The 144,179-nt window shown below is 46.7% G+C and overlaps 3 protein-coding genes and 3 non-coding genes across 6 annotated transcripts in view; 1 reads left to right on the forward strand and 5 right to left on the reverse strand.

Moving 5' to 3' along the window:
• LOC119401691 (multidrug resistance-associated protein 1) overlaps nucleotides 1-42,016 on the reverse strand; it is a 73,088-nt gene extending 31,072 nt beyond the window's left edge. Inside the window, exons 1-16 of the mRNA XM_037668612.2 lie at nucleotides 41,846-42,016; nucleotides 32,926-33,102; nucleotides 31,221-31,349; nucleotides 29,689-29,859; nucleotides 26,799-26,930; nucleotides 24,292-24,497; nucleotides 23,076-23,348; nucleotides 22,282-22,456; nucleotides 16,397-16,651; nucleotides 12,405-12,608; nucleotides 11,296-11,442; nucleotides 9,638-9,719; nucleotides 9,090-9,286; nucleotides 5,839-6,015; nucleotides 3,969-4,136; nucleotides 1,812-2,053 (exon numbers count right to left, since the gene is read on the reverse strand). Of these exons, the coding sequence (XP_037524540.1) occupies nucleotides 1,812-2,053; nucleotides 3,969-4,136; nucleotides 5,839-6,015; nucleotides 9,090-9,286; nucleotides 9,638-9,719; nucleotides 11,296-11,442; nucleotides 12,405-12,608; nucleotides 16,397-16,651; nucleotides 22,282-22,456; nucleotides 23,076-23,348; nucleotides 24,292-24,497; nucleotides 26,799-26,930; nucleotides 29,689-29,859; nucleotides 31,221-31,349; nucleotides 32,926-33,102; nucleotides 41,846-41,884 (2,774 nt within the window). The 5' untranslated portion in view covers nucleotides 41,885-42,016. The remainder of the gene's footprint in view (nucleotides 1-1,811; nucleotides 2,054-3,968; nucleotides 4,137-5,838; nucleotides 6,016-9,089; nucleotides 9,287-9,637; nucleotides 9,720-11,295; nucleotides 11,443-12,404; nucleotides 12,609-16,396; nucleotides 16,652-22,281; nucleotides 22,457-23,075; nucleotides 23,349-24,291; nucleotides 24,498-26,798; nucleotides 26,931-29,688; nucleotides 29,860-31,220; nucleotides 31,350-32,925; nucleotides 33,103-41,845) is intronic.
• A 17,377-nt stretch (nucleotides 42,017-59,393) lies between these two features.
• Nucleotides 59,394-59,466, forward strand: Trnaf-gaa (transfer RNA phenylalanine (anticodon GAA)). The gene has a single exon. It is a non-coding gene; the product is annotated as a tRNA-Phe (tRNA).
• A 3,578-nt stretch (nucleotides 59,467-63,044) lies between these two features.
• LOC119401693 (uncharacterized) lies at nucleotides 63,045-92,774 on the reverse strand. Its single transcript, XM_049418189.1, has 11 exons — nucleotides 92,462-92,774; nucleotides 91,370-91,542; nucleotides 86,111-86,271; nucleotides 85,254-85,312; nucleotides 84,758-85,047; nucleotides 83,715-83,942; nucleotides 75,439-75,708; nucleotides 73,585-73,774; nucleotides 72,566-72,851; nucleotides 66,986-67,193; nucleotides 63,045-63,899 (listed from the first exon to the last, which is right to left on the reverse strand). The coding sequence occupies exons 1-11, from the start codon at nucleotides 92,738-92,740 to the stop codon at nucleotides 63,608-63,610; spliced, it is 2,436 nt and encodes an 811-aa protein (XP_049274146.1). The 5' UTR covers nucleotides 92,741-92,774; the 3' UTR covers nucleotides 63,045-63,607.
• Nucleotides 87,893-87,965, reverse strand: Trnaf-gaa (transfer RNA phenylalanine (anticodon GAA)). Its single transcript has one exon. It is a non-coding gene; the product is annotated as a tRNA-Phe (tRNA).
• Nucleotides 89,076-89,148, reverse strand: Trnaf-gaa (transfer RNA phenylalanine (anticodon GAA)). The gene has a single exon. It is a non-coding gene; the product is annotated as a tRNA-Phe (tRNA).
• A 6,870-nt stretch (nucleotides 92,775-99,644) lies between the features above and the next one.
• LOC125759430 (uncharacterized) lies at nucleotides 99,645-118,802 on the reverse strand. The gene is made up of 2 exons (XM_049418190.1): nucleotides 118,615-118,802; nucleotides 99,645-100,167 (listed from the first exon to the last, which is right to left on the reverse strand). The coding sequence occupies exons 1-2, from the start codon at nucleotides 118,755-118,757 to the stop codon at nucleotides 99,645-99,647; spliced, it is 666 nt and encodes a 221-aa protein (XP_049274147.1). The 5' UTR covers nucleotides 118,758-118,802.
• Nucleotides 118,803-144,179: the final 25,377 nt, after the last annotated feature.

A 144,179-nucleotide genomic window follows, 5' to 3' on the forward strand; every position in this document is an offset into this window, starting at 1 on the left:
CAAACGATGAGCGCATAGACGACACATTTCCCGAGTTGGCGTCCCTTTTTCCGGCTGCCGTTCCACCCGAAGTGGCTACGGACGATTTCGTGGAAGCGGACTGCAATGTTCGGGCCGTTGCGAGCATCGCTGACGAGGACGTTGTAGCTGCGGTCGCAGGGACCCGATATGCCCAGACCGACAGCTTAAGTGACGAGGAAGATCGTCCGGACGAGACGGTGGCTACACGCGCGTACTCCGCCGCTGAAATGGCGGCAGCGTTCGGTTTGATTCGCCATTGTTGCGGCGACATGGAGGGAACAAGGCTGTTGCACCTGGACAGCCTCGATAAGATCGAGGCCAGCGTCTTCAACTTCATTTCAAAGACGAAGAAGCAGGCCAAGATAAGCGATTTTTTTCCCGCAAATAAAACGTTCTGCTGCATCATGTGTGTGGAATTGGTTGTCAATTCTTGAATGCGCCGATTGTAGGTGATCGTCCGCCACTGGTAAGGACTCGGGGCCTGTATTTTTTTATATAGAATTTTTCATATATCGAACTAACTCGCGATCCCCTTCGAGTTCGATATATCCATGTTTGACTGTACGATATTTCCTTCCTCTATGCCAGGAATTGGACCTACACCCACGTGCTTAGCCGCACAACACTTCAGCTGCTACGGGCAGCAACGACAATAATGCATCCATAACCAGGCAACAACGAAAAGTAGCAGGGCGAAATGACAAGCGACCCTGATAAAAGATCTGATTGCCATATCAGAAACTGCTTATCGCTGACAAGCCCACCATCAAGCGAGCATCAATTGGTGGAAAACGGTGCGCACAAAGAGGCATGTGATCGGCGCACCTTTTGGGCCACATTTCTTTACGCTCACCGGTGGTCGATTTTTTGGTGTACACTGCCGCCACTGAAATCTGTTTAAGTCATAAAAGATTTGCTTAAAAAGGTCCCCCCAAAAAATCTGTTTCCATGAGGGGGTGTTTTTAAGTGGCTGCAGTAACGCGTGCATTATAAGCAAATCTGCAGTTTTATTAATTGTTGGGGTTTAACGGCCCAAAACCACGATATGATTAAGAGAGACGCCGTAGTGGAGGGCTCCGGAAATTTTGACCACCCGGGGTTCTTTAACGTGCACCTAAACCTAGGTGCGCGGGCCTCGAGCATTTTCGCCTCCATAGAAAACGTGACCGCCGCGGCCGGGATTCGATCCCGCGACATTCGGGTCAGTAGTCGAGCACCGTAACCACTAGACCACCGTGGCGGGTAATCTGCAGTTCTGCAGACATGTCCCCTTCTTTTGCAACTTCATTCTAACGGCAAGAGGGAATGCAGAACTGGCATTGAACACACGTCTGCAAACGTCATTCCTCTTGAATACGAGCTATGCTGAAGCAGTGGGCAAGAGAACACAGCAGGCAAAAGAGAGCCCTGTCCTTCTGCATGCATCCCTCACTTGTTCGGTGTTTCGTTTTCCCAATGTGCTTAACAAAACTTGATATTTGGCAAAATGGTGCATAGCTTTTTGGAATACTAAAGTGCAAAAATAGACATTCACATAGATTGAGAGACACATAGATGGAGAGACACTGTCCTGTGTCTCTAGATCGCTGTGAATGTCTATTTTCGCACTTTAATAATCCCAAAACCCAATTTGCTGATTTAACAGTAAGTTACTAGAATGAACCAATGAGTCCTTCAAGACATTATACTGAACATTTTTCATTTGTACTTCCTAGATATCAAAGTTAGAAGACAACAGCAACAACAACAAAAACGAAGGAACAACAAAAAGGAAAGAAAAGCGAACGCACCTGGTGATCTCCGGGGAGGCGACATGCAGCAAGAGGTCCTCGACGATGTTGGGGTCCTCGTTGAAGAGCTTGTCTTCCTGGCTCTCCTCACGGAGGAAGTGCAGCAGGAGCTCTGCCAGGGCCCCCTTGCGCTCCAGAAGCTCCTGGTAGGTGCCCTGCTCCTCGACGCGGCCGTCCCGCAGCACGATCACCCGGTCCACTTGCGGCAGGTACGAGATGCCGTGCGTCACTAGCAGACGCGTCTGCGCGGGTGACAAAAAGACAAGAGACGAAACTAGAGGACTCCCGTAACTCTCGAAGGGCCCTTGAAGCTGTTTTCTTCAAGTTACCTATGTGATTAAAGGGACACTAAAGGCAAATATTAAGTCGACGTTGATTGCTGATATAGCAGTCCAGAAACCTCGTAGTGCTGCTTTTGTGCCAAGGAAGTGCTTATTTTGAAATAAAATCACGTTTTTAGTGGTCCGCATCGCGTTAGCGCACTTCAAATCTCCCGCCTGAAAATACGACTCTCATACGTCACTGCTGCCGTGCCCAACGTTGCCCGCTTTTACTGCGCGGCCGCCGACACTAGTAGCAGCAGAGCGGAAGTAGCGGGACCCACAGTAGCAACAACGGCGCTGCGGCAAAGACTTGCTCGGATGGGCACATTCAAAACCGTCACCAAGTTGCGGTTGGTCTCGTAATCCTCAGTACGAAAGTGCAGCGAGCACACACGCTGAGGTTTTGACTGTTTAGCACACTGGCGCAATGGCATGACACTAAGCCACTTCGAGCGTAAGGGTTCATTCCGCGGCACCCAGTGAAAAGACACACCGGTTTCCTTGCTGCAGCACTGGCGTTGTGCACCATTCGGGCATCCGGCAATATCACACGCATGCGGCATTTTGTCGAACTTTCTGTCAGAGCGACTTTCAAGAGCGCGCAAAACACGCACGGCAGTACGCGATCCTGAAACTACCACTGAGACGGGCGAGGCACAGTTCGGCGAAAACGGAACCTTTGAACCATGTTTGAACCACGCGCGCCGTTCCCCATGGCAACGCCACGGAGGTTTTGTTTTCCACGAATCAATCGGAAACGAACAAACAGCATTTTATTACGTCTTTTGTTGCTCGGAATGTTCTTTTTTTACTGCTGCTAGTTTGATTACTAGTGATGTATTGCAGGCCGACTTCCCTACGTCATCGGGATCACTTCGAAAATGTCCCACTCGTGGCGCTCATCATGTGATACATTTAGCTTAATTTCTCGGTAAGTAGGGCACTGCTGTTGATAATATTGCCGTTTTAGAAGTTGTCATACATTGGGCTTTCACTCTGACATAAATTGTTATTTGCCTTTAGTGTCCCTTTAAGCTACGACTAGAGCAAATCATTTGTGCCATAATTTAAGCTAAGTGCTTTTTATAACGAGACCTACAGGTGGCTAACGGTTGCCCTCCTCCCAAGCAGCGTTCTTTCTCCTCAACTTCTTTGCCGAGCGGACCTCAAATACAGCTTTCAGAGTGTTTTCATCGATGTTTTCCTACCGTAAAACGCCGAGCAAGCGACTCCCCTACGGTGAAAGATAATCCGACCAGATTTGGAGGGGAGGGGAGGCGATTGCTCGGCCCCGGACCGAAATTCAAGATGGTGGCGAAAGAGCCGCTAAAAATAAAAAATGCACATCCATGTTTCTAATGAAATTCTTTATTTATTTATATTTTTATTCCCCCTCGTCAGTGTCAAACCATTGAAGCAGCGACCGGTTTGATCAATATACAACCGGCCACATGACAACGGAATTTCATAAAAAACATTAGATACGCATTCAGTGTACTCATTCATGATTCTTTTTGCTCAAGCGATTCTCGTCTTGAAAAAAAAGTGGCCACAGTAGAGCAGGGGAAGGGGGGCGGTTGCTCGGTCACTGGCGCTTATTTCAGATCTCCCGAAAAAGGGAGGGGGGCGCTTGCTAGGGTGAGGGCGCTTGCTCGGCATTTTACGGTACCTACTTGGAAACGCCACTTGACCATTCATACGGAACCCCCATTTGCAGCTTTGAACACGCTGTCGGCTTGAGATAAACTCAACAAGTGATTTTCCTGAGCTGATTGATATTCCTGTTGCTAATGCAGTAGAGGGATATGAAACAGTGGCAGCTTCTCTGCCTCACCTTGTCCTTGAGCACACCCTTGGGGCCGATGACCTGGTCGAAGATGTGCTTGCCCACGTGCGAGTCGACGGCGCTCAGAGGGTCATCCAGCAGGTAGATGTCAGCGTCGTTGTACACGGCACGAGCCAGGCTGACGCGCTGCTTCTGACCACCGCTCAGGTTGATGCCCTGCAAAAAGCGCATTGTCATTGTGTATGCATGCTAACATAGGTGCTTGAAGAGCTGCTGTTAAGCCTTTCTGGTCCAATAGTTCCTTAATACAATACTAATAAATGTTGGGGTTTTACGTCCCAAAACCATGATATGACTATGAGGATGCCATAGTGGAGGGCTACAGAAATTTTGACCTCCTGGAGTTCTTTAACATGCACCTAAATCTAAGTACAGTCAACTGCCGATTTTTAGGACTCCCTAGGGACCGCGGAATCGTCCGAAAAATCGGGCAGTCCGAAAAAACAAATTCATGCTTTTTTATTCTGCTCAAGTGGTCAAATCGCCACAACCACGTCCGAAATAGCTTTAATGCCTCCCAGTACAATTATCAGGAATTTTGGTGCGTGCCCAGGCTCTCGCAAATACATTTGGTACCTGCCGCGAACCCCGCTTAACTACGTACGTGCCAACCGTCACTTTTGCATCTCGTGATGAGCGCCGCTGATAACAGCAAAGCGCGGAATAGATTACGGCAATCTCGCATGAAGCGTTTGTAAACGATGACGCGGAACACAAAGACTGTGGCGGCGATGCGCACACACATCGCCGAATCGCCGCCGATACGCAGTATTTGCTGCCGTGTCAAGCCGATCGTTTCTAGTTGTGTGCAGCACATCGCCAACTAAGCTGACGCAGTCACTTTACTGTTGCTGTATCGTACGCACGCATTTATCATGAAAGGATTCGTGATGCGCACTTAGTTCCTGACCGCACACGGGCGCGGCAATGGCGAGCTGGTTTCGTCCGCGAAGGCAACACGTCTATGCGGCGCACTTAGCGGTCTCGCACAAAGAGGCAGCAGGAATGGCGGCGCGGCGCATTTGGGTTCTCGGCTATTAAATGCGTGCAGTACGCATGCACCTGCACTAGGCCACGTGCACTACCGAGCAGTTAACTGAAGATGCTTATCGTAAGGGTTGTCAGCGATTAAGCCGTACTGGCGCGTTTGCCAGCTGCCGCCATCACGCCTCCGTGCATTTCCGTTGCTTATCCGTAACATCGCCGCACGGCGCCGCGATAGCGGCCCCTTTGAATTTCTGGTCTGCTTCACCCCATAACGCTTTGACATTGCGGCAAAGCTGACTTTCGGACTGTGCTACTGTCGCAAACAGATCGACTGGCGAAAGCGCTGGTTCGAACCTATGAGATGATAGACGCGGCATAGGTGGGAGCTTCAAATAATGCCTTTCGAACCTGCAATTTGGGCAGAAAGTCCGAAAAATCAGACGCGGAATAGCTTCAGCGTCCGAAATTTTGGACGTTCTAATACACTGACGTCTATGGGGCTGGTGACGGTGCCGCGAAAGCGCCCGAATTTTCAAGCATGTCCGGGAATTCGGGCGTCCGAAAAATCGGCAGTTGACTGTACACGGGCCTCTTGCATTTCGTATCCATCGAAATATGGCTGCCAGGTCCAATAGTTCCTCTAAAAACGAACGCTCTGCAGGAATTATTTAGTACCAAGAAAAAAAAGTAAACTTTCTCAGGTACGCATGTCAGCAATGCTAATTGCATAATTTGCTGATTTTGTGCGGCGGACAAGTACGGCTGTCCCTGATATTTTGCATATGCCCATACGACACACCATGCTAGAGCTAGTACTCCTGTAACATAACACACTGAAGCGTAGCTGACACATTACAACGGTTGAGCGCACCTTCTCGCCGATCTCGGTGAGGTCACCGCCGGGCAGGATGTTGAGGTCCGACTGCAGGGCGCACTGTTCGAGGGTGCGGTTGTAACGCTCGCGCTCCATCTTTCGCTGGAAGATGATGTTGTCGCGCACAGTGGCATTCTGGATCCAGGCCTGCTGTGCCACATAGGCCACCGAGCCCTGGATAAAAACGTCGAGTGAAAAAAAAAAAAAAAAAAAGAACATACTGTCGCATAGTGACTGCGAAGTACAGTATAGACCGCTTATAACGTAAGTCGCCGGAGTCGCGAATATCCGCACTATAAGCGGTACCGCACTATAACCAAAACAACCTTTTTCAAAGTCTGCACTTGCGCAAAACGTGTAGAGCATGTAGCCTCGCGTGTCCGATAATCGACATATGCGATTTGGGGCGCTTACAACCACTTAAATCTCCAAATGTTCAAAAATTAACCGCCAAAGACCCGCATTGCCAACGAAATGAACACGGGGAAAAAAAGCAAACAAAACAAAGTGCCATCGCGGAAATTCGCCGACTACCTCGAGGTATGCGCATTACACCGAAACCATGTCGAATCGCGACCGAAATTTCACGTGCTGAGCGGTACCGATCGTTCGATTTCACGGGCGCGCACGCAATGTCCAAGACATTGCAATCGAATCCGGAACCACCATTCGAGAGCTGCATGTGCCAACCATGCCCTCGTTTTCATTAACGATATGATCCCCTTCCCTTCAAGTGCAGCCATCGCAAAAAGTTTCGTTGATTCCGCACCAAACCGCAACTTTTATCGCCCGCGACCGCTACCGAAAAGCAACCAACGCTGATTAGGCCTAGCCTGCGGTTCAGCATGTAGTCGCGGGAAGTTTGTCCGAGACAAGAAGATCGGAGGTCGAAAAGATCGCACTCAAGCACTAACCCAAGAACAGCGCGCGTGATACGAAGTTAGTGTTCGCGGCCGGGAGATCAACGGCGACAAAAGACCGCCAAGGTTTAAGTCCGCGCACTGGCAGAAAAGGCGAAAGCCCGCGTCATGAAGCCGCAAAACTTTTCAATTTGCGGACGAGGTAGCAAACGCGATATCTGTAGCAAGTGTGATAACGACGATGCTTTTCCCGACAGGAAACTTGCTTTAAAGCGCGCTTGATGAGGACGCGATCGTACGTTGCACGCGGAACGCACTGCCGGCAAGCGGCCGCGGAGCCTTGCCGCCGCCGGTGCAAAGGCTACTCCGTCGCCTAAGCAACCACCATCCGAGCAACCGAGCCCGCACAGCGCTGCCGCAGTCTTTTTCCTCCCTCCGCCCCTCGTTCGTTCACTGTGCGTGCCCTCGCCCTTTGTAACGACCTCGTCGCTCCCTCCCCAGCGGCGTACCTCCTTTGAGAACCGCACTCGCTACCGCGTTTGTCGGAAATATTTTCCCGCAACCGCATTATAAACGGTTTTTCATCTTGGGGGACTGCACAATAAGCGGTATGCGTATACATGCGGTTCTATGGGAGGGTAAACGGGAGTCGAAAAAGACCGCATTATAACCGGTCCTGCACTATATGCGGTTACGTTGTAAGTGGTCTGTACTGTATCAGACACTGCCGAAACTGCAGTTAAAGAATCTAACTATATTTAGTGGAAGAATGCGTGCCCAGAGACATAAATGCAGCTAAGTTACGTGCTTGGGCAAGTTGGTGCGACATACTTGAAATCAAAGCAGTGTCAAAGACAGAGGACCAGTAAAATGACCAAATTTTGTATCTTGTTTTTTTTCCTGTTGCGATAAGTAGCTTACAGAGACAGAGAAGAGACCGACACCCATGTTGCCCTGGCTGAACACTTCTTTTTTCTTTTTAGTGCGTGCTCACGAGCAGCCCCGCCTTACGCCCGCTTCTTCGCACGTCTTGTGTGCGGCATGGCGTTTCCCGCCAACATTTTGCCGTGGTAAACTCAACATAGCTAATGACTGGAGATATCGTTTTACCTAGTGCACCGGTTAATTGTCTGGTGTCAATTTTATAGTGCCGAATCACAGTTTCGGTTTCAGAGATTAGCAGGTGGCTGGAATGGCTCGACTGGCAGACTTTGGGGTGGAGGTAATGACGCTTCTCCAATTGCTTAGCCAAAATATTAATGCCACCGCACGGGCTTGTTGTCTTCAATCTCATAGGCCATTACTGTTGAGGAACTCGTAAAAGCACATACAGTAAAAGCTCGTTAATTTGGATTTCATGGGCCCAGAAAAAATGTCCAAATTAACTGAGTTCCAAAATTGAAAGTATCAAGAAAACAACAAACAAATGTCTATTACATCAATACACTTTCATTTTATTGATGAATACGTAAATGATGCACTTATTTTGCATAAGAGCAGCGTAAAAGCTGCAATTTTCATTGCCCTGCGACTGCTTTCACAATGCGACTGTGGCGGAAGACCTCCATGTCTTTATTAGCCCGGAACATGCTCTGCACCCCTCTCTAATTACAGTAGACTCTCAGTAAACGGAACCTGAAGGGACCAGGAAAATGTCTTCCATTTAACAGGAGTTCCGTTTACTGAGAGATGAACAGGGGTGCAGAATCCAAGTATGAAACCAATTGTGTTAGATGCAGTTGTTCCGTTTAAGCAGCAGTTCCGTTTAAGAGATTTCCGTTTACTGAGAGTCTACTGCACTACCGCCAGCATCATATGTGATGATACTTTCTTTCGGTGGTAAACGAAAGAAATTCGACGCTGCCGCTGAAGCCTCGGTCGCCAATGACGCGATTGCGGATGGCGACCACGCCTTTTCGAACACCCGTGGCCAATGAGGTGGTAAACATGCAGTGGTAAACCCAAATAGGCATGAAGCGTTCTGGCATTCCTGTCATTACCATGCAGTTTCAATGGCAGTGCTAACTGAGCTGTCTCATTTCGGTTGTCCATGAACGTCGTTTTCACAATTTTGCTCCACACATTTGCAGCGCTTTGCACTCGACATGCTCCCGGGTTTGTCCAAATTAACCAAATTGCGGCCAATTATGACCAAATTAACGGGAGTTTGATTCCGTTAAACAATGTATATACTGGCTGGGATCGGAGAACACATCTGAATTATCCCGTTTGCCGAATGAACGAGGGTCAAATTAACGAGCTTTTACTGTACATGCACTTGCGACCTGGATTCAGTGGAGCACAATTTGAGAACCATTGGTCTACTGTACCAAAACATCCGAGCCCTGCAGGAGAAAAACTCTACGATGGCAGAGCACACACACACACCTGGACGTTGACGGAGCCGTCGATGCGTTCCATGTCGCCAAGCAGAGCCGAGAGGAAGGACGACTTGCCCGCCCCCACCTGCCCCACAATGGCCACCAGTGAACCCTTGGGAATCTGGACTTCCAGGTCCCGCAACACAGGCTCCTCGTCCTTTGTCCAGGCAAACGAGCCGTTGCGCACCCAAATTGGAACGGACGCTGAGGTGAGGACCGACAAGTGAGCGTTAGCCGCACATTAGGATGCAAGACTGCACTAACCGATCATATCTTAAGCCTCCAACAACTGAGTATTGTTTGAACATGTATTCTAATTAATTTGTTGTATTATTGTGTTCTGTTTTTTACTACATTTTTTGTTATATTACCCACCCCCTCTGTAACGCCTTTATGTGCCCTGAGGGTAATGTAAATAAATAAATAAATAAATAAATAAACCACTTAACTACATTCAATTACAACAGAAGTAAAAATGTAGGCCTAATAAAACCTGAGAAAAAAAAAGCGAAATAAGACCTAGGTGATGAGGCATGAACAGCTAGAGGAGCTTACCATCGTCCTTCTCATGAGAGACGTACTCCTCAAGCTCCTCGTGTCCCAGGTACTTGTTCATCCGTTTCACCGACACACTCGCCTGCAAGACAAATCGACAAGGGTTCATAAGTGCAAAGGAAAGCACACGTATGGCCAGCTAAGCGATAATTTTCAGAATGCGCTTTGCGTGTACTCAAGAAATAGAGAGGTGATAGAATAAACCCATCAGTCCTTATCTCTTAATGTACTCTGTGGTATATCAGCAATGAATGGAAATATGTCTCGTAGAACATCACTTTAATTTGAACAGCGAGCGATTCAATCTATCGACTTGCAACTGGTGTCAAGTTAATGAAAACTGCCCATATTTCAAGAATAACACTGTGGGTAAACAGGAAACCACGAGGAGAGTTTTCCCCGTTTTCGAGAATAAATAGACATTTCAGCGCAGAAGAAGCAAATCTTTGACTATTCATAAAGTACAGGAAGTGGCTTTATGCACTATTTGCAGGGATGCTTACAAAGTTATGAAACTTTCATTTATTGAAGGAACTTTTTTTTTTGTCTGAACAGCTGCATTAGTCAATGATGTGCTTTACTATTTATTGATGCGACTAAAACATCACTCGTCGGTGGCCAGATGCAACTATATTGCAACATAGCTTTTCATATAAAAGCAAATCTTTGTCTTTCTGCAGATTTCTGTGCAAATTACATCGCACTACTGCCCATTCTTTTCAAATGGTCAAATTTATACTTTTTATCACCTTTAACATTACTATTTCTTAGGCTTGTGCGAATTGTAAATTTTAGTTTCGAAGCGAATTCGAATCGAATTCGAATAGTATGTATCACATATTCTAAAGAATAATGAGCATATTTGTCGTGACCCCACTAACCTGCACAATAAATATTTTTTTAAATTGAAAATAGGCAAGTTCAAATGTCATTCTTTTTGGTTCAATGGAAAGTGTAAGCAACTTTGAATAGTAGCAGGATTTGACTTTCGGTAGAATGCAATAATAATAATATCTGGGGTTTAACGTCCCAAAACCACGATATGATTATGAGAGACGCCGTAGTGGAGGCGGTAGAATGCAAGCAATAACCTGTAAAATAAGTTATGTTTTAGAATTTACTATACTTAGAGCATATAAGCTGGTATAACAAGCTTTTAAACTAAAAAAAAAAAAAAATGATGAATCGATGTGAGAGTAATATAGCCTTGAAGTGAGGCTTCGCGGCAGTGCGGATTTCTCCTGGAGAGGCGTTTTCACGGTACAGCACTCCTACACTGCAGTGAAGGCACCTTTGCAGGGGGTTACATGAGGTTTATGTGCGTCTATTCATTCATTTCGAATACTTTGAAATTTAGAATAATTTAAATTAGTTTCAAAGCGAATTCGAATACAGTAATATTCGTTCGAGTACTCGAAGCACTCGAATATTCGCACATGGCTACTATTTCTACATTTTTATCAATCCTAACGTTCAATGAACACAACCATAACCCCTATGGTTTATCTTTTATCAGTTTCTTTCATATATTGCAAGTAATAATGTATGTAAAACATCGCTAAAATATGGCTTTGTACGGTAACAGATTCTAAGTACAGAAAGCATGGAAAAGATTGCACCGTTACCCTTTTTTCTTGTCTGCATGTTTTTGCACTCACCTGTACGAGCATGGAGATTAACATGGGCAACATGGAGAGTGGGAAACGGAGGATGTGGAACAGCGTGAGTGACACAAACGCCCGCTGCGGATCCAACACGTTCTTGTCGCTGATGAGCACGTACGTCATGAATGACATCAGCGAAACCTGGGCGCAAGCACATGCAACGAAGAGCTTAAATATAGATCAAAAGTAAGCATTGGTGACGTGAGTGAAACCACGTCTACGTCGTATCGATTACAGGTAAAAAGCATCACATAAGAAATGACATGATCTTTACAACGAACGCATTGCCAGAACTTAACTTATCCACAATTACCTCGATATCCAACACCAGCGAAAACTCGGATGGAAATTTGAGCAAGTTCATGAAACTCACATAATGAAACAGTGCGAACTTAACACCCAACAGGGTTGATATAGTAGGCTTCAAACTGTCAGCTTCGCACAAACTCTCCCAGTCCTTTCATAATGCGAACACGCTAAAAAACACATTAACGAAAAACACTAACGAGAAGTAGTACTGACGCTTCTGGCTTAGGTTTACAACTTGCTTTTTTTACTTTTGCAAGTGTTTTCAATTAGTCCGTGTTCATTTTCAGTAACTGTATGCTACAAAAGATTACGTTGCCTGTACACGAGATGGTTAGATGGTACTTTCTTCAGGCAGCAAAGGTCTAACAAGTGTTGTAACTGAAGAACTGCAACACATGGCTCAAAACCAATTTCAGCTATGACACCACGGTGACGTCCCAAAGTTTGGTGATCTGTGACCTCATGATGATGTCATCACGTGAGGATAATTTTTTGCATCACTCGTGTTGGCAACAACGCTGCAGGACAACGGATGACGCCCAACGGTCAATTTTCGCATTTTATCTGACATCTAAGGCTTTCACCTTAAAAATAATTTTCATTGCCACGTGTCCCCTTAAGCGATTCGTACAGGCATTTACATATGGTGTCACCAGGAGTGACTGGCAAGTCAGTGGCACTTAACAACAGCAACAACAACCAGTTCTGAAGTTCGATCACAAAGCACTGGACAAATCCTCGAAGGACAACTGCGAGTCCTGGAAAAGGAGCAGAGCGTCGCCAAGATGACTCACCAGGAACGGGGCGCAGGTCCAGAGGAAGGACATGATGCCAGACAGGTAGGCCATGCGGCGCAAGTTGCGCACCTCGCGCTCCCGAATGTGCTGCACGTGGTCCTGGAACGAGGGCTCCCAGGCGTACAGCTTGAGAACCTTCATGCCACCCAGGATCTCGTTCATCAGCTTGATGCGCTCGTCCTTGTGCTTCATCTGGCGTGTCTGCAAGCGCAGCAGAACACCGGGAACATTTGTCAAGAGAATGCTGTCACATGCACTTGACCACATAGGTCGGCAAAAAATGTGGAGCTCACTCAGACTCACTCATGAAATATATATTGCCCTTAGGGCTCACTCGGACTCAGACTCACCAAAATTTTCCTCAGCCGGACTCGCTCGGACTCAAACTGACCAAAATATTACTCACTCGCACTCACTCAGACTTAGACTCATGGCTCGATCTGAGTCTAAGCGAGTCGACTAAGTCGACTCATGAGTGAGTTTGCCGACCTACGCCTGCCTAGCAATTTGGTTGCACCAAGACAAAAGAGAGATCTGTCAGAGTTGAGTGAAAGACCAGTGCGTCCATTTCCCTACCCTGCAGCAATGCACCCGAAGGTTAGTGCAGCTAGGTGCCGCCTTCGAGACCACATAAGTGCTGGTCCAGGATTGACCCTACGCCTCCAGTGTAGCTCAATATACTTCACAAGACTGTTTATCATGAAACGATTGCATGCTACTGCTCAATGACTGTTGTACCAAAACTTGTATTTGCTAGTTCTGTCAACTAGTGGCTATGAAAGAGCAAGAGACATTGAGGTTTGGATGAACTGAACCTCCTGCATAATGAATGTGTCTTCATTTAATTTGATTTTGTATGATACTGTCATAAATGATCACGTTGGTAAAGGCTTTACCATGTTCGACGAGTTCTTAGACAATGCCGCTTTCAAGAGCCATGTCAAAAGTACAGTAAAAGCTCGTTAATTTCAACTCGGTTAAGTCGAACTTACAGTTAATTCGAACTGACGCCCTGGTCCCGGCACAGCCCCGTGTATTTCTATGGGTAAAACTCCCGATAATTCGAACGCGTCGATATCCAAAACGGTTCATTCGAGCTGGGAGCCCCTGGTTTTCATTGCACCTCGCAGAATCGGCCCAAAGCGATGACAATGTGTTGCAAAACCAAACCAAACCAAATTTACTAGAGATGCAAAACAACGAAACAGCAGCATTTCTCAGAAGATGAGAATTCAGACGCTGCGCTGGAGCTCTTGGGCAAGCGGCAAACGATGCTCATGGAGTCGCGGCAGAAGAAACGCAAGCAAATGCGAATCACTGATTACTTTTAATTTTGATTGCATTAACTCTGCCATGAAAATAAACATGTTTTGGAGCATAAATAGCGTCATATATTTCACATGAAGGTTCACTGCTAATATGAATGCATATCAGTGCTTGTCTCGAACGTATCGCTGTTAGATCTCTATAAGCTTAATTTACGAAGTCACCTGCCACAGACGTGTAGTGCCCAACGTTTATAGAACCAGGTAAGTTGCAAAACTCCCCGCGTCAGCCAACCCGTCGCGCGGCGCTGGGACAGCTTCCGGTTTGGTGGCGCTGGCGGCGCAACAAGCTTCCGCTAGCAGACGAAAACGCGTAGTCTGCGTGGCAAACGCCGGGGCAGCCGTTCAGAAAGGGCTCGGTTGTTTACTCGCCGACTCTATATTATCGTGATTTTTCGTTGCGCGGCCGCTGCAATGTAAAACTGAGTAATATTTAGCAGCGGTAAGGCAAAGTAGTAAAGCCATGGCTTTCAAGACTGTCCAAGATAACTGACGCTTGATAGCATAGCATACGAGCCTGTCCATTACCCTATAAGAAATTTACTATATGGCGCGTTCTCGTAGCGTAATTATTTAGCTAAAGCGGATGCTTGGGCGTGTTGGTACTTGTATCTTTTCGTTTTGGACTGTGCAAGTATTGCGTGGTGTTAACGAATAAATCTTTGTTGTAAGTCAGCGCTGTTGTTTGTGTAATCCTTTTTCTGGTGCTCCGTAGTTTTTCGCGCTATTTATTTTTTCGATAATTCTTCACTTTCACTTTTTTGAAGTGAGGAGTTTTCACTCTGTACCGCTGCTGTCGTTACTTGTAATTATTGAGTGGTAAAATCACCGTGCGTGTACTGCACGCCACAATTTCAGTCCTGCTACAGAAAGAAAAATTGTATTTATTTTTCGCACGCAATGCAGAGAAACAATTTTTCAGATATTGCATGTATGGTGTGATGCACACAAACGGCACAACTTATTTACAGTCTCAGGCATTAAACCTTATCAAGACAGCTCTAATTAACTGCAAAAAATTATTTACAGCAAAATTTTAGAATCACTCAAATCAAGGCAAGTTCGGGAATATCTTTGGGACGCAATCTTCGACGAGGCTCCTTTCCGCTGGCGATTTCAACCTTAACTCTTATCGTTGACCGTGTGAACGTCTTCGGGATGTCTTCTTCATGAATGTGCATATCACATACAAGTGATATGTCAGACAGTTTCTTGTCCATATGAGGAATGGCGCGATCCCACGTCGCTCGCTGGTCAAGGTCACGCGGGGCACAAATAGGTTACCAACCGTCTCGTATTTCGCGGGACGTACTGTCCCGACTTTTTATACAGCGTTGCGAGCCGTCCCTGTCGGGACAGCTATATGTCCCGGATTTATTCCGTACCGTCCAGTTAGAACTTTTTATGTGATCCAACGCACGCTTGACAACGCGCGTCACGCTCCAGAACACAAAGTTCTCACGAATAGCACGCACGAAGCAATGTTGCGGTGGCTTGCGGTGGCTAGCGGTGGCTGCGAAGGGCTTCAGTTACTTTGTCTGAACTTCTGTGCGAAATGCGACAACTTTTACGGATACATTCTCCAGCAAGAGGAAGTGTTGCGAGCAGCACGTAGCCAGCTGAAGAGGCCGAAACAATGGACACCCCCCCTCCCCCCCCCCCGTCCCGACTCCCTTCATTGAAGAGTTGGTAACCCTAGGCACAAAAGAAATGTCGGGGTGTCTCGAAACAGAACATGTCGACATGGTGAAGCCACGTAGCATATCCGAAGCACAACAGAAAACGCCAAGCTATTCGCGCAGAAAGCAGCCTCCACGGATACTGACGCGACGCGCCGCAACGCCGGCTGAAGAGAGCGGAGCGAGTGAATCCTGTTGCGACAGCAGCGCCACATCTGTAGCTGATGCAGCGGCGCCGCGCAACATCGCTCAGTTTTGCAACTGACCTGGTTCTATAAACGTTGGTGCCTAGTTCGCGATTACAAGTCCACAGGTGGTTTATTTGAGTTCTGCCCCCGCAGTGTGGTGCGATATCCGTTCATTTTCGTGCCTACCCGCTAATTCGAACTCCGGTTAATTCAAACAATTTAATAGTCCCCTTCGAGCTCGAATTAACGAGCTTTTACTGTATAAATTTTCTTTGCTCGAAATGAACATAACCGAAAACCAAACTTGCACTATATTTGCATCCTGAGATTTGATTCTATTCACACAAAAACAGAACACGAATGACTTCAAGATAGATATTTATTTACAATTTAATTAAGGTTAATTACTATGAAACACACATCAACGTACTATCACATTATTTTTGTTGCAATAGAACATTGAGTGCCTTGAAATAAGGCGTAAATTTGACGCATTTACAGACAGTTCTTCATAGGTGATGCCTCAAAGGGTTAATAATGTCTACTGTCTATTGTTCAGTGATGTGTACTGTCTACAGTTAGTTCAATGATGATTGCAGTTCCAATATGACTGCCATCTATTCAATAATGACTGTTGCCTACTTCTCAGCAATGATCTGTCTATTGCTTAGTAATCAGTGCTGTCTGTTATTCAGAGTGTTGCTTATCGCTCATTAACAGTTGTCCAGTGTACCATATAGTGTTGGTGTCTTTGAAGAGACAAGGCTCAGCTGAAAAAACATCCCGTGACAACAGACCTGAAGTTTCTTGGAGTAGGCCGCCAGGAATCCGTTGATGGGCACCATGAGCACCATGATGCCGACGCCCGAGAGCACGGCGACACCCAGCAGCTGCCAGAGGAAGTAGAGCGCCAGTGCGATCTGGTATGGCGCCGACCACAGCATGTTGAGGAACACCATGAGCTCCATGAAGCGCTGGGCGTCGTTCGACATCAGGTTCACGATCTCGCCCGTCGTCGACTCCTTCTTGGCTGCGTTGGACAGCACCAGACTCTGTGTGAAGTGAGAAGAACAACACGGCAAATGGCGATTAAACAAATTAACAAAACACAAGGGGGTGTGTAGGTGAGGGTCTCCGACAAGAAAGAGTTCAAGCCAAATTATGGCGTTTACGAAATTATACGTGATTTCAGAAGGAAAAATTGTAACGCAAAAGGAAAAAGAACAAGAGAACACAGGACTTGCAATAAATTTGGTGCTAATGATCCAAAAGCACACATTAGTACATGACACTAAACAGTTAGCACTGCCCATTCATAATGAAAAGATTAACAAAAATACACCAGAGATAGACTTTCTGTAAAGTGTGTTTCTTTTTGAAGATCCAACGGCCCAGAAGTTCTAAACATCAACTGCACTGAGTATTAAGTGGAAATTGGGGCAACAATTTAGCAAGAACCACATAAAATGGCGTAAGTAGAGCTAAAGTTGTAACGCTGAATGTATGCAACGGTGCTTTACGAACGTGCAGTAACGAAATTTAATGAATGAATGCTTTTATTCATCCCAGTCAGCTAGGGGAACGGACACCAGAAAAAAAAGTCACAAAAATGTATTACAGTAGACTTACAGCTCGAGGACACAACGACACTGTGGCTGAATGAAAAAAGTTGGGAAACTGAGGAATCAAGTTCCTCCGCGCTGCCACCATAGGGCCTCTTCAATTTTTCAACTCGCAGGCTGCCATAGCTAGCCGGAGCCAGCCGGAGCACATTCCTTTTTATCACACTGCACTTCTGGTGCGGTCGGTTTTGGCTGTGGACTTGCTCAGGCCGTATGTACCCACTCTTTGGGAGCAACAATGATCGTCACTGCCTATATTCTTAGTTTCTCGATTATGCGAAGCCCGAATTATACGATGATTTTGCGTGGTCCCCTAAAGGTCATATAATAGGGGTTCCACTGTAGTTTGTTGTCTTACAACAAACTATGTTGTAAGACAGCGCACAGTGAGTCTTCTTCCTTATCATGGTGTTCTTGCACTGTAAGTCTACTGTAATGGATTTCCAACGAGCCCAAGCCTCTACACTTGTCACAAAAAATGTAACCTGAAAACTAGGGGTGTGCGAATATTCGAACTTTCAAATGTTTTTCGTATAGTGTTTGCTATTCGATTCGATTTGCAACGGAATTTTACTATTCGAACCTCCGGAAAATAAATATAACGGTTTATAATAATGGAAAAGAAATATAATGACGATAAATCAGCGTGCAGCGTGCTTGGTCTTTCGTTTTGGGGCGCCGACGTGCGAAGCTGCTAGCCGCTTCCACCGGTGCTCCGAGTGATCGCTGTGCAACAAGCTTGGCCGGGGGGTCCGCTGCCGATGCATCAAGTGCCCATCCACGATTCCGAGCAGCCAGCGGGTGATGCGATTAGTTGCTTGCACAGAAGCACATTGCAGCTTCTTCGCTTTCATGAAAAAGCCACAACTAATGTGAGTTAGGCCTAGCCACAACTTCGAGCAGTACGCTCGGTCGTGGTGTGCGTGGCTGCGGTGCCTGATGTTTCAAAGTGGATCATGCTCAATCGCGAGTACAAAGTGTCGTCCAGCGATGGTCTTCGTCACGTGGTCCGAAGTGCTGACAAGCAGAACCTCTAACCACGGGTCCCACGAGTTGGTACAAGGCGCGCGTCTGCGATGTTCGCAACGAGTGTGGCGCACTATCGTGATCTGATGATTGAGGTTCCGCTTGCAGCTGCCAAACTAAAGGGTACCGTATATTGCCGCGTATAAGTCGACTCCGAATATAAGACAAACCCCCCCAACTTTTGACCCCGAAATCCGGAAAAAAACTGCAAATGAATTATTTTGAAAAATTGGCCACATTGACAAAGAAAAAATTTATTGCCGGCAAATTACAAGTTTAAGCCTTCATGTGGCAGTCGTGATCGCGCACTTCACGAAAGCTTCGCGCACCATGCTGTCTGGCAGCCCATACCAAGCGTCGGACACCCACTGTGCCACAGTGCTCAAAGGAGCCCGCCTCACACGCCCCGTCGGCGTCTGGGGCTTGTCGTCCTGGTCCATCCAGTCTTTGTAGAGTGACGCCACCCGATCCTTAAATGGCTTATTCAGTGCCACGTCGAGCGGCTGGAGCACAGGAGTCAAGCCACCCGGGATGATTGCCAACTGGCAATCCGCGTTAGCCACGGCTCTCTTCACACGTTCCGTGATGTGACCCCGGAACGAGTCAAGCACAAGCATGCTCTTGGGCCTGAGAAGACCGCCTGGGCGCCGGAGCCAGACGAGGCGGAACCATTCAAGCACCGTCTCCTCGGTGAAAAACCCCTTCTCGTTGACGCGAACGATGACTTTTGGGGGGAATTTCTCCTTGGGCATCGTCTTCCGCTTAAAGACGATAAAAGGTGGCAGTTTGTGGCCGTCGGCGGTGCAACACAGCATCACCGTAAAACGGTTGTGCTCGTTGCCCGTCGTCATCAGGCGCACTTGCCGCTCACCTTTAGCCGACACGGTCCGTTTGCTCGGCATATCGAACCAGACAGGTGTCTGATCGGCGTTGCCGATCTGGCCGAGCGTGAAGGCGTGTTGCGCCTTCCGTTCACTCACGAAGTTCAAAAAGGCTTCTTTTTTTTCTTCAAACTCCTCGGGTGGCTTCTGACAGACAGTCGTGCGCCGCCTTAGGCTCAGCCCGTTCCTACTCATAAAATTTGTCACCCACTTCTTAGAAATCTTAAATTCACTGCGGGCGATCTCCAGACCGCTCGCAACACTACGCGCCTTCACCTGAATGTCCTCGTAGGACACACTCAGGCCTTTGTCCCGCTGTTCGCTGACCCATTTTTCGACAGCCTCTTCGATGGCAGGGTACTTCCCTTCCTTCGGTCCCCGGAACGATTTACGCGATCCAGCGCACGCGAAAAGTTTATCTCTTTGTTGGCGCCAGCATCGCACACATTTTTCCGAGACGCCGAATTCACGTTCCGCTGACAGGTTGCTCGACGATTCGGCGTGAAGAATCACTTTTCGCTTGAATGCGGCATTATAGCTGCGCCGATGAGCAGGTGCCATTTCGGTGCGCGGATCTGTTGACGAGGGCGAAAACCACCGAAAGAGGAGCAGAGAGCTTGCTAAGCCTGAGCAGATCGAATCAACGCGCAGGGGCGCAGGCCCACAATGCACTCCGACGCAGGTCACAAGCCGATCCAAAGCCCATGCCGAAGCCGAAGCTCTCCGTCCGGCCTCCGAGATTCGCACGTGCAAGATCGGATCTCTGGAGGCTGCATTCGCAGTGTTGATCCACCGTACCGTAACAGAGCATTTAGTACCGTACGTAGAAAATGGGTAAAATATATTTCTTCTAATTGGTTTTGCTATAATATGGATATAAAAAAGGCGTAAAGTAATAGTAATAACCTTGATAAACGCTGGTCGCCTTACGTTTGTTTTTTTTACCCCCCCCCCCCTTTTTCATGTAGGAATCTGCATATAAGCCTACCCCCCTAAACTTGGCGCTCTGATTTTTAAAAAAAAAGTCGACTTATATGCGGCAATATACGGTAATTATATTCTAAGTGATCATTGACCCGTGAACACAGAACGAACAAACACGTCATCAGTAGCGTGATTGTTGACAACCGTGACCTCGCGACGTGCCAGCAGCAGACGACGCTCTTCCGAAGCGAGCATTGGACCAATGGCGAGGCGTGCTGGAGCAATATCGCGGACACAGCCAATGGGAGATCTCGAAACGAACTTTAAACATTCGCTTTTTGTACACTTGTTTCTGAATGGAGGACCTAGCTGAAGCGGGAAATTTCAAGACGGAGAAATGTTCTTTCCGACGAGCCCAAAATGGCGGCATCTGGTTGCGCCATTGCGGACTTCTAAGTATTCGAAAAATATTCGAGAAATACAGTAAAAGCTCGTTAATTCAACACCCGTTAATTCGGAAATTCGGATAATTCGGACAGCTCTATGGGTCCCGGCCAAAGTGCATGCTAATCTATGGGACCAAACCTTCGTTAATTCGTCAGAATTGGGCTCCGCACCGCTTAAGGGGAGACGTGGGTCTTGAAAAGTGTGTTTTTAATAATTGGGTGAACAGAATGAAATTTAATACACTTATTCAGCTTTTTCTGTAGATTCCAAATATGTGAGTAGATTTTTCATAGCTGCATTAGAACAAAAGATATGCTGTTTCTACAACGTTTTCTAGCACATTTCTTACGGGGATTTTTGGCAACTTCTTTTCGTCAAACACAAAAGCAAAGTATGTGGCAAGAACACCAGAAAGCTGATCTAGCCGATGATGCTATTTATTTTGTTATATAATATTGTTTACCAAATGATAACTCTCAATAATCATAAAGTGTATGAAGCAAAAATTTTTCGCTCATATTTGCGTGCATTTATCTTGCATTCGAAGTTCGATGAAAACAATAAAATTAGCATCATCGGCTAGACGAGCTCTCTGGCAGTCTTGCCATATACTTTGTTCTTGTGTTTGACAAAGCAAAGTTGCCAAAAAGTACCGTAAGAAATATGCTCTCAGAAAGCTCATATCTTTTGTTGTAATGCAGATAATAAGAATCTACTTGAAGATTTGGAACCTGCAGAAAAATCTGAATAAGTGTACTAACTTTCATTCAGCTAACCTAAGTAATAAAAAAACTTTTTTCAAGACCCACGTCTCCCCTTAATTCGGACAAATGCTGACGGCTGCCGCTACACAAAAGTGGTAAAACATCGCTGGCACCACTGGAGCGAAACCGAAACCTGAGTGACATCGCCATCGTCATCAACTAGTGGGGGCGATCGCAGCGTCACCGAACGTCGGCGTCTGCTTTCTTCGCCCCAATGCGCCTCCGACGCCATTTTCCCTTGTGTTGTGTCGGCACCGTCTCTTCTTGCGGAGTTTTCTTATTTTTCCCCGTTGTGACCGTGTTTACATGTGAGGCCCGAGCATGCGGCAGTAGCTGACGATGGCATTGACGAGTTATCAGCCGAGTCCACCGACGATGACTGTCCGACCTTCGATGCTGTCCTTCCCACAAATATGACCCTTCAGGACTACATCGCGATTGATGATTGTGTCGCCACGACTGGTCTCCTGCCCAATCAAGAAATTATTAATGATGTCGTGACCTCATCGTCGCACCTCACGGGAAGTCTCGGAGGCGCTTTTGATATTAGAGGACGTTTGCCTGAGCACTTGCAACAGTTTGCGTGCTGTTGGCCATTTGGAAGAGTTAAGAAAAATTGTAATGTCAGCCGGAATCTGCGCGAAAACGCAGACGACCAGTACAAAATACTTCAGCAAATAAAGGTATGCCTCTGCAACTTGATTTTAATGTTTTTCCTGTTTATTCGTTAATTCGGCATTTGGTTAATTCGGACATTTTTTCCGGTCCCGTGAAATCCGAATTAACGAGCTTTTACTGTATTCGAAAATTATTCAATTCGATTAGCACTCAAACTTTATTATTCGAATTCACTTCGCACGCAAAATTTTGCTATTTCCACAGCTCTACCAAAAACATCTATGGCCCGATAACAAGTACAAACGTACGCCACAGAAGTGTGGCACACAGGCATTGTTCACTTGAGCATGCAATGGCGAAACAACGCTTGCACCATGGCGGACACAAGATGGCTGCCCACCTTGCGGTAGATGGCCGAGATGAGGCAGGTGCGGATGCGCATGCCGACGATGTACATGCGGTGGAAGTACCGCGACAGCACCAGCGACTGGAGCGACGCTGTGACAAAGATGAGCACCGCGTAGAACACCCCTTTCCAGGCTGGCTCATCCGAACCCACAAAGGCAATCATCACACTGTGGTGGGAAAGAGAAAAGGCACAGAATGAAGTGGCTGAATGCATTAAAAGTTTCGTTTTTGTTAAAAAAAAAAACAAAAAAAGCAGCGTGAAGAAGCATCACCGTGGCAACGCATCGTTACTTTCGGTTGCTAAAGAGAGCTTGTGTCATCTGCACGTTTCCTTTGTTTTGTTATCAAATGGACACTAATGTGAAACATTACAGTAGAACCTCGTTGATATGTTCCTGTTTTGTCCAATTTCCCAGTGGCAATGTTCGCGATATCGTTATCAAGCGAAACTGCGCAACGTTTTAGTGAAATCAGATTGCATGTTTTCCCAGATAGCATGTGTTTTGCTCACATTTCTTTCTTCAAAAACGTATGGACAGGGATCTACTGTAATCAGTTTAGGCTGGTAAACTATTTTTTGAGAATTTCATTGTATTAAATTTTGTGATCACTAGTTCCTTATCAGAACACACTGAGGTCCAAGTTCGACGTTTCGAATTTTCTACAAATTTGTTCAACTTTTTGTTGTTCTGTATACAAGGTAGCCTTTCAAAATGTGCTAGCGCATCTGTTTTCGTTGCAAGTACGGCACTCTCCCCAGGGAATCGAACCCGCAACCTCACTCACCGAAGCAGTTGGGGCGACACGAACTGCAGCGTGTCATGAACCAACTTCAGGATGCTGCCGAGGAAGAAGCTCGGACCGAACGTCTGAATCAGGGCCTTGACGATGCTGAGCTTCGCTCGCCGCTCGCCGCCCGACGGCAACGAAGCCGAGCTGCCCGACTTCTTCCGAGAGGTTGGGTCGGAGAACTTCACCTCGCCGCCGTCGTGGTTGGCGTGGTTGTGGTGGAAACTGGCCGCCACGTCACTTCCTGCTGGCGCCCCTGCGGCTGTATTCCTGCCAAAGAGAGATTTACCGTATTTTCTCAAGTACAACCCACTCAGGTATTGACGCACACAACTTAGCTGCACTTAGGTCACGAACTGCTGACAAGGCCGTGTTGGTCAAGTTTGGCTGGCAGTGTGCTGTAGCGGAAAGCTTTTGTACGTTTGCACCCGTAAACACAGAGATGGGGAGAGTATGCATGAGGGATGAACTAAAAGGCAATGCACTTGAAGCGTAATAGTCGTGCATCTGCGGTTTAATGGTTAGAGCATTGGGCTTTCGGGGGATTCTGGTTAGAATCTAACTATCAAACATGCAATCTCTTTATGGCATAAATACATGGCAGGGTTCTCCCAAGAAACTTTTTATGGGTGGACATTTTGAGAGTTTGGGTGGGGGGACAGAATATTAAGTTTAATAACATCGCGTTTTTAAACTTCCCATTTTCAACACACATTCACATGGTCGCGCACTTCTGGCATCTATGGCACACATAGAAAACGGAAGCAACAGTACGGCTGTTTTAGCACTGGCACTGGAGTTGGCGATCTGTGAAACCACGAGGCCACCTGATCAGACTCCCTTTCACATAACCAGGTGGCGGGAGACACAGCTCGCTGTAGTTGTACGCACACGGCTGCTATTTATTGGTTCCTCAGGGGTCAATCAGAGCAGTGGGAGGTCTATCGAAAGCAGTGGGTGGTGAACCAGAACGGTGTGCGGTACTTCCACCGCCGCCCATCATGGGGGGAACCCTGGTATACGGCTATACAGCTTCTGGTACAATTTCCATAAATCGTGGGAGTGCAGCATCTTGACGTCGTAGCACACGAATTTATGGTCTGTAGAAGTTAGACAGCTTAAATAAAGTGCCAAATTGCAGGAAAAGACTAAGAAGGCCTTGCTTTATAAAAATAAATATATAAAGCAGCGGAGACAGAGTGCACACACACACCTGTCCCTCTGAAGCTGCGCAGCCGCAACCTGCTTGAGCCAGTGGCGGTCAAAGTCCGGCACGACTTGGTCGGTGCGGTCCTTGAAGTTGAGCGCCCACAGATCAGAGGCCTCGAGGGGTCGCCGCCAGCCCTTGTAGGCCAGCGGGTCAAACCACGAGAACAGAAGCTGAGAAAGGAACGAGGCACCGGCCTCCGGGCTCTCCTTCTGCAAGCGGACAGGGACAATATTGTCACAACAATATTGCCACAACAATATTGTCACGACGTCAAGACAGAGGTCGCAACGCCAAAATCCACAGCATAGTGGGACACAAAATAAACGAGAACTAACAGACAATCAAGCCAAGGAAAGGGGAAGTCATTTGTAGTAACTGTGGTATAAATGAGAAGAAATGAAAGAGGACGAAAAGATAACTTGTTGCCTGCAGTGACCGAACCTGCAACCTTCGAATAACGCGTTCGATGCTCTGCCAATTGAGCTACTGCGGCGGTCATCCTTCCGTCCACTTAATTGGGTATATCTGTGCATTTAAACCTGGGAGTGTTAATCAGTGCCTGCTGGAGTCACATAGAACATGACACCAGCAGGCGGGAAAGGGTGTTCCACACCCGCCATCGTGGCTACGAGCAGCACTGATTAACACTCCCTGGTTTAAATGCACACTGTTTGTACAAGCTGAGCACAAAAAAGTTAAAGAATAGGCACATGCAAGAATTCTGAAGGTCACAAATATTGCAGTAATACTCAAACCTCATTAAACAAGGTCACATCTGCCACGAAAATAACTTCGTTATATCCAAAAAGTCGTTATAAACATTTATTTGTAGTATTGTAGCTCTGACAAGACTATTCTTCATCTACTTCGTTATGACCGATAATTCGTTGTATCCATGTTCAATATATCAAGGCTTGAGTGTACGTGCATGACAGCTTTTCTTTCTCTCATAGACATCATCTCTTGGAAGACGCACAACTTATAGCTTGATAAGTACCCTATGGTTCCACAAAAACAAAAGTAAAATTCTTACCCAATACTGCAACAGAGACCAAACAGATGTTGTTAAGTACCATGAAATGGCTGCTGATTCCTTGTGGCTATCTTGCACACAGGCAAACTCACTTTTTTTTAACCGTTTGGCTAACACTAATTTCCGCTCAACCGAATGACTCGGCAAAAACAGAGTTTTAGTTCCATTATACTTGCGTCAAAAGAACGTTCAAGTTCAATCTCCCTTATGACGAGGGATGTACAGACCTTAAATTATTTTTCAAACAAAGAGTCGGAAGAACAGAGAATACACGAAAACATCTGCTCTGGGGATGTGCCCTTGGGATAATGCAAAAAACACACTCACTAATTTGCGAGTTCACACTAAGGAGCAGTCACTTCGATGAGCAACAAATCCTTACCTTAGCCTGTAAAACAACAAAATAAGAGACGTTTACCAATAGTTTAAGTTTACCAATGGCAGCAACGTCAAACATGCAAACAGTGTTACAAGAGGCTTAATTAAGTTGACTAGCGTAAGTACGATATTGGACAAATACCCTCAGATGCGGACATAAGTTTGGTTTCTAAGGTAACGTAGCTCAGCATCATCGAATTAATTCTGCTGCATCAACGTAATGCGAGAAGCCTGTTAATGCATTTATACAATGGCATAATTTGATATTTTTGTTCTTCATGAATATGCAAGTTCAACGCAGCAGTAACGAGCGCTCATTCTTCAGGGGTAAAGGTGATCGTCAGGATTGGGCGAGTATCGCATGTAATAGCAGACAGCAATGGCAAAGCATCAGCATGTTCAAGGGACACTAAAGAGAAACCATGAATCGGTTTAGATTGATCAACTGTACTCTGAGAACTCTATATACCGTTACTTCCACCCACCATGGGTTTACTAACAGAGAAGAAAATCAAGGTTAATTTGAGCAGCTTGTTAATGAACGTAAGAAATCGGCGCGGAATCTCCTTTCAAAGCTTTATTTTCAAAATCTGCGCAGAAAGCTCGTGACATCACGGATTTCAAAGTGTATTTTTCATATTTTGGAGACATTGGCTCAATGAAATTACCTGAAACTTGGCATGTTAAGTCGGTGGCCCCCTCAGAGGACAATGTACTTCATGTCTATTGATTAAGAACTACACAGGACCTACTAGATGCTGTCAAAATCTATGATGACATGGTATTTAAAGCAGGATTTTGAAGGTGGTGTCACCACCCGCATTTTCTTTTTGTGCATTTCCTCGCTTACCAAGCATCTGATCGTGGCAAGCCTGGTGATTTTGGAATTGGGAATGCGTAATTTACTATTACGAGGAAAATCGTTTTTCTCTTTAGTGTCCCTTTCAGAAGTGAGGTATGTCGGGACGGTGCGCATAAATCCATCGTAAATACAGCGCAAAAACAGAGACGAAAACACACCAGAGGGTATGAACAAGAACAAGGTCAGAACAAGAACACAAGAAGATACATTTTTGTAATAAAATCAAAACAAACTTGCCTCTTCAGGTGGCAGCACATGCTGCCTATAGATGGGCTTGCTGTCGGCGAAGCAGTTTAGCAGGAACTGAATTACCACCAACGGGAAGTACGCCATGTACGCGCCGAAAAATAGTGGCTCTCCTGGCCTTTCCTGCAAGTGACACCAGAAGGAGCGACTGAGTGAAACGACAATCATGCAAAGTTGTTCCTCGATCATTACGGATCATTTGTTCGCAAAGGAAATGACAGCTGAGCAATGTTTCTTAAAGGGCCGTTAAACCACCTCCGATAATTCTTTAGCATTTCAAGCAAGCACGCACATTGAGCTCAGAATGCCTTCACTATCAACAATGCCAAATGCGGTAGCGCTAGGAGTGGCAGGTGCGCCACAAATTCCAAGAAACAATCCCATGTCGTCTTCGGGCCTATCGGTATCCCCAATGTCGGCCGTGATGTCACCATTCGCGTCTTGTCATGTCATCCACTGTTTGCCTGCTCGCAGGTAAGCACACTCACCACTCTTGTTCTTCGTATGGTGAGAAGGAGCATTGGTCAGGACAAAGGAGCCGATGAATGGAGCGTAGCGAAGGAAAGAGCGAAGCAAGTGAGGGCCGCATTTCGATCATCAAGCGTGTGTAACTCCGCCATTACGGCACCATTTCGAAAAATTCTCGTGGCTGAGTGTTCGTTGAAGACTCGTGCACTAATTGCAACACCACAACTAAATCTTGACCTCTGGGTGGTTTAGCAACCCTTTAAAACTCACCAACTTTACATCACATGCTCAAGCCTGTCTAAGCACCTTTTGCAAAGGCAGCATTTCCATTGTGAACAAAGTATCTGCACTGATCCAAAAAAAGTCTCTGTCTTGACTTTGGTGAGTGGCCTGTTAGTTTTCAAAAGACTATGCCTTACCAGACTGCATTTTGTCAAATCCTTGACTACATCAACACTGAGACTGTGACATAGTCTTTTCCGTAGATAGCAGGCAAGACTATACAAAAACAGAAGACCTTTGTCACCACTCACATTCACAATAGAAAAATATGCATGTGCGTCCCATATGAATACATAATACATTACGCACATATACTGTCAAATCCCGCTACAACGAAATTGACGGGACGCGCGATAAAGTCGCGCGATAAAGTTCGTTGTCGCGGAATTTCGTTGCAGCGAAATTTCATCTATAGACCACAAAAAATAGGAAGATCTGATGATCATGACTCGTCCTTTGGTCCCGGCAAGCGCATGCATTGTCCTTTGCATTCAACTCTCGCTAACTCGGACGTACTTGGCCGCACACCTAGTGAATGTATTTTCTCACGTATAACACGCACAAAATATACAGAAAATTTAGCGCTAAACTCAGGGTGCGGGTTATACGCAAATTTCGGTGCGCAAGTTGGCTTCACGGTAATGCAAGGAAGGCGGCTTTGCGTCAATACGCCAGTTGTACACGTGGGTTACACACAAGCAAATACGATATGCAGGCTACCCTCGAAGCATGCGGAGCGCGTAACGCCGCGAAGGAGCGTGCCAAAGTTTGCTAGAGGCTTACTGAAAACAAAGTGCCAAAGCTCCGCACTACCACAGTCATAAGCGAGAGAAAGGAAAGCCGAAATGCTTCGCGCCATTTTACTTTATTGCCTTTAATCTTTCTTCCGGTGTGTTAGCTGCGTACTTGAGCGTATTCGCTATCGATGATCGCGACGATAGCGACCACAGTTTTCTGCGCAGCGGTTGCGGCGAACGGTAGTTCTGTTGTCAATCTGTGCGCTCTGGCCGTGCGCGTGCCTTCAGAACTGCGTCGTTGCTATATGCGATCGCGTCTACCGCTGTTTTGACTGCAGCATTGCAGTTGCGGCACAATGTAGTTATGCTCGGACTAGGTGCACGCTGGCCACGCGTGTGCCTTCAAAACTCCGTGGATGTCATTCTCGATCGCAGGGCTTGTGACGACGAGCAGTAGTTTTGTTTTGTGTGCTACGTCAAAACAATGACGGGAGTTCTTGAAGAACGATTCTTCCGCGGCCCGCACAAGCATCAAACCTGCCGGCAGCATCATGGCGGATGGACGATCTGTCGCTGAGCATCTCAATGGCGAATAATTTACCGGGTGTGCGTGTGGTGGCAGAAAGCATGCCTCCGATGATGACACGGGTCTTGCGATGCGGCCGCACAGGTCTGGCAACGAGAAATGGTTGAGTTTCTAGCGGAATTTCGCGGCAATCCTAGGCAAGCTCCATTTCCTTATGTGGTGGCACTCGCGAAAACTTTGTTCAAGCGGAAATACCCAGAAAAGGTATTCGTTGTGACGAGACCTTTTTCGCATTGTTTTCTATGGGTGGCTGATGGGGAATCGAAAATTATTCGTTGTGGCGGAAATTTCGTTGTAGCGTACTCGTTATAGCAGGATCCGACTGAAGTAACATAGCAAGCACCGAGATTGGGCTAGTAGGTACTGATCTATAGCTTCTGAAAGTGCATATATACACAAACCACAGAAGCGCTTGTTTTTTTTCCCGTGTTCTTTCATGGTTCGTGTCTTCTTGCGCTATCAAAAGCTATGGCACATACCATGTAATTTATCGCAAAATCAAGTGTCGCATCTGTCAGCGATAACAAGGTTCACTGACAATCGCAAATAGGCAGTATTGATTGAAGCACTGAGAGTTATAGCAACGTTCAGTAACCGACAGTAATAAGTGATTCAGTGATCGACAGTGAGATTTCTGCAACTGAGAGAGATAGACAGAGAGAGCAGAGATCAAGCGCTCCAACTCTGCCGAAAATGGGAATGTGGCTTTGTGCATGTGCATAACTGATGTGGCAGTAATGAAAATCGATGGATCAAAAATTTCAAGTTTTGTTCCATGCTAGGTCTTCATCAGAGTCCACGAGCTTACTTCTTTGGCATAGTCTGGCGCATCTTCGTCGGGCGGTGCTAAGGCACGCTTGAGGTGTGACCGGTACGCCACCACGCCGAAGAGCATGAGCAGGAACCAAAATAAAAAGAGCACCACCGAGCTCTGCTTGCCTCGCTTCCGACCCGCAAGGAGCAGCAGGCCAGCCAGCAACTGCGCATGAAAATTTAACGACATAAAATGCATCCACATCAGGAACTTACCAAAAAAATCAAATTCTGTGTTTGACAAGACAATATCACAACAATATCCCCTTCAGCGGCTTGTCATGCACTGTGTGTTAGTACTTCAACTGGCTTGAAACACGATGTGCACATTTCGTACACGTTGTCGAGCTAGACAATGCATTACACTAAGGAAATATGTCCAGCCGAAAACAAACGACCACAGGAAACGATGAAGAAGATGGAAAAGCGGATGGATTACCAACTGTTTATTCAACAAAGTGGCGCACAAACTCAGCCGCTTTCCTGTCTTCATCATTTCCTACGGTTGTTAGTTTTTGGCTGGATATGTTTCCTCAGTGAACATTTTGTATACACACTTCCCGAGTGGACAACTAGTGCTCATTTAACATTGTAGTGCTGCATGTTGCTGAAGATCACTTAGCTGAACACACGTCTCAGTCATTCGATGTGCCCTATTCCAGAAGCCACGCCAAAATTACAACTTTTGTTTGCTCGAAATGCATTCAACCGACAACAAATTGCCCATGTATTTCGAGCCTGAGAGTTGATTATTCTTGTACAAAAACAGAACGTGCCTGACTTCAGAATAAATAGATATTTAATTTCACAGATTAAGATTAAATACTCAAAAAAATGCATGAATCGACACAATTACCACCTTCTCTTCCTTGCAATAAAATATCAAGTGCCTTGGAAAAAATTTGCGTAAGTTAGACATATTTACAGACAGTCCATCATAATTCACACCTGAAGGGAATATTATGAAAAAATTTGTAGTACGGGAGTTCAGATTAATTTTAACTATTTGGGGTCCATCAAAGTGTACCTAAATCTAGGCACACGAATGTTTTTTTTTTTGCCTTTTGCACTCATCAATATGCGGCTATCACTGTGGCCAGGAATCGAAGATGTTTTTAGGCTTAGCCAGCACAACACTAACAGATAAGCTACCACAGTGTCTTGGGCTTGAGTTCAAAGCCATTTTGCTGTCAAAAAACAGGTTTTCACTAACAAATATTCCTGGATGGAGAGAGATACACTCAAACCTCGATATAACGAACCCGGATATAACAAATTACCGGTTATAACGAAATAAATGAAGATCAAGTCTTGTCATAGATACAGTGCTACAAATATATGTTTTTAACGAATTTTCGGATATAACGAAGTTATTTTTGTGGCAGATGTGACTTTGTTATAATGAGGTTTAAGTGTACCACATTGGTGAGCTGTTCAAAGGCTGTCTTTTCTTCTTCGTCTTGAATGCTATTGCATTAATTTAGGCACAGCTGCCAGCAATGAGTGACAAAAACAAAGAAAACTCACGAATGTCGTAAGCTTGATGAAAGGCGTGTAGAAGTAGACGGACGGCAGGGCGATGCCTTCTGAGAGGGCTGCGTGGCCGGCATAGCTGAACTCGACCAGCGATATCACGAACAGTATAAAGGTTATGGCCTGTGCAAAAGAGGAAGAGGAAGAAAAAGAAACGTCAAGGGCACATTCAGCATCACGCGCTCAAAACAGGCACTGGCACTTTTGCAACATGGCTGTACTGAGGTGAAGAGAAATTAAGGCAGTCACGAACCACTGTTCCAAGTATTCATCGAATGACCTCAGTATCGGAGTTTCCTGCTTCCCGAATCGATTGCTGCAAAGATTTCTCAAACCTGTTAAAAATGAGTGGAGTTACAGGTGTTTGTCGTGCGCTTTAAATGCTTTCTCTCTTCTCTTGTCCCGACTAGCGCGCTGGAAGTTACACAGAGAGGGATGGCACAGGAAAAAGAAGTTACATGCATGATGAAATGCATGAAGTGCAGTCATGATGGGTGCATGATGAAATGCAATCGCTCTCTCCCGTTGCGATTTCTGTGCGTGAGTGTAGCTCACTATCTAATGTTCACTGACTGTGGAGCGCGGTGCCGGCCTGTGGCAGCCCCCCGTGGTAAGAAGTGCGTATCATCCAAACGCTGCTCCGGCCAACAGCATGCTTCTATTTGATGTCAAACAGCAGGCGCCGGAGTTCCGAAGAGAGCAAGCACACGTCTCTCTATGAAAAGAGAGCGCCTGAGAAAATGGAAACTTTATGCTCCTTCTAAACTCTCTTTGCTGCGCACAACTGCAAGATTTGGATGGGCTGTTAACAGCAGTGTCTGCTATCCGCAACACATGTTTTCTCACAAGGCCTTAGGGGTGGTTCGTGACCCCTTGAAGGGAACCACTCATATGGATACTGGACTTTTGCCACACTCTGACACGCACATTGCAATGCGTGCCTCAACCTTCGTGAAGCCAGTTAAGCCTGCACCGTAAAGAAATAATTTTTAATTTACGGGGCTGATGCTGGCCACAAAATAGCACTGGCAAATACGTTGCAACCACGTGGGCACCAGTAAAGCCATGCGAAGTAGATGATTATTGCTCTGCGACAGAAATATGCCTGAAAGTTTGCACCTGTTCTTAAGTGCATTGCCCAGTAGCGATTATGTCCTATGCATGCATCTCTATCATTATACATATAACTTTATAGTAGCCCTTTGCTGTTTTACACATACACGCCACTCCTCTCCACGAAGCCCTGGCACTTGAGGATACGTGAAATAAATAAATAAATAAATAAATAAATAAATAAATAAATAAATAAAAGAAAACAGGGTCTCGGTAGTTAATGACACTTACGAGTAACAAAATGGCAAGTTGGGCTAGTTGGCGCGTATCCATTTTTCAAACACTACAGTTCTGTTTAAGCACCTATCACCAGTTCACTCGAGAAGTTTCAGAAGCTCTTCACATTAGCAAGTCTAGCGATTCTTGTGTAAACCAAACCTCAGTGATGTTGCACAAAAAACAAAAAAAGTTGTCTTTCGTTGATAAATGCACGACTGAAAACATTTTTTTGAAGTTGACCTCACTTGAAATGCGCGGTTTGTGCTTATAAACTTTCAGTTGTGAGCAGCAGGCGCTGTGTGTCTTCCCTCTCTTCCCTACGTTTTTTTTTTTGTGCGCTGTTTTTCTTCAGAAAACGAACACTTACCAGCTTAGCCAGGTTGAGCGCCGTCCACGGGATTAACCGATTGCTGCTCTTGAGCAAGAGGAACGTCTCGATGGGAGCTGTGAGCCAGAGGAACCCGCAGGGCACCCACACCAACACTGTGTCTTGGAAGCAGATGCTCAGGTCGGGGTCTGTCGTATTCCATGTCTGGTTATAGTCCTGAGAAGGCGGGATCCAACGTGACATTCAGGTCAGATATACCATGTGCCTCCTTCTTAACTTTACATTCACAGAAAAGATCGAGTAAAAAGGGTGTCTTTTTGTCCCACAACTATAATTGTACGAACGGCATGTGCGCTATCAGCGTGACAGAGCATTCTTGGTAGGAAAGTGGCCAGTGCAGAGTTTTCAAGAAAGGAAACGCAAGCAAGCCAGATGACGATTATCGTTGCGAGACAAAAAGGCACCCTTTTTACTCGATCTTTTCTGAGAGTGTAGAACAGTCCCATATTAAACACCCCCATGAAGATGAGGCACAATTTAAAAGCCTTTATCTTATCACAGACAGGACTCTGATTGATGCGATATTAGTGGCAACAAAAAAATCTGGGAAGTGACCCTAATCTTTGACTTAGGCATCTGATAGCGGAAATCACACGTCAGCGTTTGTCTTCCATGATGTATTCCTTGGATTAACTTAGTATTTTGCACGCTGCTGAAGCAGATGTTAGAGGCCAGTAGAAAGAAGCCCGTGGTTGAGATCTGATCTGCCAGGTGCCGCAACGATCCCAGCTGCTCTCTCAACGAACTCGGCGAATTATTTTCACTAATTATGCTGACAGTTAATTGGCCCTCATCTCAAGCAAACTTATGTTTCAATATCATATGTGTCCAATATAACTCTCAACTTGAACCATCGATTTTGTACTAGTTTTATTTGTTAGAACACTTTCTTTCTGCATATGATGAGAAAGACCTGAGAATAACACCTAAATGTGCCACGTCACATCCGAGTGCACTTTTGGCCCCAAGATTGGATGACAAATTTTAGGAGAAGGTGGAGCAATTGATGGAAAGAGAGGGAGGTTAGCAACTGCTTAGACTAAGTGGCTATTCTGTCCTGAAAAAAAAAAAAAGGAGACGAGTAAGTCGTGAAGTTAATTAGGTTCTTAGTAAAAAAATATAGCATACGGATAAATACACAGAAATAGCCACTCCCCATAAGGTAAAGGAAAAAAAGGTGATAGACGGAAGCACTAGAAGGGGAAAAATAAAAAATGAAAGCACTTTGTGAGAAAAATACAGTTCAGTGAATGGCACTTCTGAAAGTTCACCTCCAAGCCTACTCATGATCACAGCAACATATTCAAGACCTTCTGAGCCGAGGACGGTCGCTACCAGTGTCAGAGGATGCTTTTGATGGAAGTTATGGGGCTACCCTTTCAACAGGGTAGTGGTGCAGTTAACGTTACTTGGAAGTCAGCCTACCAAACCATCACGTACTCACTTTTTACAACATATGCGCGTCTCTAACGTATGGGGCGGAAATTTGGAGAATAACAAAAAAACTTGTGAGGAAGTTAAGAATTACACAGCGTGCAATGAAATGAAAAGTGATAGGAGCAACGCTAAAAAACAGGAAGACAGTGATGGATCACAATGATGATAATGAAGTACTATTCAGACAGCCACTGCCATTAGAGAAACATTCATGCCCGACCTAGCAACTCGCAGGCACAAGATTCAATCATAAGGGCAGTTAGCCACTTCGAAACTACGCTCTGCGCAGACACAAGAACTGCACGGAGTTTATCGCAGTGAATGCTTTAATAAACATAACAGTACCACCAGGCAGAGTCATTAAAAGAATAATAATTTATTTCCCACCAGTACAATTAAGGCTTGATGGAAGCTGACCAAACAAGTCTGCTAGCAGCAGTTCAAACGTCATGCCGTCGTTTGTCGGTGGCCTAAAAAAAGCTATACCAGTAATCTTTCTGCCTACCCGCCAGTCCACCCACTTCAGTCGTAAACAAAAGTATCTCAAAGCTAGCATATCTGAAATAATACATGAAATGCGCAATATGACACAAGAGACAATATGCCCCGGATATTGAGCGAGCTATTGTTTGCCTGATAAATGCTGCGTTATCACACCTTTCGTTGCTTTCGCTACAGATGCCACATTTAGTCTCTAGTTACGCTATGCACGATAAACATTACAGTTAGCCTATCTGAAATAATACACGAAATGCGTAACATCACAAAAGTGACAATGTGCCCCGGATATTGAGCGAGCTATTGTTTGCCTGATAAATGCTGCGTTATCACACCTTTCGTTGCTTTCGTTAGAGATGCCACATTTAGTCTCTAGTTACGCTACGCGTGATAAACATTACAGCAGACATAGGCATAGTACCAATGTAACAAGCTTCGAATGTTTCTGCATTTTGTTAAAGATACATCTGGTAAATTCCGCTCTGATGTACAGATATTTGTGTTCTGTTATTTGTACACTTTCACAACAGCATGTTTTTCCAGAAAGAACTTTTAATAAACCATTGTCCAGAAAGTCATTCGTTATCTCTATATGGCTCACGCTTGCGAGACTGTATTCCACAATAATGCTGCTAGGCTCTGCAAAATTTTAACTAACACATGGTAGTTGATTAAGAACTGCAAACACTGCAAGCACGTGATGGGATGAGAGAAGTCAATGAACATTCGTCATGCACGGTGTCACGAGGAATGGCCAACTCTGACCTCCAACGTATTCCCAAAGGGGCATTCCAAACATACTGTGATAATGCGAAACTGTAAGGTAAAAGAAAAAAGATGAAGAGGCAAAAAGGACAGGATTTTCTTTTATATTCGAGTTTTGAGCAACTACAATATGTTTAGCAGACACCAACTCGCACAAGAAGTTATCCTGAACTGTATTCCAAAGACATAATCCTTTGACACAGCATTTGGAGACTCAACTCAGTTTTGCCGCTTCTGTGCACTATTGGCGAGAAAGCGACCACAAACACTGAGCTAAAGATAAATTAAGTAAGCATTCTTGTTGCCTACAGTTGCAATATATCACTTCTGCTTGAAATATTTTGCTATTAACGATCGCTTTGGTGAAGGCAGTACCATGTTTAACAATACGTTGGACATGGGGCAGTTCGGGTGGAATTTCAAAATATTTTTTTTTTTACCTTTTTAGTAATGCTCACTGCCAGTAGATAACTATCGCATGTAATTTGAGTGGGTCGTTGAATTCAGTCGAAATATAGCATGACTGAATGTACCCTAACTGGATTATTAGTTATGTTGTAACTGCAATTAATTGGTGGTAATATACACATAACTTATTCTAATACTTCCACTTGCTTTTAATTTGATCTTCAGAACCTCGGCATTAAGTTATATAAATTTCACGAATTCGCAGACACTCGACCACAACCCGTGCCGCAAAGGAATAAATTAGGGATGTACCCACAGATTATAAGCGCCTAAGGGCAACTTCCCCACAAGAACTGAAAAATGGCATGTTTTTGTTTTTGCGCGTGCATGCTTTCCAGCTGGATACTTATCACATAATCTACATTCAAAACTTTGCATGTTCAACCTATAAAATCCAGTCGAAAGTCTGTGTTCGTAGTTCGTCTACTCACTGCTTCACGTCATCCTAAATGAGTGCTAGGTGTCTATAGTTATAGACTCTCAAACACCGAGCACTGCTTGCCTGCGAGAATACACAAAGCAAGGCATCGGCAAACACCGTTCAGTATGTCAAGATTACATTGTGCTCCTCACGCGAACTGCGAGGGCGGCAGCCTCTCACAGGCGCACTCTAAGAGATAAAGGCCTTCAAACGCACTCAAGAGTTTGAGATTTTTCGAAAGCCGTACGACGTTCTGAAGTGTGTGACAACGAATTTTGCATGTGACGCTTCAGAGCTCTCTCTCCTCTCGGACTGAAGAGCCGCTACCCGGTAACCGCGTTGACTTTTAAACGATAAGCATGCGGAAATGCTCATTTTCGTGACGGGCTTCACAGCTTGCGCCCGGGATACCCCGCGTTGGCCCTCTTCTGTGCAGTCACACTATCAGTCTGAACGAATCAAGATGTGAAGAGCAAACTATAGCTCAAGAGCTCTTTATCGAAATACGCTAAGACCGAGAAATCATGTTGCTTATCATATGCTGCACAATTTTCAAACAGCTATGCAACATCTAAAAAAGAAGAAGGTTAATATATGATGGCTCAAAGCAGAATTTTTTGTCATGTATGTCTGAGTCTGTTCCCATGTCTGTGTGTTTTTTTTTTCTTTTTGAGCTTCACCTGTCCAAGAATGTTAACGTGCCAACTAGCTTGGATCCACATTCTAGCTTTAGGTTTTTTTTATTCAGATGAGCAACATTTTTAAACATACTACTCTATTAAAAGTTGAAAAGAAAGACTCATGTTACCATGTTTAATTTGTCATTCATTCATTCATTCATTCATTCATTCATTCATTTGTGTAACTGCAGCTTATGGTATGCCAAGATCCTACATACTCACTGGAACTTGATAAAAGAAAAGATTGAGCTTGATATTAATGTCTGGTAATAAGAGAGCACCATCATCCAGCAAAGCATGCCCATTATTCTGCGTCACAGTACCTGAAAGGTTCCTCCTTTTGCATATTCTCTTTGAAACTATCCCCCAAATGACTTAAATGACTTACAGAGTATCCCACTGTGCAAACTTTTTCATTTCTAGGAAGATAGCCCTTTTCCTTAGAGCGAAAGACAACAAAGCAGCAGTAATCGAATGCATTCACCTACACCCAGCTACACACCATCCCAGCAGTTCCACCCAACACACCAAAAGCTGCAGTCCGTGTAAGTCAATAACAAACAAGATGTGCCTGCACATACTTTGGAGGGAGGAAAAGGAAAACTGTGACTGAAGGACCAAAAGATAAAGTAGACAGAACCTTGAGCGATAGAAAGAAGGAACTATGGACCAAGGCCAAACATGGCCGCCAAGACAGCAGAGTGATGGAGCAGAAAAAGAAATAATAAAAGGACACAGGGAACAAGTGGCACATTGGTGAACAAACACTCTCAGGTTACAGTGAGGCAATTCACTCCACTGCACCACTAGCTATTGGGTGAAAATGCAGAGTGATCGCTAAGTAGAGAAAACCCGATGCAGTGTCTTAACACCACGGAATCGCTGAGCCACAGAGCTTCACTCATGGGATGACAGCTCCATTCACAAGAAACTCAACCGAAATGTTATCAGGAACCTCTTTACCACAGTGATAAGAAGCATCAGCAAAGACTCGCTGTTTACGATTGTATCCTTCTGCAGTGCTGGTTTTCTGAATGAAGAGCCTTGTTGAATGCGTACGTACGGCTGCAACTGAAGGATGGAAAGATAAACGAGGTGCAATCTTCAGAGATGGGAGGACAGAACTATGGACCGACATCGAAACGAGGCCCGGCCTTGAGATGGAAAATCGGAACTATGGACTGAGATCGACACGAGGCTGTGTGTCAAGAGAACGTGGAGCAATGAAAGAAAGAGTTATGGAAGTAACCAAAGGTGTGTGCAAAGGGGGGTGGGAGGGGCACGGGGGAGCAGCAACCCCCGCTGATCATCTAAGGAGGGAGCCAAGTCTGCCCAATACCTCAAATCAGTCAGGCCTTCACAGGCAGGTTTTTGAAGATAACAGTGGCCAAGGACATCTTATGTTGCTTTTCAAGAACTGTTTACATACCACCTTTAACCCCCGGAAAGCTGAAGACCAAACAGAGGCTGTTGTGAAAAGCAGACCCTCGTTTGATTTTCATTTTTTGCATCCATTGCAAAGCGTTTCTTTTGGACTTGACTGATGGGAATGGGGGGGAGGGGGGTGAGACTTCGCTCCCCCTAATGTAGAACCCTGCCCACGCCTATGGGAGTAGGGAAAGGAATATGGCAGCATGGACTCTAGGGCAAACGGGTGTAGCTGACAATCTGGTTGAGATTACACCACAATTAAGAGCTGGGAAGGTCACGAAACACACAGGGCATATAACCAGTGGTCTGCTCAGCTGCAGAGTGCCTGTCTACGAATCAAATTAATGTGTAGCTGAGGATGGCAGAACATTTAGGTGGGGTTCGACAAAGCACGGAAGTACACGGGCACAAAATGCAATCAGCCGATGCAGGACTGGGATTAATCCGAGATTGTGGGGAGAGGCTTTTGTTCTGCGTGGAGATAAAATAGACTGACGATGCGCGATGATGAAATTGAGCCCGGAATGGGAATTCCCTTTGTGTTCGGCAGTGTTCTCTGTTACCGTTATGTCTTTGTCTGACCGCCGTGCAACTTTCCCGGAATCGCACTGACACGACCAAGTTCCCATGTCACTGTCCGACAACTACACAGATACCGAACTGCACACGTCTTGCCATTAGCACAGCACCTGTGAATCAGAAAATGAATTTTTTTTTTTCTCTCCTCAATTTCAAGCCTGTCACGGTTCACCTAATTTTACTCTGCAGAGTTCTGCAGCCCTGACTGGACATATATATATTTTTTTAATTTCATTTACTAAACATTTTTATTTGGGTAACGAGGAACATTACATGCAGTAGTGAGGTACGCCTATTGAAGTAGGGCACCAAGTAGGGCTAGTTGGTTAACATTCATTTTAAAGGCCTATTAACTGCGCTAGTAAACACGGACAAAAGACAAGGGAAGACAGGATGCCTATTGCCCGAAAATATGTGTAGTATGTATATTGAAAAAATAGAGAACCAGCAGTAGATTCGAATAGTGAATGCTGTAGCATCACAGTGAGAACAAAGTTGACGAAAAATGGTGATAAGCAGTTAATTCTGCAATTAAGAACTAGTCGTTAGGTGATGGTGCAGGGTGATCAGTTTGTAGTGAAGGCTCGACGCAAAGTATCAACACCACACAATCATTAAACTTTGGAGACCAATTCATGGAACGAGAGCCTGCTCATGAAGAACATCACTTGGCACACAACTGCAACTTCCTTTATCGCCATGATAAGATGCGTCAGTGAAGACCTGCCGTTTGTGACTCAATGCTCTAGAAGTATTGTTTTGTTTTTTCTACGGGAAGAACACAAACCAAATGTAACATGCGCGGCCATTGGCAGCAGGCGTTAAAATTAACCACAGGTAACAATTACGTATTATCTGAATATTCTACAAAACGTGGATCTTTCTTATGACAGGTTGCGTCATAAAATTCTGCGTGATAATTTAGAAGCGTTGTTATTCGGTCAAGCACAATGCAAACCTTTAACCACGGCCCCACAAGCGTCAAATTACTGTAATTAATTTAGGAGATAAGATCAACATGGTCTCTGGTATCATTAGAGTGCAGGGAAGAGGCATCAAACATGAAACACCCTTTTACGAAAATAATTGCACCACCGAATGGCTGCAAGCAAATCACAAGATGAGAACGCGCACTATAGATGGGGATAAAAGAGGAAGACGGAATAAATCAGCACCGACAAACACATCGCTATGCTCACGTTTTAGCTACCCGCAACACGAAAAAAAAAAAGTTATTAAACGAGATGTTACGAGAGTTATACAAACTTCGCATTCCTAGTAAATTAAAATGACTGGGATGTCGCAAAACTGCGCAGTAGTGGGTGCAGCTGCTCCTGACCGTATATCGAAACATTGCAGTGGGTGCAGCTGCTCCTGACCGTATATCGAAACATTGCAAGGACGAAATGGATGAAAGAAAAAAAAAAAAAGAGCATGCATACCGCCGCTTCCTTGTTGTACGGTACAACGCAGCTGCAAAAACAGCGGAATATCGTTTAATTTTTGTGGTCCTACCACGCACGCGCCACCCTGAGTTATCCACAACCGGCATCAGAACATTACAGCACTCGTTCGACTGTTTGTGCAGAGCTCGGAGATTCGAGAACCGAGCAATAAAAAAATGCGCGCACATCTTTCATCTCGTTCACGCTGCGTGTATCTACGAAATGAACAACTATATGACTCAGCTTGCGATTTTATTATCAAATCGTGACGCATCTACCGGGGGTGATATATTTTATTACTACATTGTGACGCCTATGCCAGGGGAAGGAAGGCGCGTAATGAAACCACGTGCTCCACCAAGGTTACGCCTTTCAATAATTTCTTGATTTTTTTCGTGGCTACAAGAGGAAGGCGTGACAATTTCATTCTGGCCGACTTGTTGCTGGCGCATCTCTAGTTCGATCACGAGAACGCAAACGTCAAGCGTCAAAGCGAGAACCGATTCGGGAGTTACAGTTACGGCTGGAAGCTGATGAGCCGCAAAACTGGACGGCACCAACGAAACGAACACGAGACATGAGTACCGGTACTCTTCTCAAATGTCTCAGTGCGTCGTCAGAAGCAGCCAGGGGAAGGGGGGCGTACAAAGACTTCGCGTGGCGACGCGAAGCAAGTCGCAGGAAGTGCACGGTCATGTGTCAAAGAGAAGCGCAGGACCGCGGCGGGCGGCTTGCAAGCTCAACACGTGCAAGAGCGATCTGCGTACGCTAATTAAAGTAAAACGTAGCGAAGCCGAGCGACGGAAAGATAGTAGCGCTCTTCCCCCAATAAAACGCGCAGCAGTCGGTTGTTTCACCCATTAAAATTGACCCACGAACGTCAATGTCAGAGTCGATACCGAGTCTTTGTTTTCCTCATTTTCGGTAGCGAAATAAAACATTTTTGTTTTTTCTTTCCTCGATATGAATCAGCCTTCGAGCGAAGCAGCGATCGAGTGCCGGTTTTTGTACGAGGTGCCGGCTACGAGATGATGCATGTCGCATCGCTCGAAGCGATCAACATCGCTCTGTGAGCTAACGTTTCGATCCGAACGCCTTTCCCGAAGCAAGATGACGCGTTCCAAACAGGCAAATCGCGTTTGGAACGGCCGAAATATGCGGAAAAATTTGCTCACCCAAAACCGAGAGCCGCAGAACGCATCCATGGGACTCATGCCTGCCCATGCGACGCCTGGTGACTGGAGACAGAGTCAGCGGGAAACGAAAACACAAATCGTCAATGCCAGCACGCCGAATGGGAGCTCGCGCCGCACGCGATTGCCGCAAAGCAATGCGCGACTTTCGGAAGCGGGCTACACTTCCATACGCTTCGGCGGTCGTTGAAGCGCCAGCTGTTGCCGTCACCGTTTGTCGTGTACGATAAGGGAGCAGCGGACTTCGAGTGTGTGACGTCAGGAGTCCCTGCGCTCGTTGCGTCAGATCGCCGGTCGTGGTGATAAACCCGCGAGTCGGGGCTGTTTGCGTCCGGCCGATGACTACACGGTGCTCGGTTTCGGCAATGTATCCGACGTCGTGAGATACGTATCTTCATGACGAAGTGGGTGGGTGGGTGCGACTATGTCAGTGACTAAACGTTGGTGACTAACGCTGGTAACGCTAGCTATTCGCGGAGAGCGAGTCAAAAAAGAAAGAACGTACTGTTTGCTCGTGATTGCGTGTGATCTCGCGCTGATAATGTAAGCCGCGCAACTAAATTCCTAATGTAGCACTAACTAACCAGTTACTTGAACAGGGTAGCTGTCAAGTAATGGTTTCCAGCTGTGGAACTTTATTAATTCGTAGTGACTGCAGGTGCACCGCGATATTGCGGGTGGAGTTTGCTCTGAATTATACGTCATCATCGAGTGCACGTAACCTATTCCATAGGATTAAAAGAAAAGAAAAAAAAAAACTCACACGGTCAATCATGCACTTGTAGATGTAGATTCCAAATTTTTGGCTCACACTCACCCTGGGGGATTGGCCAAGAATCGCGTAACTAAGATAAATTTAGTATTTGAAATATATAAAAGAACAGCTTGGTCCCTTTTTTAAAAGATTTTTATCAGAATTTTTTTAATAAAAAAGGTGTCCAATCGATCCCATAGCGAACGATGATTAGTTTAATAATGCAAAAGAAAATATAATAGAGCCTAGCCTACTTTGGTTGACTGAAGTTTTGGATCCGTGGTTATTGTGTAAATTTTATTCACTGTGCTATGAAATCTTGCCTAAGGCGATCGAAGGCGAAAGCCTTTTTTTTTTCTTTCTTAGTCGATTGTACATGATCCACCCCAGCTCCCTACTGAAAACTTTTTCTGCACCGAACGTACGTGGTTTTGCAGTGCCTCCAGGATCGGCTCACCTTTAACCAAGCGTGTGACGTCAAGATGACGTCACTCATTTTGGCGACATGTGACGTCATGATGATGTCATAGCATGATTTTTTTGCATCACTCGTGTTGACGGTGGCGCCCCCGGTCCTTTTTCGCGTTTGATGTGGCATCTAAGGCTTTCGCCTTGACCACAACGGCACGCGTTGGATTTAGTTGAACGCGGGCTTTTGAGAGTGCGAATTCAGAAGGGGAAGAGTGCGAATGTCCTGCCCCCCCCCCCTCACCTGCTTTATTTTTTAATATTTTCCTCCAAGAAGGATTACCGGGTCCTTCGATAAGCTGATCCTGCTCGAGAAAATCCTGTATCCGCCCCAGCTTGGGGGTTTGGATTTCATTTGACGCGGTAAGACAACCGAAAAATTTCGTGTCGGTACCTTGAGTACGCTCGAATAAAGGGGAATCATGTACACACAAATGTGAAGACTTGCAAACGACTCAGTCATCAGATTGAGATTGAACGAGGACAATATGTTGCCGTATCGTCCTTTGTATTGAGACCGGAAGTGCTACTCGCAAGTCAATTAAGAGACCGGATGTAGAAGCCGGAAGTGGGTAACGTACGTACTTCTATATAGTGCTTTTGCTTGTCTTGCAATCCAGTCGGATATCTGACATCCCACCTAATAAAATATGGGCGTCACAGAACGTGAATGAATGAATGAAAAGCTTTTTTTTTTTTTTGTGGCAAGGAAATTCTCCCGGTGAAGGTGGAGCCCTCGGTCCAGGGCCCCTGTGGCCTTTGCCATCTTGCGAGCTCTGTCGACCCTCTTGAGCTGTTGTTCAGGCTTCGAGCAGGATAGCGCAGCCTCCCACTGCTCCGGTGTTGTTCATCATTGGCCCTACCTTTGGATTTTGGCAGTCCTATGCAACGTGGTAAATCGTTCAGTGTTCCCCACCCCGCGGACATTTATTGTCATATGTTGCCGGATAGATTTTGCTAAGTAGAGTCAGATTGAAATATGTATTAGTCTGCAGTTGTCTATGCAACCGACTGCTCTCTACTGAGGTCTTTGTGAAAGAGCCCGAGGACGATGGTGTCTTCAAAAACTTTCTAACCTGAGGTTATTCGCTGTAAAAAAAAAAAAAAAAAAATGGCCATCACCTGCTTTGTTTCCGAAACAAGGTGCGCACGAAATAATAAAAGTGCTTCTAACCCTTGTTTCGCTTTTTTGCTCTCTGTTTTCAAACACCTTAGGTTAAAGAAAATGCGCAGCTCAATAAGTAAATAAAAACTGCAATCGTCAGATAGGTTTCGCACAAAAACACTAGTCATTACATTAAAGGAATCTCAAGGGTAAGGAGAGCAACTATTGAGGTTGTTCGAAAATATGAACCCTCAGCTTCCTTTGTAGCGTTTGCTTGAATAAAAACGATCTTCCGGTGAATACGCCCTTTTATAATTCACAAGTGCGCTTCCCTGCACTGCACATTTGCCCAACTAATGGCGGCACCTGTCTTCATAGAGTTTCTTACAAGAATACCTGTCTTGCTTAGAGTGGAGACGAGGTCCTAGCACGTACTGGGGTTTTTAGATGCGAAGTATCTTATGGCGGAGTTCAATCAGGTGGTGGTGGTGGTGGTGTGCGGCGTTACCACCCTTACTGAGCATGCGCATACCCTCTCCACTCACCCTCTCCCTCCTCTCCACATCCTATCCCCCTCTCCACTTCCCCTTTCTCATTTCTCTCTCCGCTCACCCTCTCCCTCCTCCTCTCCACTACATCTCTCCCTCCTCCTCTCCACTTCTTCTCTCCCATCCCCCTCTCCATTTCCACTTTCCACTCTTCCTCTGAAACGCGCGGGCTAGACATGCCGAAATTCTCTCCTGCGCAACGCCGCGATGAGCACCAGCGCATGCGCGTCCCCTCCCTCTCTCTCTCCTCTCCTACGCTGCCTCCCTCTTGCACGCCTGCCGACCGCGTTCCCCGCTCGCGCGCGTAGCATTCCTCTTCGCGTTCCACGACGCGAGGTCGGTAGCATGCCCAAAGAACGCCAACGGAACGCGATCGTGCAAGTGCTCCGGCTCAAGAGAGCCAAGTCTGCATTTTCCACGTCATAGCGTAAGCAAAATGCGCTTGAATACGCTGTTTGCAGTAAGTGACTAGCCGCCATTAGTTGGACAATCTGCATAGCAGGAAAGCTAGCTTCACAATTGTGAAAAAGGTCTATTAAGAAGTGGACCCGGACTGGGGTTCGTTTATTCTTAATAAAGTTGTTCTCTCTCTCTATTATCATTGGGTAAGTTATCACAACAGAGATAGACGCATGCAGCCCTCGCATAGCAGGGTACGAAGTTTAGAGCGTATTAAGGTTATATGAGCTGGATTTTTTTAATGCTCTATGAGTCGTATTATGGTTCTATGAGTCGGAAGCGTATTAAAGTTCTATGAGTTGGCACGCCTTTGATCCGACGTGGGGTCCGGGCAGGTAAGTGTGGTCGAGTGAGTGTCATCTTGTGGGCTGTATCCCATGGCAGAAAAAAAAAAACATATGGGGGGGGGGGGGGGGTACGGGCCCGGGGTCAAATTCCCGGCATGGAGCACAGACAGACACAGAACTTTATTTGGGCCATGGTGTAAGATATATACTCTTATTTGGGCCCTGAGAAACGCTACTGTTTTAGAGCATGGAGGGATGAAAAAAGTTAGAAGGGAGCATCTCAGGACGATGGGAAGAAAGAAAGAAACGAAGAAAGAAAAATACAGTGGAATCTCGTTGATACGATTCCGAAATATGTTGTTTGGTCTAATACGTTTTTCTTTTTAATCCCGGCCAACGTCCCTTAGAAATAATGCATTTTCATGCGTTTAATGCGATCACATCTTTGCCCAAAATTGGATAATATGACCGCGAAAGGGGATCTTGATCGATATATCTAGAATTACTATGTTTATTTTTTCGGTATACTAGCTGAAACCACGTTCCAGCAAGCCACGATCTGCACGTCTCAGAGCCGCTGAGGCTTCATGAGCGTCAATTTTGCTGCGGAAAGATAGCTGCCAGGCGCAGCCGCTGGGTCCAGTGATGATGATGACACACCAGGCGATGCACCGCGCCATCTAGCGAAACGTAATCGTAATCGAGGAAGAGGGTGCTGACAATCACGTGACAACATCGCGCCCTCCTTGGGCAAGACTTTCAAGCGTTCGGCGGATGGCTTCGCCGATTTGAGGTACGACACGGATATTAAGTACAAAACAACGTCCGGCGAAGCGAGAATTTACTCCTAGACGTTGAAAAGAAGAAACTGCAGCATAAATTGGACAGCTACTTCAATTTTGCTCAATAAAAGTGAGTTGTTGATGGAGTATGCGTATGTTGCTCCTTTTTATAACCTCTTTTGTCTATACAATTTTTGCGTAATGCGTTTCATTTTCCGGTTCCCGTGAAAAACGTATCAACGAGGTTCCAACTGTAGTAGACCCGGCTCGCAGACGCCGAGCTTCGCTTGCCCCCATTTTCCCGATAGGGGAAGGGAAAGTGCCTACGCAACTTTTCAACAAAGGCTTCCTGGGTGCCACCATAATCCCCTCTGGGTTGTGGTAAATATGTGTGACCCCCCAAAAATGCACTGCCGAGGCAGTGACGTCATGCTTTTTACTCCCGTGCCACAGTCCAGAAACAAGGGGTTTCTCCTCTCCTCTGAAAAGGTCCTTCTCAGAGAAGTCATGCAGTCATGTCCATAGGGGACAATGATGGAGCCCCGGGAGCCTTCGTTGAAAATATGCTTTGAGTGCTCGTGTGACCACAGGATAACCGGTGGTCATTAAGGGTAACTGACTGGATTCCAAGAGATGGCAAACACGTGAGGGGGAGACAGAAAATTAGGTGGGTAGATGAGATTAAGACGTTTGTAGGTATAACGTGGCAGCAGAAAGCACAGGACCGGGTTGATTGGCGGAACATGGGAGAGGCCTTTGCCCTGCAGTGGGCGTAGACAGGCTGATGATGATGATGATGATGATGATGATGATGATGATGATGATGCGTCGGCGACATTCTTTTCGGCGTAGCGGTTCTCCGCAGTTATCTTCGGGGAATAGCGGCAGTGGATGAAATATGACGGGCGAGCGACTGGCAGAATCCGCTTCTAACTGACCAGGTACTGCCGCACGGAGAAATCACTCGATACTTATTATCGATGTACTGACATCTACTGCAATCGAGTGCATTGTCTTTCTCCCCCGTCTGTAACTTTGTGTTTCATCATGCCCGGTATCGGCGCACCTTCGGTCAAGATACGACGTCATCTGATGACGTCTTCGGATGACATCAGAACATGGCGTCATGCCATGACATCATTCAGGAGCGGATTCATGATTTTTCCAGGACTGGTGGGGGTCAGTTTATGGGAAGTCTCCTTCTTGAAAGGTCCTCATTTTAGGGGTATACAATCAATTAAGGGGGCAGTCAGATGATAAGTCACTGGATCCGCCAGGGACATGTCATTACTTAATCACGTGACTTTTGGTGACATTCGCGTTCGCGAAGACGCCAGACGCAGAATTTTTCGACTCATGAGCCATATAAGGCATATGGCTTCAAAAAATCAGCCAAAGAAATGTAGTGATCTGGAAGAAGCGGCATACTCGATGGATACACTTATATAAAAATATATAAAAAATACATACTTATATGAAAAAAATTGAAGCAGCTTCATTGACTTAATATCCTTCACTGACTTAACGTCGGATCGGAGGTGAGTAGTGGAGCTCGCTCAGTTTCTATGGTACATGCCCACTAGGCCAGTGGCGGATCCGGAGGGGCCGGGGGGGGGGGGGGGTAAGTTTGAAAGACGACGACGACTCCGCTCCATGCAGCAAATGACGTCACACACGCTAAGCAAAATGACGGTCGCCGGCGGTGGGCGGAGTTTATAGACGGCTACTTCTTGGGCTGGTTTTACACTAAAATATTTTTTCACAGTCTACTTTTTATATATGTATAGGCATAATAGACCCTCTATTTTTATTTTTGCGGAAAACCGCGAATTGTTAGGTGACCGTGTCATAGCCCAGTGTCCGTAAAGGGGATCTAAAGGGACAAACGATTTTGCTCGTGTTAGTAAATTACAATTGCGAAATATTGAAAGCACCACTTTACCCGCGAGAACACGCTTTTTAAGCGAGAAAATGCGCAAAAACAAAATACAGCTGTCGACGCCGCCTTGAAGTTCCCGCACTAGCATGCCGTGACGTCACAGACTTTGACCGCGTCGGCAAGCGCGTACGTAATATTTTTTTCGCTAAAAATGATTTACGTTGTTTTCTAAGGGGCACAAAGACTTAATAGCAAGTTTAAGAAGAGAGTAGAAATAGCAGAGCAGGAAAGGCAGGTAGGTTAACCAGTTTAGCAAAACCGGTTTGTTACCAGTACACATAAAACTTTGACGTTCATTTGCTCCTTTAATAATTACCCTATAACGGTGAAATTAATGGCAGTTGAGTCCTGAAAGAATAATTCATCTGCCTAAAGTGATTCAATGTGTCACTTAATTTAGTGTCCCGATAAAGTGCATGACGTGCAAATGCATTCGAAGCGCACCACCTCACGACATCGACACCATGCAACTTGGATCCAATGACAACCGTCAACCACTTACATCACGACTTTGTGTTAGCTACCTCATTTGTAGACTTGCACGGGATTACAAAGGCTGACGACCCTCTGCAGTGCATTTTATAGTGCATTTTAGGGCGGTCACCAGCCCAGAGGGGATTAAGGCGGTGCCCAGGGAGCCTTCGTTGAAAAGAGTTGTCAACACTTTGCTCAGTGTTTTGTGTGCTCACGCAGCCAGATGTGTTTACACAAAAACCCCTCCGGATTCAGCCCGTCTGGGCTCTCTCCGAAACCTGTACTACGACTGGGCGCTGTAAACGCCTTGAAATAATTAATCGTCACGTGCTCGAGCAAACAAGGTGTTCAGCCGTGATAAGAGAGTCGTTAGCTATACTTAGTGCAAGAGAAAAAAATAATATTATGCTTTTTTTGCGTCAGCACTCCTTTAAAGGGACACTAAAGAAAAAAACAATTTTTCTCGTCTTAGTAATTTACTCTTTCACGATACCAAAAATGCCACGTTTGGTGCGAGAGGACGCTTGGTAAACGAGAAAACGCGCAAGATGAAAATGCCGGTGGCGACGCCCCCTTGAAGTTCACGCACCAGTCGACGTGACGTCATAGACTTTAACGGTGTCTAGGAGGGCCTCCGTAGCTCCTAAATGGTAAGAATGAAGTACATTGTCTTCTGAAGTGAGTTGTTGGGCCAGTATGGCCAAAATACGAAAAAAAGTATGTTGAAATCCGTCACGTCACCATCGAAGATTTCAGCGGGAAATTTAAAAGTGAAGCTTTTCGCATTGATTTTCTCATCTATTGATAGACCTATGACGGGGAATTTAAGGACACTAGAGCTTTCAGAGTATGATTTATCAGTCTAATCTTGAGCAAAGTAGCGATTTGGATAGTTGATAGAAATTCATCATAAAACGGTATATAGTGGTACAAGTGTTTTATATAGACATCAGTTCACATCAAAAACGGAAAAAGGGGTTGTATCAGCCATACCTGACTTAATCTCCTAGAAAAGGAGATCAGGTTTTTAGATGGCGCTTAAGATGTGGATTCTGATGTTTTCGCTGATGTCGAGCTTACCGTCGCTAGCTTGTAGCCTTCATACGCGTATGTTGCATCACGCGATGTTCTGCTTTACGGACATATGTTGCTGTGTTGAATAAAAAATTCAGTTCACAGTTAGCGCTCCTGTCGTCGGTTTCTTTCTCTTTCGTCTTCGTGTAGGTGCGCTGTTTTATCGTGATGCAATCTAAAATATTGTCTCGCTTTAGTGTCCCTTCAAGTCGCGGCAACCTTTGAGTGCCAACAGATAGCGAGGGGGGCATGCGCAGGATAGCTATACATGGAAGTTTACCTGCTCAGAGACAACCAGATAAGCGAGCATTTCCGAGTCCACGTGACAGCTGATAACGTCGAGGCCGCTGGGTGCAACGCAATTATAGGAGCATCATGCCGATGTCTTCAGAATCTCAGTTTCATTTTGAGGTCCGTGCGATCGACTGGCTGTTATCGCGAGCAATAAAGAGCGATGAGATAAGATTAGCAGACGTATATAAGCTCGTCCAAACATTTATCTTATCGATGAATGCGGTAAGTCTGAGGTTGTCTGTCTCCAACTGTCTAGGCCATATTGTCGTCGTAATGTTAGTTCAGGTGAGGTAAATTGTCAAAGTGGACGGTTGGCCAAGTTGGTGATTCACGATCTATGTACACTGCGTAGAAGCAAACAATACCGACGAAACAAGATCAGATGTCCTTGTTTTTTTCCGTGCAGCATACCTATAGAGGTAAATTGTCGACGCACCTCAGATTTGTTCTAGAGGGAGACGCTACCATTGTCATCTGAAGGACCCGGCTGTTACATAATTAGACGAGGCGTTTGTTACGGGAACAGTAAATAGCTTCTGTTACTTAGCCGCGTGATTCTAGGGGGCGTTCTTTCACCCGATCCTCCAGCTTAGGGGTGTAGCCAGGGCAGTGGCGTAGGCCATAGGCGTGCGCAGGGTTCCCCATTAGGGGGGAGGCAAAGGTTCGTCGCAGCGCCCCCCCCACTCTACTAAGTCAATGTAAGGGGCAGATTTTGCGCCCCCCCCCCCCCTCTTGGGTGACTAGAACGGGCGGGGCAGATTTTGCGCCCCCCCTCCTAGGTGATTAGGGGGGCAGCCGCCCCCCCCCCTGCCCCCACTGTGCGCACGCCTATGGCGTAGACAGAATTTTTTTTCGGCGGGGGCGCACCTCCTTGATACGACACGGGGCAGATAACTGGTCGAGTGTCATTTTTTGTTCCGTATCCCATGGGTAAAACAATTTCGGGGGGGGGGGGGGGGGTGCACGAGCCCGGTGTGACATCCCCTGGCTACGCCACTGAGCCAGAGGGGGAGGGGGTTGAGGGTTTCACCTTTCCTAAGAATTTTTTGGATTTTGCATGTGAGATATACACGCACACAGACAAACGCACGTACGAATATACATGAATTATGGTAGAACCCCCCCCCCCCCCCCAAAAAAAAAAAAAAGATTCTGGCTTTGCTACTGCTCTAATTCCACTCGTGGGCTACAGTGAATCCGATTTGCTGCACGTAAGTAATGGCGCTGCCACAAGGCGGAGTTGTTCACGACGCATTATTAGGGAGCCTTCATGTGTGCGCGCCCCCAACGGAGGGGGCGCGCACACATGAAGGCTCCCTACGCATTATGAGTCGTTAGCAACTCAAATAATGCGACGTTTCTTTACGCAGAATGGTAGACAACGTCCCTGACTTCAATCACAGAGATTTTAAAACTATATTAAAAATGGCCTTTTTGAGAAAACTGTTTTCAAACATCGCCGTCTTTGGTAAACCACATACATTTCAGCACAAGTTAATTTTGAAGCATAACGGTGTGCACGAAAATTACTAAAATCATTGTTGTGGGTCTAAAACCTGCGCGTGGAGTAAATTTCTTCAAAATCGGGAGTGGGGACAGAGGCATGGAGACGGTGATCGTTCTTATCTGGACGCACCCTACACGTAAAAACAGATTAGGGTAGCAGAAAACAATGCGTGAACACATTATTTGAAATTAATAGCAGAATGAATTTCGGGATAAATTTCCAGTAGGGGTGTTTGCTTGCAAAATAACGCCTTACAAGGAAGCGAAAAGAACGTGAGTTATTCTATAGACCTTTTCACAGACGGCTTCCTGGACGCCGCCATAGTCATCTCTGGGCTGCGCTAAATAGCAGTGACCCCTCAAAAATGCACTACCGAGGCTGTGACGTCAGCCTTTGTACTCCGGCGCGCAGCCCAGCATGGCGGCGTTTTTTTTTTCTCTCTCCTGCGAGAAGATGTATATGCCATGCACGTTTGAAAGGTCAAACATTGGTTTCGACGGCTTGGCAGCTGCAGCAAATGAACACACATATAAGTAATTAAGCGAACTTATCAATTCTGAACCATTCTAAGCTGTGGAAATTGTTTGAGCCCCAATTGACGGTAATGCAATTGCAGTAATGAAATTACAGTAATTAAACTACTTCTTGCCGCAATGAGTAATGTAATAAATTCCTTCAAGCGAGTAGATTCAAGAAATTTACCAGTTACTTTCCAAATTACTTTTGACTACAATGCAACATGTCCGCTTCCCTGTTGGCATAAAAAAATTGATGAAAAACGCGAAGAAAAACAACAGACACAAGTTAATCTCTGTGCAAAACCTCAAGCGTGGGTAACTGAACAAAGAGTCCCAAGATTTCAATGTACATGTGCAGCGAATATAATGTACATGACTTGTGCATGAATTATGAACATTTGTTAAGGTAATTTCAAAGTAATTTCATTACTTCTCGAAAGTAATAGTAATGTAAAGTCATTACTCCCAGCCAGCTGTGGTTCGTAACGCAATTTAATTACTTTAGAAATTTAGATGAGTCATTAGTAACGTCATTAGGTTTTTAGGTGTAATTTTTCCATCTCTGGTTTGAGCAGGGCTCGTACGGCAGAAGCATATGCGTTCGAAGCTTTTGAAATATTAATGGCTGTTGTACCATAAATTTAAGTAGTGCAGTTAGCTGCCGAAGATTTCGGCGAATGCATTAACTAGAGCACGACCAGCGGCGCTAGTAATAATAATAAAAAAAGGAACTCACAGAGTCCCTTATGCACTCACCTAAGACGACAGGAAGGCGAAAGCCATCATGTTTTTCTTTTCAGTCGATGCATCGATCCCGCCCAGCCACCAATCGAAAGCTTTCTGCACCTACCGTGGTTTTCCATTGCCTCTAGGATCAGAGGCTCCTCACCTGGTTTTTGCACTGCCTCCGTGATCGGCGCACCTTTGAACAAGCTACGATGTCACGTGATGAGGTCATCATGTAGCGTTACGTCCCGCGACGTCATAAATTTTGGCGATTTGAGACGTCGCTTGACGATACGGTGATGTCATCACGTCATGATAATTTTTTTGCATCACTCCTGTTGACGCCGCCGACGGGGGACGTCGACGCGGGACGCCGGTCAGTTTTCGCGTTTGATGCGAAAATTGACCGGCGACCTGCGTGATGTGCACCTGTGACCTGTGCGGTGTGCACCTGATTTCGGAGGCCATAGCTTCTGCGCAGTGTCTTGTTGGGTCGACTGTGCCGGTGGGCTCCGCTATCTGACTATCTTAGGCATAGATCAGTTCAGGAAGAGCTTCGAAAAGCTTCGAAAAGACACTTGGTTCATAACTGGGGAGTTAATTGCGCTTAATTGGCATTAACGGGTGACGCTGCTGTCCACAAGCCATTCTAAAGGAGCACGACCTTGAGGTCTTGTTTTTATGGTTCATTCCGAAAGTGTAGCAAAATCGATCAATGACAAACGTGTACCTGAAAAAAAAAGAAAGAAAAAAGCCGCGATTGTTACTCACGAAAGCCGAGGCTGCAGCTGGGGAGTCCCTTTTTGCAGGAGAAACTTCTCGCTTCACATTTAGCCCGATTTGCGAAAGTTCCGTCTGAAATGGAAAGGGAGGCCTGACTAGTCCATTTTTGAGGGAGCAGCTGTTTCTTACATATCTAGCTTGATTTGCAAGAATACACTGCTAAAACATTGCTCCTGGCTGGTCTAGTTGATCCATATTTATTATAAATATATTAATGGGTGTGTGGGTATTGATGGGCTTTGCATGTGTGTTTTTACTTTGTTCGTATTCGTTGCTTGCTCATTGGTATCTTTAATAGTTTTTTTTTCATACCACATGAATATAAAAGAAAGAAAGCATGTAGCAGATAGCTCTTGAGTTGCGTTGCTCGGAGATATATAACTGCCCGCAATATTTTTAACAAAGAAGGCTTCTGAGCAGCTTTCCATGGTTCCTTGAAGCCTTGGCATTATGAGCTCTAGGATATTTCACCGCAAACTTTTGAAGGTAGCTTCCTCACCAGTACGTACAAAATGCCTATTCGGTGACCTCACAATCTGTTTACGTTTCAAGTCGTATTTGCCTACCGTCATGGCGTGCGCAAGGGGAAGGCGGGGAGGGGCGCAAACTCTGCCCCGCACGTTTACTCAGTCGGATTATATCCGCACAGTTTTTGTCCACGAAGGTTTTTGACGGCAATGACGGCCGATGGCCCCTGATGTTGCATTCCAAGAACTGTTCACTTCCCATCTTTCCTTCAAGAAAGGCAGGGACCAAAGGCATGGACCATTGTGAGAATCCGGTCATTGCTTCATTTTCATTTTTTACAGTTCGTTGGTATTAAAACCTGGAATGTTATTCCTTTTGAAATAAAAAATGAGTTCTAATTTCACTAAGGCACTAGGAAAACACTATTTAGAAGAATGTACTGATTTATTAATATCTTGTCATGTTTAGTCTTATGACTGTCTTAATTTTAGTATGTAAGTAGGTGTTTTACTTTTTCGTTCTTTCCTGCGTTGTAACGGTTTTCCTTTTTTTTGTACTGTAATGTTTCTTTGCTGATTCCTTATTAGATATATAACTTTTTTAGTTACACTTTTCCGAAGTGCCATTATAAACTGTTTCTCTTTGGACCCAAACTAGCCCATGGCTATGGTCCACGCAGTGTATGCAAACTTTCTGTAAAAAATGTGAGCAATAAAATTCAATTCAATTCAATTCAATTAATCGATTGTGAAGCATGTTTCTTGGACTTGACCAACAAAGGGAGGGGCGCTGCCATTAAACTTTGCCGCCCCCCTAATGGAGAATTCTGCGCACGCCTATGCCAGTACGTACAAAATGTCTATTCGGAGACCTCAGTGCTTGTTTACGTTCCAAGTGGTATTCGCCTACCGTTCTTTTTTTTTTTAATTGATGTAGCAAGCTTCCGTGCGCACGAGGAACATTGAAAACCCTCCAGCGTAACGGAGACTAGCCGCGAAAAGGAAGCGACGCCAAAAATAAAAGATCGTCCGTCAAGCGCAGATCAAGGCTTCCATCGGCCTTCGGTGCTTGGCGAGCAAAAGTCACCGAAGCAGACGCGGGCGCGTCACTTGACTGATGCGGAACGTTTGACCTTCTTTACTCGAGAAAAGAGGCTCGTCAGCCCACGTGCCGATCGGTCACGTGACAACAATTTCGTGAACGTTTGTGAACAAAAGAAAGGAAGGAGAGAGAGACAGGAAGAGAGAGAGAAAGAAGCGAGAGAGAAACGAAGATTGCATCAGCGCGGGTGAAAATGGCATGCTGCGTGCGCTCTGCGTGGAAGGTCAGCCCGATTTGAAACTGGTTTTAGTTAAAATGCAGACGACACGAGTGCTGGCTTTCAGCGAAACTATTATTAATGCAAATAAGCGTTACGTCGCGGACGACCGGCGGATGATGATACGGACGCGACGAGATCTGGTTTTTAAAGAATTCTTATTACTGAAAATAAGTGTCCCACCGCAGGCGACAAATGGAGAATGAAGAAGACGCAAATAGCTCCGGTAGTGCGTGCGTCAAATGGACGAGGAATTAGACGACGGGGTCTGGGACCTTAAGAACCCTTATTTCGGAAAAATAACCGTTACAACGTCGGTGGCGAACGAGAAATCACGCTTACGAACAAGAGCGCGAATAAGCTGGTTACAGCAAGTATAATCCAGGAGATAGGAAAGGCTTACAACGCAGCCATAAAGATTGCCGAACGTCCTCGCTCGTGTTGTCTACTCCGCAGAATAACTCGACTTCGTGTATAGCAGACGTCTTCACGTCTGCAACGTGTTGCTAATAATACATACAGTCGTGAACGATATGAAAAGGAACACCGAATTCGTGTTTAAGCGATGATTACTCGCGATGTACGCATATACGAACGTGCCGTTGTGATTTGCAAAAGGTATACGCATTTCCCTTTAACATTGCCTTCTATGAACACTTCAGCGCTTGCCAACTATAGTTGGCAAGCGCCAACTATATAGATTTATAGTTGGCGCTTGCCTGGACTATTGAAGCCAATTTTAGTGTTCCCTTGCATATGCTCACGAATGATCACGAATCCGCTTAATGGATCGAGCGCCCGCGCACGTACATTATATGTAATGTAATACATTATATGGTACGTTATATGGTTATATGCAATGCACGCACCACGGCCTCTGGATGGACCCAGCGGCCGTGGTACGTACTTACTACTTTGCATATAACCACCTTCCTCAAACAGATTCGAAGAGCAGGAGGTATTCAGCCAAGCTGTGTCACAAGTGAGTTAGCGGTAGGATTTAACAACAACAGACATGGAGAGAGCAGGGAAAAGGTTAGGACGTAAGATAAAGAAAAAAAAAAGAGTACAAAGAGAAGTAAGAGCTCCACTGCATGAACTCTTGAAGGTATAATTTTGGTGTTCCCTTTCATAATGGTCATGACTGCACGTGCATTGCGTATAACGATGCTTCCCTCAAACTGGTTGTCGCTCATAATGTTGAACAGCGCAAATGACAAAGGACAGGTTGAAAAGAAAACAGGAGAGGCCTTGTCCTGTTTTCTGTCCGTTGCCATTTGTCCCTTGTCAACCTGTACCTTGCCATTTGCGCTGTTCAACATCGTGAATCATCCGCTATGGTGGTCTAGTGGTTATGGCGCTCGTCTGCTGACCCGAAGGTCGCGGGATCGAATCCCGGCCGCGGCGGCCGCATCTCGCTGAAGGCGAAAATGCTTGAGGTCCGTGTACTTCGATTTAGGTGCACGTTAAAGAACCCCAGGTGGTCTAAATTTCCAGAGCCCTCCACTGCGGCTCCTCTATCGTGGTTTTGGGATGTTCAACCTGAGCAGTTATTATTGACATCTTCATGAATCCGTTCGACTGTTAGTAGACAATGTTGATGTGTAGTACGCGGACGGTGTTATAGTAATAACTTTGTTTTGTCGTCTGCTGTCGTCACAAACTCTTCTTCTCTTTAATTCTTTTACGTACCCTTTCACGTTCCCAAGTACAGGGTAGCAAACCAGAGGCTTCCTCTGGTTTACGTCCATGCCTTTCCTTCATATTTCCCTCTCTCTCTCTGACGAATCCGAACCATTTTGCACAGCTGTCCACTTTAACGCGATTGACGCTTGCGACTTTGCTGCACGCAACTCTAAAAAGCAAGAGGCGTTCAGCCACACTGTGTCACAATTGAGCTAGCGGTAGGATTTAGCAACGGCAGAGAGCAGGGAAAAGGATAGGAAGGAAGAAAAAAAAAAGAGTACAAGAAAAAGAACGACGAACGAATGACTGGGTGTGCGTGCTCCGGGCAGGAAAACAGAGGCGACAGGGGGGCGGGGATGCCGGAGCGAGCGACGCAGCGACGTCCCTGTAACGACTGAGATGTCCTTGGACTTCCGCCGAGCGCTGCTGCGACCGTTCAAACTGACTCGCGTACCCGCACAGTTGCGCGCGTCCTTTTTTCGCACTCGTTGAAGGCACCATTCCCTCGAGGGCAATCCCAGCCCCGCAATACGTAGCGTCTGCGGCGATTTAGTCCGTTCCCAGATGAGACGCGAGGAATTCAATGGAATGTGTTGCGTAATGTCGCACGCTTCGAAAAATATAGGTTGTATGAATGAGCGCTGTAGCGAGATTCAACCTCCCGTGGATTGCTGCCGCCGCTCTTTGACGCCAGCCAGTACACTGACGCCAGCCAGTACGCTTAGGTACGACGATGTTGTACTGTAATTAAATATAATAATTGCCTGGGTTTTACGGGGCAGAACGAAGATATTATTATGAGGCACGCCGTATAATGGAGGGCTTCGAAAATTTCGACCATATGGTATTCTTTAACGTACAAGCACTCGGGCCTCGAGCATTAGCTCCTCCATCGGAAATGCAACTGCCGCGGCCGAGATCGAACCCGTGACCTTCGGGTCAGCAGCGAACACTATATTTAAAGTGACTACAGGGATATACAAGAAACGTATAACGGAGACTGACGTGAGGGCTGTGGTCCCTTTCAGCATTTTCATTTACATGCATATACCACGATTCGAAGCATAAAGTTGTGGCGCCATTCTCAACAAGCAATGGCTTATAGATGAAGTTGTGAGGTGAATGAGAACTTGATTGTTCTTGGTTGGCTAGCAGCTAAAGGAGAAATTTTGGGTCTCGCAAATGTGTGTGGCAATTCGTACGCTAAACATCGAGTTAATGTATTATTATGTCACAATCAAATTCAATTAGTACATTTCACAAATTAAATAACCTGCAGAAGCGACGCATGTGTGCGATCCAACTTATTAAAGGGGACTATGGAATCTCCGTGAAGTGTGTTAAAAAGATTTTTTCCCTTGCATCCATCCTCGTGTCCACCACGGTGGATCAGTGGTTACTGTGCTCGGCTAATCGGATCGCGATAACGCATAGCGCTTCATCGATCGGGCTGGCCGCACAACAATATGGCGGCCTCAAATGCGTCAGCGCATACCTTCTGACCGTGTTGCGACATGCTCTGATATTCCCTTCAATATGCGCGCATACTTGTCCTGCGCAAACAGATGGGTCCTTATCTCAGCAAAGTACACACACTCAATAGACGTTTGCACAATGCAATCGAGAAGGGTGAGGTTAAACAGAACATTCACACGCACTTTCGCTGGACGCCGTTCGCAAGTTCTGTGCTTTTGGAGAAAGGGCTATCAGACGTTATCGGTATATGCCCTCGGGCAACACATCCACCAGGTAGGCTCAAGTTGTCCAGATAAGACCCGCAATGCCTTTCGTACATACGTTCCGTGCTTGAATGAAACAGGCGCACGCACACACAAACACAGCCCCCACTTTCACTAGCCCATCCAGAAGGGATTGAAGCTGATAAGAAAGTCCAGGGGGCTGGCGCCAGAGCTTTATTTGTTGATAAAGCTGCTTCAGCGTCCGCATTGTAAGACGTAAAGTCCCGACGGTGTAGCTGTAACGGCTTGATATATGGAAGGTTTTGCGTGTGTTTAAATATTAATATTCTGCTTAAAAGCTGCAGGCAGGTGGCGGTAAGTTGCTATATAGAGTAAGTTGTCAAATACTGTTCTTTCTTAAGAGAGAGCGAGATAGATAGATAGATAGATAGATAGATAGATAGATAGATAGATAGATAGATAGATAGATAGATAGATAGATAGATAGATAGATAGATAGATAGATAGATAGATAGATAGATAGATAGATAGATAGATAGATAGATAGATAGATAGATAGATAGATCTAGAAATCGGAGTGTCACAAGAAAAACAGTCAGGGTTGCCGACGGCGTTTTGTTTGCGAGCGTGTTGCGTGCAAGCCGAAATAGCTCAGTTGGGAGAGCGTTAGACTGAAGATCTAAAGGTCCCTGGTTCGATCCCGGGTTTCGGCAGGCTGTTCCTTTTTTTTACGATATTATGCTATGCTATGGCCTTTCCTTCGCTCTCGTGCATTCAAGAGCGCTACTGAAAGGCTAACTGACTTTTTTTTTTGTCCATTTGTTGCTTTAACTGAAGGCCTGAATGCCTTCAACTGAATGCCTTTAACTGAATGCACAAATCGACATGTCGTATCATGATGACGTCACGTGCGTCATCCCAGTGGCGTGTCGACATGTGCTGAAAAGGTAGGGAGATCTAGTAGAGAAGAACGCGACAGCTGTTTAAATTATTAGAGGACAGGGGCGTAGCCAAGGGGGGGGGGGTTGGGGGGGTTCAAACCCTTCCCGATATTTTTCAGTTTCGCTTGCGTATATAGGCACGCACACATACAAACGCACGCACGAACATACATAAAGTATGGTTGAACCCCCCACCCCCCCCCGAAAAAATTTCTGGCTACGCCCCTGTTGGAGGAGGTTCAGGGACCACTTGAATGTGACATCATTATCAAGATAAAGTCTGCAGCAGAACGGAAAGGCGGGCTAGTTTGTTTGAATTTGTTCTTGATCTAAATGCGCACACTAAAATACAAAACGCTGACCCGAAGGTCGCGGGGTCGAATCCCGGCAGTAGCGGCCGAATTTCGATGGAGGCGAAATGCTTGAGGCCGTGTATACTTAGATTTAGGTGCACGTTAAAGAACACCAGATGGTCAAAATTTTCCGAAGGCCACCACTACGGCGTCCCTCCTAATCATGTCGTGGTTTTGGGACTTAAAACCCCTACAATTATTAATATATGAAACGACAAAACGACGACAATCTAAGCAAAGCCGGTTCGTAGTGTCGTCGTTTAGTGCGCGCATCATCAAGAAGGATAAAGTCTGGCTGTCGGTGTTGTTCCGGCGTCTCTATACAGCGGCATATCCCGAAGTCGGGGTAGAACGAGTGGGTAGGTGCTCCACAGACGTTTTGTTTCCACGCAAGAATTTTAACATTATAGCCTTGGACATATCCAGTCAGACGTATACGTTCGGCCATGTACGGATGGATGGATGGATGGATGCTATGAGCGTCCCCTTTATAACGGGGCGGTGACAAGTGTGCCACCAGGCTCGACAAAAAAAAAAAAAAAAAAAAAGAACTTTACTCTTTTTTTTCTTAGCGTTGGCCTAGTGTCTTTACTTCAATTAAAACTATTTTACTCTAGAAGAAGAAAAAAACCTAAGTTTTCAACTTCGTTCTCTGCCCTTTACTGCAGAATGTCATTTTCTTTCCAATATTTATTTTTGTCCTTTCTCTCTAATTTTCTGCCACCAGTACTCTAACCGTCTCTTATTTCAATCGCGGGTGTGTTCAGCTTTCCATTGTTGTCCCTAAAACCCAAGGCTTTATGTAGGCTCGTGCCCAAAAGTACACCTGGGTGGATATCGCCACATTCAATCAGAACATGCTTCGCCGTTTCCTGATCTTCCCCGCAGCACGTGCATTGTTCTTCTTCTTTACAGAATCTCGCTTTATAACTACCCGTTCTAAGGCAACCCGGTCTCGCTTCAAACAGTAAAGCGCTTCCCATTGAATTATCGTAAAATGCCTCCCTCCTTATTTCATTTTTGCCCTTTCGGCAGTTACTCAAAGCCGGTTTTTTCTCCATAGCTGCCATCCAGTAAATCCTCTCCGCCTCTCTGACTTTTCGCTTAACGCTCTTTGTTGACATACTGCTTACACTACCAGCCGTATATTTACTAGTGAGTCTCCTAGTTCTTTTTCTCCACTGTGTGTCCACGCTCTTCCTATACAAGTAACGGAACACCTTCTCTGCCCATCTGCTCTCCTTCATATTCCTTAGCCTTTCTTCGAACCTTATTTTGCTCATGTCCTTAAAGGGCACACCTGGCGGTGGAGAAGGGTAGAGAGCATCGACTAGCTGTGACGTAGAGGGGCACGTGACACGAGTACTGGCTGTCGCTGAGCTTTGGGTGGTAGCGCAAGACTGCGCAATGCTCTTCACGAGTAGCACTCTAGATTTAGATATGAAATAAGACATATTATATATAACTTCGATACTCTAGCACACTTAGAAACAAATGAGCACTACTATAAAACGAGACAGAGATTATTGGAAAGTTATTACACCCCGTTTTAATACTGGCTTGCAGCGTCTGTGTTCTTTACCATAATTGTTAAACAATCTACTGTTAATTTTAATTTGTTCGGCTGCTTCTCATCTAAACCTAGAGCTATATTTGTAGAAGAAAACTAATTTAATTTATCCTGGCGTTGCGTTTTTGCATGTTTCTTTTTTAGGCTATTGTGTACTATTTTTATTCTGCACTAATAATATGTTTTCGTTTGTTTATTGACAGTTTTTCATTGCTGTTGCCCACACGCCATTCATTACACTGCACTGGGCTACGGGCTAGTCAAGCCGCCTGCCGGCAGTTTCTTTTTTTTTTTCCCGTGTCCTCCCATCTGTAAAATTGTACACGGTGGAAATAGAAATTTGAAATCATCGAAGTACGCCACATTGCTAGATACGCAATCTTATCTGTAACCCCTGATAGGTCCAGAGTGTCGTCACAGCATGTCTTATTGGCTCCAAAATGTCGCCACTGTAAATTTGAACAGTACGACGAGATTCGCCGATTTAGAAAATAATATCCTGTCACACAGTTCTGCGTGTGTGGTTTGAAGAGCGAAAACTTCACAATGAAACTACATCGACGAAAGAGAGTACAGACATAGTGAAGCCGCTGAACTTGCAGCTGAGTTAGCGTGAAATAATCCCTTGAACATGTTTAACTTAGCGCAACGACGACGTGGACACAAGAGAAGAGGAGAGCGCTGTGGTTTGTCTTTTCTTCTCTTGTGTCCACGTCGTCGTTGCGCTAAGTTAAACATGTTCAAGTATTGTCACCAACTGGCCCAGCTATCAGTTCTTCTGAAATAATCCCATAGACAGCAACCGCGCATGTGCCAAAACCAGTGTGCCTCTTGCGAAAAAACAAACAAACAAAAACGTGCTGACCAAAAAGCAATGTATGAGGTGACCAGGTTCCCCTCAAGCAGCTCAATGCAGCTTTTTGCTTGGTCATCCTCGCAACCCCGTTGCAGAACAAACTCAATTCAATTCAATGCAATTCAATTACGTCACACCAAGTAACCCAAAGGTTTTGCGCTTCTGCACAGTTCTGCGTAGAGGCTATATCGTAAATTGGGAGTTGTGGGTCGGGTCGCATAGATATAGCAGGGTCGTTCGAAGCAAGCGTGCACTCTCCTTCGTCACTGCTGACGCTCGACCTACAACTCTCGGAAACGTCATGTTTATTGCACGACTACTTGTAACACCGTCACTTGCGCAAAGCATTTCACTTATTCGCGAGCAAAATGCCCAACAGGTAAGAATGCTTTGTGTCAGCGGACAAGGTCTTCTTTCGTAACAACGATTACTCCCCCATTCGATTCTGCATGTGTATTTATGTACCGCAATTGCACGCCTCGAACGAGCACTTTTTCTTCGCTATTTGTAGCCCTCAAAGTTGCGTGCACGTTACAATCGGGCTCAAAAGCGAAATCGCAATCGGCCTAACCTTAATTAATAATAGTATCTGGGGTTTGATATGATCATGACCATCTGGTGTTCTTTAACGTGCACTGACATCGCACAGTACACGTCCTCTAGCATTTCGCCTCCATCGAAATGCGACCGCTGCTGCCGGGATCGAACCCGCGACTTTCGGGCCAGCAGCTGAGCACCGTAACAACTAAATCACTGCGGCGGACTGCTTAACCGTTTGCTGTGATGAATCCCTGAAGTCCCTGAAAAATATTGCATTTTTCTGAAAATATGTATTTAGGAATAAATGAATTCCCCCACCCGACAAGGTGGTCTAGTGGTTATGGTGTTCGACTACTGACCCGAAGGTCGCGGGATCGATTGAATCCCGGCCGCGGCGGTCGCATTTTCGATGGAGGCGAAACGCCACATAGCTAAACTATCAGTAGTTCTAAAATCTGAAGAGTCCACGCATATAATGCTTGCCGCAACAGCAACTCGCTTCTTTAATGCGGGCCCTTGAACGAAAGTCCGAGAAAAAGAAATAGTCACGAAAAGAAACAAAAAAACACTGATAGGCCGCGAGTACGGCGAGGGTCACGCGCTGCATCTCTGTTTCGGGTGCATGGGTGTGCCGGGGGCGCAGCGAAACGCGTCGGCGAACGACCCGAAGTCCGCCAGCTGTCGGTTGAGTCGGAACTTGATGGGCGCCCACGACGCCCTCTGGAGCACGTCGGCGACGTCCTCGTGTGGCTCGCAGAAGGACTGAGCGTACATGAGGAAGAAGAGCTGCTCGGAGCTGGCGTTGGGCACCTCGGGGAAGTGGAGGGTCACGTCGCGCATATGGTGTCCACGCTCCTTTTGCGGCGAGAACGTCACCACGGCCGTCCTGTCCACCATAGCAAGCAGGACGTCGTATGGAAGTGTAAATAGAAGTCATCACAATGGCTGATTGCGCGAGTTAGTGATTCATGGTACAGTTCAAACTCGATTTAACGAAATGAAGCAAAACGGAAAGGCGAGATGGTTGGTACAGGTTCACTATCATAATAGAAGCTCTCGGAAGACAAGAAAGGGCAAAACACGTGCGATTGCTCCCAACTGAAAGCTCTATTGCTGCAAAAGAAAAATATGTACCTAAACCCGACCCTCACGCATTCATCTTCTGTGTTTTTTATTTGTCCACGGTGTGCATGCGCGGGTAATAGGTCGGGTTTAGGTATATGTTTTTCTTTTGAAGCAATAAAGCTTTCGGTTGTGAGTAAGCTCTCGTGTTGTGCACTTTCGTGTCCTTGTCTTCTTAGCGCTTCCATTTTGTAAGAATTAACGAAATGATGACCGCGCTGGAATTATTTCGTTAAAGGGCCCCTCACCAGCCTCTAAAAAAAATACAAAAAAAAAACGAGCGCGTTATTCTCTCCGGGCGTTTCTCGTCTTTCTGGCGCACTTCGTGACGGTAGAAAAGTGACTCACGTGACATCATTACGGTACATGCTCTCGATTGGTCCATACACGCGAAATATCAGTTGTGAATTGTCTCCTACACTGCTTTGCCATGCAGCCGCCCATCCGTTCTTCCTTGTCTCGCATGACTGCCGTGCGCGATCAACTGATTTCACATCGTTTTGTATGTATTCGACTGCGCAAGCGGAGATAACAGCGTGTAGCCGACAAGCACGAAATCCCAATAGGCTCCACGCTTAGAGTTGGCATTGTACAAGTGCCTTTAAGAAATAAGTGGCGAGGAGGAGGCCTGTAGGAACGCTAGTTAAGGCGATACTGAATCCTTTCCCTCGTCTTTGAATTCGGGGTGGTGAGAGACCCTTTAGATCGAGAAATTTGTAAAATCGAGAAAGGAAATTTTCGCTCCTTAGAAATCTAATATTGTAACGTAGCGACACTCAAAAGCTACCGTGGCATGGTATTCGCTACTACTAACGCACGCATGCACTTTTAGAATCTCCGCTAGGGCAGCCGAGACATGGAGCGCCCAGGAGATGCAGACAATGTAGACGGCCACGTCAAGCTGTGACAACTGCCGTCGTATGAAGCAGGGGCGTAGCCAAGGGGGGAGGGGGGGGGGGGGTTGGGGCGGTTCAACCCCCCCCCCCCCGAAATTTTTCAATTTTGCTTGCGTATATATATACACACACATACAAACGCACGCACGAACATGCATAAAGTATGGTTGAACCCCCCCTCTCCCCCCCGAAAAAAATTTCTGGCTACGCCCCTGGTATGAAGACAAGGAGAACGACAGCAGCGATTGTGCGAGCAGGTCGACAAGCAAAAAGTTTGCCAAGAGACGATCAGACGCCGTATTTCGTATTCAAACCACGAAATAAGGGAGCATTTCACAGGGGCAGTGAAGCACCGCCGCCCCCAGCACAATCTGGCACGGTGGAACTCTACGGAATATTGAGCCGGTTGCTTCGTGCATGGGCGCCGCGCGCAGCCTCGTCAAATTAAAAAAAGAAGGGTCGTGGCTATAGGGCCGATACATGTTTTAACTCGAAAGCGTTAGAGCGCACTCTCGAAGAAAAACTAATCTGTGTCGAAATTAGAAAGAATTCATATCTTTATTGATTTATTTAAGGAAAAGCTATGTTAGATCGAGTTTGCAGCCAAGTCAGCTTCGTTATACCGGGTTGACAAATCGCGGGTACCTGCTGGGGAATGGTTTTCTTTTTTTTGTTACAACGGGAAGTTCCTTAAATCGGGTTTCGTCAGATGGAGCTTTAACAGTACTTGTAATAGGAGCGCGTATAGCTACACAGGTACACAAGAAAATAGGCGAAGTGGGCTGCATCTGCAAGAGAGGGTGGGGTGGGGGGAGGGAGCATCAGGACTGGCAGACTTTCTTTCACTGCCATGGCAAAACAGAAGAAAAAGTTTCGTTAATTTGGATGACAGGGAGCCAAACCCACGACCTCTCGGTCCGCGACGACGGGAGTCGGGCGCTTTATGCACTGCGCCACCGACGCTGACGCATGAGCCTTTACAAACACATTTTATATCTTTCACGTATTGTCCCTTACACAGTGGGGCGTGGGGCGGTGTCGCCGTCTTGGACAGGTGAAGTGAAGTACTGTATCACGACACTAACGAGCGCCGACAGGACGCGATTCGGTAGTCGCGTACTCAGCGCTAGGGCGCCTCGATGCCAGCGTTCCTTTGCTCGACGCTGGCATCGAGGCGCCCGACTCAGCGCTGCGGAGGCTGGTTCCCCGATTTCCACTCCATTTCGTTTCAATACAGTTCGAGTGAGTGCTTCGTTGCAGTGAAGACACGCCAGCAGGCAGCGGGACGCTTTCGCGCGTTCACGGCTCAAGCTACGAGCTCTGCCTCTCGCGTTCCTGAAGCGCTGTGTGGTAGTGTATGCATGAGTAAAAGTGTACCTAGAGCGCACACCTTGCCCTTTCTCTCCTCAAATGACGACGCTTTCCATGAGCGCATATTGAGTGCTAGTGATTATGTGCTTGTTGATGCCATCTTTGCGCATGATTCACCGTACGCTGTGTCCGGATTTATGTGAACTACTTTAGCCACCACAAAGGCTTAATCCTGCGTCATTGACGTAAGTCGTCGGGATGGAGATGTGCCACCAGGCGTCAACGTAGGTGCCACCAGGCGTCAACGGTGCTATAGCCGCCAAACACCAGCAGGCATTGTGCAAGCTCTTATTCACCAATGCACAATGAACATTGAACTACTTTGGTAAAGACACGTTTCACTTTCGTGTTATACCAATTCCTACGACAGAGGGATCAACCATGTTTTTTTTTTTCATCCATTGTGAAGCATGTTGTCTTTTGGACTGTACCAGCGAAGGGGTGGGGCGTTGTGATAAAACACTGCCCCCTTCACCCCTCACCCACTAAGGGGGAACCCTGCGCACGCGTATGAAAACAAGATTGACGCTAGTGCTCACGCCAGTAATAAACAAAGCTGCCAAGGCACGAATGCAGCACTCACTTGAATGCCTTGTGCACGGCCCTGAGTACCACGTGGTCCATGACGCTGGTGCGCAGGCAGCGAAGCCCGTCGACGCTCCGCCCTTCGGCCGCGGTAATGTTGCCGTAGGCACGCTGCAGGCACACGCGCAGCTTTCGCAGTTCCCCAGACCACATGAGGTGCTCCTGCGGACGCGGTGGTATAAACGCATTCCCGATGAGGACGAGTCAGCAAAGAATGATCGCATCGCTTACAAGGTGAGCGTGCGTATAAGTTAGCTTCCATTATTGCCTCGGAGATGAGCGCGAGATCTCGGAAGCCATGGTTTTATAATGTTCCTTAGGACCAGGGTTCATGGCATGTCGAACTGTTGACCCTGTCCCACTTACCATGGCCGCCAGATATTCAGGACTACAAGCCAATCCACTCCTCCATTAAATATACAGGTAAACTTATGTAATCGAAGCGCCCTTCATGCAAATGACGCTTCTGCCAAGGGGGGAAGTTGACCGCGACCAGTGTTACCAGTGGAGTAGTTAGGGGGAGGGGGGGCAAAGGGCTCAACCCTCTCCGCAAAATCTTTTAATATTGCATGCGTTTATATACACGCACATATACAACCACACGCACCACGAACCAACACGAAGGGTGTTGACCCCTCAACCTCCCCGAAAAGCATTTCTGGCTACGCCCCTGTGTGTTACGCATACGACTTGACCATCACCACACTCCATCTGCAGTGGGCTGTAAAGACATGGTGAGACAAATTACATATTATTGTAAGCAGCGCGTAAACGCGCGAGATTATGGCTGCGATGTCCCGCAGTACTAATTCAAGACTAACATGTACGTTAACTCCTTCTTCGGTAGAATATTAATGAAGTGGAACAAGCTGATTGAACAAAAAAGTTCACGGGGTAAACGAGGTGGTACATTCTTCGTTGCTGAAAATTAGCTCTGCGCTGCCCCGCCTTTGGACGCTCCGAATCTTTGAATAAAGAATAGGGGATGCTTAGCGGGGCACACAGTGCGAGCGCTGTCTACCAAATGAAAGTTTATATGAATAAAAAAAAAATCAGGATCCCGTGCCTTATCGGAAAAATGCGAACAAGCGAGGCTTGGCGTGTGCCTGCCTGACGTACTACTTTAATTTTTCTTTCTATCGCACGCGCAATGCTATCTCCCAACAGTTTCCTTCCGCCATGCCGGGAAATGGGCCTTCGTCTACGTGCTTTGCAGCGCAACACTTCAATTGCTACACGCAACAACGACGGCCGTGAGTTCATATTCAGGCAACAATGAAATGAGGGAACGTCAAATGACAAGTGACTTCGATAAAAGATCAGATTGCCATATCAGAAACGGCCGATCGCCTACAAGCCCACGATGAGCATCAGTTATTGGAAAGCGGCGCATAAACACCGACCGACGCATTTTTTTTTTTTGGGGGGGGGGGGGCGAATTTCTTTAAGCTCGCCTGCGCAGGGTTTCTCGCGTATACGACGCCGGTACCAAAATCTTTGAGCTATAAGGAGCTTCGCTTGAATAATGTGTTAATATGAACATTTTAGCTTTGAAACAGAACAATCGAAAGGAAGGAGCTAAGACAACGCAAGCAAAACAGTTACGCACGTTTCTGAAGGAAAGACAATTGTACTGACAGCCGTTGCTTAAGCTATTGGTGCTTCAACGAACTAAGCGCGTGGCGCCATCGTTTCTCGATAACACCCCTTGGCTGCGGGCTGCACGATGCATCACATGATGCTTTGCAAGCGATCCTTCGGAGTAATATGCGTCGTTTACGTTGAAGAGGCTGTAGTGAGAATGGTACAGGCTTTCGCTGCTGAATACACATACACGTTCGACGATCTACGAAAGGCCATAGACACATATATGGCATTCTGTACAGCAGGACAATCGTACCGACCGATGGAATCAGCCGATCCTGCTTCTGAGTGGGCAATAAATCTGATATATCAGCGATGAGTAGTACCTGGCATTCCCAGTGTGTCCAATCGACACCTGGCATGGCGGTAAATGACATCAGTTTTCGAAGCTGAATTTAATTATTACGTCATACAAATTTCCTGTATACAGAGATCACTCTGAGCAAGAGTGAAGCTCAGTAAATGCTGATGAGATATTTTATTTTGATATAGAAGTCAATTTTCGCATGGCGCACCTACTGACATCGACACTAGCGTGGCATCAGGCTACAGTGTCGATTCTGGTGACTTCACGCACCAGTACGGCTAGTTGTGATGACGTCAGCTACCAAAACATACAACATGGCCGCTTGCGCGTCGCCAAAAACATTCAAAATGGCCACTTGTGCTTCGCCAACGGAGCCACTCAGCTGAGCAGCCGTGGAAACGTCACGATATCTTGTCCGAGCAGGTGACGGGATGCTGATACCGTGCCGTGACGTCAGGGCACAGTAGGAACCGAAACTAGCTTTTAAAAACATGTAATTAATTTTTCAGGGTGCACTCACGCTTACCAGAACATTTTTTGGCTCTTGAGGACTTGGTCTTACATTCCACGCAGAAAAAACGACAACCGAAAATTTTTATGTCAGTACCTCTTTAAGAAAGTATTAACAGCGCATAGACGATAAGGGAAATGGATAGGACAAGCAGAGGCAAATAGCGCTGACTTCCAGCTAGTTTTCTTTCAGTGAAAAAGTGCTTATACATATGGCGAGGGAAAGCGAAGCAAATAAGAAAAAAAAATGTCGGCACACGGCTGGCACGTCATGAGACACTTGTCATACAATCACATTTGCCACAAAGTAGAGCAAGGCAATCAAATTCTTGATTCGATAACGCTATGGAGGGTGCGCTAACACCCATGTCACCCTGCTTATATGTTTGACTTGCGCTGCGATAACTGAACTGTCGATCTTTGCCTGTACTTATCCTGTCCATCTTCCTTATCGCCTCTGCGCTGTCAATACAATACCTTCTTAGTGGATCCTTACCAACGCGCCCATGCGTCAGTAAGCTAATGTCCATGCCAACGTCACCCCTCCCCCCCCTTTCCCTTCTCTGCGTTTCTACTGCATTGCGGAGCAGCGCAGAAACACAGGGACACAGGCTAGAAAGGCACAAAGCTAACTTTCAACTGTCTTACAGGCGCTAACTTTTCGTTGAAAGTTAGCGCCTGTATAGACTTTCTAGCCTGTGTCTCTGGGTTTTTGCACTGCTCCACAATGCATTCATACCAACTATAGCTCGGCTTTCCTTACTGCTGCAGTTCATTGCTAGTTATTCGAACCCCTTTTGTGTATGTCCGAACCTTGACTTGTTTAACCCTGCCTATACGTAGAGCTGAACGTTAGAGCCTGTATCGTCTATCTCGCCTGTGTCCCTGTGTTTTTGCGCTACTCCACAACATCAGCTAGCTCGGCTTTACTTACTGCGGCAATTTCTATTCCGCAAAATCATTGCCAAAGTATGCACTTCGCGACACACACGTGTGCGTATGAAACATGTAGAAACAGATGTTGGAATTCGGTGGAAATGATAAGCCACATGTGTTTGAAAACGGAATGCTAAGCGCATAAAAAAGCTCGCGGTGACACATGCGTTGGCCTTCCGAGGCTCCTGCCATGACGCATTCTTCCGGGTTCCAGGTCTCTGGCCCGGTTCAGACAGGTATGCATTCGACGAATATGAAACTAAAGAAAACAACCCTTACCACGTGTACATGCACAGTACGCTGGTCTCGCTTAATATCTTTTTCCATGCTGGGATGAGCTAACGATGCACATGAGGACATAAATTAACTTGCCAGCTCGCTCAAACCGCAGTTATGTTGCAGGACTCAAATCACATTACCGCTTCCATATGCAGCGGTCACATTCGAACGCGTTTGACAGAGCCAGAAGCGCCGGTTGCGTCGTGTCGTTGCGGTGTGAACGCCGGTTTTTCGCCACCGCGACGTCGCGGACGCACGCGTTGCTTCGGAACTGCTCGACCCCGCCGGTACAGGCGGTGCTCCCTCCTCAGCAGTAACATTGTTTCTTTCTTTCGCCCAGCTAACACCTGTATCTAATGTTTGAACATGTGCGAATGTTATCGCGTTAATAAGAAGCAAGTGCTGATAGTGAAATGCGTTGCCGCTGTTACTCATTCGGTGCAGCTTTTGAAGGTGCAGACGATAAACGCTGATAAGAACGTTGCTGCTCACCCAAGCAAGTGATAACGTTGCGTAGCATCACCTACACGAGGCTGGGGCGCATGTTGTCGAATGTACGCTAACAGTACAGAGAATATATGTCGTTAAAGTTGGCCATCCGTGCAGAGTATTTTGAGGGACAGCTGTGCCCAAGTAGAGTGTTACGTAGAACTCGAAATCATTTTCATTTTCGAGGAAGAAAGCCTTGGATGCCTCATCAAGAGCGAAAAGGGACCTCCGGAGGCGTCAACTCGAGTGATGCAAAAAATGATCATGTGATGAGGTCATCAAACGTCACAGATCGCCTAAATTAGTGACGTCATCATGGCGTCACGTGATGGCGTCATCCCATGGTATCGTCGCTTGGTTAAAGTGGGCGGCCGATCCCGGAGGCACTGCTAAACCACGTTGGGCGCAGAAAGCCCTCGGTGCAAGGGGATCAATAGATTCGATTAAGAAGAAGAAGAAGATGGCGTTCGCCTTCGGGTCGTCTTGGGCAAACATAAGGGACCGTTTGAAGTAATCAGAACTGACTTGCAACCTAGTTTTATTTACTGCACGAAAAGCAGCTAAAGGTACTATGACTGCATTGCACTGAAACTGATTAGGCCTACAAAAATAGTGCATTGAGCCTGCTTTCTTTTGTTGATGTACGAGAACAACGCAAACGCTAGGGTACGGGACGCGAGGCGAAGGCGACACCACGGTGCGTCGCCATCACATCCATAGGGGTGCGAAGAGGGAGGGGGGGCAGGGGGGCGGCCGCTTGCTTTAGTCAACTAAGAAGAGGGGGGCGCAGTCTGCCCCATACATTGATTTAATAGGGAGTGGGGGCCGCCGCGATGAACCTTCGCCCTCCCCCCCCCCCCCCCCCCCCTCCCTGAAGGGGAACCCTGCGCCCGCCTATGATACGTCGTGTTCTGTAAACTGCACTGGCTTGGCATATACCTTAGGATCAGCTGAATAGTTCATTCCGAAACTGTAGACACCGTCCTAGGACCAGAGGGCGCTACGTAGCTCTCATTGACAGTGTTACTGTATGACTCCCTTTAGAGAGACATATAATAATAATAATAGGTCCTTTATTTTTCATCAAGCATAAGATGAGGGAGGCAGGGAGAAAAAGCTGACGAGCAGCTTGACTAGCTCCGGCTAGCTCCGGCTAGCTCCGGCTAGTCAAGCTGCAAGTCAAGCTGCTAGTCAAGTCAGCGGCTAGTCAATAGAGGCCCTGTACTCATTGGAAGGCTCAGTACAGCTGACATTGGTCGCTAGGGAGGGGGCGCCCGAAGCACATGAGACGTGCGCTCGCATCCTTTCAATTACGGCCGTGGTCAGCCCACTCATGACGGAGGGAGATAAGCGCGTCGCGTTCATATCTTGTGCAGCTACGGCTTGACTTTGCATCGTTTTGCTAAGCTGTACGTTCAAGCGCTGCACTCGCAATGTGAGACAGCCACATGGTGCCTTTGGACAGAACCACAGCGGCGCGACTCGCACATGCCTGGAATATCTTGTAGAGGGAGCGAGCCATGAGCAGGCCAACCGTGGGGATGTCCAGGAAGAACTCCCGGCCGCCCACGTCCACGTCTGCGATGGACATTGGAATGCCCAGGGTCTTCGTGTCCGGGTTGAACCGGCACGCCAGGTCCAGGTTGGTGTCGAACACTCGACCTCCCGATCCGACCACGTGCTTCAGCCAGTGAGGGACCTGTCGAATAGACGGATGGATGCTGTGAGCGTCCACATTGGAGCGCGTCGGTGACTTGTCAGCCACCAAGCCCAACTTATAGTTCAGACTAAGGCAATTACACGATTTTACGTAATACGTATGGGCGCCGCCACCTTAGGCTGTTAAACGAACGTTTTCTTGTTTTTGCATATTGAGACGTGAATTCATAAGGTCGTGAAACGTCGAATGCACCGACCCAACCATTTCCTTGCGTATATGTCCACCGTAGCACTGTTAGTTTAGTCGTTAAAGATATACAACGGCAAGCTTCACATCCTAATATAGCGGCACCGAAATCCATCCGAAAAATAGCCTATATATTAACTCAGAAATCTTTTAATGAACTAGAAATTTATAGCTTCACTTTCCGCGCTTGGCGGTGGAGCAAAATTTATTTTTATGCTATTTCTCTTTTGTTCTTTTTCCCTACTTTTCCACCACCAATCCTGATCCGCTACTAATCTAACTGATCTCTATTGCGGACATGTCCACCTTACCCCTGCTAACCCTAAAACCACCTTCCAGTCGCCTTAGGTAAATGTACAGTGCGACTTCAATGTTTCATCCCGGCCAGACGGACTTCCGTCAAACTCTCGATTTCCCCCTCAACTTTGTTCTGTTGCTGCATTTTTATAACAATAGAAGATGCAGTAAATATGTAGAAATAAAATAATGAGTGCTAAGCGGCTCGTGGAAGTGACACTACACTCACCAGACTGTGCCGGATCTCCAGGTAGGTAGTCAGGATGTGTCGCCAGTCCACGGACACAGACTGCGCTGGCTCGTAGTAGGCGTCGACGTCATCCATGTGGTTGAAGTAGGACTTGTCAGCATCGGCGATGCCATCTAGTACTTGTTCCCTCACGTCCTTAGGTATGTCCCCAGACTGGAGCATAGCCATGCTTGCATATAATCAATCAATCAATCAATGAATCAATCAATCAATGGATAAAAAAACGGCAGATCCCACGCACTGTGGGAATCGATGTAATGCGAAGCAGCCGGCAGAGAGCTGCTACATCGCCTTGTTTTTCTTGGAGACAAGTGATGTCATTCATGCCATGGCATCTAGTTAAGGGGGGACACTGTTCTTAAAAATTTTTCTTTATTTCTTGATCGATTTTGATGAAACTTGGTGACTTTATGTATATTTGTATGCTGATTTCAAATATGCAATTACTTTTTTAGTATAATGTGTAGATTTTAAAATACAAAATATCTCATGTGCCTCTTGGGGAGCAAGTTTTTTTTAAACCTGAGTTAGTTACAAAGTAAATCAGCATATCAGGATAATCTCCAATCAGAACTGTGTGCAGTGCAACAAAAATGGATGCTCTAAACCCATTAGAACAAAAGTTCTGGTATGTTGAACATTCGCGAGTGAGTCATTTCAAGCTAGAATTTCACTCGTGAATGTTCAACATACCATAACTTTTGTTCTAATAAGTTTAGAACATCCATTTTTGTTGCACTGCACACAGTTCTGATTGCAGACTATCGTGATATGCTGATTTACTTTGTAACTAACTGAGTTTAGAAAAAAACTTGCTCCCCAAGAGGCACATGAAATATTGTGTATTTTAAAAACTACATATCATACTAGAAAAATAATATCATATTTGAAATTAGCACACAACAATACATAAACTCGGGGAGTTTCATCAAAATCGATCAAGAAATAAAGAACTTTTTTTCAAGTGCCATGTCCCCATATAGCACGTTTGACATGTATGCATGCATGTACAATCCGGTATATGCCATGCTAATGAAACGTATATTCTGGAATATACAATGCATGACCTGTCATTTATGTTCATGACGCACTAGTGTCATGCCATACCAAATTTGGTATATATCCAGTTAACAAAATGGCCGGAAGCGCACCATGAGAGTGTCATGTAAATTATGTCATGATATTAATGCTACCACCTCTCATGCATGTTCGCCATACAGTCTGGTCGCGCAATACCAATTTTGGTGTATATCAAGCGTGCGAAATGGCCGCGAGGCGACCATGAGTGTAGCATGTAAACCATGTGGTACATGACTTGCCTGTCATAATTTTCAAGTTTCCACCTCTCGTTTACGTTCATCACACAGTCGCGTCGTATAATACCAATTTTGATGCTTATCACGCGAGGGAAACGGCAGTGATCGGACAATGAGCGTGGCATGTAAATCATGTCATACATGACTTCCATGTCATGGTTTTCATGTTATCACTTCTGATTTACGTTCATCATACAGTCTCGTCGCGGAATACCAATTTTGATGTATATCAAGAGAGCGAAATGGCCGCGAGGGCACCATGAGCGTGGCGTGTAAATCCTGTCGTACATGACTTGCATGTCATGATTTTCTTGTTACCATGCGTCAGTTGTATTCGTCATACAGAAATGTCTCATCATGCCAGTTTTGGTATGTATACATTCATATAAACGGCCACAAGAGCCCCGAGACCATATAATGTAAATCATGCCGTACATGTCATGCTTGTCATGATTTGCACATTAGGACCTGTCACTTGTGTTCGCCGGACACTATTGCCACGCCACTGTCGGCTCACCGGTACGAATTGCGCACGACGGCTTCCTTGAGACCAGCCTTGGCGACCACGCCCATGCGCGCCGTGTCGTTGAAGTGTTGGACGAAGCCGAAGTTGAAGAGCCGGTACGTGAGCATCGCGCACGCCTGCTCGTGCTGCTCCTTGTCCCCATCGAGGAGCCTCCAGAAGGGCCACAGGTGCAGGTGCAGGGAGTAGCTGAAGTAGGCCCGCACCACCTCGGCCTTCACCTCCTTTGTCACCTCTGCCACGTGCTTCATGTACGAAGGGGACCTGCGATCGTGCCAGGGAGGCCACACGCAAACATCATGCCCTGAAACAATGTCAATCAGTCACTCAATAAATCAGGGGGCTAGCGAGAAATTTTTGCCGGAAAGGGAGCGGGTTCAACCACCCTTATACATATGCTCGTGTGTGTTTGTATGAGCGAATGGATATATACAAATGTGAAATTGAAAAATTTTGGCGGGCTCTGAACCCCCAAACCCGCCCTGGCTGCGCCAGCGCAATCGATTTGAAGTGGCATCCCGTTGAAAACAAGATGACGATCGATCGATCGATCAATCAATCAATCAATCAATCAATCAATCAATCAATCAATCAATCAATCAATCAATCAATCAATCAATCAATCAATCAATCAATCAACCAATCAATCAGTCAATCAATCAATCAATCAATCTCAACAAATAACGTAACTTCTTTACTCTAGTCAGGCTTTCTTAAGATCTAAGGCATTTCAGAATGTTGCCCGTCTCTTTCCTGCAGAGGCGTAGCCAGGATCTTTTGGTGGATAGGTCTGGACCCCTTTTAGAGGTTTGCACGGGCTCCGGGTAGCCCGAAAGCCCGAGCCCGACCCGGCCCGCCCGAGCCCGGCCCGCGGGCTTTCACCTCGGGCCCGGGCCGGGCTGGGGCTACTTGGAGTTTTATCGGGCCGGGCTCTGGCCCGGCGCAAAGCCCGACTCAAGCCCGAAATATATAGAATGAGCGGAAATTGTTTTCCAGCCCGCATGCAGCGCCTTTTCTGCGACCGCCCTTTACCGCTTTTCCTTCCCATTCGGTACTTTAAACAAAAGTGGAGCAGGTAAAGCACTGCCTCTGTTGCACTCCGACAAACAGAGAAGTAACACCACCTGAGCTAGTGATGGCGCCACGCGACTGTTCGCGTTAGATATGAGTGAAAATGCACGCGACAGCGACCCGACGTAGATCGCTTTCGTGCAATCTGACGCTTGCATGGGCATACCCCATACACGTGACGGCTTTGGCGAGCGAACTCCATTGTTGCTGGCATGAGGCCGTCTACTTGTAATTTGTAGATCTGTGTAATAGAGACTGTTCGTCGCGTGTCGTTTGATCATATTCGATATGCTCAATAAAATGCCAAATTACCGGAAAACGATGTTTTGTTTTCGCAGCGAACCTTCAAAAAGCCGGGCCGGGCCGGGCCCGGGATTGTGTTTTCGTACGTCGGGCCGGGCCGGGCGGGCTCGCAGCCCTTTGCTGTCGGGCTCGGGCGGGCCTTCGACAAAGTCAGCGGGCCCGGGCCGGGCTCGGAAACACGGCCCGTGCACAGCTCTAACCCCTTTATGTGTGGTCGTGCGTGGGTTTATATGTGTGCGTGTATACAGGTGGCCCAGCTATTTTTAGCCAGAGTTGAAAAATATGCCAACACACTCAATGACGACGCGACCAAACACATGTTGCTGACTGTTCCTTGGATTACGTCAGACTATTTTTTGTGTTCTGGTAAATTGTTTAATTGGGTTACCTTATTAACTAAACTTTGAAGCGACGAAGCTGGGCAAATGAATTCCAATGAGAAAGTCGTACATCGGTTTGCAAAACTTCCCATTAGACAGTTTCTAACTTTCTATCCATTAAGTATTAGTGTTTTTCTGCTTACTGTAGACTGCCAATGAAATACAAGAAAAATACCACGTGACATGCCCCCTTGCCGCGCCGAAGTTCTAGTGTTCCCTAACGTCAGCAACATGCGTTTGGTCGTGTCATCATTGAGTGTGATGGCATATTTTTAAGCTCTGGCTAAGGATCGCTGGGGCACCATATCTACATACAAAGAGTAAGAATTTTATTCCGGGAGGGCGGCGGGTCTCTTGACTTTATCTACGGAAGTAATCACTACGAGTATTCCTTAACATATCTCCTGCTTTTTTTTTTACCGATGCTATAGAAACACTTTGCTTATATCGAATGCTGATTATTGAATACTTGCAACCACTTTGAATTCGAGCGCCTCCAAAGCTTGACCTACACAGCAGCGCTGGTCGTGCCACCTTGCGACGCTAACGTGCAACGATACCACATATACATCATACATAGGCTCTGAGATGGATTGCATAACGGCAGAGCATAACGCATCGCTGCAAGGTAAAATTTCTGTTGATAGGCAGGTGTAACAACGACGGCAGTGACAATATATAAAGTGGGGTAGACCCACGCATTGTTTTTTCAGTCACCTTTTACGAGAACAACGGCTTTAGACAAGTTTTCTTCATCACTGTCTCCGAGATTGCACTCTCTCGGAGGCCATGTTTTAACGTGATGTGGTCGAGGACAGCGTAACGAGATGGCTCTACCAGCGCTACCATTTTGTGCTTTGCGGTCTTCTGAAACCCAATAAAATTTACGAACAGGCCGATCCTATCTATTGTAAAGAATGTGCCGCCACGACAGAGCACTAAGAAAACAGAAAGGCGAGGACAGACAGTGACATTTCCCATTTTCAGCCGTCTTTACTCTTGAGTGTCCTGACTGCAAGCACAATTCACAAAAACGAAGTACCTCCAGCCTCTGCAGAACACGTTCTGCCAATTGAACAAGTTTAAAATTTTTTGTTGTTTTTTCCCGATATGATTGTTGCATACGAAAAAATGCAGGAGCCCTTGCCCTATCGGGAAAATGAGGGCAAGTGAAGCATTACGTCTGTCTGCCTCACGAGTCTGCCTCATCTGTCTGCCTCAAGAGTGCCATGGCAGGCCACCAGAATTCCAAGAACGCGGCTGAGCACAATGTTACACAAATATCTCATTCGATTAGTGAGCTTAGAGTGCGCATCATTGTTGTAGAGATAATGCTTATGACACCGAGGAAACCACGGTAGTCTCACACCCGCAATTACCAAATGCCGCGGAAATCACGTCCCATCTGGTCATATCATGTCTGATTTGAATTTGTTTGGTATACCGTTATGTATATGCTAATATAGAATTCTAGATTAGCACCAAAATTGATTTCTATGTAACCTGTAGGATGGAAGGTGGTCGGTGGACTGCATTGTTTATCATATCTGCATCTTTCACCAATCTTCCGTGCGTATACGCGTGCCAGGGTTCTTCATTGGCGGGGTGGGGGTTGGAGGGTAGAGTGGGGGAGAGAGGGAGAGAGACAGAGAAAACAAGTTACGCCGTGGATACAAAAAAATTACACCATCTCCTGCTAAAGGGGCCATGGGGCGATGCGAAGCCGGAGCACTTGCACGATTGCGCTCCGCTGGCGTTCGTTGGGCATGCTACCAACCTCGCACCGTAGAACGCGAAGAGGAACGCTACGCGCGTCGTGTCTTCCCTCTAGCCTGGCCGTTAATTCTGACAGGGCGAGCGGGGAACGCGGTCGACAGGCGCGCGAGAGGGGGGGAACGTAGGAGAGGAGAGAGAGGTGGAGGAGACGCGCATGCGCTGGCGCTCATCGCGGCGTTGCGCAGGAGAGAATAAGGCGCGAGAGCGCGAGAGGGGGGGACGTAGGAGAGGAGGTGCGTGGAGAGAGCATGCGCATGCGCAGTAAGGGTGGTCACGGCGCACACCACCACCACCTGACTGAACTCCGCCATAAGATGCTTCGCGTCTAAAATGAAAATGAAGCGTTGACGGGCTTCACACAACGGCCTGCAGGGGCGTAGCAAAGGGGGGAGGGGTTCAAACCCCCTCCAACCCCTCCATGGTTGAACCACACCCCCCCTCTAAAAAAAGAAATTTCTGGCTACGCCCCTGACGGCCGGCAATTGGTCCCTGGCTTTTCGGTTTTAAAGGTGGGAAGTAAACAGTTATTTGAATGCAACACCGAAGGTCCTCGGTCGCCGCTCTCGTCAAAAAACATTCGCAGCCGTAACCCTGCGCACTGAAAAATGGCGAGAAAGTCCGACTCAGTAAAGGTACGGGGCAGCGTCATCACAAACGTAATCACAAAAGCCAACGTAATCACAAAAGGACCCGACGAAGACAAGAACTCTTGTCGAAAGGTGGGATCCAGTGCCATTGCCTGTTTAACGATTTCTGCCCGGTTACCATCTGCGTGTATTTTAAACGGTTAAAGAATTTATGAACGAAAGAAGGGGAATTTTAAGGGCTCGTTTTTCTTTGCTAGACGCAACATTAATTAGAACTAACAGACAAGAAAGCCAATGAAAGTATATGGGTGATATTTGCGGTAATTATGATGTAAATGTGAAGAAAGTAAAGTGGACAAAAAGATAACTTGCCGCCGGCAGGGAGCGAACCTGCGACCTTCAAACAACGCGTCCGATGTTCTATGCCACTTAGCTACGGGGGTGGTCATCCTCTCGTCCACCTTATGGCATATATATATGTGCAATTATACCTAGGAGTGTTAGCGCCGCTAAGAGCCATGAAGGCGAGTGTGGAACACTTCTTCTTGCTGGCGTCACGAAGCACGTGATCTTTATTTACGAGCTGGCAGCGTATCAATAAATGTCACAGCTTCACCGCAAGGGATAAGCGATGAATGCAATAGCAAGAAATTGGGATGTCACACGAAGAACGAGAAGCAGCTCGATACTTGCAGCGCGCCGCCGAAGCACAAAGAAGGACGCCCGAAAAGAACGCACAGACATGCACAGGGCAAGCGTGAGCTAACGACTGTCGCAGTTGTTACGTCTTTGTTCTTGAGCAACGCACTGCAAGTGTCGACAATATAGAGTTTCAGAATTGGGGCCCCAAAAAGCTTGGGGACCAAGGAGCTTGCGAGCCGCCAGGGCGCATGCGCAGAACCGGAGCCACTCTTGGGCCAACGCTCTCGTGCTCGCGTTGGCCCAGGACCCAAAAAGCGAAAACTAGCCTAGGTCCCCAAGACGTCTTGGGTCACCGCGAGACTATGGAGACGCCGCGCTGACCACGACGGTGTATGGCCCGCGTCTCGCATGATCTTAATTTCACCACGTGTAGCGCCGCGTCCGTTTGCGAAAACGCAGCTTGCGTTTGACCCAGTTCTCAAGCTCTGCCGATCCTCCGAACGCAAGAGCAGCCTACCCAAAGCAGCTTGATGACCCAGTGTCATTGGGTGCCCAATTCTCAAACTCTCTAATGGAGAATCAGATGCTCTTAGATATTTTTTTCTTTTAAACTGCACCGCGTGGAGTGACCCCCCGCGTTTCCTGCCACACGAGGGCGTCTGATGCAAGTTGTTCCTGGTGTGCCCAGTGTTGTTTTTTTTTTCCACATCACGAGTGGGTACAGGAAAGGGCCACTTTGTCGTGCGCGTCTCAAGGGCAGTTTTCAAAGTGGAAGAGAATTAGGAGCGTTGCGTGATAGGAAACACCCTCAAGCTCCTCCGAGATTTCCTTACCACCAGCGGTAAATGGTGCATATAAATAGCTCACTGTTATTTCGCCGGCGCACGCATGGGGCATGGTTGAGTTGTCTAACGCAGCAGGCTGGGAGCGAGTGGACGATGGTACGAATCCCCAGACGGGTGCTTCAGAATTTTTTCTTCTGCTTTATTTTTCTTTGTGCCTTTTTTATATATATATACATGCATATACATATCCGGGGCATGACGGCGATGGCAAAAATTAGCCGAGTGTGTCCATATAATTGCTACCGCAACAATAAAGCATCCGGTCTGCCAAAGCGAGACCCTCGCTATGAATTAACGATACAACGGTAATTTTTAAGGCTCAGTATTCTTTGCTAGACTCAACATAGAGAACAAAGGAACTCATAGTTGATGTTGACCCTACGGTCGGTTACAAGCTAAGATAGTCGACTTGACCATACAGACACACATTGGTGTCGCTGGTTTGAAATCAGAAACTTGAATATCCTGGTAAATTTCAACAGGGGTTCTGATAGCGATGCTCAGCTAAATGTAATGTTTTAGATAGCAACGACGAACTTTTATCTCCTAATATGCGTAATACTTACATTCACTGATAAAAAGTACGTATAGTTCGAGCGGAAAGCAGCTAGCACGTCAATTTTTCCTAAGGCGCAACGCGTTTCTGTGGGCGGGGCTTATATCTTTTCTCGTGTTGTGGCCATTACAGGAATGGTAATACAACCAACAGATACAATGCAATAAAAACACACACGCGTGACATAAAGATGATGATTGTGAGGGCACTGGTTGATTCATCTACATTCGCAGTAGACCTTTCAAACACTTTGATTCTCCAAAGGCGTCGACTGTATACCCCCTCCTACCAACCCCAATTATATTTCATTTTATTTATTGTTTTCAACACATTACATATGAAGGGAAGCTGCGGCTAAAGGCAGATCAGACTGGCTGACGATAGCCCTACCACCCACGCACGGTTCAACAGTTGCGTGACCATTCATTAAAGCGACACTAAATAGAAAAAAACAATTTGTATATTATCAATCTTTTCACAATTCCAAAACCGCCACGCTCGCCGCAAGAAGACGCTTGGTAAGCGAGAAAACGAACAAAAAGGAAATGCCGGTGGCAACACCATCTTGAAATTCCCGCACTAAATGCCGTGACGTCATGGATTTTGACGGCGTCTACTAGGGCCTACGTAGTGCCTAATCGGTGAATACGGAGCACATAGACCTCTAAGCTTAGAATAACAGAGCTGAGCTAGTTGGTAAGTATTCATTCTAAAAAGACAGGGCGTGCAAACACGGACACAAGAAAGAAGTCAGGACACCACAAACGCCGCGTTTGTGGTGTCCTGACTTCTTTCTTGTGTCCGTGTTTGCACGCCCTGTCTTTTTAGAATAACATACGAAGTTTCAGGAAATTTAGTTGGGCCCAATGTCGCCAAAATACGACGAGTACACTATGCAATCCGTGACGTCACAATCGGGCATTTCGGCAGGAAAATTTAAAAATGAAAACTCTGACTGATTTTCTACACTATAATAAAACTTATTACGGTGAAGATTAACGGCATTAGAGTTCTCAGAGTACACTTTATCATTTTAAAACCGATTTATTGCTTAAGAAATCATACAATAAAAAAAGCGGATGCATTTTATGGAAAGAAAACTTGGTATAGCCCAATTAGCGACAGTTTATAAAAGGACACAAAAAAAACAAATTCGACATTTTTTTTGTTTACAAACATTGTGAAGCCACATGCATGGTGTTTACGGTATTGCTAATACTATGCAGGTGTACATGACATCATATATGAGTTAACATAAAATTGGACCATATGGAAACTTACGAAAACGGGCACTGAAACTTGGATTTTTTCACAGAATAAATATATAACACAAAAACAAAAGAACAAGAGGGGAGAGGGGAATACAAGATGGAAGGGTCAATCGAAATCAAGTGTCGCCCAGAGGCGAGAACTCAAAACCTAAAAGTGATAACGAGAAGTGTTGACCTTCGTTCTTGTATTTCCCTCTCCCCTCGTGTTTTTTTTTTGTGGTATATATTTATTCTGTGAATAAATCCAACCCATTTTTGGGTAGCGCACAAACGGACGAAACACGAAGAAAGAAGACGGGACAAGCGCTGCTCTAACAACTGAAAGAATTTATTTGGAAAATTCAAAATTATGCAGAAAACGTAAACCACACACGTGCTTACGGGTGACCAATGAACAGAATCTCCTCTCCTGATAGTGACACCGACGGCTGACTTATACGCTTGCTATCGCATTTCGCCATGTGGTATGCCTCTGCGATCTCACGTGTACGTTGATCATAATGATGCGTGACGATGGAGGTTTGTGCCAACGAAGGCATGCGTCCGCATTCGCGACAATGGCTGGTGAGATGAGAAGATATCCCACCATTCAAGGAATTAGCACGTGCACGTATCCTCATGTTGACACACTGTCTGTCCGATGTGGACACTTCCGCAAGTGCAAGGTATTCTTTCACCCGCCTTTCAGCCATACTAAAATAAATCCAAGTTTCAGTTCGCGCTTCTTTGTGTCCGCCTTCTTCTGTGTCCCGTTTGTTTGCGCTGCCAAGCTTCCACAAGGAATCTATACAAACTAGCCCGCGCCTATCAACCCTTCCGCAATAAATGGGCCAGCTTACCTCACGATGACGCATGTTTTGTCACTCATGTCCACATGACCGAGAAGAAATGCCTCCAGAAAACGGTCCCAACGCCACTCTCCTTTCAACTCGGCCGCCAACGCACTGACCGTGGTCTGTGAGAAGTTGCTCAGGGGGGCGAGGGAGTCGTCAGGAGGACCGCCGAAGGACCGCAGAGACCAGGCAAACTGGAGGGCACTGTCCAGGGACTTGGCGTCGCCCTTCATCCTTCGTTCGATGAAAACGCATCATCGTTAGTGGCAGCGCTGTGTGTCTCCGATAGAGCAGTGCCAAGGAATAGCACACCGTTCGTAACGGATAGACACTTTCAGTGGGGATGGTAGAAAGTGATCACGTGATATTGTTCCGATCATAGGTCGGCAAGAAAACCGGAGCCCACTCTGACTCACCAAAGAAACAAAGTTCGCGCCAAGGACTCACTCGGAATCAGACTCACGAAAATTTTCCCCAACCATGCTCACCTGGACTCTGGCTAAAATATTTCTCAACCGCCCTCACTCAGACCCAGTTTCAGCGAAATTTTCCTCAACCATACTCACTAGGACTCGGGCTCACTAAAATTTTCCTAAACCGGACTCACTCGGACTCAAACTCATCATAAGATCACTCATCCAGGCTTACTCAGACTCACGGCTCGATCTGAGTCTGAGTGAGCCTGGGAGTCTGAGTGAGCCAACTCGTGAGTGAGTTTGCCGGCCTACTGTTCCGATACGCACAATGTTCCTATGATGATATTGATGACGGTCATTTCTATTGGCATTCAGTTCCAATGAATTTTGCGTAAGTAAACTTCGAATTTTGAGCACAAGGAGTTGTTTTGTCTTCCTCCCTCATTACAAAGCTATCTCAGTGCCCCGCCCCCCCCGCAGCTCAGACGCTGGGATGTCCTTAGCTTAGCTTGAATGTCAGACTTACGGAACTAGACGTCTTCTGGGTTTGTACGTGGAGTGGTAAAGCTATCGCTCTAAAATGTACGCATCAATAAAATACCGTTGGTAAAGAGTGAAATGCGTTGCTCTCACATCTTCGCAATCAGTTCACGATGCTTCCGCGAGACGATGGTGGGCATGCCGAGCACCGCGTCCCCGTCCAACCGGTCGGGCTCCTTGAGCACGACGCACGGCGCGTCCGATACCTGGGCGACGCTCACTTCGAACACGGGAAAAAGCTGTAACGTGCGAGAGACCTCGGCAGCCCAGGCCTCCGGCAACCTGTGGTCCCTGTCGACGCCGCGAAGGTACTGCGTGAGGTCGTGTTCCATGGTCTCCCGGCTGTGCTTGGAGCCGTCGCACGCGCGGAAGAACCGGGAAGCCTGTAGGCAAGTCGTTGAGGTTTCACTAAATTGTGCGGCATCTCCTTGTTCCAAAAGAAAGGCATGCTGGCCACAGAACTATAACAGAACCCTCCCCGTGCTAAGGGCCTGAATATGGATGGATGGATACAACTTTGTTGATTGTCCAGCAAGGTTTAAAGCGACCTGGGCTTAGGTCTCCCACGGGGAAACGTGGGAGACCTCACGGTCTTGGACTGCCCACATTTGGATGCCGAGGTCTGAGCTACGCAGAGCGGCGGCCCACCTAGACGACAGGGTCTCCGGAGTAACTGTCATCCTTCGGAAGGCGGCGCGCTCCCGAATCTAAACGAGACAGCCAGCAAGACTCAAGCACATGCTGTGGGAGCGTGCAGTATATCTCCATATGTTGACAAAATAAATGAAACTCGTTAGGCTCACTGTCTACTCATATATTTTGTACTTGGGTCTATTGAAGGTAATCTGCTAAAAACACCTGAACTTACACCAGACACCATTATACTACTAAGCCGGTCTCGCTCGTCTCCCTTCATCCTTTGTTCCACGAAGGACGGAAGGAGACGTCAAACGACCATGTAGCGCCGTTGAAGTCCTGAATTCGGAAAAGTAACGCCATCTCATCTCTCCTTCGCGTCCTCCTCTCCTGCGCGTCTCGTTTTTTTCCTGTTTATTTTTGCTTGCGACAGCGACGCCCCCTTGGAAGCGCCACGTGAAGCTTTCAAACAGGTTACTGAAACGCTGGATGGAACGCTAGAGTTCCGCCCAGCGCGGCTGTAGACAGGCACATCGCATGCATGCGGAGAGCATAAAGGAACTTTCAGCATGGCGCCTAGGCAAAAAAAAAAAAAAAACAAAATATGAAGAAGTGAAAGCGCGCGCTATTTCGCGGGATTGCAGTCGCCCAATCGGAGGCACTGGAGAGAAGGGAGCGGCGTTGATCAAAGGACGGCGGTACTTTTCCGAAGGTAGAGGGGCTTTATAGCGCCGCATACTGCGGCGCTACCTTGTAGGCGTAAGTGGAAACACTTCGGCAACACCAATGGCATCACCTGGTAGGCCTAGCTGCTGCAGCTCACCTTTGCATGCACGGGTGGCCTTCTCGTCCAGCGGTACTGGCCCCACTTGCCGAGGACCGTGCGCACCTCGGTCAGAAAGTGGTTCAGTGCGTCTTCCCGGAGGGACGGACGCCTCGCGTCGCCGCTGCATGCGTACTCGTGGAAGTCCCTGCCGACACGCAAGCAGTGTCATCATCGTCATCCTGACTACGCCCACTGCCGGGCAAAGGCATCTCTTACGTTTCTCCAATAAACCGGGCCCGGTGTTTGCCGCGGTCACGTTATGCCCGCAAACTTGTTAATTTAGTCTGACCAGGCTAAATCTCTGCCTCCGCATGTTTCCTCCTCTGTCTGCACGCCGTGTACAGGCGTTTAAAGGGACGCTAAAGTGAAACAATGAATCAATTTGGACTGATAAATTATTCTTTGGAAACTGCATTATCGTTGATTTCGACAGCGTGTGTTTATTGAAGGGGCTATGACGCCCAATTTTCTATCCTAATCCGTGTTATGTGCGTCACTCCTCGTGCGTTCACAAAGAACCTGGCACAATTTTAGCGCATTTAATTGAGCACTTAGTGATAATTGAATATTTTTATTAAGCCGCGACTGGCCTCAGAGTCGGTCAAGACTGCCACACTCGCGAAGTGTGACGTAACAAGCTGCTTGCTGCGCGAACGTTTGTATTTCGGGAGAACGATTTTGTTCCGCGCCCCGCCACGGTGGTCTAGTGGTTATGGCGCTCGACTGCTGACCCGAAGGTCGCGGGATCGAATCCCGGCCGCGGCGGCTGCATTTTCGATGGAGGCGAAAATGTCTGAGGCCCGTGTACTTAGATTTAGGTGCACGTTAAAGAACCCCAGGTGGTCAAAATTTCCGGAGCCCTCCACTACGGCGTCTCTCATAATCATATCGTGGTTTTGGGACGTTAAACCCCAGATATTATTATATTATTTATGATTTTGTTCCGCGGTCAGCTGCGCGTGCATTCAAGTGATTTCAGCTTTCATCAGATTGACATAGAAATTCAAAGATTTGCAGCAGCTGAAACACTGGTGGAAGACGACGGCTGTGCTCCATGCAGCACATGACGTCACACATGCCATGGAAAAATGGCGGTCGCCGGCGGTGGGCGGGTGTACAGCCGGCGACTTCTAGGGCTTATTTTGTGCTGAAGCATTCTTGTGGAGTGCATTTTTCATATATGTACAGGTACAATAGACCTCCTGCTTCTACTTTTTGTTGAAAAGCGCGCATTATTGGGTGACCATGTCATGGCCCCTTTAACAGAACACAAAAGGCAGGCGACAATTTCATTCTTAAATTTCGCGCCGAAATGTTTGGACGTGAATGTAAGGTTGACTTCAGTGATTTCAAAGTGGTTTTCTTTTTGCATTTTAGCCACGTCTGTCTGTTTACGTCACTGTTCTCATACCCCGTGCTGTACGTGGGGACCGTGCTGTACGTGGGTATCTAAAGACTCATGCTGCACCCACGTGATCACATTCCGGGTCATGACGCCACGACACAGTGTAACCACGAAAGAACGAAACAGCAAAAAAAAAAAGACAGAAAAAAAATACTGCCATGTTGCGTTATTCAGGGCGGTCTGAGGTTGGCGGTATTATTTTTTTTTTCCCGACGGTCTCGAGGTACCAGGCCTTCAGTTAAAGCTAGAAATGAATAGACGAGAAAAAGAAAAGTCAGTTAGCCTTTCAGTAGCGCTCTTGAATGCACGAGAACGAAGGAACGGCCATAGCACTGCACTGAAAAAAAAATAATAAAGACACTGCCGAAACCCGGGATCGAACCAGGGACCTTTAGATCTTCAGTCTAACGCTCTCCCAACTGAGCTACTTCGGCTTGCACGCAACACCCTCGCAAACAAAACGCCGTCGGCAACCCTGACTGTTTTTCTTGTGACACTCCGATTTCTAGATCTATCTATCTATCTATCTATCTATCTATCTATATATCTATCTATCTATCTATCTATCTATCTATCTATCTATCTATCTATCTATCTATCTATCTATCTATCTATCTATCTATCTATCTATCTATCTATCTATCTATCTATCTATCTATCTATCTATCTATCTATCTATCTATCTATCTATCTATCTATCTATCTATCTATCTATCTATCTATCTATCTATCTATCTTTTTTCCTGAGTAAATGAAAATCCTGGTCTTCTAAACTCTAGAAAGAAAATGCTCACCAGCCCCGATTCGACCGCACAAAATGATTTGTTGAAGCCATTGTGCTGTGTAAGCCTCGTCCATATCCCTTTTCTTGGACGGTATGTGATGGTGCCCCCGATAACTTGAAACCGAATTAAACTACCACATCTTGCTCTTACAGAACAGGCTTACGCTGGCTATCAGTGGCTTCCGTTGACTAACTGACAATTTATTTAATAAGGACCCACAGTGAATTAGATGCGGGGGGGGGGGCACAACCATCTTTTAAAGAATCATTTTAGAAGCCGGAAAGAAAGAAGCTAATTAAAGTCAGCAAGTCTGATGTATAAACTTGGATAAAAGGTTAGTTGTCGCAACAAATATTTCTTTGCATATGTGATGAATGAGCAAAGTCGAACACATCAGTATATCCCTTTCGTAACCCTTCCGCCATCTAGCGGGATTCCGCAGAACTCATTTGTAAAGTGCATGACCTCCGAGAGTAGCCGCCAGCTAATCTCGGAGGCCGTGCTAAGTGTAAAACACAAGAAAAAAAAAATCCTCAGGTAAGGTTAAGCACCAAAACGAAAAAAAAAAGAGAAAGTATTACGCCGCTTGTTATGCGCTATGCCCCAGCTGCTATGGCTTGCGAATATTTTGTATGGTTGCTTTTGTTGCAATGTTCACCACACATTTCTAAATCTGGGTGTCGCAATGTTTGATTCAGCCTAAATAAAAAAAATAAAAAAAATACAACTTACGGAATACAAAAAGGAAAAAAAGGATATTGCCGAAACCCGGGATCGAACCAGGGACCTTTAGATCTTCAGTCTAACGCTCTCCCAACTGAGCTATTTCGGCACGCGACAAGCGCCGCTCCCGAGAAGAATGCCAATAGGAGATAATGGATTGCTCTTTGTGCAATGCTTCGCTATTTCCTTTCTTTTCTGTTCACTGACTGATCTGACGTCTGGCCTGCTTTCCTTATTCATATGGTCTGAAATGCATTTCATAGAGCATAGACAATTTCAGCAAAGAAAGAAAAGTACTCGAACAATAGTACGCAGTTGTTCAGGATTTAAAGAAAAACTATATATAGAAATCGTAATCTGTAGATCAATGCAGAGTCGAGACATATATTGTGCTCCGATTCAATTTCGAGTGTTTACTAAAATTAAATTATGTGGATTGAGCAATAATTATCGGTGTTTAAGGCGTACAGGAACGTTTTTTTTTTTTCCGGCTACACATTCTTAGCGTTAAACGAGCTTATACCGTGTGTTAAGCGCTGTTTTATATTTATGTTAGATGATGGTCTGGCTTCTGGAACATCAACATGAAAAAAAAAGAAGAAAAACGGTCGAGCTACTGAGCGTCCTGAATAGCTTGATATAATAGCTTTTCAGCAGCTAGCTTTAGCTCAGTCTCCGCACTGTACGTTGTGAAGACGTCATGACGTAAATGATGACCACGCGGGAGCCGAAAAATGTGGTGTTTTGACGCTCACTCCACTACTCCACCCCGTTACCGTGTGAACCACATGTGTTTCATGGAACTCCCCTCGCCGTGTGACTATAATGAACAAGTGTGCGTCGCTAAATTTATTCAGAAATTTCAAGAACACAGAACGCCAAAAAAGAAAAAAAAAAATGAACGCGCCTCTGCGTTATTGTGCCAGAAAAATAGGGTTGGCAGTGTTACTAACGTACTTGGTTCGCAGTTTTACAGTTTGAAGGCATACTCAAAATATTAGTCTACTAGCTCTACTTTTTGACGTCGCTGTATCAATAATAAATAACAAAAAAAAAACGAGAAACACGACCACAAAAAAGATCACCCGTCCTGTTTATATGCCAATTTGAGGTTGTCTCTGGCACTCGGCGTATTATTGGCGCAGAAGACGCACCACATAGGGCAATAGCACTTACCACTAAGGAACTTTGACATGACGTAGTGTTGATGACGCAATCGCTGCGCACATGCGCATTTCATTGCCGCCTTGTTCTCTTCTGCTTCCGACATACTTCTCCAGTAACACCGTAATCTTGAAGCGGTATGAAGTTTACCGAGGCGCTAAGAGAATGTTTTCGTTTGCCCGCGAAGTTATGCAATCTAAGAAAAAAAAAAGACACGTTTGACTCTTTTTGGGGAGTCCTGACTTGCTACATAATGACTCTCTTTAGCGAGACTCGTGAACTCTCTTTGGAGATGATTATTCCCATTTCGGAGTCTTGTGGGAGACGCATGAGAGATAATGTGGCTCTTTATTAAGGAGAGTCATATATTTGGCAAGTGAGTACTGCGCCGAAAAGAAGTAACACGTACTCTTTCCTTCTTTTTTCTCTTAGAGTGTGGGCATTAGCTGAACAGCGCATTTAAGTGTGCATAGTGCCAGTAACCCCGTATTTCGCTTAGCGCCTTCGCGTGTACTGCATTAATAGTCCCGCAAACACTATCTAATAACTCTCAATTATATAGTACGCCTCCGATGCGCAAAATGTTTCTGCGAACAGCGTAAGGCGGCACCTTCTGTGGTCGGGTACTATCAAGCAGGAAATAACCACAGGAAATGTCTGGGATAATTCTCGGGGTAGCTCTCTCTTTGAATGCAGGACGGAAGTGTTGCGGACTAAGACGTGACGAGCCAAGTACGAAGGGCTCCTCCTCTCCACACACACATTCCGCTGCGTATGGAAAGGAGGAGGAAACGGCCTAACACCTAATAGCTTTTCTTTAAAGGGCTTTGCCCTACAGTCCAAGGTGATGGGGCTGAATTTTTCAAAGCATCAGGGTTTAGGGACAGTGAAGGCAAAGTAGACATTGATCAGGTAGAGGTAACCAAGAGGAGGTTATCTGATTGGTGGCTATAATCGAGGCAGGAGTGAAATGTAGTCTTCCACTACATAGAGTCAGTACTTCATTAATAGGGACGGCTAGGTGGCGTGAGCCGACGCCCGATCAGAAGAGTACGGCCCCATCCATCCATCCATCCATCCATCCATCCATCCATCCATCCATCCATCCATCCATCCATCCATCCATCCATCCATCCATCCATCCATCCATCCATTCATCCACTCACCTGCAGGGATCAAGGCTCCAGGCGACGTTTCGGCGAAGATGTTTGCCCTCCTTGGTGCAGTGCTCGGTCTGACAGGCAAAGATGAAAGCCTGCCGTGGGAACGGGGCACCCGGGTAGCTCCCGGCGCCGGTCTCTCCCAGCACGTCGCGCAGGTACTGGCGCACGCGCTGGTGCTGCAGCCACATAAAAAAAAAAGTCACAGTTTCGACGAAAGGGCAAAGTAATGAGTGCGATAGCAAGAAAAGCGGCCCCCCGGCAGCGACTACCGCGCGAGCAGACAGCAGAAGGGCAAGGTTCTCCCTGCGCAAATATTAGAAGAAGCGAGTGAGCTAGCCGACGACTTTTAAATGCGCCCGTTGCGCTCCTCGCGCCATCTCGCTCGTAATGAAGAAACGCTTATAAGCGCCTGCCGTCTCGGAGTCCGGCCAGCGGTAAAGGGTGTGTATATAACGCTCGCCGTTAGCTACGTGGAGGATCTTCGTTTGGTGGCGTAGTGATTAGCGCCACGCGCTGCGAAGCGAGAGGTCCCTGGTTCGATTCCGCGCTTCGGAAGCATTTCTCTGAATTACTTTTCTTTGGGACTTTTATATATGCATACATACTTAAACATATATAGTGCATGACGGCGACGGGGATGGACAAACCAGTCGAGACTGTCCATATGATTGCTATCGCAATAAAGCACTTTCGTTTCCTTTTTTTTCTTCGAACGCGCGGCTCACTATCAGCGTGATCGCGAGCGAACGCGAAGGCACGTCGCGGCATCCCGCGGCGGCCGCGTTAACTATTCAGATCACGATGCTCGAATCCGCCAATGGCCGTGGACTTTGGGTTTATGGCGCGGTCATTTGGGTTTATTGCATCATTTGTCGAGAGAAGAGGGAGCGATTTCTAGCTGACTTTGAGAATTAATTGTAAATTCCAGGTCGCATGCTGTGCTATAATGTCTGGCTTGTTCTCAGGAGCCTCGACTACCAATCAGCATTGTTTTCTGACCATGCCGAAAAAAGTTTTGCAGGGCTCCTATAACACTTGCCCCTCTCCCATTCCGACAACAATCCTAGATAAACACCTCAGATAACACGCGCATACCTCTTGTATGCGGGCGTAGATGACCCGCTGCGTGACGTACACGACCAGGCCGGCGGCGCAGATGCCCGCGATTACGAGGACGCCGACGAGGATGCAGCTCCTGGTTCGACCCAGCATCCTGAACAGGTCCCGCTGGACCACTTGCGGGCTCCCGGCACTCGCACCGCTACAGGAGCCCTGCAAGGCGACTTGTGGCTGTTCGTCTTCCCTGTTCGCCGCCGTCGACCTCGCGACAGTCGAAGACGTCCGGTTCACGAGTCCTTCCTGGTTCGTCAACATGGCCGTCGACTGGCGTTCTTTTTCACTTCCCTGATGACAATGTTAAGTTGCGTGGCGCATACCCACTGCATGGAGTCGCCGACGATGAAACATTTTTTAGGGGCAGAAAAAGCTTTGTTGTTTTTTATACACATTTTGTCGTGCACCCAAGCTTCCTCTATAATCTCGTAGCGTTTCAACTCTACACATTATCCTATCCTTAAGTTTTATGAAAATATATGAAACGGCGCAATTCTTGGCCAGTACGCCACAGTGGGTGTGGGCCACTGTAAATCGGTGAACAGCAACAACTCCAACACGAACATTGAGTGACAGCCATGTTACTCTTCCAAGCATGTTCAGTCGAGCACTTACATCCGGGTTTCGGAATATTCATAAAATATCTTCTAGAAATATACATCGCAAGTGCTAGTTCAATTTGAGTTATATTGGATACATATCATATCGGATCGTAACCTGACTTAAGGTAAGGGCCAATTAACTGTCAGAATAATTATTGGAGATTATTTGAGTTCACTGAAAGATTTTGAGCAGCTGGTATCGTTGCGGCACCTGACGCTGCAGATCTCAACCACATGCTTCCTTCTATGTGGACTCTGAGATTCGCCAAGGCAGCGCAAGGAAACGCAAAGTCAACTTAAGGAATACACCAAGGCACATAAACGCCGCGGTGCGAGTGCCATTACAAGGCACCTAAGTACCGGATCAGGGTCGTTTACAGAATTTTATGGCTTAAAACATTGAGTTTCCTAATAATACATTAGAGTGAAGATTGGCGCTAGTGTCTATGGGAGCTGCAATGTATAGGGCTTCAGCCAGCATGGGAAAGATGGGTTTGTCTAAGCTGCGTTCTTTCGGCTCTGTTTGGCCCCGTATTGCCCGGAGCCGCTTTGTCGCAAGACGAAGTTCAGCAGACGTTCAGCAGTTGCACTTCACTGCCTTGACCTTTTTAGACTCACCGGTTCAAATCGGCTCGCGAAGTTCACAACGATCCATTCTTTTATTCGGAACAAGCGCCAAAATGCAACAATAAACAAAGCACAAGTGCGTTCGAAGCCGCAAGCACAAAAAGTAGTCAAATCCATGTGCTACTCGTCATTCCCATGGTGGCTGAACGATCGCAGCGCCAGATTTCCCTCTAGTATATATTGTAGGAAACTGTGGCTTAATTAAAATAGGTTGTTGCACTAAAAAGACTGTCTCATGCCCGCGAGGGTGACTGTCCACACTGTAGCTAATAAAAGAAATGCATGAACGAGGAATTAAATGAAGCAGTACTAAACACTTACAATCCACCAAAAGCCAAAATGGAAGAATGAAACCTAATGAAAATGAATCAGATTTAGTGAACTCTCGTGCGATTGGAAAGATTCCATTTGTTTTCAGTTCATGCTTTTTAGATGTTTCGTATTCATTTCAGTGATATTGGTTGCCATATCGTTTAACAGCGAATCTCTTGTAGCTCGCCGTTGTTTGTGCGGTGTTGCGAAAGAAAACTCCACAGAAGGGTATGCGCCACAGGAATTGGACTAGCCCCACAAGCGAGTACAGCGCAGGTGCGAGCGTTAAACAAAAAAACTGCTCAGCGAAGTGGAGCACGTGAAACACGTGAAAGAGAGAGAGAGAAGAGATATAGAGAAAGAGACAGAAAAGAAGCGATAGAAAAGACATATAAAGAAACAGACACAAAAAAGAGAAAAAAAAGAGGGAAAAAAAGAAAAATACAAACAAACATATACAATTAAGATGTCCAAGGAACAGAGAGAAAGATGAAAAAAAAAAGGAATAAAGAATAAAGAGAAACAGGAAAGGCCACCCAGCTGCGCTGTTCCTTCAGTCTTGGCACCGCTAGTGCGAAGCGGCCATTTTTTTTTCATATTTTTCGATCAGTATTACCAGAGTCCTTCTCTGGTATTAGCTGTCGGGCTATTACATCTTGCAGTCTTTCAAAGTGTTAAACGAATGGCTGAAAAGTTTAATTTCGTACGTTGATTTATTCGAAATGTTATGGTGCTTTAAACATGATTACCCCTGTTAAAGGGCCCGTAAACAGGCTGCGACTTTTTTTTTTACACCCCCCAAACAAGCTCTGTAATTCGTACAATAAACCGCGGCGATCACGTTTTCCGAATATTACAGCGCTGCGCGCCGCGCAGACCCTTCATTTCGAAAAACAATTCCCGCGCTTCTTTCCTACGCCTGACCAATCCTCCTCGTACGCGCAGGGACGCAAACTCGGCGATCGGCGAGTTGACGTAGCACTGAGCTCGTCGATTGGTCTAAACCAGGTCTCAACAAACAGTTGTCAAGTTAACGTCAATTCCTGTTCCCACCCACCGCTACGAAACTGCGCCTTGTTTTTTGGCCCTGCGGTGATGAGGTTTCGGCCCCGCAGTTGTCGCGCGTATATTCCTCGCACTGCATAGCATCTGCACGCACTTCGCTTTCGACATGGTGGTGGTAGTGGTTTGAAGAGGAAAAGGCGCCTAATTTCTGCAGCCCGGTCGGGAGCACGGCGCAGTGCCTGGCGAAGCGTTGTTCTAAAGTCCCTAGATTTTTTCTTTCTACTTAAGTACCGACAACTGCCTCCTTACCTGGCCCCATGCCTGGCCCTCTCTTACGCGCAGCCGGCTGCTGCCGCCATTTTCTTATTAACTTGGAAGAAATACAAAGCCATGCGCGTCTAAGTACATTAGCCACGCATCTTTCAGCGGACAATATGCTAGCGTGACGCGCCTTTCTCCTCCCGCCAACCCCCCCTCGCCTCCCCCCCCCCCCCCGTCATTAGTGAGCGGGGGACGCGTTTCACCAGGTGCTTGAAAAGCGTTAGGAAGAACATGGCTACCGAAAACGAGCGTTAGCCAATGAGATTCGTCGGCGGCGATTCAATAGTTGTCGGTACTTAAGAAAGCAGAGGGCAAAATCTTTTCAGTGGTTATTCAGGAAAGGAAAAAGGCACCTAATTTCTGTCTGCCTATAGGCGACACGGCGCAGTGCCTTGTAGGGGGGGGGGGGTAAGGAGGCAATAAAAGAATAGTAGGAAAATAGAGAGAAAAGTGATAGGAGCACATCCATCCAACGAAGAGAAAAGAGGACAGGAAAGATTGGGAAACGGTCACGGGAGTTCAGGGACGGGTCCGCGAAACACAGCTAGAGGCACAGTGCACAACATCGACGAAACGGAGAAGGTCCCGACGATGAGCGGCGCACGGCATAGCGGGCGAGGAGTCCGTCACGGGGCGCCGGTCAGCGAGAGGTACGAGGAGTAATCCAGGACATCGCGGCCGGCACGTCCGTCTTGCTTGAAATCCAGCGAGCGAATCCCAAAATCTAGGGACATTACGTTGTTCAGTTGCCGGCTGCAAATCGAGCGGGGAGAGGGGAATCTCCGGCTGCTCGGATCGGACGGGTCGCGCTTGCTCGCGCGGCAAGCGGGGTTCTCCAGGCTTTTCTCTCGCGCCCCTTCGACGTCTCGGAAAGCAAGCACGCATTCCTGCTGCATTGTGAACTGTCACAAAGGTTTAAAAATAGTGAAGAGCCGAGAACTGCCCGTCAAGTTACGGAGCACGTGCGACAATATAAACAATAAACAACCAGGAGCCGCAGCTAGCGGAAGTGCATTGCGACTGATCGAGCTCGCCCATGACGTCAATTGTTGACGTCGTGTCACGTTGCCGAAGTGGGCGGAGTCACGACGACGGGCTACGCCTTTCCCTCCATGTGGCGGAGAAGGGTGGTGAGGCCGCGCGAAAATTTGAAACCAGCTGAAACGGATGTTCTAATCCATGTAACTTCCTTATTATAGCACGTACTCGCAAAATTCTTGCGGCACCATGTTCACAGAGCAAAAGTGCGCATATTTCTCTTCATTACAATTTTTGGACATCGGGGTTGTTTACTGGCCCTTTAAAGGAGCACTGACACCAAAATGTTGCATCTTGTTTTTTCTCTTGCGATAAGTTGTTAACGACCCACTTATCACAGCTGGAAAGCTCGTTTGCTCGAGCACGCGACCATTATTTATTCGGAGATGGTTTTATAGCGCCCAGTCGCAGTTTCGTTTTCAGAGAGCGCCGAGGGAGGCGGGATTCAAGAGTGGTGGCTATGTAAACCACGCCCGGACTAGAAGGGCACGCGCACTCCGCGCGTGCCGCCCTCTAGTCCGGCCGTGTGTAAACATAGCTGGCTGCGTGAGCACACAAGACCGCGTGCACATGAGCACCGCGTCGACAACTCTTTTCAACGAAGGCTTCCTGGGTGCTGCTACAATGCCCTCTGAGGCTTTGTAAATATGCGTGACACCTCCCCCCCCCCCCCCTAAAGATGCACTGCCCAGGCGAGTACATCAGCCTTCGCACTCCCGTGCAAGTCTCCCCTTCTTTCCGCTGAAAAGGTCTGCTAGGAGAGAGTGGGAGAGAGCGCCCGCAACAATAGGTGGCAGCCAACACAAACTCGGGACGCAGGTGGCGGTTGGTTGTTTACGAGAACACCAAAGGCGCGTTTCGCGTAGAGTGGCGATACGCGCAGTTTAAACGTGATTTTAAATACGTTCTAGGCTATATTATCTGTTGATATTCCGTAGATGATGCGTGTGTGTCTACACAAATCCATCCCACAGGTTATCTCACCTTCGAAATTTTGTGTCAGTGCTCCTTTAACATGTCCTTGTCAAGTACCACTGCGGCAGTCCTTGTGGGTATGGGCTATGGAAAAAGAATCGTGATCACCACCTACAATCCACGAGTCTAATGTAACTGCTGAGTTAAAGTTCACGGAAGCGTTTGGAAGATTACGCTGTTAACATCGCCAACTCTTATCCGTTCCTCCTTTTAATAGGTTCTATCAAGATATTATTTATTGCACGAGGTTTCTATTTGTATAATCTTCTTATGTTCCCTCTAGTCCTTTTGTTGCGTGCAGTCTATTTTTACTTCAGTGTGGCTAATCACCCTCGTGGATACTGCGGCAACAACGCTACAAACAACAATTTCAAAACAGGCACTGTGGCCACAAAAACAATTAAAAAGGGCCATGGCACAGTCATTTACCAATTAGCGATTTTCAGCGAAAAATAGAAGTAGAGCGTCTATTTTGCCTATGCCGTGTATGAAAAATGTACTGTAACCGAATATTTCATGGCGAAATAAGCCTTAGCAGTTTCTGGGTGTAATCGCCGGCGACCGACCTTTTGCCACGGCGTGCGTGGCGTCATGTGCTGCATGGAACGGAACCGTCACCTTCTACCAAACTTAAGGCGCTGCAAATCGTCCGATCTCAATGCTAAGCTTGAACAAAACTGATATGGCTCGATTGCATGGGTGGCTGACCACCGAACAAAATCATTCGCCGGAAGGCAGACACTCGCACAGCAAGCAGCTTGTTACGTCACGGCTCGCGAGTGGGCCAGTGTTACCCAACTCTCCAGCAGCTTGCGCGCGCTTACAAAAATATTTCATTATAAACTAAGTGCTCGACGATATGCGCTATAACTTCGCCAGCTTGCTTGAGAACGTACAAGGGTTGACCCACATAACACAGATTAAGATCCAAAATTGGGTGTCGCCAGAAGAGCAGGATACCTTTGGCATTGGTGTACCTCCTACTTTACAGGCACGAACGGTGCGACTGTCCATGAGCTAAAGAAACATTTAAGAAACAGGGAATCGAACCACGAACGTTCACTCAGTCACTGGCCGAACTCGTCGCGGGCAGCGTTACGGTGACACTCGCGCTTTTCGTTATTCCCAATCCTTCAGAGGCAGCAGGTAATGCACGAAAACGCAAACCACAAAAGAAACACTAAGGACGTGAAACAGCGCGCAAAGACGGGACAACGACCTGAAGCACATCGACAAAGGCCTAAAACTGAATTTTTGTTGTCGCTTGACAAGTAGTAAACAATAAAGGGGGAGGGGTGACATTTTACATTCTTCAGATGTTCAAATAGTTCTGAAATATCGCGTTCAAGTGTTCGAAATTAGCAAAGGCCTTCTTCGATCCTGGAGTGCATCTGTGGTTTGCTGCTCAGGTGTTGGTCGAAGTGAGGCGAAAGGGAAAGGTCAGTGAGCAGTAGCGAGGTTGTCTGAATTTTTTTAAACACCTATAAGTAGCACGATGCATCACTGAGCAATGCAGAAACAACTAGCTCTTGTCTAGAATTTTCTTCTGGGACTGACTTCGGCTGGCTGCCTTAGGGAAGAGTAAGGAAGTGGAACCCGGTAAGGCGTGTAGTGAAAGCAGTGGCTTTCAGGAAGTGTTTACTTTTCCGTTAAACATAGGTTAACGTTCGCGCGTGTGGGAGCTAATAGAATTGCTGTATATACAGCAATTCTATTAGCTCATTCTAAAAAGAAAAGGCGTGCAAATACGGACACAAGAAAGAAGTCAGGACACCAAAAACGCCGACGAACAACTGATGAGACGCACAACGGCGGAAAAGAACGAAGGCACGAAAACGTATCTGCGCATGCCCATGCAACGGGCAAGCTTATCAATCCGGCACGCGTGGGGGTCTACGTGGAAGATAACTGTTGGGGCATTTGGTTTCATCCTGTTTGCACGCCTTTTCCAAGCCTTTTCTTTTTAGAATGAATACTTGCCAACGAGCTCAGCTCTTTGTTATTGTAAGCTCTATTAGCTCACTGCGCCACTTACGCCTGTTCACGGACTATATGCCATGCACCACTAAAGCAAACGTGCACGCCACATACTAAGTGTTCAGGACGTCAGCAGCCGAACGCCGCCATGCGTGCAATTACGCATACAACACGAATTGCGAAAAAGATCAGTCTTTATTGGTCCAAACGTATGGTACACTAGTAGTGCAGCGCTCTAGGGCTTTTTACAGTTCGAAAGTACTTAGAAGGCGCCGTTTCGCAGTATTGATTTCCTGTTGGGGAACCTTCTACGCTCCAGAAGCTCCTCGCAGTACATGACGGATGACGTCACGGGCGTGGCCTTCCCGCCTTCCGCTGGAGCCGGCAATTCGGAAACGGCAGCTGTTGAGGCAGTGGTATTCGAGGAAGCGCAGCTCACCCCGAAACCGGCATCCAAACTCCGCGTTAGGGCAGATCACGGTCTCCCTGTAGACTGCTACACGGGAGAAGTCCAGCAGCTCGAAGTCGAGGGTGGAGAACGGTTCTCCGTCGACGGGACACGCGCCATAGCGGGACCCTTCCCTTGTCTCCTGGTCCTGGAATGCAGGTCGCTTCGCTTGATACGAAGAGGCGACATCTCGGCACGGTTCGCACAAGGCGTGTCCGCAGGGTAGCACCGCCGACGTCGCGTGGATCGACCGGCAGCCGGCGCAGATGCACGCACTAGGTAGCTGCCGCAGGAATGTCACGGGTGCCGAGTCCAGGAACGGAGACCCGAAACCCCGCAGAAGGTACGAGCAGGAGCTGCGACGAGGAGACTGCGGAACGCACCTCGAAAATGAATGGGGTCGCTTGCCTCGACGTCGGGTGTTGTCTTCCGTCACGGAAGCAGCGTTCACGTCTTCGAGGTCGCGCCTCGAATTTGCGTCGACGACGGCCTCGTCACAGTTGCGACTGGAGCTGGAGTCTGCCATGACGACGTTCACGTTGGTGTTCACGTTCCTATATACAGGCAGCCTGAGAGAAGCAGAAATGAGGTATTCGGGGGTCGGGGATGTCATTTTCTGCCAGCAGAGAATTTTCTGAGTGACGTCACCAAAGGGGCGTTTCGATAGGTGAAACCTCATTGGCTGGAGATATGCGGGAGGGCGTGTTACAGAGAGGTCACGTGGTGCGTCGTGTGGGAAAACTTCTTACCGCGTCCGCCTGGACTGCGGGAGGTGGTTCTATGAATTGGATTCACAGTGCCGGTGGTCACCCACTAGTTATTGTTATCAATAAAGAGAAAAAAAAAACGCACTGTGTGAATCACAATGCGGGAGTTCGGTGCTTTGTGCGTGCTCACATCTTGAACAGGTGGTCTCTGCTTTCGGCTATCTTTTATTATTCGCCCCCTTTGCTCTCCTCCCATGAATCTTTTCCATGCCACCTTCTGGGTTGCTGGAATGGGCATCTTTCGAAACCTCAGACCACTCTTAATGACAAGTCATTTTTTGTTATAGGCAAGGAATGGAGTGGGGATGGGTGGACGTGAAGTTTAGTTGTCCAGCACATGTAAGAAAAAAAAAACTCACAGGAAATGGCACGAAATTACACTGTTTGTAGGAGGCAGGTAATGGGATGAATGAACTTGTATGATTACGACTTTATTTATTCATTAGTGGCACAATCAACGAGTGACGCTCTTATTTCTGTTCCAAGCATTAGCAGCCGAGCACTGCATGGAGTTCTTCCAGTATTAAAGAGAAGAGTTCTAAAAAATAAAACCGGTACGAAATTGACCATTATTGTTAAAGATAAGTGTTATATTGAGTAATTATGATATCGGAGCATGAGTTTACGTAAGATGAGGGCAAATTAACAGCAGGATATTTAAAAAAGATTGATTGAATGAGCAAACGGTTTTCTTATGAGCAGCTGGGACGGTTGTGGCACCTAGGAGGGCACATCTCGACCCCGAGCGTCTTCCTACGTGTATTCTGAAGTGCGCGTCTCGCAGTGGGACGAAACACGAAGTTAACACAAGGAATACTCACAAGGGTGCCTCTACTGGTAAAAGCTATGAAAAAAAAAAAACGCCAGCAATAAAGATGCGCGATATCGGGCCCCTGAAAGACAAATAACTGCGATCTTTTGCACTCATTCGAATATTTCGCTTAGGCAAGGGTAGCAGCAACAAAAAGCTAAAAAAAAGGAGAAAGCAGAGAGACAGATTCTGATTGCCCGGATTGCGGGGAGTCTAGTTTAGCTCGCATGCTCTGGCAGTGCCCTGTGTTACAGGACTTTAACAACAACGAGGACTTGGAGAAGGCCATCACGAGCTCATAACTGGAACACCAGTCCAAGGCTGTCCAGAGGGCCCGTGACAGAGCGGAGAAGCATGGCCTCCCGGCTCCGACAATGGGATTAGCCAACGGCTAGCCAGCGGTCCTCTCTCGAGCACCGCTGGCTGGCTCCTCAGGACCTTAATAAATTCTTTGTCCATCGGTCTGTTCCGCGGCAAACAAAAGATAACTTTGGCTCTTTGGTTATCACTACTCTACGGTACTATAAGAAATTTCTCTAAACGCACTACAGTGCCGTTTCTTAGAAGTATTGATGCTCATGCTGTTACCTGGAACAGCACGTAGGCAAGCTACGTGCCGTTGCGATCACGTGTGCGGGACAAGCAATATGAGTCAAGTATGAACTCACATCAACACACGGCGTGAGAAACTGATTTGCAATGGCTGCCATAACCCTTTGCAATAAGCCGTTCTCATTTGGAGACGCGACTTACCTTTTTTCTGTGCACTATTGGCAAGGATGAGACCTCAAACACTGAGCTAACGGTGAATGACGCTTTCTTGTCGTTAAATGTTCGTTTCTATCACTCCTGGTTGAAATATTTTACTACACACGTCGCATTGGTGAAGGCAGTATCGTGTTTGACGAGACGTTGTACGCGGAGCGCTCCGGCAGGAATTTCAAAATACATATGTCTTTTTAATTTTCAGGCATGCTCGCTGCCGTCAGGTAACTATCGCATGTAATTTGAGCTGGTCGTTGAACTCGTTTTGCGAAGAAATATAGCATGAGAGACTATAGCTTACATAAGTAGATACTTATTTACATTGTCATTACAATTACTGTAACAAACACTGCTATTTATGCAGGCACTTCCACTTTATTTAAAGTTGTCCTCCAGAACATTGGCATAAAATTATGGAAATTTTACGCATTCATGGATTGTCGATGGCACTGCGTGTCGCCAAGGGATAATGGATGGATGGATGGATGCTATGAGCGTCCCTTTAAAACGGGGCGGTGACATGTCTGCCACCAGGCTCGAAGAAAAAAAAAAGCTTCCTTGTTTCATGTTGGCCTAATACCTTATCTACATTGATTAAATCTATGTTATTATACCAAAACAATATAAATTCACGGTCCATCTCTCTGCTTCTTAAGGCCGAATGACCTTATTTTTCCCCCATTATTTATTTTTGTTCTTTATCTCTACTTTTCTGCCACCAATACTCTAACCGTCTCTTACTTATTTCTATCGCGGACGTGTGCAGCTTTCCATTGTTGTCCCTAAAACCCAAGGCTTCATGTAGACTCGTGCCCACACGTATACCTGGGTGAATATCGCCACATTCAATCAGTACATGTTCCATCGTTTCCTTAGTTCCCCGGCAGCATGTACATTGTTCTTCTTCGTTACTGAATCTCGCTTTATAACTACGCGTTCTAAGGCAGCCCGACCTTGCTTCAAACAGTAAAGCGCTTCCCCTTGAATTATCATAAAACCTTTCCCTCCTTATTTCGTTTTTTCCCTTTCGGTAGTTACTCAGAGCCGGCTTCTTTTCCATCGCTGCCATCCAATAAGTCCTCTCCGCTTCTCTGACCTTCCGCTTAATGCTCCTTGTTGCCATATCTCCCGCACTGCTAGCCGTATATTTACTGGTGAGCCTCCTAGTTCTTTTTCTCCACTGCGTGTCAACGCTTTTTCTATACAAATACCTCAAAACCTTCTCTACCCATCTACTGTTCTTCATTTTCCTCAGCCTCTCTTCGAATCTCATTTTGCTCTGAGCTTCCCTCACTTCAAAGCCTGTCCATCCCATATCACCCTTTACAGCCTCATTTGTCGTCTTCCCGTGAGCGCCCAACGCGAGGCGGCCCGCCGTCCTTTGATTTACATCCATTCCGGATTGTACCTCTGACTTCATGCACACTACTGAGTTCCTAAATGTAAGCCCCGGGACCATCACACCCTTCCACAGCCCTCGAAGCACCTCGTACCTATTGTATCCCCATAAAGCTCTGTGCTATGCTTCATAATTGCAGCATTCCTCTTTCCCTTTGCTACCGATGCTTTCTCTTGTACCTCCATATATCTATCCCCCTCATTTACCCATACTCCGAGGTACTTGTACTCGCTTACCCTCGGTATTTTTGTTATTAGTCGGCAGTGCACCCGTGCGTTGATCTGTGAGATGATGTGTGTATAATTAATCACTGCGTATTGTGTCATGGGGCAACGACATCTTTTCATTTGTATAACACCACGCCAATATATCATTACCGCTTGTCTGCATATGGCGGCTGTATTGCGGTGAAGCAGGCCACTGGCCACCAGTGATCAAACAATCCGTATAAGACGTATTTTTGCTTCATTCGCACTTCTCAATTTTGACGTGTTTGCGGTGATGGTAGGCCAGTTCACCACGACATTTGAGACTGTATCAAAACAATCGTAATAAAGGGTGAAAATTCAGAAGTCTCCCCGTCAAACAGGGTGAGTGTAGATATGAGTAACAGCTGTCTGAATAAGAAAGACGCATATATGCGGCGTCTGCATATCCCACAACAAGAATAGTCATTTATATTCGTTTGTAATTCATTACGCCATGTCCGCGAGATTCTCCGAAGAATACAGACCCCAAAAGGACTCTCCAAAAAGTACAGACCGTTTTTAGAGTATATCGTGTCCACATAAATATGCGATGCACCTAGCAAAATACGTACAGTTATGACCAATATGTGAGAAAACAGTGAAATTGCGTTTTAAAGGTTGCAACGCCTACAAGCAGTTGGGTAGCGCAAGTGTCCATGACTCTAAATGCCCAAGCGGAAACACATCTATCTCTTGCAGTTCAATATGTCACATTGAGCATGAATTCGGTGTTCCCTCTATCATTACGCACGACTGTAGACTGCATAAAAGCATATACGGCTCGTATACCATGCGTCAAGTAGGCCGTGCAAACTCGGAGATCTCTGAAGCCGTAGGGAAGCTATACAATTCAACGTCCTATCTGTAACCCGCCTCGTTGGCGAATATATATAGAGGGCACCTTCTAACTCTGAGCAAGGCATTGTTCGTTAAATTTTCTAATGGTTTCTTCTAAATAGCCGGATGCAATGCACGCAAAGACTGTTATGCTGGTCGAATACGACGAATAGCCAAACACCGCATAGGTCGCACAACCGCACGTTTTACTAGTTTTGTTCAGTTTAGTAATTCGATTAGCGCGTTGCTCACCGTACCACTTAAGCCTTTGGCAGTGTACTCGTGCGATGCAAAACAATCCCACACCAGGTACGTGTTCAGGCCGTCACCAGCCGATCACCGCCATGAGTGTAATCGCTTATACCACAGAGCTTGCCAAAAGGATCAGACTTTATTGGTCAATGAACACTAGTATGATACACCGGCATGGTACACCGGTAATGGAGAGATTTTGATCTTCTTACAGTTCGAAGGTACTCAGGAGGCGCCGCTTTGCAGTCCTGATTTCTCGTCGGGGAACCCTGGACGATTCAGCAGCGCTTCGTAGGACGTAGCGGATGATGTGACGGTCGTGCCATTCCCGCCTTCCGCTTGAGCCGGTTATACGGAAACGGCAGTTGCTGAGGCAGTGGTATTCGAGGAAACGCAGCTCACCCCGAAACCGGCATCCAAACTGCGCATTAGGGCAGATCACGGTCCCCCGGTACACAGCCTGACGGCAGAAGTCCAGCAGCTCGAAGTCGAGAGTGGAGAACGGGTCTCCGTCGACGGGACACGTGCCATAGCGGGACCCTTCCCTGGTCTCCTGGTCCTGGAGGGCAGGTCGCTTCGGTTGGCACGAATAGGCAACGTCTCGGCACGGTTCACACAAGGTGTGTCCGCAGGGTAGCTGCGCCGGCGTCGCGTGAATCGACCGGCAGCCAGCGCAGATGCACACACTCGGTAACCGGCGCAGGAATGTTACGGGTACCGAGTCCAGGAACGGAGACCCGAAGCCCCGGAGAAGGTACGAGCTGGAGCTGCGACGAGGAGACTGCGTAACGCACCTTGAAGATGAAAGGGGTCGCTTGCCTCGACGTCGGGCGTTGTCTTCCGCCACGGAAGCAGTGTTCACGTCCTCGAGGTCGCGCATCGAAGGTGCGTCGAGTACGACCTCGTTGCAGTTGCGGCTGGACCTGGAGTCTTCCATGACGACGTTCACATTAGTGTTCGCGTTCTTACAGGCAGCCTGAGGGAAGCAGAAATGAGGTCTTCGGGGGTCGGGGATGTCATTTTTTGCCAGCAGAGAATTTTCTGAGTGTCGTCACCAAAGGGGCGTTTCGGTAGGTGAAACCTCATTGGCTGGAGATATGTGGGAGGGCGTGTTACAGAGAGGTCACGTGGCTGTATTGTGTGAGAGAAACATTGGATCGCACCCACCTAGACTGTGGGAGGTACTTCTACGAATTCGATTCACAGATCCAGTGGGCACCCACGTGTCATTCTTGTGAAAAAAGAAAAAGCGCTCACGTCCATGGAATGGTATGCGCGAGGTAGGTGCTTTGTGAGTTACTCATATTTTGAGTAGATGATCCTCTCCTTTCAGCTATCTTTTATCCTTCACTCCCACTCTTCCTCCCTGCCATGAAGGTTTCCCGTAATGCACTCCGCTTTCCAGGAATAAGCTCCTTTCCAAACTTCAAACCCTACTTGACGACAAAGCTTTTCTTTTGTCGCAGGTAAGTGGGGAGGGAGGGGGGAACGAGCGCGCAGAAGGTTAGTTTTCCAGCACATGTAACAAAGGAAGGAACAGGAAATTGGTACACTAACCCTTCCTATTGTAACTAGGTAACGGGAGTAATGAAGTTATTCGAAAACGACATTGTTTGTTTGTCATTGGCACAATCAATGTGAGACACTCATTTTTCTGTTCCAAGCGTTTCTAGTCAAGCTTTCTGAACACTAAAAAAAAACTGCCCAAAAAATAAAACCAGCATGAAATTAATGGCTCTAGTACAAGTTAAGAGTTGTTGGATATATATGATATCGGAGCATTCGTTTACTTGAGGTAGGAACCAATTATCACTCAATATATTTAATATAGATTTAGTGAATGATCAGACAATTTCCTTGTGAGCAGCTAGGGCCATTGCGGCACATGGCGGAGCTGATCTTAACCACGTGCTTCTTTTCACGTGGCTGCTGTGATGCGGTTCGGCAGTGAGGTGAAACAGGAACTCAACCCAAGTAATGTTCAATTGCACACGAATGCCGAGGTGCGAGCGTCACTACGAGGCACTTAAGTCAAGGATTAAGGTCTACTTCAATTTTTCTTTCACTTGCCGTTTTTTATACCTTGTGAGCACCTTCTACAGGAATGTCGGAAATCACCGTGGCATTGCAATCGCCTCGCTTCTCGCACCTCCAACAGTGTCTAGAACCTGCTTTCTTCTCAAGCACGTAAACGTAACTGTCATTGCGGCTAAGTTTTTTTTTTCCGTGCGGGAGCACATCACAACCGCGCATTCGTCTATATGCCTTTGAATCAATTAAATGCTTACTGCCACACATTGTTGCTGCTTTTTACATTTTTTTAATTTGCGACATAGACTTGGCCTTACAGCATAATATTTGTTGTGTGTATTTGTATTAAATGTGCGCCGTTCGGCCGATGTTGTGTATGAAGTGAAGAAGTGTCTTGTGGAATGTGTTGTCATGTATCCATCGATCCTAACTGTTTATGTTTCTGCTCTGATACGCAAAGCGCAGTGCCTATAGGGGCGCCACTGAAAGCCGCGTAGCGGCGGCCGGTGGAACCGCTGGCGGGTCGCGTAGCAGACGCCTGCTTTCACTGCAAGCATGACGGAAATGCGCGCCTGTGATTTTCCGCTTGTGCACGTGCCAAATAATTACTATTGCGTCGATAGTGGGCGCAAAGGAGCCAACAAGCTTCCCTACGAAGTGGAACTCGTCGTAAGTACAGCGCTTTCTTTAAACGTCCCGATTACTAATGCCTGCATGCGTTGACGCATGAACGAACGTTTTTTTTTCTCGACACAGTAGCTTCGTTTACGTGACATGTGTTTATATAGTAGATTTTGAGGGAGTGCTGTCGCACCGGCGCATGGATTTCACGGGTGCGGCCACGCGAAGGATCAGCGTTGGTAAAACTTTGAAACCAGCACGATAAACTTGTGAAAAAATATCTCGGCAGCCTGCGCTAGTGGCGCGGGACTGAGTCACTGCGGAGCTGGTGGTCACCTAGCTTGTCAAAGCAGCTTGGCTACGTGTTTGCTGGTTGTGTTCAGATAAGAACGTCGGTGCATGTCCGTCGACCCCCTGTAATTTCGCTAAAAAATATATTTTGTTGTCTATAAGTGAAAGCAGGCGTTCTCTTATTATTTGGACCTTTCTTAAGCGAATTGAGCTGTTTGTTGTTTATGTTCTTTGTTTTTTCTGTTTTCTTTAGGGAGCGGGCGAGCGCGGTCGGGCTGCAGAAGCGCCGCTTGTGTCGCCACGTTGCGTCTCCGTTATCACGTTACCGACGTGCCACGGGATCCTCTCAGTGAATCCTTTCCAGCCACCTCCTTTGTGAGTCGTACGCAGGCACCGGTGATCGCATTCCAGTGCCATCATTAGGTAGAATCAGGGGCGTAGCCAGGGAGGGGGGGGGGTTGTGGGGGGTTCAAAGCCCCCCCCCCCCGAAATTTTTCAGTTTTGCTTGCGTATATACACGCAAACATACAAACGGACGCACGAACATACATAAAATATGGTTGAACCCCCACCCTCCCCCGAAAAAAATTTCTGGCTACGCCCCTGGGTAGAGTACAGCCGATTTCGTGCAGTACACGTGTTTCAACGGCGCTTTTGTAAAGGAGCCGTCACATGCCCCACATTCTCTGGCAATGCGCTTCGCGCCATTCGTTCTTCAAGAGAGCATAGGCATCGTGTCTTATCAGTAATAACAACCTCATGTGCATTGTAGCGTCTACAATGCAGGCGAGGCGACAAAGTGTAAACGTATACATTTATAGTAGTGTTCGCTGAAGACGTAGCGACATAAATGGAGAAATAAAAACACGGTAATCGTTCTAACACTGCCGTAAACAAAGCCCGATTTCTTACTTTCTACGTCGTGAAGCAGCAATCCACCGCCGCCGTCGCTCTCCCTCATGAACTAGCACCGGAAACTTGTAGAAGTGCGTTCCTGACGATTTTTTCTGTGTGTTGGAGCAGCCGGCAACGCAGCAGTTATTTTTCGACATCGCTGAGGCCCGACAGAGTCGTTAAATCCCGATGAAAACACATCCATCCGTGCACTCGCGTAGACGCCCGCGAGAACGCTGCTCGCCGGGACCCATCAGCGCTTCCGAGCAGTGGCGGCAGATGGCGTCGTCGGCGCTTTGCGCATCGCCTATACTCTGAACACCGGGCAGCGCTGTTTTTTTTCTGCTGACCCATAAGAGCTGTCCTGTGCGACTCATATGCCTAGTTTTACGAGAGAGAAAAAAACACGAGATTTTACATCAGTTTAATATACTAATACGGGGGCCTTTGCAGAACGAGTTAGGTAGGCTCGTTTCTGTGGAAAGTGGTATGGCGGAAAACGAACAAGTGGTAGTCACGAAGCGCGTAACTGTGGTTTCCCGTGGTTTTCGGCGTTACGTATTTTCGGCATTTCGTTTCTTAGGCATCTAAATTTTTCGGCGTTTCAATTTTATGGCGTTCTGAGGTTCGGTCTTTTCATAATTCGGCCCCTTGATTTTCGGTGTTTTGATAGGGACCCGTAAAGCATGGAACAACCTTGTATAGTATAATTTAGCAAGGAGATGGGAAGCGAGGGCTTATGTAAGGCTGAGGAAGAGGGCAAGGAGAAGGTGAGAGTGCGAACGATAGCATAACCGTGTACAATACAGCATAGCAAGGGGTGAGAAATAGAAGTGAGGGTGCGGAGGAGGGATGTGGAGGTTAGGAGTAGGGAGGGCAATAGAGAAAGATATGAAAATACGGAAGAAGAAAAATATGAAATAAACAACAAGAAGAAAAAGATGTAGAAAAGGATGAAGAAAGAAAATGTGCGTTCACCAGGCGGTGGCGCTTGCTGGCAAGCTCCGCTGATTACTGAAATAATTAAAGCGATTTCACTGGCGCGAAAATGGCTTTAATTATTTCGTGAGCAGGGGGGCTCCGATTCTTCTCTTGTATAGGTTCGTTGGTGTTTGTAATATGTGCGCGTAGATTTAAACATACTCAATGCAAAAATTTTGGATGTGGGGCATGTTTGAGGCGAATCAAGGCCTTGATTCCCCTCAAACATCCCCACTCCCCCCTGACTACGCCATTGTCAGGAACAGCACATGCGCAAGTTACGCACCGTTGCGATCAGGTGTACGAGGCACGCAAAATGAACCAATGAAGGACTCAAATCGCGGAGCCACGTCAGAAAGAGACTAGCAATGGCTGCCAGTGAAATTATCAGGCGTGAGTGCGCCCGTGCTGTGATTGGAGGTGGTGCGAGTATAATTAAGCGATGAGTGTTATGTCACAACACAATGGCTCCGTTTCATTCCTATTAGACCACGTGGAAACGTGGTTTATGGTCCTCCGCGCAACGTGGCTGCACTGCGGCGAAGTAGGCCATAGGTAGTCGTTGAATAATTAGACGTTCGGTACCTTCACACTCCTTAACGTTCGCGTGCTTACAGTGATGCTACGGCAGTGTATCGGGAAACTTGCGAATATGTCCAAGCAGTCAGAAAAAATTCGAGAGACTCCAAGTCAATCGGGGTGTGTAATCATACGAAGAAATGCACTCATAAAAAGAAGAAAAAAAGAAAGGTGCAATTAGGGCATCTTCCTGTCCCCCAACAATGTTCCTCATCTCTCTCGCTTTTCATTCCTTACGTTATCGCCGCGAGTCCTGTACATCATGCTCATAGACAAAGTGCACCATACCAGCCTGACCGAGAATTCAGGAAAATGCCAAGCGCCATGTTTTCAAGAAAAAAAAAACCCTAAAGCTAACGAGAAAGAGGTAATGTGTAACAAAAAAAAAATGACTCCCCAAAGTGTACTAACCGCTTTTAGGATGCATCGTATACAACTTAATGCGCGTTCTCTTGAGCTAAATATGTACAGTCGGGAGCAATATGAAAGAGAGCAATCAAATTACTTAGCTGATGTCAGCCAGTAAACTCAGTTGACAAGCACAAAACTGTTCATAACGCTAAATGCTCAATTGAAAAGGTATCTCTTACAATTGAATGTGTCGTATTCATAACGGTACATTACAAATAACCGCTGATTAAAGACGAACTGCGTGTTTCCTCTCATACTGCTCACGACTGCACACAGTACACTGCATACAAGCGCAGCTAGGTCCTGTCATTCATCATACAAACAGGGCGGGCACACGGGACGAGAAAGATACAGGACTTTGTGCTGGTAACAACATGAGCGTTTATTTCGTGTGAACAGATATATACGCTTCCTTCGAAAGAGATAAACAAGAAAAGACGACGGAAAGTGGAACCATTACGCATGTGTTGTGACTACTACATGAAAATGCAAAGATAAATAAAGCCATGCCAACAAGCTCAAGTTGATACCCTCTTATAAGTCTTGTCTGGCTCGCATTGCCGTGTGTGAAGTAACTCGCGCAGAGCCGGATGTTTTTTAAGACAAGCTCTATGATTGAACCTCCCATCCACTGCCACAAGCATCGACGCCTATTATGCGTATATACGTAGCGCTCAGGCAGGCTCGTAGTCAGGAATTCTTATCGGGGGGAAGGGGCACTTGCTCTAAACCTTCACTATTTCCGAAAAATACCCATTTCCATCATTTATTTTTGCTAAAAACACGTACTTCACCAAAATTTTTCGGGGGGGGGGGGTCGCCTGGGCCCCTAGGGCACCCCCCCCCCCTGGCTACGGGCCTGCGCCCAGGCAACGTTGTGCATGGTGTCTTCGGTTGAAATTTAACCAGCGAAGCTGTTCGAGATAAACCACAAAATAAAAACACTAATGGCATGAAACAGCGCGCAAAGACGGGACAACGGCCTGAAGCACATCGACAAAGGCCTAAACCGGATTTTTGCTGTCGCTTGACCAGTAATAAACAATAAAGGGGGAGGGGCGACATTTTACATTCTCCAGATCGATGTTCAAATACTTCTGAAATATCGCATTCAAGAGTTCGAAATTAGCAAAGGCCTTCTTCGACCCTGAAATGTATCTGTGGTTTGCTGCTCAGGTGTTGGTCGAAGTCTTAGTGAGGCGAAAGGGAAAGGTTAGTGAGCAGAAGCGAGGTTGTCTGAATTTTTTTAAACACCTATAAGTAGCACGATGCATCACTGAGCTGCAGAACAAACTAGCTCTTGTCCAGAGTCTTCTTCTGGGACTGACTTCGGCTGGCAGCCCTGGGGAAGAGTAGAAACAGAAGATGGAAGTAAATTCAGTAAGGTGTGCAGTGGCTTTCAGGAATTCATTGTGCAATTGCGCAAAAACACACAGGGACACCAGCAAGAGAGACGATACAGGCGCTGTGTGTCGTAGCGCCTGCGTCGTCTCTCTTGCCTGTGTATTTTCGCGGTATTCCACAATGCATTCGCACCAACTAGCTCGGCTTTCCTTGGTGGTGGTCCCACTCCATTGGTAAGCACTCGACATTTTAGTCGTTGTTTACTGGCTCACTGTGCTTTCTCTGCTCAATGGATGAATGTGAGTTGTATTGCATTCGAATGCTTACGTTCTCCGCTTTCTAATGATAGCTAGTATTGTCGCCTAGTCTGGAGCGTTAGTTCATGCAAATGAAAACAGCGTGAGCAAAAAACAGCGTTTTTGCTGTACAAGCCTCCGTTGTACTGCGAGTGCAGCAAAACTATTCAACATAACGCAATGAAATTCGCTGAGCCTTTTAACGAAGCGTTATGCAAGGTTTCTGTGAAGAGATATTGCCAGTAACCCAATTAGAAATTCATTCACGCTCCAATAAAAAGGCGCAAAATATTGAACGTTTATGAGTAAATAACTTTTTTTCTGTTCTGTGCAGAACAACAATATTGAACGGGTTTCCAGGCTACAATGTACTTTATGCCTACGCGAAGTTGTTTTGTGTTCTGATGAACAGTTCTTGAATTATTACAACTTCAATTCAGCAATTTATGCCTCTACTTGGTCAGGCATTACCGACGAAGGGACAAAACTACACAAGCTGAAACTCCGAAATCTTCAATATTCAAGCAGGAAGCCTTTATCTAGGTTTCTATGAAGAGAAAATTGTCGTAAGTTAATTAGAAAATTTGTGGGACAGCATTGAATTCAGCTCATTTTTCTGCTTGCCAAGTTCGCGCAAATTTACATTTTTTTTTCTTTTGTAGGCTAATTCACAACAAGTATTGCACATTAGAAGGACCATGTAGTGTCTTGTAATCACCAGTGCTCACTAGCTTTACGAAGCGGTGCTTGAAACAAAAGATTTTCAAGAAATAATAAATCTAGCAAACATTTTCTTGGTGGTGGTGCCATCTGTGAAAAAAACATCAAGTTGTTCGCGTCAGTTCGGACGTTCGTCAAAAGTGGCGCCTCTAAACATTATTAAGGACTGTGAATTTATATTTTTTGTTATAATAACATAGATTTAATCAATGTAGATAAGGCATTAGGACAACATGAAACAAGGAAGTTTTTTTCTTTTTTTTTTCTTTTTTTATCCTTCGAGCCTGGTGGCAGACATGTCACCGCCCCGTTATAAAGGGGACGCTCATAGCATCCAAGCCACCAAAACACGGATGGGTTATTTCTCCAAACTTCAGAGGCTAAATCTAGTCGCCACGTCTTCGACGCACAATATAACCCCATGAGGCTGCTGAAAAAGAAAGAAAGAAAGAGAGGGAAAGAGAAAGAGAGAAGGGAAGAAAGCGTGTTGCACTGTACATCATGAATGCATAGCCAGCAGGTTAGGCTATTGTGCCGAGGACTCCAGGAATTTCTTGGTTGCTCGCCTTTGTACTCAGGTGACTGTAGAAGCGTTTTTGAAGTACACAAAGAACTTGACCTTGCCTCCTCATATTTTTGAGGCTCGTAGGACATTACCTGGAAGCCTGCTTTCCCATCGCGGGGAGGTGACGATTGTTTGGCAGTGTGTGTGTGTTTGACTATCTCACGTGACGCGGGTTGAACGATAGGATAACAATGGACTTTTTTTCTGGAGACTAGCCTGCGCATGCGAAGTGGTGGTGGCTTGACGCGCGGCATGTTTTTGGGGGGTCACAGGGCCAAACAGGTTCTATAAACGTTGCACGGGGCGGCGACAGGTGTGAACTGAGAGGCAGGTGCGAACTGAGGGGCACCTGGCGTCGTTTGCAAATTATCCCCAAAAATACCAGACCCACGAGATCTTTTTACCGGTGCGTAGCGGATAACTTTAGAGGCCGCGAACCCCCAGTTTCGATTTCGGTGATCTCCACTGGAGGCGCTGTTCGGACCTGAAAAATAGAGTTACTGTATATGCTACCTTTAGGTAGCATATACAGTAACTCTACTGAAAAAGGCCCATTGACACTTTGCAAATAGTGAGCGACCCCTGGCAAACACCCTCTAGACTAGCTGAGGCCTCACTTGACGTCATCACACTACGATGGGAGTGGAGGACGCGTTCTCAGAAATGCCCATTGCTATGCGCTCGTTGTGTACTCAACAGCGCGCTGCGAATCCATTGGTTCATGCTGTCTCCCGTTTTCCGAAAGTGCCGACAGAGCAACTCCGTCGTAGAGGGTGTTGCATCTGGCGCCCACTTTGCAAACATCTGTAAAACTTCTCCTTCCCTGACTGTTTTTCTTGCTCTAACCGTGTTCACCCCTCCACATTCATACGAAGGTGCAGGATCAGCACCAAGGCTTCTCAAAACGTACTTCAGGAATGTCACGCCTCATTGTAAGTTTTATCATCCACTGAGAGAAAGGGGAAAACGAAATAAAGGAAAGACAGGGATTAGTGGTAAATGGGGAAAAAAAAATATTCGTCTGCTAGTCTGTGGTTGAGGCTTTCGTGTGGAAAACAAGCTTGCTCGCATATGCGCAGTAACTATTTTGCAAGCCGTCAGTTAGCGAGCCATATTTCCCCGACTGCAGCGAAAAGTGCGGATGGCTGCGTGAACTCTAGCGTTCACAGCCGCGCGCAGCAAAACGAACGGGACGCGTCCCGATGCCTACTGAAGTTTGGAAACACAGGAATAAAGCTTGGACTGCGTGAAATAGATAACACGCGCACAATTTATGCTATATGAACTAACAACCTCTAGCAAAACTAAATTTAGCAGATAATCCTTTTGCTCACGTAGATCATGTGACGTCTTATTTTCTACGCACCCTTCACAGGCGAGAGCGCGCGACGTAGCTCATTTACCGTCTCAGTATCGCCGGCATCGGCCGCCATAGACACCAAGTAAATGAGGCTTTCGCAGAAAACATAGACGCGCTCAAGCGTGCCCATCGATGGATCTATTCAACGAGAGCTCCCTGGGTGCAGCCATAATCCCCTGAGTTAGGCATATGTGTGAGCCGCCTATCCCCCGCCCTCCAAGTAACAAATGCGGTGCCGGGACCGATTTTGCAGCTTCCACTCGCTAGGCCAGGGGTCTCAATCAGCTAGCGTGCTGCAATCACGAAATTTAGTCCCACAAGTGCCGAGACACCGAAGATGGTAAAAACATAGAGGGGGGGGGGGGGGCACAGCGAATTTTAACAAAATGTCACCTAACGTTGTCATTGAAAGAACGCCTTTCCAATATCCTATATATGGGTCATTTATGAAAGGGGTTTGACGTCAGGTTTCGAAAAAACACATCGATACTGATTTCAATAATGACTAAAATCTGGACGCCGATTCTGAAATAGAGAATTTTCGTTCCACGGTGACGTTTCAATTCAAAGTGACCACACAGGGTGCCTCAAGAAAAAAAATAATGCTTGAGACCAGTCCAGTCTCTGTACTAATTAGCAAACTTAGTAACAAAAAATTATTCTATGCGAAGCCGCGGGTGCCTTTTTTGAAACCCTTGCGCTTAGTTGCGTGCTCTGGGGCTTCTGTCGCATTTCAAAAATGTCTGGCGGCAAAACGTGAAAAAAAAAAATCTGTTCGTGAGTTTTCGCTATGGTCATTCCATATGCTGGCGCCATGAGTGCTCGCATCGGTGAGCGCGTGCGAATTTCCTAAAGCAACCGCTTTATGTGATCACTTCGTTTACCACACCACTGTGCGGCGGCTCTGCAACGAATGAAAAGATCTCGAGTACCATGTGCGCGAACTGATCAGGTTCTGACAGGTGCGCCGTCGCATTCGCGAAAGCCTGGCAAGTGAGTAGGGGGTGTGCGAAATATCTATCCAAATAAAACTCTCAAGGTCCCATATGCATGTGACTAACAGGATTCGAACGCCAAAGCCGCCTTGTTTTTCTTCTCAGTCGACTCCTCCCCCCCCCCCCCCCCCCCCCCCCCCACCGACAGCTTTCCGCACTTCACGCGGTTTGTCAGTTCCGCGGGGATCGGTTCACCTTTGACCAAGCAGCGATGTCATCTAATGACGTCACGATGACAAAAATGTTGGTGATCTGTGACGTCAACCAATGATTTTTTTTTTTGTAGCACTCGTGTAGACGGCGACGGGCACTTTTCGCGCTTGATGAGGACTCTAAACTTTCCCAACCATGTGTACTGTGCTAAGACGGGGAAAAAGGATGCGGCGACATCCACCACCTCTAGCAGAAGCAAGACAGCCAGCAAAAAAAGAAAATGAAAAAAAGTCCTTGTCAGGATCAACCTTCTTGACGCTTCGGTGGAGATTTCGCACTGACTGCGTTCTTCGTTCAACCGCCGTCTCTCTTTGTGTTCTGTTTTATTTATTTCGTACTTTAAATTGTCGCTACGTAGACAACTGATAATACTGCACATTGGGAAATTTTGGCCGGCACTGAAAGTACAAGCAATGCATAGATCGAGTTCTGTACTACAGCTGCACACTTGGCTGCTTCGCATAAGTTTGCCCAACTTTGCCAATAGCAGGCAACCTGCTGGAAGAAATGACAATTTTATTACAAAAACAATCGCTTCCGTGAGCCTTATTGAAGAGCCTCTTCGAAAAGCTGAGCTAGTTTTCGGGTGTCGACTTTCGGCCTATACAGATAGGTTGGGTTTCGCCGAGAAAGAGCACTTACACATTTTATTATTCAATACTCCCAAAAGGACGCAATTCGCATCTGCGTTACGACTTGTGCTCTTCGCTGCGATGCTAAGAGGACTCGTTTTATAGCTGAAAAAAAAAATATCTCTCATACGTTTGGCTAAAGCTGAGCAGTGCGTTCGTGTATGTTTGTGAGTGCGCCCTCCAAGTATGTATGTCGCGTTGCTTGACCTCCTCTTCCGCTCTCTGCCTGCTCGCCACGCTTGCACCACAAGACGGCCGATGTCACCCTAATCCCCATTCCCATTCTTGAAGATTTGAAATAGCTACGTAACAGAGGAAAAGGAAGCGGTGCCCCATCCACCTGTTTAGGGATGCATGAGGCTCATGGTGTTTTAGCTGGCAAAAAGGCAAAGCGCTTCCTTCGTTCATGCATATAATAAAACCATTTTTGGCTCACTGCAAGGCACGAAAATGGGGCTTTGTGCAATGATAGCCAGGAAGTAGTGGAAAGGAGCTTTCTGGGTAGATTCTGAATGTAGCGACATAAGTATCAAGCGGACCATGTGCGACACCCACACTACATTTACAGTCGTACCAAAGCTAGTGACAGTACAGAAATCTATAATTACTATGCACGTGCACAAGGTCGGGGCTGTTCCACGCGACGCAACACTGCCGGTGTTCACGGCCACTGAAGAACTTCCTCGAGAAGTTACTGCACAAACGAACGGTCTAGCTTCTACACTTTTTTAGCGAGGGAGAGAAAGAGTCGGTTCAGAAACCAAACCATTATTTCTAGCAACCCTTGCGGCAGCGCGGCTCAGCGCCTAACCGCTCTATTGTAAATAGTTATACGTTACCAGGAGAGAGAGAGAGAGGCACCTCTTTTCTGGACAGTTGCACGGGAGGACAAAGGCTCTCGGGTCCGTGCCTTTTTTTGTTGCTGTTGTTGTTGGGGAGCGTGGGGGGAGAAGGGGGGGGGGAGTGCGTCACGCACATTTGAAACGTTTCGAAGGAGATTATGGAAGCAGCGGCGCCCCCGAAAAGAATGGATTAGTTGCAGCAGGAACAGGCTCTTCGCCGCCGCATGCTACGACGCCACATACGTGTTCAGGCCGTCAGCAGCCGAACGCGGACATGCGTGTAATTACGCATACAACACAGATTGCCAAAAGGATCAGTCTTTATTGGTCAATGAACACTGGTACGAAACACCGGTATGGTACACTAGTAATGCAACGCTGTAGGCCTTCTTAAAGTTTGAAAGTACTTAGAAAGCGCCGCCTTGCAGCCTTGATTTCCCGTTGGGGAACATCCTACGGTTCGGCAGCTCTTCGGTGGACATGGCGGATGATGTCACGGGCGTGGCCTTCCTGCCTTGCGCTGGAACCGGCAATCCGGACACGGCAGTTGTTGAGGCAGTGGTGTTCGAGGAAACGCAGCTCACCTCGAAACCGGCATCCGAACTCCGCGTTAGGGCAGATCACAGTTTCCCGGTACACCGCCTCTAGGGAGAAGTCCAGCAGCTCGAAGTCGAGGGTGGAGAAAGGGTCTCCGTCGACGGGACACGTGCCATATCGGGGCCCTTGCCTGGTCTGTTGGTCCTGGAGTGCAGGTCGCTTCGTTTGGCACGAAGAAGCGACGTCTCGGCACGGTGCGCACAAGGCGTGTCCGCAGGGTAGCACCGCCGCCGTCGCGTGGATCGACCGGCAGCCGGCGCAGATGCAGACACTCGGTAGTCGCCGCCGGAATGTCACGGGTGTCGAGTCCAGGAACGGAGACCCGAAGCCCCGCAGAAAGTACCAGCAGGAGCTGTGACGAGCAGACTGCGGAACGCACCTCGAAGATGAACGGGGTCGCTTGCCTCGACGTCGGGAGTTGTCTTCCGTCACGGAAGCAGCGTTCACATCCTCGAGGTCGCGCCTCGACGTTGTGGCGACGACGGCGTCACCGCAGTTGCGACTGGACCTGGAGTCTGCCATGACGACGTTCGCGTTGGTGTTCACGTTACTACAGACAGCCTGAGAGAAGCAGCAATGACGTCTTCGGGGTTCGAGTATGTCATTTTATGCCAGTAGAGAAATGTCTGAGTGACGTCACCAGAGGGGCGTTTCGATAGGTGAAACCTCATTGGCTGGAGATATGCGGGAGGACATGTTACAGAGAGGTCACGTGGTGCATTGTGTGGGAGAAACTTCTGATCGCGTACACCTGGACTGCCCGTGGTGCTTCTAAGAATTCGATTCACTGTGCCGGTGGTCACCCACTATTATTGCTATCAATAGAGAAAAAAAAAACGCACTCTATGAATCACAATGCGGGAGTTCGGTGCTTTGTGCGTGCTCACATATTGAACAGGTGGTCTCTGCTTTCGGCTATCTTTTATTATTCGCCCACTTTGCTCTCCTCCCATGAATCTTTTCCATGCCTCCTTCTGGGTTGCTGGAATGTACGCCTTTCGAAACCTCCAACCACTCTTACTGACAAAACATTTTTTTTTCTCATAGGTAAGGGAGGGTGGGGGAGTTACGTGAAGGCCAGTTGTCCAGCACAAGTAATAAAAAAAAAGGCACAGGAAATGGCTACGAAATTACACTTTTTTTGGAAGCAGGTAATGGGATGAAATAACTTGTATGGAAACGACATTATTGATTTATTAGCGGCAGAATCAACGAATGACGCTCTTATTCCTGTTGCATTAGCAGCCGAGCACTCGAGTTTTTCGAATTAGAAAAGTGTTCTAAAAAATAAAACCGGTACAAAATAGACGATTATGGTTAAAGATAAGTGTTATATTAAGTAAATATGATATCGGAACATACGTTTACGTAACATATGGGCCAGTTAACAGCAGGATATTTAAAAAAAAGTAAATTCAATGAGCATACGGTTTTCTTGTGCGCAGCTGGGACGGTTGCGCCACCTGGGGGAGCACATCGCGACCCCTAGCGTCTTCCTACGTGTATTTTAATAATAATAATATCTGGGGTTTAGCGTCCCAAAACCACGATATGATTATGAGAGACGCCGTAGTGGAGGGCTCCGGAAATTTCGACCACCTGGGGTTCTTTAACGTGCACCTAAATCTAAGTACACGGGCCTCAAACATTTTCGCCTCCATCGAAAATGCAGCCGCCGCGGCCGGGACTCGATCCCGCGACCTTCGGGTCAGTAGTCGAGCGCCATAACCACTAGACCACCGTGGCGGGGCTACGTGTATTCTAAAGTGCGCTTCTCGCAGTGTGTCGAAACACGAAGTTAACACAAGCAATGCTCAACGGCACATGAATATGGAGGTGCGAGTGCCCCTATTGGACACATTAGTCAAGGATTAAGGTCCCCTCCAGTTTTTTCCTTTGCCTTTTTTTATGCTATAAAATCAGTGTTGTCGGTAACGCGTTACAAGTAACGGCGTTACCGGTAACGCGTTACTTTTTTCGGTAACTTAGTAACGTCCTCGTTACTATTTCGGAACTGTAACGGGTAACGTACTTACGTTAACATTTTTCAGTAACGTGAGGTGTCACGTTACTCGTTACTTTTTCATCCTGTAGGTGCCTTTTTCCCAGAGCTCGCCCCGACGAATTCTTTTGTCGCAGCCTCGGAATGCTGTCGGCCTGCCAGGCATTAACAAAGAAAGTGCGGGCGGAATCACTTTTGGTTGTGGAAAATGCGGGGACCGATTCCTAAGACGCGCCGACTGCCTTTGGAAAAAGTTGGGCCATCGCCACACAAAGCTTAAAAAAAGCCGCGGAATCCGCCATGAGAAACTGTACAGACATGTTTTTCGTCGAAGTGGATTGTAGCAGGTGGATTGCTGGCACCTGCGCCTTTTCGTGCCCAAGGACAGGCCGCCCGAAGAAAAAAGCGCAAGGGCTAGTTTATACTCTATACCATGTGCTGATCGTGATGCTTCGTACGCGGCGGAAACAAAGAACTTCCCCAAGAGGCAACATAAATAGGACGTCCCCAAGTCCGGGTGACAAAGTAGTACACTCGCTGGGCACAGCGTGGTGAAAGACCACCGCATCGAATTTAACAAGTCCCGCGTCGTTGACTTAGAAGCCAAGTACTATAAGCGGCTTTTTGTGGAATCCTTACCGGTAACGTCAACCGGTCTACAGGTGCGCTGCCGATCGAGAGTCTGCCTCAACGGAATTCTGCACATCATGGAGAATAGGCGTGACCCCACGGCAGGAAGAAGACCCTCAAAGAAGAAAACGAGTGGGACGCGAAACGTCTTACTTTTTCTTGTAACGAAAAAAAAAAAACTTACTCACTATATTGGTTGGCGTCGCTCTGTTTCAACCAAAACCCATGAATACCGCTGTCAGACGAACAGCTTTAATCGCGGTTAAGCTAACTATGGTTACGGCTAACCACACTTACAGGTAGCTACACGGCAGGTGGTTATCGCAAACGGGTGATTCCAGGAGAGATCGTCACGGATCCGAAAATGGATGTTTTAGATTTAATTGAGTATTTTGTATTTTATGCACATGCCACCCAGTATCCTGAAGAGGAGCCTAGTTTTATTATTAGCTGCGTAATTTACGAGCAAAAAATAGCGAACATATTCAATACAGAGGGACCGATTTTATTACCTGTCGTTCTCGAACGTTCACAGTAATGAAAAACGCAAATATTACCGTTTCAAAGACATTTTGTGTATGACATGCATGCGCAACAAAGAGTAAAGTAACATTGTTTGGAACTTGTAGAGCGAAGGAAACTATTTTTGAAAGTGTCTAAATATGCGACATTTTTTATAGTTGCTACATAATAGTTGCTACAACGTTGATAAGGCTTATCAACTATTGCTTCTTTCTATCTAAAACTACAGTTAAGTTTCTGGTTATTGAACTCCTGAGCGAACGAGGCTGATCTTGAACACTCTATACAGGTTAACAGGTTATATAGGTTAAAGTGAACAAAAAATTCACAGATATTTTTTTCCGTGACTAGGCCATTAAATCATTCCTTTATTACTACAAAATTTGCGCATCTATTTTGCTAGTAGAAGCACGCCGTCAGAATTACTGTAAACTTATTGAAAGTTCAGTGATGCTTTCTGTGCGGAAAGCGTTGATAATTGAATCTCGTAGTGCGTATAACGTCACATTGAGAAAAATGGCTTCACCATGTGCCACAGTCAGAAGCCATCACATGCAATTCTACAGGCAACTTTAAGTCACTATAACGTAGCTAAACTCCGGTACATTTGTGCAAATAATTCTCGTTAAATCAGCATTTTGGGTATAATCGTTGTTTGGGTTCTAAGTTTTATGTGAAACGTAAATTTGAGATTTAAAAAAATTCCTATTGCGGGTTCCTGCAGCAAAGACACATTGATTAAAATTTATGATTGCGGAGTAACGGCAGAGGTAACGTCCGTTACTTTTTTTCGGTAACGGTAACGGTAACGCGTTACATTTTTTTGTAGGTAACGTAGGGCGGTAACGCGTTCCTTTTTTTATAGTGTACCGAGTAACGTATTTGGTTACTTTTTTTCAGTAACGCCTACAACACTGTATAAAATATGGCAATACCATATGGTATATATAGTGTACGTTATATGATAAAAGCTATGAAAAAAAAAAAACGCCAGCAATAAAGATGCACAATATCGGGCCCCTCAAACACAAATAACTGCGATCCTTTACACGGGGATGAGTTTTTCGCTTAGGCAAGGATAGCAGCCACAGAAAGCTGATAACAAAAGAAATAGCGCAGGGACAGATACTCATTGCCAGGATCGCGGGGAAGAATTATCTAGTTGAGCTCCCATGCTCTGGCAGTGCCCTGCGTTACAGGACTTCAACAACAACGAGGACTTGGAGAAGGCCATCACGACCTCACACCAGCAAGACCAGTCCAAGGCTGTCCAGAGGGCCCGTGACAGAGCCGAGAAGCATGGCCTCCCGACTCCGACATGGGATTAACCAACAGCTAGCCAGCGGTCCTCTCTAGAGCTCCACTGACTGGCTCCTCAGGGCCTTAATAAGTTCTTTGTCTGTCGGTCTGTTCCGCGGCAAACAAAAGTTAACTTTTGCTCTTTGGCTATCACTTCTCTACGGTACTATAAGAAATTTCTCTAAACGCACTACAGTGCCGTTTCTTAGAAGTATTGATGCTCATGCTGTTACCTGGAACAGCACGTGGGCAAGCTACGTGCCGTTGCGATCACGTGTGCGGGACAAGCAATATGAGTCAAGTATGAACTCACATCGACACACTGTGTGAGAAACTGATTTGCAATGGCTGCCATAACCCTTTGCGATAAGGCGTTCTCATTTGGAGACGCGACTTACCTTTTTTCTGTGCACTATTGGCAAGGAAGAGACCGCAAACACTGAGCTAACCGTAAACTAGGCGTTCTTGTCGCCTGATCTTCGTTTCTATCACTGCTGGCTGAAATAATTTACTAGACGCGATCGATTTGCTGAAGGCAGTATCGTGTTTGACGAGACGATGTACGCGGACCGCTCCGGCAGGAATTTCAATATATATGTGTCTTTCTAATCTTTAGGCATGCTCGCTGCCGTCAGCTTACTATCGCATGTAATTTGAGCTGGTCGTTGAATTCGTTTTGCGAAGAATTATAGCATGACTGACTGTATCGTAAGGTAGGTAGGTAATAAACTTTATTTAGAGTCCAACGCGGAATTACTGGCCCAGGCTAGGCTTCCAGGAGCCGTTACAATTACTGTAACAAACACTGCAATTTATTCAGGCACTTGCGCTTTATTTAAAGTTCTCCAGAAATTTGGCATGAAATTATGGAAATTTCCCGCATTCACGGACAGCCCATCGCAATGCGTGTAGCCAAGGGATAAAGTTTTTAGTTGTCAGTGCGCTCGTGCAGTCATCGGCGAGACGGTGTGTGTATAATTAATCGATGCGTATTATGTCACGGGGCAACGGCACCTTTTCATTTGTATGACACCACGCCAATACATCATTGACGCTTCTCCGCATGTCGCGCCTGTACTGCGGAGAAGCAGGCCGCCGGTGATCAAACAACTCGTATTGGACGTTTGCTTCATTCGCACTTCTCAACGTTGATGTGCTTGCTGTGATGGTATGGCAGTTCACCACGACATTTGGGACTGTATCAAAACAATCGTAATAAAGGGTGAAAGTTCAGAAGGCTCCCCCTCGAAAAGGGTGAGTGTAGATATGAGTAAGTGCTGCCTTAGTAAGAAAAACGCGTATTTGCGTTGTCTTCGTATCCCACAACAAGAATAGCCATTTATATTCGTTTGTAATCTATTACGCTATGTCGGCGAGACTCCCCGAAGACTACAGACCCCGAAAGGACTCTCCAAAGAGTACAAACTGTTTTAGAGTAGATCGTGTCCACGTAAATATGCGATGCACCTAGCAAAATATTGGCGCCTATATATAGAGTGCACCTTCTAACGCTGCGCAAGGCGTTGTTCAATAAATTTTCTAATGCGTTTCTTCTATGCAGCCGGGTACAATGCATGCAAAGACTGTGATGCTGGTCGAATATGATGAATAGCCAAACGCCGCGTAGTTCTCTAACCGCACATTTTACTAGTTTTGTTCAGTTTAGTAATTCTATTAGCGCGTTGCTCACCGTACGACTTAAGCGTGCTCGCGGTGTACTCGTGCCACGCAAAACACTCCCACACCCCGCAAGTGTTCCAGCCGTCACCAGCCGATCACCGCCATGAGTGCAATTACTTATACCACAGAGCTTGCCAAAAGGATCACACTTTATTGGTCAATGAACACTGATATGATACACCGGTATGGTACACTGGTAATGGAGCGCTGTAGGTCTTCTTACAGTTCGAAGGTACTCAGGAGGCGCCGCTTTACAGTCCTGATTTCTCGTTGGGGAACCCTGGAAGATTCGGCAGCTCTTCGTAGGATGTGCCGGATGACGTCACGGGCGTGGCATTCCCGCCTTCCGCTTGAGCCGACAATTCGAAAACGGCAGTTGTTGAGGCAGTGGTATTCGAGGAAACGCAGCTCACCCCGGAACCGGCATCCCAACTCCGCATTAGGGCAGAACACAGTCCCCCGGTACACCGCCTCATGGGAGAAGTTCAGCAGGTCGAAGTCGAGGGTCGAGAACGCGTCTCCGTCGACGGGACACCTGCCATAGCGGGACACTTCCCTGGTCTCCTGGTCCTGGAGTGCAGGTCGCTTCGGTTGGCCCGAATAGGCGACGTCTCGGCACGGTTCGCACAAGGTGTGTCCGCAGGGCAGCCGCGCCGGCGTCGCGTGAATTGACCGGCAGCCGGCGCAGATGCACGCACTTGGTAGTTGCCGCAGGAATGTCACGGGTGCCGAGTCCAAGAACGGAGACCCGAAACCCCGCAGAAGGTACGTGCTGGAGCTGCGATGAGGAGAGTGCGGAACGCACGTCGAAGATGAACGGGGTCGCTTGCCTCGACGTCGGGCGTTGTTTTCCGCCACGGAATCAGCGTTCACGTCCTCGAGGTTGCGCCTCGAAGGTGTGTCGAGTACGACCTCGTCGCAGTTGTGACTGGACCTGGAGTCTGTCATGACGACGTTCTTAAAGACAGCCTGAGAGAAGCAGAAATGAGGTCTTCGGGGTTGTCTTTTTATGCCAGATAATTTTCTGAGTGACGTCACCAGAGGGGTATTTCGATAGGTGAAACCTAATTGGCTGGAGATATGCAGGTGGGCGTGTTACACAGAAGTCACGTGGTGTATTGTGTGGAAGAATCTTCTTAACGCGTCCACCCTGACTGCGGGAGGGGCTTCTAAGAATTCGATTCACAGTGCCGCGGGCACCCCCTAGTTATTGTTATCAATAGAGAACCCCCTGTCTCTCCCACACTGTATGAATCGCTATGCGGGATTTCGGTGCTTTGTGTGTGCTCTCTACTTGAGCAGGTGACCTCTCCTTTCGGCTGTATTTTAATTCTTCTCCCCTTCCCCCTCCCTATTTCCATGCCGCCTTCTTGGTGTTTGGAATGAGCGTCTTTGCAAGCCTAAAACTAGTCTTAGTGACAAAAGTTTTTTTTTTGTCATTGGTAAGGTAGCGGGGGGGGGGGGGGGTGCGTGAATGTTAGGTTCCAGCACATGTATAAAAAAAAAAGGCACAGAAAATAGGTACAGTAGCGCTTTTTACTGGAGGCAGGTAATGGGATGAATGAACTTGTATGGAAACGACATTATTAATTTATTAGCGGCACAATCAACAAATGACGCTCATATTTCTGTTCCAAGCATTTCCGGTCGAGCACTCGAGGTTTTCGAATTAAAAAAAGGTATTCTAAAAAATAAAAGCAGTACGAATTCGATGGTTATCGTACAAGATAAGTGTTAAATTGGGTATTTATATCAGAGCAAGCGTTTTCTTTAGGTACGGGCCATTTCACAGCAGGATATTTCACAACACAACTGAATGAGCAGACGGTTTTCTTGTGAGCAGTTGGGATTATTGCGGCACCTGACGGAGCAGATGTCAACTCCTAGCTTGTGTCTACGTGGCTTCTGAGATCTGTATTTCGCAGTGCGACGAAACACGAAGCTAGCCCGAGCAATACTCAATGGCACAAGAATGCCGAGGTGCGGGTGTCCCTACCAGACAGCTAATCTAGGAATAAGGTCGCCTCCAGTGTTTTTCCTTTGCGTTTATTATGCTATAGTACATAACAACACCATATGGTAATACAGCGTACGCGAAATGGTAAAATTTATTTTTTAAAAAAAAACGTCTTCAATAAAGGTGCACGATATCGGGACCCTGCAAGTCAAATAACTGAGATCTTTTACACTCGGGCGAGTTTCCCGCTTAGGCAAGGGTAACAGCAACAAAAAGCTAAAAAGAAGACAGAAAGCACAGATAGATCCTCCTTGCCCGGACTGCGGGGAAGAATAGAGAAGTTTAGCTGACATGCTCTGCCAGTGCCCTGTTTTACAGGACTTCAACAACAGCGAGGACTTGTAGAAGGTCATCACGAGCTCTAAACAGGAAGACCAGTCCAAAGGCTGTCCAGAGGGCCCGCGAGAGAGCGGAAAGGCATGACCTCCCAACTTCAACATGGAATCAGCCAACAGGTAGCCAGGGGTCCTCTGTAGAGCTGCACTGGCTGGCTCCTCAGGGCCTTGATAACGCTCCTTGTCTGTCTTTCTGTTCCGCGGCAAGGAAACGTTATAAGAAGAAGAATAACCTTTATTGAGCGAAAGAGAAGGGGTCTAGAAGCTGAATGAGTGGGGCCCTATGTCCTAGGCTCCACTGGTTTGTGCCGCCAGCCGGACACGGTCCAGAAGTTCCAGTTGCACCTCCGGGTTCGAGCTAGCGAGGAGTGCCTCCCATTGCTCCAAAGGGTTTTATATGCTGTACTCATGCTGTAGGCAGTTGAGGTTATTTGACCTTTTACTGCAACCCCATGATATATGGTAGCGGGTCGGTGGCGAGTCGCGAAACCACGGACAATCGAGCAGATACAACATCGGAAAAATTTTGTGTAATCGCAAGAAATGAGCCAAAGAAGTACTCGCGTCGGCACAATGCACGGGAAACAGATTTGCGATGGCTGCCGTAACCCTTTGTGCGCAGTCGTTCTCATTTGGACCTACATTTAGAATTTCTGCACGCTATTGGCTAGGAAGAGACCGCAAACACTGAGCTAACGGTAAATTAGGCGTTCCTGTCGCCTAAGATTCGTTTCTGTCACTCGTGGTTTAAATATTTCACTACACACTGTGGCAGTGGTGAAGAGAGTACCTTGTTTGACGAGATGTTAACGTGGCACTGAGCTAACGGTAAATTAGGCGTTCCTGTCGCATAAGATTCGCGTCTGTCACTCCTGGTTGATATATTTTACTACACACAATGGCAGTGGTGAAGAGAGTACCTTGTTTGACGAGACGTTAACGTGGAGCGCTCCGGCCGGAATTTCATAATAAGTAGGAAGGGACCGCAATAAATATACGTAAGAGCCGGGAAAAGCAAGAGCCCAGAAATAGGAAAAACGGGAAAATTTTGTGTGGTACAATATTTAATTTCAGTGCTTACGGGGTGCTATTTTGGACATTGTGAAATTCCACCGTGTTGTCAAATTCCGCCATGTTGCTGATTTGATTGGTCACGCGAGGTCATTCGCATTGTGGCGCTGCAATGGCGTTACGACACAGGAATCCGCGATGACGTAACGTGACAAAAAATAGTTAATTTTTTCCGAATTAACACTTCGCCGTACTCTGCCATATAGAAATACAGGTTTGGGTTGAACAACGAAACCGAATGATGGTACTAAGCTGTGCCTACGGTCTACTTGCGGTTCATCGAAACTACTGTTCACTTGACGAAGAGCCGCCATGTCTGCAACACGATTGGACATTGCACTTATGGCGCCAATTGCGTCACAGGACCTCACTCTTTGTAGCGTCAAAATGACGTTGCGTGACGTTGCATCCTGCCAAATTTGCAACTTAAAATGTGAGAACGATGAAGTGCCCAAAATTGGCCGCCATATTGTTGTAAATTGAGTTGCCTGTTCGATGTGCAGCCTCACATACGTATGTGTAGATGTCATTCCGTGAGTTACTTTGCAAGCATGTTTTCGGTTAGTAATATTATAAAGTGTTGTACATTAAGCTTGTTTGTAAAAATAAAAGGTTATTGTTTAATTTGGCCTGTTCGAAGTTTCGGTTCTCGCCGCAAGAGAACGCTAGATTAGCGAAGCAAACTGGCGATTAGCGAAGCAAAAAGAATTCCGCGAGTACCGCGGTGTTTTTGTGATGACCGATCAATTGTTTCAACTGCGGTGCCGGCTGACGAAGGTCATTGTGCGATCGCTGTGCGGGGAGATTCGCCAGGACCTGGAGAGGCGACGTACGGACACGAGAACAGCCCCGACCGTTGTTGTTGTTTTTGTTGAGCTACAAGTGCTTTGCGCCCTTCGCCTCTTCGCCACCGGCAGTTACCACGACGCGATCGCGAACAACGAGGACGTGGCGACAAGCTAGTCCAGTGTGGGTCTCACGATTCATGCTGTCATGGAAGCGATCGTTGAGCGCCTCGGTAATGAGTGGATCGCCCTCCCTGCCAAAAGGAATGCCTCGTCGACATATATGCAAGATTTGAAGGCTGCGTCGAGGTGGTCGACGACACGTTTGTGTACATAAGTGTGCCGTATGAAAAGGACGACGGCAACAAGGCTGCTTACTTTTGCCTCAAGAACTCTTACGCCCTCAGCGTCATGGTGGTAAGAGCAAATTTCATCTTATTTAATCTCGCGCATGCCGTTAGTAGAATGCAAAGGAGGAACGTGAAAGACAGCTTTTCGCCATTCTCCAGTATTTTAACGACATTTGCCGTGGCTTCAACTCCAGTGATAGAAAAGAACGCAGTAGTCGCGGTAAACGGAGTTTCCGTCACTATTTAGTTTCGGCAGGGGTGACTTGACACCAGAAAGATTTCACCGAGCTTCATATTTGGTCGTGGCAGCTTTTAAGAAAAGTAATGCATGAAAGGAAATCAAACGTGCTGATTGCGCTCCAATTTCATAAACAGTGATATGCAGACGTGCAGTAACTGCCACATGTGAAATGAAAGATAAAGCTGTCGAAGCTGCGCTCCGAAAGCAACTCGAGAGAAATAAGTGCGTTGGCCCACACAGTTACAGTTGTTCTGCACGTAGCTGGTTGTATTGCTGTTTCCGACTTCCTTCCAATGCAAACAACACTCTGCAGGTATGTGACCAACCCTTCCGATGACTGCCCTCGGGGCCCGGCACGTGCACGGGCCTCGCACTCGGGGCCCGTGCACGTGCCTTCATGTAGAAGACATCCACCGTCAGCCAGGACTTGGACAGTGGACTCCGTGGCCAGGTTGGTGAATAGCTGCTTCGTATGCAAGCGTGAGAATGCTTGTGTGGTGTCTTAGTGTAGCAAAGATATTATTCATAGTAATTTTATTACGCGCTGCGTGGTTCTTAACTACTCGAGTTTTTGTCCAAATTTCTGCCCCATATGCTATTACTGGCAGCACACCTTGGTTCAACACTATGTACTTTAGTGGCGCTGGTGTTCCCTTGAATGAAAATTCTCTCATGCACACATTTGACAAAACATGTCATACTGAGACCCGAGGCAGCACACAATAATCCGACTTGCTCTCAGTGTATAATCGCAACTTGTCTTTCTATGTTCATGGGAATGACTACTAGTGCAATAGAAAGGTCAAGCATGAAAGAAACTTTCATGAAGACATTGCATGATCCTTTAAATAAAGTGGTGAAATAATGAATAGTCAGCACGAGGTGATACAGAAATTATATGCTACACTCTGAGGCTATGTTAATAAAAAGAATACATGAAATGCAGCTGCCATAAATTTTGTACATTCATAAAAAGAATTACGCGTAGAATGGTCAACTTGTATGAAAAAATAAATACAAATAAACAAGCGCAGCCAAGTGCTATATAGCAATAGAATAAGTCAAATGACATCTCAAAGGTACTTCAGTCATGGTTCATAAAAAGAACTAAAAAACAACGCAAAATATTGCAAAAGAAACCTGCTGTCACTTTACATTCACGGCCCAAGCACAAAACAAACTAGGGGAAACCAAGCCTTGAGTGTACTGATCGTCTGCAAGCACCCCTTTCACATCAGTCCCATGCAACCATAGGAAAGCACAACACCATTAACACCAAAGACGCGCCTTCTGTCATTCCCCTCACCTGATCTATGAAAGAAGTTAAGGGTTGCAGTTCAACATCTTTGTTGTCATTCTCCCTGATGAAGGAATTGAGTTGATTCCAAACCGTCTGGAAGTAAAGCCATTTTTTTCGTTGGAGCCTTTCAAAAGTCGTAATTACGTAAGCTAGCCAGACAAGCAATTCTGTCAATATGCCTAGCTGTAAGAAAAAAGGAAAGCAGTGCATATCAGTGACATGATGTCTTCGAATAAGTTAAAAGAAGTGAGAAAGGAATAGTACATATTCAAGTATGCATTCATATTATGCTAATTGGAACACTGTCCTCCGCAGGTGATAGTGCATACCCGCGGCAACCTTGGCTGCTTAACGCCATCCCTGGAGCACATCATGCAGGATTCCCTGCTGCCCGATTCACTGCAGACTCGTCACTGCGGTGTGTCGTATAACCGCGCACTGGAGTTCTCAAGGCCCACTTTCGGTGCTTGCAGAGGTACAGAACACTGTACTATGGCCCACTCTTCAAGTCGAAGATCGCAGTTTGTGTCGTGCTTCACAACCTCGGTGTTTGGCAGCAGCTGCCTGAGCCAGACGACATCCCTTGCACTGAAGAACTCGAATGAGAAGATGCGGACCTTTACAACAACAATAGCGACGATACGGCTGCAGTAGACGTGTACCAGGCGGGTAGGCAAAGGCAGGATCACACTCTGTAGTGGTTCACAGCTGGGCACGACTCGTTGTAATGGGGTTTACATTCCTGCGAGATGTGCACAGAAACGTGAAATACAAGAAGCTCTTGCTTTTTCTCATAACAAAGTAGCGACTTGCATTTTGTTCGATCCTATACCTATCCCCTGTACTTGTGTTCTTGCAGGAATTGTATTCCGACAAAAGCTTCATTGTGTTCAGCTTCAGGCAAAAGCATGCTCAGCTTCTGCCGCAAATCATAGCAGGACTAGTTTGTTGAGACCATAGTGACTCTGTAAACAGCCTGTGTTATTTTGCAGCAGTGCATGCAACATTGAATGCCATTCCAGAGCATTGTTTTCAGCACTTTATTCACAATGCGAACCGGTGTGATGACTGTACGAGTCTGGCAGGTGTGTACAAAAGCTCTATTCAGGTAGTAGCCACTCCTACACGCAAGAGCACAAGCTTGCTGTGGTTGGTAATCTATGTAAACGCTTATAGGCACAAAACGAAGCAGTACCAAAAGGGGCAACGTGGGCACAGCACTGTGTAGCTACTTTCTGTCCTGGTTTCTTTGGTGGACTATAAAAGTTTACATGCGAGAATAATACGTGATATTTCAGAATGTATTGTGAGTCAATTGATCTTCTTCTGTCAATTCATCATTGTGAGTCAATTTATCATCCTTGCAGTAATAAAAAGCAGGCAAGCTGTTTCATTGTTTACATCATTGTCTTATCGTTCACTGCTGCCAACAAAGACAAAGGATGCCTCTAATAATGTACCAGCAAGTTTTGAAACAAGCACATCTGCATAAAAGACATCTCTTTGAATGCAGTTTGTGCACTTCTTAGTGCTGCCAGTCCAATATAACATCAACTGCGTGAAATACTACAATTCCTCTTCTTTATCTGTGGCCATTATGCACTTCTTATCCGTATGTTGTAAGCAACGTGGAAGTACCTTCCACAGTTAACAACTTCGGAGATGCATCACTTCTGTGGATTGAGATTCGCCTAGACTTTATCTTTCAGATTCAACTGATCGCGCGTAACGTGAAGTCCTGAAACTTAACTCTTATTGCTCCTGTTTATGTATATTTACATGACTGTAACTTTTACTTACAGTAGTCCTTACGCATCCTCAGCAAAACATATAGCACCATCTTAATGATCACGACAATTCAGGAAGATACTTCGCGCATCGGAGACGTTATAACTCAGCTGGCTGTTGGGCTAGTTGGCACATTACTTAAGATAAACTAGACGCGGAACAGCCACCGCAACAAAAAAGACAGAAGGAACAGAAGGGGCATTATTAATACTTGCAATGCTGTGCAGCTCCTTATGTCTATACAATCGGCAGCGCTTCTGGACGCCGCGGGCCCTGGGAACGAAGGGCCACCGCAGCCCAAGACGGGGTCGACGCGCATACTTGTCACGATGCGGGCGTCGTCCACCAAAACGTGCGTCGCCAAATCGAACGGCCCTCCACCTGTTCTCCTTCAATAAGCATGTGCATAGCTGAAACGTCAACACCACCCGAGTGAAACGCAAGCTTACCTGACTGCACTGTCATTCCACGCCTCGAGCTCGAGCTGCCACCACTTTAGTTCGCCATAGCCACCGCCACTCCGGCGGCGGCCTGCTGCTGGGGTCCAGGCGGTAAAGGCGCTCTGTCATCGTCTGTCACGGCTCCCGTCGTACCTCCGATAGTAAGTCGCAAACCACCCTCCCCATACGGGGACGATCAGTAAAAAAAAAAAAAAAAAAGATGGAGCATCGCGACCCACTGTCCGACGATCTACTGACATAACCACAGAACACCTACACAAAACAACCAGCGAAATAACGATGTCGGCAATGGCTGTGTTCCAATTCTGGACAGCATCGTAGACAGTCTACGCTGACAGCTTAGAAGACAGCATCGAGGTCATGTTGTCCGACAAATGGAACGCGTCTAGAAGACGTACATGTCTGCCACCAGGCTCGAAGAAAAAAAAAAAGCTTCCTTGTTTCATGTTGGCCTAATACCTTACTACATTGATTAAATCTATGTTATTATACCAAAAAAAATATAAATTCACGGTCCATCTCTCTGCCTCTTAAGGCAGAATGACCTTATTTTTACCCCATTATTTATTTATGTTCTTTATCTCTACTTTTCTGCCACCAATACTCTAACCGTCTCTTACTTGTTTCTATCGCGGACGTCTTTCCATTGTTGTCCCTAAAACCCAAGGCTTCATGTAGACTCGTGCCCACACGTATACCTGGGTGAATATCGCCACATTAAACCAGTACATGTTCCATCGTTTCCTTAGTTCCCCCGCAGCATGTACATTGTTCTTCTTCGTTACTGAATCTCGCTTTATAACTACGCGTTCTAAGGCTGCCCGACCTTGATTCAAACAGTAAAGCGCTTCCCCTTGAATTATCATAAAACCTTTCCCTCCTTATTTCGTTTTTTCCCTTTCGGTAGTTACTCAGAGCCGGCTTCTTTTCCATCGCTGCCATCTAATAAGTCCTCTCCGCCTCTCTGACCTTCCGCTTAATGCTCCTTGTTGCCATATCGCCCGCACTGCTAGCCGTATATTTACTGGTGAGCCTCCTAGTTCTTTTTCTCCACTGCGTGTCAACGCTTTTTCTATACAAATACCTGAAAACCTTCTCTGCCCATCTACTGTTCTTCATTTTCCTCAGCCTCTCTTCGAATCTCATTTCGCTCTGAGCTTCCCTCACTTCAAAGCCTGTCCATCCCATATCACCCTTTACAGCCTCATTTGTCGTCTTCCCGTGAGCGCCCAACGCGAGGCGGCCCACCGTCCTTTGGTTTACATCCATTCCTGATTGTACCTCTGACTTCATGCACACTACTGAGTTCCCAAATGTAAGCCCCGGGACCATCACACCCTTCCACAGCCCTCGAAGCACCTCGTACCTATTGTATCCCCATAAAGCTCTGTGCTTCATAATTGCAGCATTCCTCTTTCCCATTGCTACCGATGCTTTCTCTTGTACCTCCATATATCTATCCCCCTCATTTACCCATACTCCGAGGTACTTGTACTCGCTTACCCTCGGTATTTTTTGGCCCTGTATAAAAACCACATGGTCTTCGTGATCATTGAATACCATCAATCCACATTTTGTTGCACTAAATCCTAGTCCTAGAGCCTCACATTCCCTTCCGCATATATCTGCCAGTCGCTGTATATCATCTTGACTGTCCGCAAATAAGACAATATCATCAGCATAAAATAGACCTGGAAGCTTCTGCTCAACCATCGTGCCGACCTGCTTGTGTGACAAATTAAATCCAATGTTGCTACCTTCTAGCGCTTTTTCCATCCTCACCATGTACAGCATGAATAACAGCGGGGACAAAGGACATCCCTGTCTCAGCCCCTTGCTATTTTCAACGCTGTCCTTGCTACTTATTCCTTCCCATTCTATACAAACTATATTTTCTCGGTATATTTCCCTCAAAAGCTGTATACAGTCGTCACCTATGCCCACCTATACAGTCGTCACCTATGCCAGACGGATGGATGGATGGATGGATGCTATGAGCGTCCCCTTTAAAACGGGGCGGTGACATGTCTGCCACCAGGCTCGAAGAAAAAAAAAAAAAAACAAGCTTCCTTGTTTCATGTTGGCCTAATACCTTATCTACATTGATTAAATCTATGTTATTATACCAAAAAATATAAATTCACGGTCCATCTCTCTGCCTCTTAAGGCAGAATGACCTTATTTTTCCGCCATTATTTATTTTTGTTCTTTATCTCTACTTTTCTGCCACCAATACTCTAACCGTCTCTTACTTATTTCTATCGCGGACGTGTTCAGCTTTCCATTGTTGTCCCTAAAACCCAAGGCTTCATGTAGACTCGTGCCCACACGTATACCTGGGTGAATATCGCCACATTCAATCAGTACATGTTCCATCGTTTCCTTAGTTCCCCCGCAGCATGTACATTGTTCTTCTTCGTTACTAAATCTCGCTTTATAACTACGCGTTCTAAGGCAGCCCGACCTTGCTTCAAACAGTAAAGCGCTTCCCCTTGAATTATCATAAAACCTTTCCCTCCTTATTTTGTTTTTTCCTTTTCGGTAGTTACTCAGAGCCGGCTTCTTTTCCATCGCTGTCATCCAATAAGTCCTCTCCGCCTCTCTGACTCTGAATGAGACGTCTACGCGACGTGATGCCACCTAGCGTCGAGAAGAGAAAGCTAAGAAAAACAAACGTAAATGTTCTTTCTTTAGCCTCTTTCGTGTTCAAACCTATGAAAAAATTAACGTAGCTTACATTGAGCGCCTGGAAAAGCGCCTACTGGTGTACAAACGACCATACCGGCGAGATCCGAGCTACGCGAGCATTGCGCTGAGCCGCCATCTTGTTTGGACAGCAAAGTAGCCTGCATCGTTTTTGTCTTTCTCGAAGCTGTCTATTTTGCCGGTTACGTGAGAATTGGAATGGGACTTAAGATGGCCGCTGTCCATTTAGCTGTCTCTTTAGCCGTCTACGGTGAGTATTGGAACACACCCAATGTCGACGCTGGCTTGGCTAGCTCGCTTATTGGCTAAAAAAGTTGCTATGGCTTTGTCGCTCATCTCCAAATATGACGATTGCAGACGATATCGTCTGCTTCACGACTTTAAAGCTAAATGCTTCAGTTTCTCTTTATTTTTTTGTTGTTGCATTTACAATTACAGAAACAAAATGTTACTAAACTGCGCGTTTCTTTGTATTTTATGTCCACTTCACGTCACGTTTCGCAAACATTTCATGCGTTTGCGTCATCATTGTGTACACGTCACGCCTACGTCAAATTCGACAGAAAATGGCGGAAGTCCAGGATAGCACCCACGCTTGAAAAAAAGTGTGCAACATTGCCTAGTACGTTTACTCGTCCGCGAGGAGCTCGATAAGTTTTTCGAGAACCTGCAGTGTCGCATCCTTTTAATAAATTTAGTGCCAGCACGGCAGATACCCATGAAGCGATGACTTTTGGTGATACCTTCGCGACGTTGTCGGCGCATGCGCCGTCATCTCCGAGCGATAATGTAGCACTGGTGGCACAGTGTCGGATCACAGTGGCTCGCCGTTGGCGGTCGAACGCCTCGTCAAAACGAATGAACCCCAAAAGCGGTCGTCGAACAAAATGACTCCTACTTCACCATCTCCTAAACTTCGTCACCGGTTCACGCATTCGCGCACTCAGCCACGATGTAGCCAATGGAGAACCACGGAGCAGAGAACTCCGTCATCCACAGGAATGTAATAAAACGTATGCAAACGTATATATATATATATATATATATATATATATATTTAGTGTGGGCATTTATTATGCACATCTTCTTCATGTGTATATTATCACCATCATGATGCATTTGGTTATGCATCCTCATCTTCGTCGTGTATCATCATCATCAGTGTGGGTTGATCGTGCCTGTTCGCTGCCGGGTCTTCGGGCCAAATAAACGTCTGCCCTACCAAGACCTCATACGTGGTGGAGGTTGCTTCTGGATCCCCCGTCCTCTACTCTTCCGCTCTACCTCCTGGAGCTTCGCTCAGGTCGCCGTTTGCGCCAGCTGTGCAGCAATATGTCACAGCACGAGCAGGTCGCTGCTGCTGCCGTTCCCACTCTGGCACCGCAAGCCACGCCTTCACACGTCGTAAACAGTCCCCAGCGCGAACCTCATCTCTTCGCTGGTCTGCGCGGAGAAGATGTGGAGGACTGGCTGGACGATTTCGAGCGTGTCAGTTCTGCTAACCGGTGGGACGACACGTACAACCTAACTCACGTCTCCTTCTACCTTACCGGTGTGGCGAAGACGTGGTTCTTCAACCACCTGATTGACATCCCCGACTGGGCTACCTTCAAAGAACAGCTGCGCCAAGTCTATGGCACACCGGCCGTTCGGTCGGCTCTCGCCAAGAAAACCCTCGAGGCTCGGAAACAACTCGGCGAGTCGTACACGTCCTACATCGAGGATGTTCTTGCGCTCTGCCGACGTGTCAATCCATCAATGTCAGAGTTGGACAGGGTACGCCACATTCTCAAGGGCATTACAACTGTCGCATTCAATGCTCTTGCCATCAAGAATCCGGCTACCGTTGCTGAAGTTGTCACAACGTGTCAGCGCCTTGACGAACTCGAGTCTGTTCGCCTCCCACCGGACAGTGACGAAACACGTTCTACAACGGACGCAGACCTACGAGGCATGATAAGGGCACTGATACGTGACGAATTGCGATCCATGGGATTCTCAGTGCCTACACTGTGTCCCAGTCAGCCTTCCGGCACGGCCTTGCGTGATGTCATCAGGGAGGAGCTAGCGTCCTTGACTCACTCGGCGCACATTCAACCCGCTGCGTCTCGCCTCCTACCAACATTCGCGCAAGTTGCTGCCACACCTCTAGGGAACGCCAACTCGACGTTGCAGCCATCAACATACGCGTCGGTTGCTGCCGCGCCGGAGGAACGTCGTATGAAGGGCTTGATGCGGGAGACGTGGACAATCTCGGTAGTACGGTAACGGCGATCTGCTGGGGTTACAAGTGGCGTCACGCGATAATTAACAGGTGAAGTCTGTTCCAGAACTGTGTACGGCCCGATAAACCGCGGCTGAAACTTCTCACACAAACCAGGTGTGCGAAGAGGCGTCAAGAGCAGGACCTCGTCACCAGGTCGGAAAGAGACAGCACGATGCGCTGCATCATAAGCAATCTTCCTGTCTTGCTGTCTCGCTTCGGTATTCAGGCGAGCACGCTGGCGGCACTGGGCGAGTCGGGAAACGTATTCCTCGGCAGAGGATGGCGACGGATTTACGTTGGAGGTAAAGAAAGAAACGTCCAGAAGGGAAGTAGGGGAACGTCCGTAAACCAGGTAAAACGGTGAATAGCCGGTTGTCCGCTGAATGGCTGTGTTATAGGCCAAAGTGACGAATGGTAAAATCGCGTCCCAGTTTTTGTGGTCTGGTTGAATATAGGCGGAGATCATATCGGCAAGTGTGCGATGAAATCGCTCGGTCAGACCGTTAGTCTGAGGATGGTAGCTGGAAGCGGTCTTGTGAGTGGTGCCGGAGGATCGGAGAAGTTCGTTCAATAGTTGAGAGAGGAAAGCCTTTCCACGGTCACTGATCAGAACACGCAGAGCGCCATGGCGGAGTATAATGGCTTGGAGAACGAAATCGGCAACTTCAGAAGCAGAACCAGTAGCCACAGAAGATGTCTCAGCGTAGCGGGTCAAATGGTCCACAGCTGTCACGATCCATCGTTTGCCGGCGGCAGTTACTGGAAGGGGGCCGAAAAGATCGACACCTACAACTTCAAATGGTGTCGCGGGACACGGAAGAGGCTGCAGTTTACCGGCAGGACCAGATGTTGGGAGTTTTCGACTTTGACAGATAGTGCAGGACCCGACGTACCTGGCTACGCTAGTAGTAATGCCAGGCCAATAAAAACGACTTCTAAGGCGGTCGTAGGTTTTATGAAAACCGAGATGACCTGCAGTCGGATCATCGTGGAAGGCTGTGAGGACGTGAGAGCGGAGAGAGCGAGGTAGAACGGCCACCCAGCGCTGACCGTCAGGATGGTAAATTCGGCGGTACAGCACGGAGTTGTCGAGCTTAAATTGCGAGAGTTGGCGACGTAGCCGCGCGTTAAGTGGACAGGAAGTTCCAGAGAGATGGCCCATGATCCGTCGACAGTACGGGTCAGCTGGCGAGAGGCAAATTCTTGGTCGTTGTCCGGAGGCAGGTGGTCTATAGAGGCCAGAGATGGGACCGATGTAAAATTGGGCTCACAGTGTTTGGTATGCGAGGCGGTTGCGGAAGCGCCGAGCGGGGCCGTAGGTAGCGGGCAGCGAGAAAGAGCGTCGGCGTCTTGATGTTTTTTGCCACACTTGTAGATGATATCGAACTCATACTCCTGAAGACGCAGAATCCAGCGACCGAGGCGTACCGATAAGTTCTTGAGTGTGGAAAGCCAACATAACGCGTGGTGGTCAGTAACAATAGTAAAATGACGGCCGTGCAGATAGGGACGAAACTTCTGCACCGACCAGATGACGGCCAGACATTCCTGCTCGGTGATCGTGTAGTTCCTCTCGGCTGCAGAGAGTACGCGGCTGGCGTATGCAACGACTCGCTCTCGCGAAGAGTTGTCGCGCTGCAGAAGAACGGCGCCTAAACCGCGGCCGCTAGCGTCTGTGTGCAGGAGAGTCGGAGCAGCCTCGTCAAAATGGGAAAGAACAGGATCGGTCGTGAGGGCATCCTTCAACATGTCAAAAGCCGATTCACATTCCTGAGACCACTCAAAGGGCGTACCGAAGACAAGTAGCTTGTGTAGTGGTGCAGCTATGGAGGCAAAGTTTCGTATAAATCGACGAAAGTAAGACGCGAGGCCAAGGAAACTTCGCAAGTCTTTAGGTTTCTCAGGGCGAGGAAAGCGAAGCACCGCAGCGGTTTTGTCGGGGTCAGGGCGTATTCCGTCCTTGCTCACGACATGACCGAGGACTTTAATGGACTTGCTGGCGAAATGGCATTTCTTGGTGTTAATTTGAAGACCACACCCTTACGAAAATGCCAGATATGGCCCATATATGTTTTATATATGGACGTATATGATCAAATAAGGGGACATATAAAGTCATATATGGCCATATATGAATTTATATAATTATATAAAAGTGTTCATATAAGTCCATATACTGCCATAACCTGCCATATACGGCTTCACATAAGGTCATGTACTGCCATATATGGCTGTACTGATATGCATATAAGGGCACTTATAAGGCTATATAATCCCATATATGAGTGTATTTATATGCATATAAAGGCTCATATATTGCTGTATACTCCCATATATGGATGCAAATATGAATGTAAATGTGTCCAAAAATCGCCAAAAATAAGGGAACTGAAGCATTTGCTCGCTGCCTTCATAATTACTTTTTCTGTGGTGGGAGACATCTTGAAATGACTAGACACACCAATTACGCCATAATTAAACAAAATAAATTAGCTTTTTAATTAGCGGAGAGACGCGGTCGAGTCAAAAGGGAGAATTGCGGTCCTTCCGGCGAAAAGACCATTGCCGCTTTGACATCTTGAGAAATCGGCCTCTGGTAATTATTGCGGAGCAATGAAATTGAACCAAATTCACTGGCGAAACCAAAACCGTAGCTCCAATGAGCGCAACTGGCAGACGACCAGAATTACGTCACTATTCACGACGGCGATTGCAGTGGTGTTAGTTCTTCTGCATTTGTTAACGTAAGTGCGCCATACGTGCTCTAATTGCACACGAAATCCGCACAACCCCGAAGAGAAGTCAATCGGTGGCTGGTAAAACACGCTCGCTCATTCTGGACATCTCGGAAAGGTAGTTGTGCTGTTCCGAGTTTCGGTTTCGCCTGTGAAATTTGTCAGATTTCATTATTCGCTAGTAATTGCCAGCGGCTGCTTTCGCAAAATCAAAAAGTGGCAACAGGCTCTTCGCAGAATTAAGGGCTGCAATTTTCCCATTTGACTGGACCACTTGTCTCCACTAATTAAAAAGTTAAATAACCCAATTTCTTTGATTCCTCTCGTAATTTATTCCTCTGCTCAGCTTAATTTGCCACCACAAAAAAAAAAGTAATTATGAAGGCAGCGTGAATATATCTCATATTTTTATTTCTGAGGATTTTCGGACACATTTCTTGAAACACCCTGAATTAGGGTGCTTATAAAGTCATATACTATGCAATGAACCTACTTTCATTTATTCTAGCTCAATCATGCAGATATGACTTTCCAAAGAATCCATATTGCCTATTTTTGGTCTCTTGACATTGTGCCCCTCATTTTTCATCTGGTTCTTCCACTTGTAGCATTCCTTATTTTGTAATATCTCGAACCATATTGCAGTGAAAAACGAAACGTTTTCAAGCAAACAGCAGTGCCACAACAGAACAACATAATGGGTAATAGTTGGTGTATATTTGTACTTTTTTTAGTGTGCAGACAGTACACTAGGAGACAGCAGTGTATTAAAATATTAAAAAAAAGAAGACGGAAGGAAGAAGTTTAAATTAACCATGAGTCGAACCCACAGACAACAGCACTACCAAGCTGTCCGCGTTGCGCGTTAACCGGCTACACCACACGCGCGCTTTTCTTTCTTTCTTTTTCTTTATTGGATACCGCCCGTGCGCTTGGCAGTGCGAAGGCTTCATTTTTTTTAGTAAAAGCTGCGACCTATAATATCTGTGTTCTACTTAATAACCATCGCGCCAATTAAATCAGTGCTACGTCGTCAACACCCGGCGTGATCTAGATATGAATAGCTCCGTACTGTTCCGAGACGCGCTAGTTGCGATCTCGCTCGATCACTAACTCCGCACTGAACAAAGGCTAATTACCTCAATAAACAAAGATTTTCTATCGTACAGGGAGCTGTAATGTACGTGCTAGCGTCGTAAGTACGTAACGGCGGCACCAACAGAGTACGATAGCTTGTTAATTCATTTTGCTTCGACGCAATGTACGTACGAAATGCCACTGTTTGAAAGAGAAAATGCTGTCTCATGTGAAAATTCTACTATTTTTTAATCGACCTCTGATTAAATAAGAACGCACTGTACATACAAGTAATGCAGAGCACTGCTTCGACCGCCGATGGAAAAGTAAAGCGCACTGTCCGCGCTAGAAGCCTGTCGTCTGCTATGAAAACGCAAACAACAAAAAAGGCAAATCTGCTGAAGTACTATTTGGCTTACATTGCATAAATTGCTCTTCAAGATAAGCTCTTATTTTCATTGTAAACTATGTTTTTCGAATAACATGCGTGCACTTTTTAATTTGACTCGCTCACGTATTTTTCCTTTTTTTTTTTCATCAACTCTACGAGCCAAAGCCATCCACAGTCAAAGCCAAATGTCATTTATTTTTTGTTCTGTGTCAGCGTCTCGTGAGCTCGTTACGTCTTCAAGAACATTAATTTCATCTGAGAACGTGCCGCCCTCCCTTTTGCGATGTGCAAAGATCGTGCGCAAGTCGTGCGTTTTTTGGAGCGCCAGTCACGTACGAGTCGTTCAAGGAATCGAAGGAATGTACTACGGGCGCTCGTAGGACTCCGCAGCATGTCCGCAGCTGATGGCTGACGCCCGTGGCTACCGACACGAGACCGGCTACCGACTGCGTGACAGTATGAAAGGTAAGTGGCACATGTTATTATGTAAAGTACGCAACTCAGCGGAAGGCTGTGTTATCGCACGCGTACGAGGCGTTGTAGAGACGCAGCCTTATGCCCATTTGCGAGTGACAAACACTGTCATTGTCCCCGCTACCGATTCGCTATGACTACGCTCATACGAGCAGAAAGAGCCACGACGCATCGGTACGGCTTTACGGAAGGAAATTTGTAACAACTGAGATAACATGCATGCGTATGATGATCGATTTGTCTGATGAGCATCATAGTGAGCAGGACGCAGGCGTCACTCGCATTGCATCGTTGTTAAGACAGCAAAGCAATGCTGCGACGCCATTTACTGTGCAGCCTTGTGCTCACGTTCGTGTGCAATGCGATTCGTGTGCGAAGCGGTATAATAAGCTGAAACTAATGGTGAAGTGTTGACTATGCGCTTAGACACTTGACTTGAACTGGGTAAACGTAATAATGTTAATAGTGAGCTGGAGCCGTGTTTTCAGCATAGCGCAGAGACGTGTTCGTGCAGTATGTGCGTGTGTATCACCTTCACTTGTCAGTAATATTGTACGAACGAGCATCCACGATTATGAAAACTGGCATGCTCAATGCGAGATTTCATATTCTGTCAGAGTGACCACGTGAACCTTATCCGAAGCAGCAGATTTCATATTCTGTCAGTGTTGCTTTTTATACATGAGTGTACTGCCTTCACGTAGTTGTATACATTACACTGCTGTGTGGTAGTGGTTTAATTAGCATGGTACTGTGCGGTTGCTTATGTAAACACGTTAGGAGGCAGAAGGATCTGAATAGGCTAGTTGTCTCATGAGGAATGTAAGCGTGCTAGCACAAACAAGATAAGGACAGAAGAAAGACGTAGCAACAGGACCAGCACTCTTACGCGTCTACCTCCTGTCCTCATCTTGTTTGTGCTAAGACACGTAGGTGCATATAATTTAGCAACAGGCTGTTTATGTAATGCTTTGTTGCCCATTTAATGCTTCAGAACAAATAAAATAGATTGTGCATATATAACACGCCTTGACAAAGCAAATTTCATGCTGTTATGCCGAACACCTAACAAAAGCCTGTCACGTGGTCACTTGCTTTTGTTTCAGCTTCTGAATACTGTTTATTTTTATTAGTTTCTAACTTCAAGAAATTGCACGTCAAATTGATTAATGCTTCTGACCTTATAATAAGTGCATTGAAAGTATTGCAGCAGTTACAAAGTGTGACCTTACACATATTCAATGCTGCTGCCTGCACAGCTCTGTCTGCTTACTGTTTCTCATTTCTCCCTAACTTATTGCTTACCGTAAAATCCCGAGCAAGCGCCCCCCCCCCCCCCCCCCCTTCTTCGGGATATTTCAAATATGCGGACCCATTCTCTCCTCCCACCATTTTCACTGTTTTCATTTGTCCAACGAGTGTGAATGAAAACAGGGAATGCATGCGTATTCAATAAAGCATTTCATTAGAAGCACGGGTGTGCTTTTGTATTCTTAGCGGCTCATCCACGGCCACCTTCAATTTTGATTCATGACCTAGCAAGGGCCCCCCTCCCAAATCTTGTCAGATTATCCCTCACTGTAGGGGTGGCGCTTGCTCGGGATTTTACGGTAGGTGTTTCTTACTTTCCTCTTTTTAGACACATGCATACAACGCGGTAAGGTAGGGCCGCTTTGCTAGAGAGAAAAATTGGTGCAGTCGAATATGTAAATAATCCTCGTACCCTCAGGAGTCGCATACACCTCGCATAGCATGTATAATGTACAGTACTCACGGATTGAAATAGGACACTTGGAGCGCATATGTCCGCCGGT

Source organism: Rhipicephalus sanguineus, chromosome 8 (genome assembly GCF_013339695.2).
Source record: "Rhipicephalus sanguineus isolate Rsan-2018 chromosome 8, BIME_Rsan_1.4, whole genome shotgun sequence".
Taxonomy (NCBI): Eukaryota; Metazoa; Arthropoda; class Arachnida; order Ixodida; family Ixodidae; genus Rhipicephalus; species Rhipicephalus sanguineus.

What these genes read in the sequence shown, in the direction of transcription:
- LOC119401693 (XM_049418189.1), bottom strand. Translation starts at nt 92,740, where the DNA reads ATGTTGACGAACCAGGAAGGACTCGTGAACCGGACGTCTTCGACTGTC. An exon ending in TGGAGCCTTGATCCCTGCAG is followed by an intron (nt 86,272 to 91,369) that starts GTGAGTGGATGA and finishes GCGTGTCGGCAG; the next exon opens with GGACTTCCACGAGTACGCAT. An exon ending in AAAACATGCGTCATCGTGAG is followed by an intron (nt 75,709 to 83,714) that starts GTAAGCTGGCCC and finishes GCACGATCGCAG; the next exon opens with GTCCCCTTCGTACATGAAGC.
- LOC125759430 (XM_049418190.1), bottom strand. Translation starts at nt 118,757, where the DNA reads ATGGCAGACTCCAGGTCCAGTCGCAACTGCGGTGACGCCGTCGTCGCC. An exon ending in CGACCCCGTTCATCTTCGAG is followed by an intron (nt 100,168 to 118,614) that starts GTGCGTTCCGCA and finishes TTCATTTTCGAG; the next exon opens with GTGCGTTCCGCAGTCTCCTC.